The 144,179-nt window shown below is 36.1% G+C and overlaps 6 protein-coding genes and 2 non-coding genes across 9 annotated transcripts; 4 read left to right on the top strand and 4 right to left on the bottom strand.

Annotated features, from left to right (window-relative positions):
- Positions 1–21,099: 21,099 nt before the first annotated feature.
- On the bottom strand, positions 21,100–21,206 carry LOC141716494 (small nucleolar RNA R71). Its single transcript, XR_012573202.1, has one exon. It is a non-coding gene; the product is annotated as a small nucleolar RNA R71 (small nucleolar RNA).
- A 31,686-nt stretch (positions 21,207–52,892) lies between these two features.
- Positions 52,893–53,810, top strand: LOC141714569 (uncharacterized). The gene has a single exon (XM_074518083.1). The coding sequence runs from the start codon at positions 52,893–52,895 to the stop codon at positions 53,808–53,810; it is 918 nt and encodes a 305-aa protein (XP_074374184.1).
- Positions 53,811–54,218: 408 nt separating this feature from the next.
- Positions 54,219–54,710, top strand: LOC141714568 (uncharacterized). The gene has a single exon (XM_074518082.1). It carries the CDS (start codon positions 54,219–54,221, stop codon positions 54,708–54,710), a length of 492 nt encoding a protein of 163 aa, XP_074374183.1.
- Positions 54,711–64,442: 9,732 nt separating this feature from the next.
- LOC141714567 (uncharacterized) lies at positions 64,443–68,193 on the top strand. The gene is made up of 5 exons (XM_074518080.1): positions 64,443–64,749; positions 64,910–65,593; positions 66,103–66,525; positions 66,844–67,040; positions 67,513–68,193. The coding sequence occupies exons 1-5, from the start codon at positions 64,443–64,445 to the stop codon at positions 68,191–68,193; spliced, it is 2,292 nt and encodes a 763-aa protein (XP_074374181.1).
- Positions 68,194–68,935: 742 nt separating this feature from the next.
- LOC141712733 (14-3-3-like protein 16R) lies at positions 68,936–71,261 on the top strand. Its single transcript, XM_074515776.1, has 4 exons — positions 68,936–69,513; positions 70,389–70,511; positions 70,770–70,886; positions 70,974–71,261. Exons 1-4 carry the CDS (start codon positions 69,037–69,039, stop codon positions 71,025–71,027), a joined length of 771 nt encoding a protein of 256 aa, XP_074371877.1. The 5' UTR covers positions 68,936–69,036; the 3' UTR covers positions 71,028–71,261.
- Positions 71,262–73,235: 1,974 nt separating this feature from the next.
- Positions 73,236–77,071, bottom strand: LOC141712731 (uncharacterized). Of its 2 annotated transcripts, XM_074515774.1 has the most exons (3): positions 75,892–77,071; positions 75,517–75,775; positions 73,236–75,378 (listed from the first exon to the last, which is right to left on the bottom strand). In XM_074515774.1, the coding sequence occupies exon 3, from the start codon at positions 75,358–75,360 to the stop codon at positions 73,369–73,371; it is 1,992 nt and encodes a 663-aa protein (XP_074371875.1). In that variant the 5' UTR covers positions 75,361–75,378; positions 75,517–75,775; positions 75,892–77,071; the 3' UTR covers positions 73,236–73,368. The 2 variants fall into 2 exon arrangements, with proteins under 2 accessions (XP_074371875.1, XP_074371873.1); XM_074515772.1 differs by having other exon boundaries at positions 75,517–77,071.
- Positions 77,072–77,192: 121 nt separating this feature from the next.
- Positions 77,193–79,083, bottom strand: LOC141712732 (histone H3.3). The gene is made up of 5 exons (XM_074515775.1): positions 78,999–79,083; positions 78,123–78,194; positions 77,905–77,981; positions 77,723–77,813; positions 77,193–77,625 (listed from the first exon to the last, which is right to left on the bottom strand). Exons 2-5 carry the CDS (start codon positions 78,192–78,194, stop codon positions 77,455–77,457), a joined length of 411 nt encoding a protein of 136 aa, XP_074371876.1. The 5' UTR covers positions 78,999–79,083; the 3' UTR covers positions 77,193–77,454.
- Positions 79,084–86,978: 7,895 nt separating this feature from the next.
- LOC141715609 (small nucleolar RNA R71) lies at positions 86,979–87,085 on the bottom strand. The gene has a single exon (XR_012572365.1). It is a non-coding gene; the product is annotated as a small nucleolar RNA R71 (small nucleolar RNA).
- Positions 87,086–144,179: the final 57,094 nt, after the last annotated feature.

The raw sequence follows: 144,179 nt of genomic DNA, 5'->3' as shown, positions 1-144,179 counted from the left end.
CTACTTTACCATTCCTATTATTTTTCCTTTTAGTCTATGTTTTTACCTCAATTTTCTCAAGTCTGTCACTTAACTGTTTGACAGTCATGTGACCAACATTAGCCTTTTTCCCTTTCTTAGCTTGACTTGACTCTCCTGAAACAAAGTTCTTGGAAACAAACCCATACTTCTCATTTAGCTTAGATAGTTTGGCTTTGCTAATGAGCTTGCTTACAGCCGACGGATGAGGATTTTCATCATTCGACGGATAACACTTTTTGTTATCTAGACCGATAGTCCTCATCATCCGTCGAGTCTACATCTGTTAGCAGACCATCTACCAAATTGGGTTCAAGTTTCTCTTTATTCTTTTTCCAGGCTTCATCACAAAAAGACTCAATTCCTTGAACTTTGGTGATTTGAGCATGGACATCCCTGGATGTTTTCCATGCTTTAATCACCTCTTGTTCATGCTCGAGCTGCTTCTTCAAAATCTCTTCCTTTTTCAAGGACTCGGTTAATTCCTCCTTGGCAATCTTACACTCAATTTTTAATTTCTCAAAATCAATAAACTGAGACTCAAGCACATTATTCCTCTCACTTAAAAACAAGTTGTTTCCTTTGATTTTAGCATTTTCTTTAGTAAGAGACTTAAGTGTAACACGCAAATGATATAATTCTGTAGACATGTCATTTATGGCATCATTACACTCAGCTTTGGATAAATATGCAAGGTTTGTAGTGATTACATGATTGCTTGAGGAACTTGTCTCTGTTTTATCAGACTTGGCCATTAGGGCTAGATTGACATAGCTGACATCTTCATCTTCATCCAAACCATCTGCTGCCCAGTCATTCTCTTGTGTAATAAAAGCCCTTTCCTTTTGTTTGAGTAGATCAAAGTATTTTTGCTTATAATCCACAGACTCAAACCTTTTCTTACTGGAATCTGACTTTCTACACTCATTTGCAAAATGCCCTGCCAAGCCATATTTGAAACATTTGAATTTTGACTTATCCACCATGTTTCTATTTGGCTTGGCTGCTCCAAAGTTCTTTTTGAACTTGAGCTTGGAAAATTTCCTGGAAAGAAATGCTAGATGCTCATCAATGTCCTCCATGTCATCTTGGCTCAATGAATCTTCACTTTCTGCTGCAAGCCCCTTGCCCTTATTCTCACAGACCTTTGAAGTTGATTCTACAACTTCCATCTTCACTTCCTTCTCCTTTTCCAAATCAGCAACTAGTGCAATGGATCCTCCTTTCTTCTTTCCTCTCTCCATCCTTTCATCCTGCTCTATCTCAAGCTCATAGGTCTTCAGGATGCCATACAGTCTCTCCAAAGTAAACTCTTTATAATCTTGTGAGTTTCTCAATGAGACTGTCATTGGTTTCCATTCCTTTGGAAGAGATCTAAGGAATTTCATATTAGAGTCTTTAGTCTGATAGACTCTTCCATGCAACTTAAGAGCATTTAGTAGTTTTTGGAATCTACTAAAAATGTCAGTGAGTGACTCACTTTTCTCATTGTGAAAATGCTCATATTGCTGAATCAAGAGCTGCATTTTATTTTCTCTAACTTGCTCAGTGCCATCACAGATTATATGTATAGTATCCCAGACTTCCTTGGCAGTTTTACAGTTTATAATGTTGTCAAACATGTCTGCATCAACTCCATTGAACAGAATGTTCATGGCCTTTTTATCCTTCCTGACTTGTTCAATGTCAGGATCAGACCATTCATGCCTTGGTTTGGGAATAGATGGCTCGTTTCCTGTTGCAGCTCTCATTGGAACATGAGGACCTCTTTCTATGCAGTCCACATAGGCCTCATCTTGAGAAAGCATATGAAGATGCATCTTTACCTTCCAATGATGGTAATTATCTTTATCAAGAAAAGGAATCTTGACTCCAACGTCTTTCTTGTTCATCTTGCTGAATTGTTTTGATCTTTAAACTCTTTGTAGATTAAGAGCTTGCTCTGATACCAATTGTTAGTCCCTTAACAATATAGCAAGAATTATATAAGGGGGGTTGAATGGAATTCTTGAACCTTTTTCTCGAAATAAAAATGTTCAACTCGAATATAGATATAAGTGTTTTGATTAGCACAATGCGGAATAGAGACTTGGTTGAATCAAAACATAAGTAATTAAAAACAAGAGTCTTTAAAAACTTTCTGGTGGATTTAAACAATTCCACCAGAGATATATATTATATATCGAGAGGACTCTGTGTGCAAGAATGCTCACAGCTGCTTACAAATTGAACTACTGAGAATACAGGGAAATGCTAATAATTCTTCTTACAAAGATTTCTCTGTTTTGTTTATCTCAGCTCACTTTTTCTATTTGCTACATTCTTGGTTTATATATCACCAAGATTACAAAGTCAAAAAGACTGAACAAATATAAAAACTATCAATCTTAAGCTTTGCTGCTTTTCGTCCTCTATTACCCGGTTAATGGGCTTCCACAGTAGATTTGTATACATCTCGACGGCTGTGCTCAGCTTTCACTGTTCAACTACTGTTTGAATTCTTTATTAGTTGAGTACATGATCATGTTGGGTTGTTGATCATCCGTCGGGTTGTTGATCATCCATCGGTTGCTTTGTAGGTTATCCGTCGGGTAGCAATCAAGCATATGACTTCATTTCACTTATACAGAATTACAAGACATCATTTATGTACAATTAATCAACATATTCTGCATATCTAGTTAAAGTCAACATGACTTATATGCTACTACAGATTCTATACAAAGGTGTATACATAACTGTGCTACGGACTTATTATTACATAAGCTACTCACTCGATGGATAATAAGTTAACATTCGTCGGGACTATAATGAGTTATCCGTCGGGACTATAATTCTTATCCATCGAGTGCTACATTATTTCACTAAGTAAAATCCACTTAGATGTTTTGTTTATGAAATCATCATGTACACAACATATGCACAACAAGAAGTATGGTTATATTAATTAAGTTATTTATGCTATGTCATTTAGTAGTACATGTGGTTATCAGCATGATATATTTCGAAGTATGGTGAAACGATGAGTTTGGTTGATAGTGGTGGATTGATAGGGTTGTTGGTTGTTTGGTTGATTGTTGGAGTCGACTTGAGTCTGATTGGTAGTTAATGATACAGAGGAGATGTTGCCCAAATTTTTAGAAATACCCTACTTTTAAAGGCAAAAGTATACTTCCGTGTGTTATTAATATTCCTGTTGATACTCCAAATAATTGCGATCTCGGTTCTTGAAATAAGTGGTTGTAGCCAAACCGACTTTATATAATTGGTCTCTGATTTCCTTTAGCTAGTCATCATTTGGTTCGAGTGATCAATTAAAAGAGTTAATTAATTAATTTTACCAACTTATGGTCAGTTAGATGGAAATAGATTCCAATTAGATTAAGTCAGATTCTGATGTGATTTTCGGATCCGAAGTCAAAGTAATGAGAAATTTGGGGAAGTAAGGACACCAGTAGAATTCAGAAGTTTAGCGGAATTAGTGCAATGTTACTGCAAGTGTGCGAGGCTTTAATTCGATAAATACGCTTTTGTAATAGATAAGAGAATTAAAATGTTATTTGCACATGCGAGTGGGAAGAATGTTTTCAAGAACTCAAGGGTCGAGATAAGAACCAAGAGAAGGAAGGAAGAGAATGAAGAAGAGAGGTTGAATAAAGGAGAAATTGGAAACTACGCCAATATGGATGTTGTTAGACGATTAAAGAAATTTTATCATCTGCAATAAATTTTTATTAAAGGATTTGGAAGTATATCAATATAGAAAGACAATGTAATAAGAATTATTCCAAAATACCAGAGAACTCGTGAATATAAGTATTTGATGTATGATATAAGCTGACCATGTTGGCATGTGAACTAAAGAAGGAGATGTCTTGATTATGCAGGAAAGATGATATATAACGGGCATAGACCTCAATAATTTGAAACATATCTTCAATGCGAAGAAGCCAAAGATGTGACAGAGAATAGTTAGAGTGGATCAAAAATGAAAGTTGTGCGAGTAGTGATTGTGTAAGTAAGGTTAAGGGAGTAGCTGACAATGGGTTTTGATAGTTCGGTCGACAAGAATTCAAATAATTATAGAAAGCTTTTATTCCGGTATCAGCCACAGAATGGCTTATCTAATAATAACCAAATCAGTACAATTAGAAAGAAGGAATCGTTTATGTTAAGAAGAGACAATGTGTCATGAGAATGGGGAACTTGACTAGAAAGGAAAGTGGAATAAAAATGATGATAAAGAAATTTTATAAGATTGTCCAGAATATAAGAAAGTTATGAACGCCAGGATGTCAGAGCTAATGTAAGGCATGGAGTGAGACGTCTATATTTGGAGACAGGAAATTCATTTTTAAGACTGTGATTAAATATGGAAATTTAAACGAAGATATTGATTGACATGGCATAAGAATGGAAATAGACGGACATATAAGTAAATGTCATATTTATTGAAGAATCAAAGCCAACATCAAAGGGTGAACCTATTTCCGTAACCTTTTCAAAAAAGAGTATAGCTCGTAAAGGAGCGGTATAGAGAATCACTTGCAAACCAGAGATGAAGCAAGCGTTATTTAAATTATTAAGGATAGGTTAACTAAACCTAACCATTCTTTTATTAACGAGTACTTTACATGAGGAATAAGTGATATTGCTACAAGAAGATTATGATGCGCTATCATATTCAAGTATGGATTGGAATTGATTGATATTATTACTTAATCTAATATTTTTGGACAGAATTAAATTGAAGAATTTAATGAAACATAATGCATCCTCGAAATACGATTAAGTACCGAGGGCTAACAGAAATATCTAGTGACCAGACATGAAGAGAAAATGGGGGAAAGCGTCAATTGAATCATTATTGATAAGTTATCCCAAACCTAGTCATTCTCTTTTTATTAATGAACAGCTTGTCCAATAAGTGGGTTAGTTGTTATTTGAAGAAAAGGCGGTATGTCATCAGATCCAGAAATTGATTGTAAATTATCAATATTATTTAAATGGAGATTTGACAGAAATATTTTGAATACGGTGAATTATGTTAAACCAGAATAGTACACACCACTCCTAAATGAACGAACATTAAGTAAGGTATAACTAAAAGAGAAGAATTTAGTTAAACATCATTGACTCAGGGGATTCAAATTACTCTAAGAATATAATACAAGACCTAGATGTCAAAGAAGACTTTCTGATAATATAACATAAAGAAAGGAATAGACGTTATATGTGACTAGACGTCAAGGAAAAGCATTGAAGTTAGTTTCGTATAAGAACTCCTTGAAATTAAAATAAATGATAATATGGGTTAGAATATACAGGTGATGCCTCCAGGTTAGTAAATTTTCTTTACTCGATTGTGATTCAAGGAAATTATGGTATGATGATAAGTTTGTGCGTCAATCATACTCGGTCGAGATTTTCTCGTTAATTATTAATTCTGGAGTAATTTCGAGAATGTTAGAAATAAAATATGCCATAGTTTCAATAAATCATTCGCAGATGGATAAGAAGATTAAGAGAACGATTATAGAGCCTCGAATGCGATTGGAAACGATTACAGACTAGTTTAATTGAACAAAGAGACATGTGGGAATGAGGTTCAACAACCAGTAACTATTGGAAACGTTCATGAGTACGAATTACTAGAATTAGAAAGAAAAGAAAATTTATATGCGTTATGTTGGTCCTTTTGAGACAGTAAAATAGGCAGGATAAGTGGAAATAAGTTGGCTTCACCGCCACCCGTATAGCAGGTTCATAGGGTGTTTATATGTGTATACTCAAGAAGAGTAAATTTGGCTCCATTATATATAAAATGGAGGCTTGAGTTGAGTTATGAGAAACTAATAGAATATGATATCAGCAAGAGGCTGTTGAGTAATGATGATGTTGCGAGTAAAAGTTTATGAAAAGTTGTAAGGTTGAAAGATCCACCTGAGAGAATGAAAGTGAGATACTTGAAAAGCATCAGTATTTATTCCTTAGCGTGATTCTGAGGACAGAATCCTTTTAAGGGGGGAGAATGTAATATTCGGTACATAGCGTGTAATTATTGTTATCAATAAATAATTATTATGTGATTATTATTTGATTTTTGGTAAATTATCTGATGACTAGTGTTGATATTTGGATGTTTATATATGGTAAAATGTGAATATGTTAATTTTATTATGTCTAGAATAAAATATAGATGATTCTGATATTTTTTTGGTAATTTTTTGAGTGTTATATGATTTTATATTGATTTATGAATTTATTAATTATTTTCTGAATAATTACAAAAATATTTTATAAAGCCGGGAATTGTCTAACTTCAACTATTTTTTACGTTTTTATAACCCGAAACTCTTCTGAAAACTCCTTCCTAACCTAATCTGATAATTCCGGACATTTTTCGTGTTTTGACTTTTTCGATCCGGATTACGGTTTGACCCGTGCGCGGTCCGGCGCAAAATTTTCAATACGATAATCATTTCGATAAATCAACAAAACCCGTATTCTCAAAAGACGGGATAATATTACATTATTTTCGTATAAAGTGTTTTATAAAAAGCCCGGTTTGGATAATTATCCAATACGGGTATCAAATCGGATCATTTTTATAGTTACTTAGCAGCTAAGTAGTCTATTTTCGGATATGGTATGATTCAACGGGATATTAATATTTGATAAGTATAAATACCATTTAATTATTATTTATTTATTATTTAATTATACAAAAATCAGAAAAATATATCAAAAATCAGGATTTTCTCTCAAAATAATTAGGGTTAGGGTTTATCTGTTCTTGGCAATCAAATGCAGATTTGGAGGTGATATGGGACTCCAAATCACAAGTGTAAATAGCCGTTTTGAATCCCTTGATCCCCTCTATCTATTCCTGTCATCGATTTGTTCAAACGATTTTTAATCTCGATTTTAGGGTTTATGTATGAATTTGGGGGTTTCGGATTGAGTGATTGTTGAATTGTTCTGATGATATATGTTAGATATATTTGATAATGTCATGGCTAATATGTTTTATGTTTAGATTTCAGATCTTATTTGAACAGAACAAATCAGTACTTAACTGATCAGTACTTATACTGGAAGTCAGAACTTAAGGTACTGGAAGTCAGAACTTAAGGGATATCAGTACTTATATTATCAGGAGATAGATATCAGAACTTAAGTGCTGAAGGACGATCAGATAAGGACAGTAGCTGATTAAAGTTAAGAAGATCAAGATAAACATAAGAAGAGATATGCATGAAGAAGGAATTCCGTGAAGAATGGAATACTTGGAATAGAAGATATCTGATTGATATATTTTAGGAAGCAGAATTATATTCCATATCAATTAGCGAATATCTTGTAACTGTGTAGTATATAAACACAGAAATAGAGTTTACACTAGAGGTGTTATCATTATCGAGAATATTATTTATTATAACTCTAGAAGCTCTCGTGATATTTTGTTCATCACTGAGAGATAACAGTTCCAGATTGTAACAGAGTTTATTGTTTAAATAAAGTTTATTTTCTGTTACATAAGTTCTTGAAGTTTGATTTGATTGTAATAAACACTGTATTCACCCCCTCTACAGTGAAAGTGTGACCTAACAAGTGGTATCAGAGCTATCTGTTAACACACATACAGTTAAAGATCCAAACACAATCATGTCTGACACAGAAACTCCAACTAAGCCTACCAAAACTGAGGAATCATCAAAGATATCAACTCAGAGTCGATATGAGACTATCAGAGTTCCCATATTGAGACCATCTGAATATCCCATATGGAAGGTAAGGATGACCATGTTTCTGGAAGCAACAGATCCAGAATACCTTGATAGAATCAGGGAAGGGCCTCACAAACCTACCAAGCTCGCTGTTGTAGTTGCAGGTGAAGCAGCAATGACCGTACCAAAGGAAAAGACTGATTACACTGCTGAAGATATAGCATCTATTGCTAAGGATGCCAAGGTACGTCACTTATTGCATAGTGCCATTGATAATGTAATGTCAAACAGGGTAATCAACTGCAAGACTGCTAAGGAGATATGGGATGCACTGGAGACAAGGTGTCAAGGAACTGAAACAGTTAAGAAGAACAGGAAGACAATACTCACTCAAGAGTATGAACACTTTGACTCTAGGACTAATGAGTCATTGACTGATGTATATGATAGATTTGTCAAACTCTTGAATGACTTGTCATTAGTAAATAAGGAGTATGATCTTGAAGATACAAACCTCAAATTCCTGTTAGCTCTTCCTGAATGTTGGGATTTGAAGGCAACAACAATAAGAGACAACTACAATCTTGATGAAACAACTCTTGATGAAATCTATGGAATGCTCAAGACCCATGAACTTGAGATGGAACAAAGAAGCAAGAGAAAAGGAGGAAAGTCAAGGACAGTTGCTCTCAAGGTTGAAGAGGAATCCCCCAAACCACCCTCCTCAAAGAAAGATAAGGGTAAAGCTCTTATCATAAAATCTGATACTGAGTCATCAAGTTCTGAGAGTGATGATGACTCAGATTCTGAAAGCTTGCCTGAAACTGATGCTGATGAGGAGATGATGAAGCTGTGTGCTCTTATGGTGAAAGGAATCACAAAGATTGCATACAGGAAGTTCAGGAAGGGAAAGATGTTTTCCAGGAAAGGCATAAGTTCTGATAAGAAGAATTTCAGAAGATCTGAAGGAAAAGGAGGAAAGTCTGACAGAGGAGATTACGCTAATGTTAAATGTTATAATTGTGGTGAGAAAGGCCACATATCTCCTGATTGCAAGAAGACCAAGAATGACAAAGGCAAAGCTCTTGTCACAAAGCAGAAAAGCTGGACAGACACCTCAGACTCTGAAAGTGAGGAGAACTATGCATTGATGGCAAATGCTGATAAATCAAGTTCTGAGAGCAGTTCTGAAGCTGCTGAAACAAAGGTACCTCAGACTACTTATGCTTTTCATACTGATGATATTGATGAGTTGAGAAGATATCTTAAAACCATGTTTGTTAGTTATAGAGATCAAACTTTAACATGTGAAAGATTAACTTCTGAAAATCTTGCTTTTAAGAAAAGAAATGATTTCTTAGAAAAAGAGTTAGTCATGTTTCATCAAACTCAGCAGGATAGAGATAATGCTTTTTATATTAGGGATGAAGTGCTAAAAATGAATGAATCTCTAAAAACTGAGTTAGAAAAGGAGAGAGAGATTATCAGAACTTGGACTAACTCTGGCAAAACAACTCAAAATTTGCTAAGCAGTGGAAACTGGAAAGAGGGTTTAGGCTATGGAGTAAATGAAAAAGGAACTGTAGAAATTAAGCCTGTTGATAAGCAAAAGCCGAAGTTAAAACCTGTTAAGTTTGTAACTGAAAAATCCGAAAATGAGAAATCAGAAGTTAAAAAGGAATTAGCTTCTGACAAACTAAAACAGGAAAAGACAGCTGAAGTTAACATAGGCTTAATGACGAAGAAGCAGCTTAAGCATAAGCTGAAAGATGTTAAGGATGCAAACAAGGTAAAATCACCTAGGAAAAACAGGAATGGAAAGGAAGGTGTGAATAAAAGCAATAACTATAAATCTGTTCCTGATGCTCCTAGGAAAGCATGTCATAACTGTGGAAGTTCTAACCATCTGGCTTCTTTTTGCAGGAAGAATAAGAATATTAACTCCTTATCTATAAAGTCAGGAGTTAAGAGTCAGTCTGTTAGATACAAACCACAAAATCCTTGTTTTCATTGTGGTAGTTTATGGCATTCCATTTATACTTGTAAGGAATATCATAGTTTGTACTATGATTATTATCAAATAAAACCTTCTTTAAAGAAAGCTTCTGTTGTTCCTTCTAGTATAAGGTCTGATAAGAAAACTGTTAACATAAAATCTGATGTTAAATCCGCTGCAAATGTTAACAAACCTAAAAAGGCCAAAGGATCCAAGCAATTCTGGGTCCTTAAAACTAATAATTAGTGGTCTTTTTGATTGCAGGGCAACAGGAAAAATATTCTAGTTCTGGACAGTGGATGTTCAGGACATATGACTGGAAATAAGGCCCTGCTATCAGACTTTGTGGAGAAAGCTGGCCCAAGTGTTTCTTATGGAGATGGCAACATTGGAAAAACTTTGGGATATGGCAATATCAATCTTGGAAATGTCATTATTAAAGATGTAGCTCTGGTCTCAGGACTTAAACACAACTTACTGAGTATAAGTCAAATCTGTGACAGAGGTTATCATGTTGATTTCTTTGCAGAACATTGTGAAATAGTTAGTAAATCTAAAGGAAAAATTGTTCTGAAGGGATTCAGGCGTGGTAACATTTATGAAGCTAAGCTTTCAACAAGTTCTGATGGTTCTGCAATCTGTTTAGTGAGTAGAGCCTCAACTGAAGAAAGCTGGAATTGGCACAAGAAACTCTCTCATTTAAACTTCAACAAGATAAATGAACTGATCAAGAAAGATCTTGTGAGAGGACTGCCAAAATCAGTGTTTGTTCCTGATGGTCTTTGTGACTCATGTCAGAAGGCTAAACAAAGAAAATCTTCGTTCAAGAGCAAGACTGAATCATCAATTCTTGAGCCTTACTATCTACTTCATGTTGATCTATTTGGTCCAGTGAATGTCATGTCTATTGCAAAGAAGAAATATGCGTTGGTCATAGTAGATGAGTTCACCAGATACACATGGGTGTATTTCTTGCACACAAAAAGTGAAACTGCATCTATCCTGATTGATCATGTCAAACATCTGGATAAATTGATCAAAGATTCTGTGAAAATTTTGAGGAGTGATAATGGCACTGAATTCAAGAATTTGATAATGGAAGAGTTCTGCAAAAATCATGGAATAAAGCAGGAATTTTCTGCTCCTGGAACTCCACAGCAAAATGGAGTTGTTGAAAGGAAGAATAGAACTCTAATTGAAGCTGCACGAACAATGCTTGAAGAAGCAAAGCTTCCAACCTATTTCTGGGCTGAAGCTGTGCAGACTGCTTGTTTTACTCAAAATGCAACACTCATTAACAAGCATGGAAAAACACCATATGAGATGGTGAAGAACAAGAAGCCAAATCTCAAATACTTTCATGTATTTGGATGTAAGTGTTTTGTTCTCAAGACTCATCCTGAACAGCTATCCAAGTTTGATCTAAAAGCTGATGAGGGAATCTTTGTAGGATATCCACTTTCTACAAAAGCCTTCAGAGTCTATAATTTGAGAACAAAAGTGGTCATGGAATCTATCAATGTCTCTTTTGATGACAAGAAGATCACTGGACTTGAAGATTGCATTGATCATAATAAGCTGAGATTTGAAAATGAAGATTCATATTCTGATACCTCAAGTCCTGACAGTCTAAGTCCTGATACTGTAAATTCTGATGGATTAAACTCTGATGTTATTGAAACTGTGGTGACTACGTCAAAGGAAGATGCACCACTGCAGGGGGAGCATACTCAAGATTTTATCACATCTCAAGAAGCATCAGAACATACATCTGGCTCGTCAAATTCTGATTCGTCAAGTTCTGATAAGCCAAGTACTGACAGTGCTGAAAATCTAAATACTGAAGGATCCAACTCAGAGAGCATAGTTTCAGGGGGAGCATCAGAAAATGAAATCGAAGACAGCATGAATTATGGGGGAGCATCCAGTTCTAGAGAAAATCTTCCATCTGCAAGGAAGTGGACAAAATCACATACACCTGATTTAATAATTGGAAATCCTGAGGCAGGTGTCAGAACTAGAACAGGTACTTCGAATGAATGTCTTTTCAATTCTTTTCTCTCTCAGACTGAGCCAAAGAAAGTGGAAGAAGCTCTTCAAGATGCTGATTGGGTGCAAGCAATGCAGGAAGAGTTGAATGAATTTGAAAGAAACAAAGTCTGGACCTTAGTGCCAAGACCCAAGAATAGATCGGTTGTTGGTACAAAGTGGGTATTCAGAAACAAAACTGACAGTGATGGCATAATTGTAAGGAACAAGGCAAGGCTGGTTGCAAAAGGATATTCTCAACAGGAGGGAATTGACTATGATGAAACATTTGCTCCAGTTGCTAGGTTAGAAGCCATAAGGATATTCATGGCTTATGCTGCTCACAAAAAGTTTACTGTCTTTCAAATGGATGTGAAAAGTGCTTTTCTCAATGGAGAATTGGAAGAGGAAGTATATGCTGAACAACCTCCAGGCTTTGTAGATTCCAAACATCCAGATTATGTCTACAGGCTTGATAAAGCACTTTATGGACTTAAGCAAGCTCCTAGAGCATGGTATGAGACTTTAGCTCAGTTTCTTCTGGAAAGTGGATTCAACAGAGGAACTATTGACAAAACATTGTTCTATCTCAACCATGGCAAGGACTTACTTTTGATCCAGATTTATGTTGATGATATCATTTTTGGGTCTCCAAATGCCAAACTTTGCAAAAAGTTTGCCAATCTAATGCAGTCAAGATATCAGATGAGTATGATGGGAGAACTTAGTTATTTTCTGGGCCTTCAAGTCAAGCAGAGTGAAGAAGGAACTTTTATTTGTCAATCTAAGTACACCAGAAACTTGCTGGAAAAATTTGGAATGCAAGACTGTTCAAGTGCATCCACTCCCATGGCCACTGCAACAAAACTGGATAAGGATACTGGTAATTCAGTAGATATTACTGATTACAGAGGTATGATTGGCTCACTTCTCTATCTAACTGCTAGTAGACCAGATATCATGTTTGCTACCTGTCTTTGTGCAAAATTTCAAGCAGATCCAAGAGAACCTCACTTAACAGCTGTAAAAAGAATCTTTAAGTATCTTAAAGGAACAGCTGATCTAGGATTATGGTATCCTAGAGAATCAGATTTTAAATTAATAGGTTACTCAGATGCAGATTTTGCAGGTTGCAAAATTGACAGGAAAAGCACAAGTGGAAGCTGCCAATTTCTTGGAGGCAGATTGGTTTCTTGGTATAGCAAGAAACAAAAGTCAATTTCCACATCAACTGCAGAAGCAGAGTATATTGCTGCAGGAAGCTGCTGTGCACAGATTCTCTGGATGAAGAATCAGTTACTGGATTATGGGTTAACATATTTCAAAATCCCTATTTACTGTGATAATCAAAGTGCTATTGCTATGACAGGTAATCCAGTTCAACACTCTATGACAAAGCACATCAGCATCAGGTACCATTTCATCAGGGAACATGTGGATGAAGGTACAGTGGAATTGCATTTTGTTCCCACAGATCAACAAGTAGCAGATATCTTCACAAAACCACTGTGTGAAGCTACCTTTTCAAAATTGGTAAATGAACTTGGAATGATTTCAGGTTCTTTCTCTAAATCTGCTTAAACTTGTTCTATGTTATCAGACTTTATGATCAGTATTTACAGAATTAATCTCTTTGTATATTCTGTGCATTAATTGATAAATGTCTTCAAGAACTGACTGTTGTCTGATATATGTGTCTAAACTCTGATAAGTGATATGTCTGTTTCAGTAACTATTCTATCCTATGAGGATAACTGTGCTAGATACTGACCTACTAGTCTTCAATAAACAAATGATCCCATGAAAGAAGTAGTTATTTCTGTGGAAATCTTATGACACAAGCAAATTCTGATAACTGAGCTTAGTTAAGTTTACTTTGTATATCTTATTACTAAGTCACAAATTAGAATAATGCTACTCATCTGTTTAAGTTCTGATTCTAGTAAAACTGCTGAATGTACTAAGTGCTGATAAACCTCACTTATCAAAAGAAGAAGAACAATAATCAAAGAATAATATCAGGTACTCCTTTGAGATCTAGAGTAAAAATGTGAAAGGAACGACCCAAGTGCATTGCTGGTATTAAGTAAATATGCATTAGAAAAGCAAAATATTTTCTTGGTGACTTTTCACACTCTATGATTACTGGAGAAATACTCTGATAATAGCATAAATTCTAATAAACAGTCGTGACTCACTTACACTGAGAAGCCTCTGTAAAATAGAATTTCAAAAGATGCATAAAATTAGCACAAAAACAGTAGAGGTGAACTCATGCATGAACTCATTTATCAGTAGGTTTCAGGATAATGACAGATCTTTAGCAAAATTTTAATTATGACTTATTTCTAAGATGTACTGAAGTAGATCAGACTTTACTCTTTGTCTGTTATTTAGCTTAATGCACACACACATCACTCCATATGAATGATGAAATTTCTGTGGTGGTCTATGTTATTTTAGATAAACAGTCATTGTGTCACTTCTGCACAAATTCTGAGGACAAGTTCTAGTTACACGTTCTGATGATTAATTTCTGACGTTCATAACTAAGAACTTGTATGAGTATTTACTAAGATAGATATTCCTTGTTCGAGTTAAGACATTATGTTCTGATGACTGTTAAGTTCTGGTATAGGTCTAAGTTCTGATTTTTCAGTCTAACCCTTTACTTAACTTATCTGTGAGTAAAATTTGGTAACAGTCTCAGATTAATTTCGAAATGTTGAAGTGGAAGATTAATAGTCTATGGTTAAAACATAATGGCACTCGTCCTTGAACAGTTCACTCTTGTTCCATGTGCACATTCCTTTTCCAATGACTGTTATTCTTTTTCAAAGTCTAGGGAGACGAGGTAGATTTAATTCTACCTGTCTGCATTCAATATCTTCGCGTCTCCTGGCATTCTCTTGCCTATATACACAGCCACTTCACATTAGTCTTTTCATCACACTTGTATCACAAATTCAGTCTTGTTTTTCATTTACTATCACAAATGGCTGAATTTGGCTGGTTCTACAATTACGGTGATGAGACTGTGCATGTCTTTTTGAATGGAATTCCAACTCCCTACCCTATCACCAACATCCCTCACAATCTCTGGATTCAATTTCCAGAGGTTATCAAACGTGATCTGGTGGCCGTTCGAAGAGACCTTCACCTTCGTCGTATCCGTCAGCAAGAGCGAATCATACGACTCGCCATCTTGTTTGTCGAAGATAGGAAGAGGAAGATGACTTAATCTCGTCTTCTTCCTGTTCTTCTTCATCCTCAGCTTTGTCAGGCTTCTTAGCTAGGACTAAAGCTGTTGACGTTAGGATTAGAAGCTTAGGGAAAATCTTGTATTGATGTAATTTCTATTTCATTTATGTATTGACTTGATATATTAATGAAAACTGTTTTTACTTCAAGATTTTGTCTCTGAGTTATTTTATCTTGTGTTGTTAAATCCTGCTTGATATTCTGATGACCATTTAAATTTTGTCTTAAGTTCTTATTTAAGTTCTGATTCTTTGTCAGCACTTATTCATCGAAATTATCTCGGTCATTTTTAACATGATTCATTTTCAGAATATTAATGTTGCAGTGCAAAATAACCAATCAGTGATAACGGGTTAAAATTTGAATTGGGGGTTCTAGGCTTCTCAAGAGGCTTAGACGTATGACTGTTCCTGCAACTCCCAAGGAATCCAAATCAACAAGGAAGTACAAGAAACAGAGGGCACAGAGGCCAGTTTCAGATGATGAGGAGGAAGCGGCTAAGGAAGGGGATCAGGAATCTCTGATCTCACAAGACAAGGAATTTGCTCCAGTCACTTCTTCTCCATCAACTCCATTTAAGGAACCTGTATCTGACAAGGCTAATTTACCTTCTTTATCTCTTGTTGATCCAGGCACAAGTGCTGAAATTGATATTCAGAACTTGATTGTGCCTGAAATACTTTTCTTAGAAGCTCCAACAGCAAATAATCCTTCCACAACACCTGTTACTGATGCTGTTCAAACTCCTGAGTTATCACTAACACCTTCTCTGCATCAAGATGATGATCAGATTTTAGGTGAGCATCAGGATATGGCTGTTGATCAGAACTTAGTATCAGATCAGCAATTAGAGGATGTTGAAGCCTCCATTGCTACTCATACAGTTGTCTTATCAGAAGATACTGATTCTTTAAGTTCTGATGCTGCAAATGTTGGAGATACTGGTGAAGCTGCTACAACTGTAGATGCTGATGCAGCAGGTCCTTCAGGACATACTCCTCCACTGACTCTTCCTAAGTCTGAACTGCTAAAGGAGTTTGTTATCAGGGATGCACCAGTACCTTGGAGTGAAACTCCTACAGGACAGGAGTGGACTAAGGAATGGAACTCAGTTTCATGTGTTCCAAATGCTTTACATCTTGCTGAGCACTTGACTAAAGCTGATGAAATGTTAAATTCTGATGATTTTAAAACCCAGCTTAGAGTCACTGCATTGAGTACTAAACATCTACAAGGTCTTCATTCCAACACTCATGTAGAGCTACACAAGATTCAGGAGAACTTTATTAAACAGGAACAAGTTTGGAAACTTGATAAGAAAAAGTTCTTCCAACCTACCATTGACAGGGTTGCTTATATTGAGAAAACTCAAGAGAAGCAACAAGCTCAGATTGATCAAATTCTGACAAATCAAGCTTCTCAGCAATCGCAACTTACTGAAATCCAGACCTCAGTGGAACTACTTATCTCTCTTTTATTACCTGCTGATGCCAAAAAGGGGGAGAAGGTAATTAAGTCCAAATGCAAAACCAACAAGTCACTGCAAGGACAGGATGATGGAAAAGATGACCAAGGAAACTCTGGAATGGGTAGTGGTCATAGTCAAGGTAGAAGATTTACATCAAGACAAGCTAGTCACAGAACAAGTTCTGATACTGGGAAAAGAATAAGTTCTGCTGCTGGTAAAAGGATAAGTTCTGATGAACTTCTAGATCTTGATGAGGAAATGTCAAGACAGTTATTTCTTCAAGAAAATCCAGGGATGGACTTGGAAAGTTTAAAGGAAGAAGAAGCTAGACTTAAATCAGAGAAAGTCACATCTAAATCAGAAGCTTCTGGTAAAAAGTTACTTCCAAAACCTAAAGGCATTGTGATCAAAGAGAGGATACATACTGAAGAAACTTTGGCTAGATCACAACCACAGATAGATCCAAGATCCAAGGGTAAAGAAAAGGTTGGTGAACCTATCAAGCCTTATGTACCTCCTGAGGAAGAAGAAATTACTGATGGAAAACATAATCTTGCTCTGACTTCAAGAAAAATTCTTAAAACAACCTCTGACATGGCTCAAGTTGTTCAGAGTCAAGAAATTGTAAGTTCTGATATTCAGAAGAAGCAAGTAACCTCTGACAGTGCTCAAGTTAACTTGATATCAGAAGATAAATCTAAAACACTCCTACCAGGATTCACTAAAGCAAAACAGACTCAATCTTTGAAGACTACTTTAAGTGGTTTTGAAGCAAGAGTAGTTACTGGAAAGGAAGCTAGAGATAAAACTGGATTGGGAAGTGCTGATGAAAGAAGAGTACACAACACTACTGATGATCCAACTTCCTTGAGTGAACCAGGTATTGGAGCAACTCCTGAGAGATTGAATGAACTAGAATCTGTACAGATGGTTTACCATACCTACTTGAAAGAATACATCATGTTGTATTTCATGACAGATGGTAGGGTTTATCATATAAGACAAAATGCCATTCCATTGAAGTATTTTGAAGAATTGGAGCATGTATTATTCTTACTTCAAGTGGATGACAGAATAACAGAGACTGCTGCAAACTACTTAAAGGAACAGATTCAGAGACAGAAAAGACTTTATTCTGTTAAGTCTGACAGCAGATATGTTCCAAAGTACAGAAATCACAATGGTGATATTGTTGATATGAAGCCTAATACTGCACAGATCAGAACATATCTTGGTATTAAGGGGCTTGAATTCAATCTAGAGTCTAACAAAGCTTATGTCATAAGACTAGATCGGGAGTTGAGAAAAGCAAAGATTAATGATCTCAGAGCTGCAATATTTCAAACTGGTGAAGATACTGCAGAGCTTAAAGATGTCAAACGGAGAATGATTGATGAACTCAGATATGCTGAGAAATGTTTGTTGAAGAATTATCTCAGAACAACTCCTGACATCAGAGAGATCGGAAAATGATGAAGCCAAGTCGAAGATCTACAACTGCTTAAATTCTGATATTTATACAGGTTGAAGTTGTTATCAGAAGTTGAATTGGTAAAAACTTTAAGGACTGTAAGTTGTAGTTATCTTGTCTATTTCTCATGCATTTGTACTTAATGTTTTTGACATCATCAAATATCTGTTAAACTTGTATATTTTGTTAATTTACAAGTTGGGGGAGATTGTTAGATATATTTGATAATGTCATGGCTAATATGTTTTATGTTTAGATTTCAGATCTTATTTGAACAGAACAAATCAGTACTTAACTGATCAGTACTTATACTGGAAGTCAGAACTTAAGGTACTGGAAGTCAGAACTTAAGGGATATCAGTACTTATGTTATCAGGAGATAGATATCAGAACTTAAGTGCTGAAGGACGATCAGATAAGGACAGTAGTTGATTAAAGTTAAGAAGATCAAGATAAACATAAGAAGAGATATGCATGAAGAAGGAATTCCGTGAAGAATGGAATACTTGGAATAGAAGATATCTGATTGATATATTTTAGGAAGCAGAATTATATTCCATATCAATTAGCGAATATCTTGTAACTGTGTAGTATATAAACACAGAAATAGAGTTTACACTAGAGGTGTTATCATTATCGAGAATATTATTTATTATAACTCTAGAAGCTCTCGTGATATTTTGTTCATCACTGAGAGATAACAGTTCCAGATTGTAACAGAGTTTATTGTTTAAATAAAGTTTGTTTTCTGTTACATAAGTTCTTGAAGTTTGATTTGATTGTAATAAACACTGTATTCACCCCCTCTACAGTGAAAGTGTGACCTAACAATATATATACAGCTTTATTGGGTTATTTGTGATCTTTTTATGTAAAAATTGTAGTTGTTTTAGTTCAGTTTTGTTATAAACAAAGTAGATAGTTGTTCATCATTTTGTTTTTGAATTTGAGGATTAAGGGTTTATTATTTCTTAATTTGGATTACTGGATTAGTTTTGAATGGATACAAGCTTTAATTTAAGGTATAATACGTTGAGTTTGGTAAAGTTTTGATCGAAATCGGAGTTTACCGGTTTTCTTCGCCGGCATGGTCTCGATTTGGACGGAATCGTAGATCTGTTTATTGTTTGTGTTGGTTGATGTTTGTTGAGTGGCATTTGTGACACTTTATTACGCTCCATAAAGCTTTGAATTAGTGTAAATGTGCTCAAGTTATTGGTGTTTTAATGTGTTTTCTAGTGTTTTTGCATTTCAGGCATTATTCTAAGAATCAGGTGAATTAGCATTGTTTTGGTGATAATATGGTGTTAGGATGATGTCCAAAGAATAAAGCTCTGGAAGCCAACTCAATTGCAGCAGGAATTAAAGAAAATCAGAAGTTTTTCCAGAAACACGGCGCGCCCGTGCTGGTTTAGCGTGCGGCCGTGCCGGGTCGAGATCCCAGAATCCTGATTCTAATTGATTTACAATTGGAGGACTTCTATCTTGCATGGGCTGCTATATATACTTAAATAAAGGACGTTTTCTAGAGACGGATATACCAGAGCATAAGGAGAGTCGTAAGAAGACCGTGTTAGCACGATTCAACGAAGACAAAGAAGATCGTGTTTTTACTTGTGAATCTTTGTTCTAAGTTGTAACTTGGATGCTAGTTTTCTTATTCGTGAACCTTACTCTTGTTTCATAATTGGTTTTATTATTTATTCAGTATAAAGACTACGTTTATTATACCATTCTTTCATCGGAACCCACGTTGATGATGAGTCTGATTATGGGCTAATCGTTATCGTGGGGTTCTAGCGGATTTATTTATGGATTTTTTTAGTTAAATTGTTTCGATACCTTAGTGTGTGGTGATTTTATGATAACCTAGTATTGGTTGTGCTTATTCGTCTTATGAGCGTCGCAAACTTATAAGATAGCGTATTAAACTTTAATGAAACGACGGTGAATTAAAGGATTTAGAACTTTCCATGCTAGCATAGGTTCATGTGTTATTGTTATGCATGATTCGTAGGTAATTTTAACCATCTTACTTGCCCTATGTAATCACGATAAATAACTTGCTCTTTGAACCTTTATGTTGTCAAATTCTATAGATATATATGGTCTCAATATAATTGGTGTCTATTCAGCTTCTATCTCTTTTGTGGATGTCTGGTAGTATGGTATTCGTGCAACGAAAGTTGGCGTCTATCAGTTTCGTGTTATCTGATTAGTGTCATCACCATTGCATGCTAAGGTTAAGAACAATAAGGCTATCAAATGAAGTATTTAATGAAGTTAGAATCCCATGTTTGTCACATATAATATACAACTCTCTTTACTCTCTTAGTTATAATTTTTAGTTTAAATCGTAGTTATAATTAGACCCAAATTGTTATCATGTTAGCATTGGATAATAACCATATCATCGGTGCATAAGTGCATAAATTACATAGTTAACCAAAGCCAGTCTCTGTGGGAACGAACTAGAAATAATTCTATATTACTTGTGAACGCGTATACTTGCGTGTATTATTAGCGCATGTTTAGCGACTAACAAGTTTTTGGCGCCGCTGCCGGGGACTGCAGTGTTAATTTTTTGTTTATGTGTTTGTCATCAGTGATCGTTAAAGTTCATTGACTCGGACATTGTTACTTATCTATTTCCTTGTCTTATTTCAGGTACTCTAGCGAACGTGTATGCATACGCGTTCGCGGTCTCGTAAGAGAACTCTGGATGAAGCTGAGGAAGAAGTTGTAGTGTTTCGATAGGAGGTTTTTGAGGACGAAGAGAAGATAGAAGAAGAAGAGAAAGTAGAGGAACCAGTTTTAGTAGTGATGGGAGATCGAGCAGAAATTCCTAAGGCTTTGATGGACAATTCTTAGCCTAAGATCAATGATATTCAGTCAAGCATCATCAGGCCAGCCATCTCGGCTAACTCTTTTGAGTTCAAGTCGAGCACGATCCAGATGATACAGAACTCAGTTCAGTTTGGGGTTTCTACTACTGAAGACCCCAACATGCACATTAGGGATTTCATTGAGATGTTGGTTACATTCTCTACCACCAGGGTCTATCACCACTTGGGAGGATCTTGCTCAAAAGTTTCTCACTAGATTTTTCCCTATGCCGAAGACTGCTATAATCAGGAATGCTCTTACTCAGTTTGCTCAGAAAACTGGTGAATCTTTGTGTGAGGCTTCGGATCGATATAAAGAGATGCTAAGGAAGTGTCCACGCCATGGCATGCCTGATTGGATGATTATAAACTGTTTCTACAATGGATTGGGTGCTACTTCTAGACCCATGCTCGATGCAGCATCAGGAGGAGCCTTGTGGGCTAAGAGCTACAATGAAGCTTATGAATTGATTGAACTGATGGCTGCTAATGAATAACATAATCCTTCCCAGAGACTGACTCAGGGAAAAGTAGTAGGAATTTTGGAGTTGGATGCAGCAACTGCTATAGCTGCCGAACTTAAGGCTTTGACGATGAAGGTGGACACTTTGACTAATTATGGAGTTAATCAAATCTCTAGTGTCTGTGAGCTTTGTGCTGGTGCCCATGAGACTAGTCTGTGCGCAATTTCTAGTGAATCAGCTCATTCGTGAGCAACTTTCAGCGATCGCAGCAACCTGTGTCATCCACTTATCATCCCAACAACCGCAATCATCCTAATTTCAGTTGGAGCAATGCTCAGAATGCGGTTCAGCAGCCTTACCAGCAGTATCCAGCTAAGTAGTACAATTCTCCTGGTTTTCAGCGACCGCAATTTGCACCAAAGCAGCAACTTCAGCTGCAATAAGCTAATGAAAAATCTGAATTAGAGGAGTTGAAGCTTTTGTGCAAGAGTCAAGCTATTTTTATCAAGACCTTGGAAAATCAATTTGGACAAATTGTCAATGCCTTGCTAAATCATCAACCTGGTACAGTACCTAGTGACACTGAAGTGCCAGGAAAGAGGGAAGCTAAGGAGCAGGTATAGGAAATCACTTTGAGGTCTGGAAAGGTTGCAAATTTCAAACAAACTCAAGCTTCGACTGAAGAAGTTGGTGCTAAAGAAGAAGTAGAGCAGCAGGAAGTAGAAGTGGAACCAAGGAAGACTACTTTTGAGCACACTCCTCCTGAGGGTAATACAGGGGAGAAACAGATATATCCTCCTCCGCCTTTTCCTAAGCGGCTGTAGAAGAAAAAGCTGGATAAGCAATTTGAGAAGTTTCTGGAGGTGTTCAAGAAACTTCATATCAACATACCTTTCGCTGAGGCTCTTGAGCAGATGCCTAGTTACGCAAAGTTTATGAAAGGTATACTCTCTCAGAAAGTGAAGCTAGATGATTTAGAGACTGTCGCTCTCACAGAGGAATGGAGTGTTGTGTTGCAACAGAAGTTGACTGCGAAGCTTAAGGATCTAGGAAGCTTCACTATTCCATGCACTATTGGAAAAGTGTCTTTTGACAGATGTTTATGTGACCTGAGAGCAAGCATCAATCTGATGCCTTTGTCAATCTTCAAGAAGTTAAACTTGCCTGATCTAAAACCGACTTATATGACTTTGCAGTTGGTCGACCGTTCTATTACATATTCGCAAGAAATTGTGGAGGATTTTTTGGTCAAGGTTGATAAACTCATTTTCCCTGCTGATTTTGTAATTCTTGATTTCGAGGAGGATAAGAAAATTCCCATAATCTTGGGAAAACCTTTCTTGGCTACTGGCCGAACCTTGATAGTTGTGCAAAAAGGTGAGCTTACCATGCGAGTGATGGATCAGGATGTAACTTTTAATGTGTTCAATACTATGAAATTTCCTACAAAAAATGAGGAGTGTTTTAAGGTGAAATGGTCGATACTGTGGTTAAATCTGAACTCGATCGATTGCTAAGATCTGATGCCTTAGAGAAGGCCTTATTGGGGAATTCAGATAGTGAGGAAGACGAAGGTGAAGAGCAATTGCAATATCTAAATGCTTCTCCCTGGAAGAGGAAGATAGATATGCCTTTTGAATCTCTTGGAATGGAGGAATTGAACAAAGCTCATAAACGCCTCAAGCCATCTATTGAAGAAGCTCCTACTCTTGAGCTTAAACCTTTACCTGAACATTTGAGGTATGCGTTTTTAGGTGATGCATCTACTTTTCCTGTTATTATTGCATCTGACCTTTTAGGTAGCGACGAGGAGAAGCTTTTGAGGATTCTAAGAGAGTTCAAATCGGAAATTGGATGGACCATAGCAGATATTAAGGGAATCAACCCTTCTTATTGCATGCATAAAATTCTGCTAGAGGAAGTTAGCAAGCCTACGGTCGAGCAGCATAGAAGACTTAATCCAATCATGAAGGAGGTTTTGAAGAAGGAAATCCTTAAGTGGCTAGATGCAGGGATCATCTAACCCATTTTTGACAGTTCATGGATGAGCCCAATTCAGTGTGTGCCAAAGAAAGGTGGTATCACTGTGGTAGAAAATGAGAAGAATGAGCTTATTCCTACACGAACAGTCACGGGGTGGAGAGTTTGCATGGATTATAGGAAGCTGAACAAGGCCACTAGGAAGGATCATTTCCATCTGCCTTTCATTGACCAAATGCTTGACAGATTGGCTGGTCATGAATATTACTATCTTCTGGATGGCTATTCGGGTTACAATCAGATTTGTATCACTCCAGAAGATCAGGAGAAGATTACCTTCACTTGTCCATTTGGTACTTTCGCCTTCAGACAAGTTTTCTTTGGTCTGTGTGGTGCACCAGCCATATTTCAGAGATGTATGATGGCCATCTTTTCTGATATGATTGACCAGAATATGGAGGTATTCATGGACGACTTCTCTGTATTTGGTGATTCTTTTGATGAATGCTTGCAAAATCTTGGACATGTTCTCAAGAGGTGTGTTGAGACCAACTTGGTTATCAATTGGGAGAAATGTCACTTTATGGTGTGACAGGGCATTATTCTTGGGCACAAGGTTCTCAGTAAGGGTCTTGGGGTGTACAAAGCCAAGGTGGAGGTCATTGAAAATCTTCCTCCACCAATTTCTATTAAGGGAATTCGCAGTTTTCTTGGTCATGCGGGTTTCTATAGGCGGTTCATCAAGGACTTCTCCAAGATTTCGAAGCCATTGTGCAGTTTACTAGAGAAGGATGTCCCTTTCAAGTTTGATGACGAGTGCCTTGCCGCTTTTGAAACATTAAAGGAGAGTTTAATCATGGCACTTGTCATAACTGCACCTGACTGGAATGACCCTTTTGAGATGATGTGTGATGCAAGTGACTATGCAGTTGGTTCTTGGGCAGAGATAGAACAATATATTTCATGTGGTCTACTATGCTAGTAAGACCTTAAATGGTGCTCAACTGCATTATACTACTACGGAGAAAGAACTCTTGGCTATTGTCTATGGTTTTGAGAAATTTTGATCTTATCCACTTGGGACTAAAGTGATAGTTTTCACTGATCACGCTATAATTTGTTATCTCGTCTCGAAGAAGGACTCGAAACCTAGATTAATTAGATGGGTTATTTTGCTTCAAGAATTTGAATTAGAGATCAAGGACAGAAAGGGGACTGAAAATCAAGTCGCTGATCATCTCTCGCGTTTAGAGAACCCTAATGCTACTTCACTGGACAAGACATTGATAAATGAGTCTTTTTCCAATGAGCGGCTGTTTGGAGTGCAAGAAGAAGAACCGTGACATTGTGAACTACCTTGTGAGTAACATCATGCCTCCCGACTTATCATACGCCCAAAGGAAGAAGTTTCTGCATGAAGTAAAGTGGTATATTTGGGATGAGCCATTTCTTTTTCGTCAAGGAGCTGACCAAATCATCGGGAGATGTATTCCTTACAGCGATAGGGGGGATCTTGAGAGATTGCTACTCAGCGACTTATGGCGGACATTATGGTGGAGAAAAGACAGCAGCTCGTATTCTTCAAGCAGGTTTCTTTTGGCCAACCTTATTTAAATATGCTCATCAGTTTATTTTGAAATGTGATCGATATCAACATGTGGGTAATATGTCTAAGAGGGATGAGATGCCTCCTAATGTGCTTCTCGAGGTTGAAGTCTTTGATATTTGGGGAATTGACTTCATGGGGCCATTTGTCTCATCTTGTAACAATCAGTATATCTTGTTGACAGTTGATTATGTGTTGAAATGGGTTGAAGTTAAGGCGTTGCCAACGAATGATGCGAAGGTGGTACTTAATTTTCTTCACAAGCAGATATTCACAAGATTTGGAACTCCAAGAGTCATAATCAGTGATGGGGGGTTACATGTTTGCAACCGCAAGTTCACTGCTATGATGCAAAGGTATAATGTGAATTATCGCATTACTACAGCTTATCATCCTCAGACGAATGGTCAAGCTGAGGTATCTAACAGAGAGATCAAGCGCATCTTAGAGAAAGTTGTATGTCCATCGAGGAAAGATTGGTCTTTGAAGCTTTATGAAGCAGTTTAGGCTTATAGAACAGCATATAAGACTCCATTGGGAATGTGGCCGTTTCAGTTAGTTTATGGTAAGGGGTGTCATTTGCCTTTGGAGCTCGAGAATAAAGCATATTGGGCTTTGAAGAAATTGAATCTGGATTTGGATGCAGCTAGTAAGAAGAGGATGCTTCAATTAAATGAGCTCGACGAGTTTCGACTTCAAGCTTATCAGAACAATAAAATATATAAGGAGAAGGTCAAGAGGTGGCACGATCGGGGTCTAGTGCTCAAATCATTTGTGCTGGGGCAACAAGTTCTTTTGTTCAACTCTCGTCTCTGTCTTTTCCTAGAAAGTTGAAGTCAAGATGGTCAGGGCCTTTTATTGTCAAAACTGTGTTTCCACATGAAGCGGTGGAGATTTTTGAGAATGATCCGGGCCAAGCATTCAAGGTAAATGGTTAGAGGTTGAAGCATTACTATGGTGACACGGCAAACCTCGAGGTGGTTAGTGTCGTTTTATTGTCCGTTTGATCTCCAGTTTCTATGTCAAGCTAACAACATAAAGCAAGCGCTTCTTGGGAGGCAACCCAAGTCTGTTATACATTAGTAAGTAGAGGAAGCAAGAAGAAAAGAGAAAATCACAAAAAAAATCAGAAAAACAGAAAAATTCAGGACCAACTTCAGAAGCCAGGCACGCCCGCGCTGATCTAGCGCGCGCCCGCGCTGAAATTACAGTGACACGGCGTGCCCGCGCTGATCTAGCACGCGGCCGCGCCGATTTGGCAAAAGTAGCGCGCGCCCGCGCCGAGGTCCCAACTCAGAAAAATAAAAACAGTAGTTTTGAAGAGAAAAAACGGAATTTTTGCTACAAAATCAATTCCTACCTGAATCTTACTATCCTACATCCCAAATTTCTGTCTCCAAATCAAACCCATTATTCCCACAATCAAATCCCACTTTTATTCCATATACAATTCTCCTTTCACCTCCTATAAATACATACACTTATACACAAACTTCTTCACCACTTCACAAATTTCTCAAACACAAACTCTTATTCTCTCTACTCAATTCCAATGGCACCCAAGAGACAAAGAACACAAGTGAGCAGCTGCACCACCGACTCTTCTAGTGTGGGTGGTGTAAGGTCGAGGTTCTCTACTCCCGAGGCTGAAGCGGAGTATACGAGGCTTCTCTCGAAGCCTATCATCAAGGATCGAGGTGTTCTGCCATCGGGGAAGGATGGTAAGCTGTTGGAGATGATTCTGGAGATGGGTTGGGTTCCTTTTTGCGAGGCACCCGCTGTTGTGCCCATGAGTGTTGTTCGCGAGTTCTATTCGAACGTGAATGCTGAGAAGAATGACTTCACGGTGATACGAGTGATGAAGGTGGAGTACAATGTAGGGGCGATAAGGAGGGTGATTAATCAGCCAGCGAGGAAGGCCAGTCAGGATATTTGGAATAATAAGACTCTAGAGGATTTTGACTTAAATTTGATTGTTGCTAATCTATGTGTGCCTAAGACTCATTGGAAATTCAAGAAAGGCACAACTGATAATGCCACATTCCCTGCTTCTTGTATGAACAGATTTGCCTGTGCTTGGAATGCCTTTATTTATGCTAATATTATGCCATCGTCTCATATGCATGAGGTTACTGTGGAACGAGCACGTTTATTGTGGGGAATCCTGAAGGGTGATTATGTGGACCTTGGTAGGATTATTCACCAAGGCATTCTGAGATTTTTGAGAGGGAGCATTACGGATTCTATACCCTATGCATCCATAGTAACGAAGGTATGTGCGGCAATTCGTGTTCGTTGGACCGCACATGAACTTCAGCTCCCTAGTTTTGCTATTGATAGTTCGATTATATTGAATATGGTTGAATGGTATGGTGGTAAGCCCGATCCTAAGGGGTTGGGTTATTCATTTGATATGCTTCCAGGCAAGCGGCCTTATGATCAATATTATGCTGGTGGTTCCAAGTTTACCCGTGAAGTGGGTTGGAGAGCTCAGTTGGGTGAGGAGATAAAGCCATCGCAGTTGTAGGAACCATTACACAAGGGTAGTAGCAGTATAGGCGTCTGGCTAGGAGGATGAATGCGATGCATGACATCCACAGCAGGTTTGCACGTGATCTCACCCAGGCATTGGGAACAGCTTTCAGATCCACTGGTGTTGATATCCAGTGGCCAGTATTTGGTGAGGATTCCGTGTATCCATCTCCGGACACGCCTGACACTCCACCCGTTGGGGATGAGGAGCCTGATTCTGATTAGGTATGTCTGATTCCTTACTATTACCTTCACTGAGGACAGTGAATATTTTAAGTTTGGGGGTAGTAGTTGAAGGAATATGTTTAATGTGAGTCACATATAGTTTGTATATTCATGATAGTTTATTCATATAGTTGCATATTTTGCCATGTAGTTTTTTTTATTTTTGGTAGTTTTTATGTTAGTTTGTTCATATAGTTCATACATTTGCATTATAACATGATCTCGTAGATAATTTTTCCGATTGACTTGTGATATTGATGCTAGTGTAGTGATGTCGTGTTTAGTGATGTTAAATTGTATTAAGTTGATTTGCATGCTAGAGACACTTGTATTTCACTAAGTCTTATAGATTGCTAAAGTACTAGATCATGGTCATGGTTTGTTTGTTTGTCGAGGTTTAATCACTTGTTTATATTTAGAAATTAGGATATTCTCTTAATAATAAATGACATGGATTTTTAAAAATTAGAGAAAAATTGGATTTCATTGCTAGTTGTTGTGGCTAGGTGTCAAATGGCTAGTAGTCGGCTCATATTTATATGAGTAGTCTAGGGTTGAACGAGATGGAGCAAAATGCACTCGTTTAGATATTGAAAAAAAGAAAGAAAAAAAAAAGAAAAAAAAGAAAAAAAAAGAAAGGAAAAAAAAATAAGTGTTATGTATAATTGATCACGAGTGGGCTCTTTAGTACTCGAGTTATTAAGTTCTTTGGGGACTTTGTGCCTAGTGACCTAAGGCTTTTATAGTCTGGGATCCGCTAACCTAACGCTCGCTACATGGGTACTATTGTATAAGTCTTTTGTGGACCTCACTTATTGCACGATCAAATAAGCATAAGTGTGTTGTTTTGTTTGAATAAAAGCATGAATCCATATAAAACTCCGATATAAGAATTGAAGTGTTATAAGATATTTTGAGTTTAGCTTTTATTCAATTTATAACCTTGTGATTGCTTAGATGAATAATGAGTCATGATTGATCTAGTGGCGATAGTATATCTGTAAGCAGTTGCACACACGCACGTCTCTGGTTTGTAGATTGATTTGTATGGTTTGATTGATCTTTATGCGAATAACTGCATTTATTGAGATGTTGCTTATTGGTTGGTTTAGTTATTCTATTGGGGATCGTTGTATTCATTTAGTTGCATTCATGCATTTTTATTTCTTGTTCTTTGAGTCTATCTATGCTTGAGGACAAGCATCGATTCAAGTTTGGGGGTATCTTGAGTGGCATTTATGACACTTTATTACGCTCCGTAAAGCTTTGAATTGGTGTAAATGTGCTCAAGTTGTTGGTTTTTTAATGTGTTTTCTAGTGTTTTTGCATTTCAGACATTATTCTAAAAGGTGAATTAGCATTATTTTGATGCTAATATGGTGTTAGGATGATGTTTAAAGAATAAAGCTCTAGAAGCCAACTCGATTGCAACATGAATTAAAGAAAATCAGAAGTTTTTCCAGAAGCACGGCGCGCCCGCGCTGGTCTAGCGCATCTTGTTTTTACTTGTGAATCTTTGTTCTAAGTTGTAACTTGGATGCGAGTTTTCTTATTCGTGAACCTTACTCTTGTTTCGTACTTGGTTTTATTATTTATTCAGTATAAAGACTACGTTTATTATACCATGCTTTCATCGAAACCCACGTTGATGATGAGTCTGATTATGGGCTAATCATTATCATGGGGTTCTATCGGATTTATTTATGAATTTATTTAGTTAAATTGTTTCGATACCTTAGTGTGTGGTGATTGTATGATAAGCTAGTATTGGTTGTGCTTATTCGTCTTATGAGCGTCGCGAACTTATAAGATAACATGTTAATCTTTAATGAAGCAACGGTGAATTTAAGGATTTAGAACTTGCCATGCTAGGTTCATGTGTTATTGTTATGCATGATTCGTAGGTAATTTTAACCATCTTACTTGCCCTATGTAATCACGATAGATAACTTGCTCTTTAAACCTTTATGTTGTCAAATTCTATAGACATATAGGGTCTCAATATAATTGGTGTCTATTCAGCTTCTATCTCTTTTGTGGATGTCTGGTAGTATGGTATTCGTGCAACGAAAGTTGGCCTTTATCAGTTTCGTATTATCTGATTAGTGTCATCACTATTGCATGTTAAGATTAAGGACAATAAGGCTATTAAATGAAGTAGTTAATGAAGTTAGAATCCCTTGTTTGTCTCATATAATATACAACTCTCTTTACTCTCTTAGTTATAATTGTTAATTTAAATCGTAGTTATAATCAGACCCAAATTGTTATCATCTTAGCATTGGATAATAACCATATCATCGGTGCATAAGTGCATAAAATACATTGTTAACCAAAGCCAGTCTTTGTGGGAATGAACAAGAAATAATTCTATATTACTTGTGAACGCGTATACTTGCGTGTATTATTAGCGCGTATTTAGCGACTAACAATGTTAGTAATAGGTTGAGGCGTTAATGTTGTAAAGATTGGGCTCGAAAAAGGGCTTGAAATGAGCCATTAAAGGCCCCGTCGGAGGTTCGCCGAAATCAGGCGGGTCACCGGATTTTGGGGAGAACTCCAACGAGTTCTTGACGACCCGTTTCCTTGACCTGGTCCAACCCGTTTACTTTTAATTCAACCCTCCTTTGATCCTTATTTCCCCAATTCCAAATCTGAAAGCTGTTTGTGCAATTCTAATTTCAAAAATCATTTAAAAATTCATTTTTGTTTTCCAAAAATTTATTTTAAATACAAAAATAATTTTATTAATTATTTTAAAATAATTAAATGAATTATTTTAAATTCCAAAATTTTTTATTATTATTATTTTCAAAAATCCAAATTAGATTTAATTATTTATAATTTATTTTAATTAATTATTTATGATTAATTAATTGATTAATTCATTTAATCAATTAATTTTATTTATAAATAGTTAAATAAAATATAATTATTTATAATTAATCCAAATAATTCTTAAAAATTATTTTGATGTTTTAAAAATTATACAAAGGTATTTAAAAAATTCAATTAATATTATTATTAATTGAATTATTCTTATTTTATTCATAATAATTAGGTCGTTCGTCCGTTTAATACGAAACGAACGCGTCTAAACTCAGAAAAATATTTTGCTTCCATTAAAAATACTTTCGAAATATAAAATCTTTCATTTCAATAGGTCGCTTAATTTTGTAAATATTTCTTAGCCGCATAATTATTGTAAAATTGTATTTCGACTCGATTTCAGTTTTGAACATACCGAGTCGAATGTTTTGACGAAAGCAGTTATATTTTATATAAAATATGTGATACGTGCCTTATATGTTTATGTGTTATGTGAATTATGATTCCATGTATCTATTAAACTTTATATGATTAAAGATGATCCTTATATGTTATTATCGGGCGGGTAGACAATAAGGATAAACATATAGACTAGATAATTAGATATTATCAGTTAATTGAATGGTATCTTTTATGATAGATACATATAGTGCGAGGCATTCAAATCTAGACAGAGATCATAAAGTAAAGACTGATTACGTGTAGTAATGAAATAAGTGGATTCAGAATAGAGATAAATCTGAATTGGTGAATGATAAGAAAGGTCAAGTGGTCTGTCAATGGAAATGCAGACACATCAGGACTGAGTGATATGGCATATAGTTAAAGATCAGAGGGTTATTAATTGAGGCAAGTATTCCTAAACTTTCTTCTAAAATATTGCAAATATTTCTTCATTCCTATTCTAAGTTCAGAATAGTTAAATGTTTTTATATTTCGCCGCAATGACTCTTATTTATTCAAGTACCTCTTTGATCTTATTCCTTGATTATCGATTGATCTCTTGAGAAACTACCCATTATTTTGGGTTATTTGCGAACCCTGAATCGGGATATTTTGAAATCAAAATGATTTGACATCAAAATACACCACGGACTGGATGGTTACGATGAGGGCCAGAAATGAGTTGGACCCTAAGGGCCAGGGATGGCTGGACCCTTGATTATTAGGCCATAGTGCCTGGGTACCCCATATGTTGGCGGGTCTAGGCAGTTGGGTATAGATCCGTAATATATCCTGACTGATCAGCAGGTTATAGTACATATATTGGTTTCTAGTGTCCAGTCTAATTTATTATTGATCGCCATTAACAGCACTCCTTCTTGAATAGTTTATGATTATAAAATCAAACCAAGATTTGATTCAAAGAGATGAATCAGTGAAATATTCACTGTTCCTTTACAGATAAATACCATACTATCAGACATCCACAAAAGAGATAGAAGCTGAATAAACACCAATTATATTGAGACCCTATATGTCTATAGAATTTGACAATATAACGATTTAAGAACAAGTTATCTATCTTGATTATATAGGGCAAGTAAGATGGTTAAAATTACCTATGAATCATGCATAACAAATACATGAACCTATGCTAGCATGGCAAGTTCTAAATCCTTAAATTCACTTTCACTTCATTAAGAATTAACACATTATCTTATAAGTTCACGACGCTCATAAGACGAATACGCATAACCAATACTAGGTTATCATTCAATCACCACATACTAAGGCATCAAAATAAATTAACTAAAGAAATCCATAAATAAACCCGTTAGAACCCCACGATAACTATTAGCCCATAATCGGACTCATCATCTACGTGGGTTCCGATGAAAGCATGGTATAATAAACGTAGTCTTTATAACGAATAAATAAAACCAAGTATGAAACAAGAGTACGGTTCACAAATAAGAAAACTAGCATCCAAGTTACAACTTAGAACAAAGATTCACAAATAAAAACAAGATCTTCTTCGTCTTTGTTGAATCGTGCTAACACGGTCTTCTTACAGCTCTCCTTGATAAGTCTCTAGCTTGATATTTTATTAAAAATGACCTAGAGTTATTTATATAGCAGCCCTGATCAGCAGAGAAGTCCAGAAATCAGTCTTCTATTTAAAACAGGATTCTTGAAACCCGACCTAGCGTGGCCACACGCTTGATCAGCGCGGGCGCGCTGGCTCTCTGAAGTTTGGGTGCGTGCTTGATCAGCGTGGGCGCGCTGGGCTTCTGCCAAAACTTTGACTTCTTTCTTTTTCTCGCAGATTTGAGGCGGTCTTCGCGAGCTTTATTCCTTAGACACCAACCTAACACCATATTAGCATCAAATCAATGCTAAATCACCTAATTCTCAGATTAATGCCTGAAATGCAAAAACACTAGAAAACACATTAAAACACCAATAACTTGAGTACAAATACACCAATTCAAAGCTTTTCGGAGCGTAATAAAGTGTCATAAATGCCACTCAACATACCCTCAAACTTGAATCGATGTTTATCCTTAAGTATAAATAGACTCGAAGAACAAGAAAATGCATGAATGTAACAATCCCCGTAGAATAACTAAACCAATCAATAAGCAACACCTCAGCAAATGCAGTTATTCACATAAAGATCAATCAAATCTCACAAATTAACCTACAAACCAGAGACGTGCGTGTGTGCAACTGCTTACAGATATATTATCGCAGCTAAATCAACAATCATGACTCACTTCTTATCAAAACAATCGCAAGTTTATAAATAGAATAAAAGCTAGACTCAAAATAATTTATAACACTTCAATTCTTATCTCAGAGTTTAACATGGATACACGCTTTTATTCACAACAAAATAACACAAGTATGCTTATTTGATCGTGCAATGAGTGAGGTCCACAAAAGACTTATACAATAGTACCCATGTAGCGAGCGTTAGGTTAGCGGATCCAAGACCATAAAAGCCTTAGGTCACTAGGCACAAAGTCCCTTAAGAACTTAACAACACGAGTACTAAAGATCCCACTCGTGATCAATTATACATAACACTTATTCTTTTTTCCCTTTTTTTTCTCTTTTTCTCTTTTTTTTCTTTTTCTTTCAAATTTCTGAACGAGTGTGTTTCGCTCCATCTCTCTCAACCCTAGACTACTGATATAAATATGAGACGGCTATTAGCCATTTGACACCTAGCCACACAACTAGGAATGAAATCCAATTTTCTCCAATTTCTAAATATCAATGTCTTTATTATTAAGAGAATATCCAAATTTCTAAATATAAACAAGCGATTAAACCTCGACAAACCAACAAACCATGATCATGATCTAGCACTCTAGCAACCTATAAGACTTAGTGAAATACAATTATCTCTAGCAAGCAAATTAATTCGATAAGACTTAACATCACTAAATACGACATCACTACACTAGCATCAATATCACCAATTAATCAGAAAAAACATCTAAGGGATCATGTTATAATGCAAATGCATGGAACTAAATGAACAAAATATCATAAAAATTACCAAAAATAAAAAAAACTACATGGCAAAATATGCAAACTATATGTACTAAACTATCATTGTTCTAGTACATTATGACATATATCAAGTACCAGATAAACAAATCATGAAACTGAAATTCTTTGGTTCTTAACATTCTATCGTTATACTTTTTTTACAAATTTATCCGTAGTTTGAACCTTTTTTTGACCAATTAGTCCCATCTAAATTTTTACCAAACCCGATTAATCACCGAATTTGCAAAAACTAGACGTTTTTGCCCCGACCATCGATAATCGGCCGCCTTGACCGATTTTTAGAACACTAAGGAAACCATAAGCGAATTAGAATTACAAAAAACAGCCAACATAATTCGTATTTCTTTCAGTATCAAATGAGGACAAAAGTGAATAGCTCTTAATAGACGGCGAAAATGGAGAGATCCCAGCTGAAGGAATTTGGAGGTGTCGGAGTAAATAATACGAGGAAGTTAGGAAAGAGGTAATAAAATTGTATTTAGTTATTGTAATTTTAGAAGGTTAGATTCTTTTTTCATATTATAACCTGTAAACGATCCGGAATAATGAGGGGTTATTTGTATATTTGTTTTAATATACAGGTTTATATTATTTAAATTCATTTAGTGACACCCAATCCTGACCCCGGATTTGTGGGTGTTACAATTTTTAAGCCTGATTTAGTGTGAGTCGAGTTCATCAGCTTTTGACCATTTTTATTTGGATTTTCCGGCTTATTCAATGATGAGTTGTTGTTATTATTATGTGTAGTAGATTGTAGAGAATCCCTGCTAAGTTTTGATATATACAACTCGAATTTTGGTAAAGAATTCATTGATATTCGTTTTGTTGGAATAATCACCGATAGGTGGCCGAATTATGCTCGTTGTGCTCGATTCTAGTGTTAATTGATGTTATTGTTGTTGTGGTTTCTGGATTTCTGGATGGGTGGGGAGTGTTTTGTGGGCGAGATACGGTTTAAACCATATCGTTTGGTGCCATTTTAGGATTGACCGGAGTTGTTTTTCGGCGACCGGAACTGGCGACCGGAATCTTGGTTTTCTAGAAATCGACGACATGTTCTTGGTCTCCGCTGTCCAGCCACCCAACTCCGGCCACCGTTCAATCCCTCAGGCCCGAATTGTTGTTAAAAGTGTTTCTAGATTTATATTTTTTTTATAAATTCAAAATTTTGATTTAATCCTAGAAATATGTTTTAATTCAAAATTCAATGTGGTTAATTATTTTAAATAATTAACTGAATTACCTTAATTCCCAAAAATTATTTTTCGTTATTCTTTTAAAAAATCATAATTTAATTTTATTATTTATAATTTATTTTGATTAATTATTTATGATTTAATTAATTAATTAATTAATTTAATCAATTAATTTTATCTATAAATAGTCAAAATAAAATTTAATTATTTATAATTGAGCCGAATAATGATTTAAAATTATTTTGAGCTTTTAAATATATATATATATATATTAAATATTTAATTAATATTATTTTTAATTAGAATATTCATATTTTATTCATAATAAATAGAACGTTCATCTGTTTAATACGAAATGAACGTGTCTAGACTCAGAAAAAAATTCCAATACTATTAAAAATAGTTTCAAGACATAAAACCTTTTGTATCGAAAGGTTGCTTATTCTATAAACGTTTCTGAGTCGCGAATTCATCGAAAAGCCATATTTTGAGTCGATTTCAGTTTTAAACATACCAAGTTGATTGTTGTGATGATTTGAGTTATGTGATACATGAATTATGTGTTTATGTTCTATGTGAATTACATGCGTACGTGGGTCAAGATTCTTGTTTTTACTGTTGTAATTATGTGAGGGTTATCGTTTGGGTAGACGATAGAGTTTAAACGAGCAGTTCGTCATATAAATATAGTGTTGATGATTAAATTGTATCTTTTAATTATAAATGCAAGTAATTTAAGATGGCCGAGACTAGATTTTGGGATTTAGATTAGCGTTGAATTGTATTGCATGTGGGGTAATAGCAACCGCAGAAGTAGCAGATTAAGGAATTATTGGGATAAAAGATGGTGATGTAATGGGAATTCAGAATGAGAGATTGTGTTAGTGTGAGTGTGATTAACTACTAAAAACCAAGGACAAGTTTTCTCCCCTACTCGAATTCAAGAATAGTTAAATGTTTTATATATCAAAATGCTTGATTCTTATTATGCAAGTACTATTTTGTTATTCTATGTTCAGAATAGTTAAGTGTTTTTACTAATCCAAATACTATATTTATATATGCTTTAGATTTTGACAAAAAGGATTTTTTTTAGAGTTACTCTCGACCATTTGAGAAGGGGGAATAAAATTTATAAGGGTGTCAATTATTATGACCCCTTTCAATGAAATATTTTAAGATTGGATGGTTTCGTTAGAGTCGTGGCAGCGGTCCAGTGTGAGCTATATATTATACTTGATTATAAAACCTTGTTAGGCCAATGTGTGTCTTGAGTGCCCCTTTGTTTAGTTGGCTATGCTTCGGCATACCGGTGTCGCTCCACGGCTGATCACCGGCGGCTACACACTATCGTTCGAGGATTCTAATCTAAATTTCTAAATTATTTTCGATAATCATATAATAATTGATTTAAAAAGTGTTTATGTTCTTGATAAAATGTGAGATGCAATTTTGATTCAATTTATGATTGATGTGGATATTTAATTTGCTGTTAATATCAAAAATTAGTATTGATATATATGATTGATGTTGACTTCAATACTGGTATGTTGTGAGCATCTATGATTAGTATTGATATCTAATTTGACGTTGACATAAAACTGAATATTAATGTCAAGAGTGGGGTTTTGAATAGAGTTTATGATCTAGTCCATAATCATTGTTTCATATTGTTGTTTACGATATTCTCGTAAACAATGTTTATAATTTTTGGTCCTTAATGGGATTCAAATTATTACTGAAGTATTTTCGCTCAAAAATATCAAAAAGGGTTTTGAAGGTGGTTTAGTAAATAATTATTAGATTCCTTAGCAAATTTTCTGGTTCAGCAATTATTACTATAAATGTTCTGCTCCATTGCAGGTGTCGGTTTTATATCAAAAGACATTATATATGTTATACTGAACTTGCTGAGCATTTCTTTCCCTTATACTTGCTTGTTTTAAATATTACCTTCTAGTGAGGAATAACTTGCGATATTTAACTGCGTTGTTTGAAAGAAAGAAAATGAGGCAATTGCAAAGATGATTAATTCAGGGTATACGAGAATTAAGTAAGTATTATTGTATAAAGTTATTTTATATATATTACTTGTGTATCATATAATTGGCCTAGTATACTTCTTTTCGAAGTTATATTAGTGGATTTAGTTTTGAGGTTTTGGATTTGTTGAAAAGAGATTTAAAAGAAAGTATAAAATTTATTTATGGAAATTTGAAATTCTTGTTTCTAGAATTGTAATCTAAAAAGATATTGGTGTACTTTGAGGTCACATATGCTATATTTTAACTCATGGTGATCGATTATTCATTAAACATGCTATTTTGAATTAAGATTTCATAGTGACGACAAAATCCTCTGACCCCGGATTTGGGGGCGTTACAACAGTCATTTTGGATTTGAGATGTTAAATCAAAAAAATTAGTTTTGTAACAAAAAAATTATGTTTTTAATCATGCCAGCTGAATGTGGAAGAAGTAGAATGAAACCGAAAATTTAAAGTTGCAATTATTGTAACGACTGGGAAATTTACGTTTATATTACATCATAATCATAATAAAATATGTGTATTAATGTATCATTTATGTGTGATTATCTATTAAACCCTAACTGTGATGTGTTACGTGTATTTCGTGTCATTTCTGTATTTTAAGGTATTTTCCTGATATTTTATTAGGCATTCATCATTTCCATTTCAAACGTTTTACGACCCAAACAATGACTTTAAAGCCAGTATTTCAAATAAATTAATGGGCCTTATTTTTCATCAAACGGCTTTTACAATCGCATTATTCTGAACATCTAGATATTTTATAAATTTTCTCATTTTACGAAAAATGACTTTTTCGGGCCCCATTGGGTGTCAAAAACCCCACAAAAATCACATTTTTATTTTTATAAAATTATAGGACTTTCATTTATATTATTTCTTTGCATTTTTTGCATTACTCACAATTTTTGGGAAATTTTGGCATATATATTGTATATATAAAATATTTATAAATTAAATTTTAATACTCAAAAATTATAAAATTAGGGGCCTATTAATTTTAAAAAGTGTAGAATTAGGGCCTTAATTTTAATTAGGAGTATTAATTTTACTACTATAAATAGCCTAATTTTTATTTAATTAATCATAATTAACAATTAAAATCTGCAAAATTCTTTGAAATCGGGTCGGGAAGAACAGGTTCGGGTCGAAGAATTAAACCGTGATTTTGATCTGATTACAGCACCAAATCAAGCAGTTCGAGTATCCAAATTAAAGGTTTTGATATGTTCTTTCTGTTTTTAGCATCAATTTCACGTTTTAATCCGTAGTTTTTGATTTTCGATTTCTAGGGTTTATGCTCGAATTAGGACTTTTTGATTCTAGGGTTATTTTGATGTTTTGATGATTGATATAACTTTGTTAGATGATTTACAGTCGATTCATGGTGTTTAATTGAACAAACGATGCTTGGATAGTGATTCACGATTTCTAGGGTTCATATCGAATTTTCAAAACACAACTCGATGATTTCTGTGAATATTTGGTTCTTGTAATGTTAGGGCTTTGATTGTATATGTCCTTAGCTTTAATTTGCACTATAGAACATTAAGTTTGGTTTACAGAATCAAAAGATGATATTTTGGCCGGAGTTTATGTCGATTTTGACCGGAGATTGTGATTCTGAGATGTTTTTGGTATGTTTTGGCCGTGGTTAGATTGCTGTGTTGATTTGCAATGAAAAGCCCTCAAAAACAGCACCAAGCGGTGTTGATTTGAGGCTGATCGGAGTTGGCCAGACTCCGGGAACTCACCGGATTCTGGGAAAAATCCGGTGGTGTTCTTGGCAACCCGGATGGTGACCCGGTTGACCCGTGTGGTTGACCCGATTTTGATCCGTTTCTGTCAGATTCTGGTTCCTGACAAATGTTTTTGTAATTTATTTTACTTTTATTTTTATTTTAATTATAAAATCAGTTTTATTTATTTTGTAAATTAATTAATTAATTAATTTATTTATTTATTTATATTACAAATAATTCTGAATTATTTTCTAAAAATCAGATTGAATTATTTTCTTAATTAATTATCATTTATTTATTATTTATTAATTATTTAGGAATTATTTAAATATGATTAATTATTTTGATAATTAATCAAATAATTTTCAATAAATCATAATAAATTTATTTTAATTCCAAAAATTATGGAAAAATCATTTTTAATTCTGATTTTTCTTAAATAATGATTTAAAAATTATTTTTGAGTTTTAAAAATTAGTAATAATTATTTATAATGAATAATAAATGGAATTATCAGTATTTAATTGATAATAATTAAACCGTTAGTCCGATTCGCATGAAACGAAAGCCTGTTGACTCATAAAAATGAATTCTTTTCATTAAAAATAATATCAAAGCTTAATTTCTTCTAGAAATTTGTTTATTTTGTTATCTATTTGATTATCAGTCGAGATACGTGCCGAGACGAGTCCGAAAAATTCCGTAAAAATGGGAAACGAGTCAGATAATGATCAGTGAGCGATCAGCGAGTCGATTTTGGTTCTAAAAATTATTTTAACCATAAAAATGATTATGTGCTTATGTGCTTATGTGTATTATGTGGTTAATTGAGTCTTAATTGCTAGTAAGTAATGTATGAGTCAGTCATAAGCGCATGGGTAGTTGTTAGGAATGGTGTTAAGTCGATTCCAGATACAAATGAAGTACGACGTGACTTAACCAGTCTGTTTTGCTAACAGAAGCTAAGCCAGCCAGGCAAGTTGAGTCGGTATTAGTCCAAGGTGATAGACGAAAGTGATCTAATTGCAGTGAGTCGCGTAGAAGGCAAGTTTTTCCCCTATTCTACTTTCAGAATAGTGATATTGATTCAATTGCTTATCACATTTGCACTCTTTTGATTAATATTCTTAATCACTAATACACACTTGTTATTTCTTTATTCATATTTTATTTCGATTCTTGATTTCTCCGTTTCTTTGGATACTTGGTTGATATTCCATTGATGATACATTGAGATTGATATATTCTGGTGATTAGAATATGTCAAAGCATACCGATTGTTCTGGTTGCTAAGCGATGGACTGGATAATGATATTTTGGGATTGAGTGTGTCTTAATCCTGAGGACCGGGATGACTGGTGCCTCGACGTGGGTCGTAGTACCTGGGTACCCGACTGGATCTATATAGTGAGATATAGATCTGCATTATATTCTGACTGATCAGCTGAAAATAGATGCGAACTTTTATCCAGTTTAGTTCATTTGTACTTGCCAGTAATGGCCTTCTTTCTATTCTCGTGGGGTTATAACTTTGCAGATTTACCCGGGATGACGGATTCATTTAAAATACTTTAACACTGTTTATATTTTGTGGACTTATTGAGCAATTTTTGGCTCACCCCTTTTGTTGTTATTCACCTTATTATTTTCAGTTAAGAAGGAATATGAAACCCATCAGGACTCGAGTGGTCAAGAAGCGAGTCAAGCCTCGGGATCCTCTCATACCCAAGGTGTTGATCCCAATCCAGGAAGAAAGCTTTGAGTTGCCCGAGCAGGTGGAGTATTGATAGATAGTGTGTGTGTGTGTGTGTTTGAATAAAAGTTGAACTTAGTTTAAAATGAATTAGACAATGGTTTGTGATAAAGAGAGTTTGTGAGATTTTGAATGTTGGTTTGTAATAAAAGTAGTTAGTGGTTCTTATTTTCATACTTCAACCTAAAAAGATCCTGGTTAGTGTTAAAGGGGTTTAATTTCATTTCTTTATTAATTGTTAATCAGATTGTACATGTTTGGTGATTAGCTAGTAACCCTCATACTTATACCCCGGGTCTGGAGGGCGTTACAGGTTTGGCATCAGAGCTGTAGGTTTGGTCCCTGAAAACAAGAACATTAGGATTAAGATAGGATACAGAGATCACATAAGATAGGGATAGTCAAATTAGGAAGAATAGTGTTAGGATTTAGGTCAGATTAGAATAGGGAAGTATAAATCTTAGGATTGTCTAGTGACCTTTTCTTTTATTTGGTACATTATCAGATGGCATCTCCTGGTTATTCTGCGTCTTCCGAGAGGACAGTCACTGGGCCAGCAGCACCAGTTATACCTCCAGTATCTGAGTATATGTTTCCTCCTCTACCACCTCCACCACCATTGCCACAGGAGCCGGTACCACCAGTTCAGGGGATAGTGCATGACCCTATAGAGATGTTTGATCCATTTGAGTTCTTCGAGTCGATGGTTCCTTTACCAGTTGAGCACCAGTTTATACCAGGCATTGAGCAGGAGTTACCACCACCACCATTGTTACCTCCTATACCAGTGCATACCCCAGAGCCGGACATAGTTCAGATGATTCCAGTCGAGGGGATGGGAGAGCATAATGTGGATCTACAGTTAGGTTTACCACAGCAGGGTGCAGGTATACCAAGGGTTCCTTCCCAAGAGTCAGTAGGTCAGGTTGCTTAGCCGTATATCGTACCATACCATGAGTATAGAGTCATGAGGGATGATGTGGAGTATTGGCGGGCACAGTGTTGGGAGATCATGCATCTGTTTGATCAGAGGGACAGAGGACCGTTAGCGGCCTTACAGCCGGATTATTATATGAGACAGCGATTGCAGTCGGTGTTGATGAGCGCTACTTGGGAGCTGGATGATTTGACTCATGACGGACCTCCTTCGTTTGCAGAGTTCTACAGGGTTTTCCGCTTGGCACGGACTTTGGTCCAGGCACTTAGAGAGGAGCTTAGGCGTATTCCGCCTGGGTTTTGAGGCAATGATAGTTTGAGACAGTGACTACAGAGTACATGTGTATATAGAGGCAGCATAATATAACCTAGTGAGTAGTGTGTATGCGTGTATCAGTAGTTTAACTTGTAGTAGTAGTTTAACTTGTAGCGATAGTGTGACTTGTAGCCATAGTGATGACCAGTAGCCCGAGACTTTTTGTATCAAGCATTTACACCTGAAGCTGGTATCACATATATATAAGAGGAACTTTTTCAATTTCTTTTATTTATATTTCAGTCTTTACAGTTTTATAGCATTTACTTTCACTTTACAGTTTTCCATATTATAATTCCTGTTGAAAAAAAAACTAAAAAAAAGAAGAAAAAGAACAACCATTTTATTTAACTGTTTACATTTCTAGTTTTTACATTCAGCGACTGTTTTTTTAAATAAACCATGTTATTAATACAGGATAAATTGTTTTCCTTACATACTGTCAATTATTTAGTAAACTGTTAAATAAATATCACTTGTTTTATTATCAGAAGAAGAAGATGGCACCAAAGAGAAAGACTAGGGCTGAGACCTCTAACAGCAATTCCGAAGACCAGACAAATGAGACCATGAACCAAATGTTCCATCTGATGCAACAACAGATGGTAATGATGCAGCAGCAGATACAGCATCAGCAACAGCAGATACAACAACAAATGTTACAACAGCCACCTCATCCTGAGCCTCAATTACCACAAACATTACCTGTTGTTACTTTTAAGCAGTTTCAGTCAGTTAAACCTCCAGAATTTGAAGGGTCTACTGATCCTATTAAAGCTACCACCTGGTTAAAAGAAATAGAGAAAGCGTTCGCACTAGTGAAGATAGGTGAGGACCAGAAAACTGATTTTGCTAGTTACCTGTTGAAAAGAGAGGCAAATTATTGGTGGGAATCTAAAAAGGCTTTGGAGGATGAAGATGTTATTGCGTGGGATAGGTTTAAAGAGTTGTTTTTAGAAAAGCATTTTCCTCGCTATGTGAAGAATCAAATGCAGATTAAGTTTTTAGAATTGAAGCAGGGAAATATGTCCGTGGCAGAGTATGAAGCCAAATTCACTGAGTTGGCTAGGTTTGTTCCAGAACAGGTTGACACTGAAGAGAAGCTAGTTCAAAGGTTTCAAGAAGGGTTACGACCATGGATTCGTGGCCAAGTTGCAGTTTTCGAATTGACGACGTATACCGCCGTAGTTCAGAAAGCTCTGATTATAGAAGGGGAAAGTGAAAGATCTCAGCAAGATAAAGGACAGGGAAGTTTCCAAGATCGCTCCAGCAGAAAGCTGGGATTCCAAGCCCGGGCAAATTTGAATTTTAAAAGGATAGGACAAGGTCCACAGAAAGCAGGTAATCGTTTCCAAACCTCCAGTCAGCAGGGAATGGTCAGAATTCCGGTGCTGTACTGCAAGATATGTAATCGAAAGCATACGGGTGTATGTATTAAAAGGGATGTAACGTGTTACCGGTGTAAGCAGAAAGGGCATTATTCTAACGAATGTCCAACAGGTAGAATAGCGGAAATGACTTATTTCCAGTGTGGAAAGAAAGGACATATCGCCAGAAATTGCAAAGGACCGGCTATGGCAGCCAGTATTCCAAGAGTGTTGGCATTACCTCCGTCGCCGCCTAATCAACCCAAAGCAAGAACTTTTAACATGACAATGAAAGAAGCAGTGCAGAGCCCAAGTGTGATTGCAGGTACGCTTTTGGTGAATTCCGTAAGTTCAAAAGTATTAATTGATTCTGGAGCTACTCGTTCATTTATTTCTAAAGAATTTCTTGATAAGCTATATTGTGGAATCGAATGGTTGGGCGAGACGTTAATTATAAAATTAGCGAATGACGACCAAGTTCCAGTGGATCGAGTATGTCCTGCGTGTGATATAGAAATAGCCGGACATCATTTTTCGGTAGATTTAATTCCTTTTAAGCTAGGAGAATTTGATGTCATTTTGGGAATGGATTGGTTAGCTTGTCATAATGCTCAGATAGATTGCGCGAATAAGAAAGTTAAATTACGAACTGCGGAAAATGTAACGGTAATATTCAAAGGCGAAAAACAGTGGAAGAAATTTCTTACCATGATACAGACTAAGCGATTGCTTCGACAAGGATGTGAGGCGTACATAGCTTACATGTTAGATACTGAAAAAGGAAGTCCTAGAATAGAAGACATTCCTATTGTATGCGAATTTCCAGACGTCTTTCCAGATGAGTTTCTAGGGTTACCGCCAGATCGAGAAATCGAGTTCATGATTGATCTAGCACCAGGCACAGAACCAGTTTCAAAAGCTCCATATCGGATGGCTCCAGTCGAAATGAAGGAATTGTCAATGCAACTGCAAGATCTTCTAGACCGAGGCATCATACGACCTAGTGTATCCCCATGGGGTGTACCGGTGTTGTTCGTAAAGAAGAAGGATGGCAGCATGCAATTATGCATCGACTATAGGGAATTGAATAAACTCACTATCAAGAACAAGTATCCCTTACCGAGAATCGACGATTTGTTCGATCAGCTAAAAGGAGCAGCATGGTTTTCAAAGATAGATTTGCGATCAGGCTATCATCAATTAAAGATTAAAGCTGAAGATATTCCAAAGACTGCGTTTCGTATGAGATATGGGCATTACGAGTTTTTGGTAATGACATTCGGTCTGACAAATGCACCAGCAGCATTCATGGATTTGATGAACAGAGTATTCAAGAAATATTTGGACAAATTCGTGATTGTATTCATTGATGACATCTTGATTTATTCCAAGACGGAAGAAGAGCATGCGGAACATTTGAGGATAGCTTTGGAAATTCTGAGGAAAGAGCAACTATACGCGAAATTTTCGAAATGTGAATTATGGTTAAGGGAAGTACAATTTCTAGGGCATATCATCAGTAGAGAAGGCATCCAAGTCGATCCAGCAAAGATTGAAGCTGTGTTAAATTGGGAAAGACCAAAGACGCCGACAGAAGTTCGAAGTTTCTTGGGATTGGCAGGATATTATCGAAGGTTTGTGAAATATTTTACGAAGATAGCAACGCCGCTGACCAAGTTAACTCGAAAGAGTGAAAAGTTTGAATGGAATGATAAATGTGAGGAAAGTTTTCAAGAGCTGAAGAATCGGTTAGTAACCGCACCGGTACTTGTATTACCAGACGAATATGGAAATTTCATCATTTACAGTGATGCTTCGTATCGCGGGCTAAGATGTGTATTGATGCAACTCGGTAACGTTATCGCATATGCTTCGAGACAACTTAAATCTCATGAACAGAAATATCCTACTTATGATCTGGAATTGGCAGCGATCGTATTTGCATTGAAGCTTTGGAGACATTATCTCTACGGTGAAAAATGTGAAATCTACACAGATCATAAAAGTCTGAAATATATCTTTACGCAAAAGGAACTGAACATGCGATAACGTCGATGACTGGAATTGATAAAGGTTTATGATGTCACGATCATTTATCATCCAGGGAAAGCAAATGTTGTAGCAGATGCGCTGAGCAGGAAAGAAAGATTGAATCGGTTAACTTCATGTGAAGAATTGGCCAAGGAATTTGACAAATTGGAAATCGAGATTCGTATTCCCAATGAATCTGCAGAAGCTATCTATGCTATGACTTTCCAACCAGAGTTGCTCGAGAAGATTCGCCGCTGTCAGGAAGAAGTAATGAGTCAAGATGACGACCTAACGGGAGAAGAGATCACCACTCAGAAAGATAACGAAAGAATTTTACGCTTTGCGTCGAGAATCTGGATCCCTAATATGGCAGAATTAAAAGAAGAAATAATGCGAGATGCGCACAGTTCAAAGTATTCCATTCATCCAGGAAGCACAAAAATGTATCGCGATCTGAAAGAAAACTTTTGGTGGCCAAATATGAAAAAGGAAATAGCAGAATGGGTGAGTAGATGCTACACATGCCAACGAGTTAAAGCGGAACATCAACATCCGAGCGGATTATTACAACCGTTAGACATTCCAGAATGGAAATGGGAACATCTAGCAATGGATTTTATAGTAGGACTACCGAGGACTAGGGCAAATCATGATGCGATATGGGTAATCATTGACAGACTCACAAAGTCAGCATATTTTCTACCAATTAACGAAAGATTTTCACTCGACAAGCTAGTGCACATATATCTCAAGGAAATTGTGATGCGACATGGAGTTCCAATATCTATCGTGTCTGATCGAGATCCTCGTTTCAACTCAAGATTTTGGAGACAATTTCAAGAATGCCTTGGAACTAAATTGAACATGAGTACCGCTTATCATCCGCAAACCGATGGGCAAAGTGAAAGAACTATCCAAACGATTGAAGACATGTTACGAGTTTGTGCGATCGATTTTGAAGGCAGTTGGGACAAGCATATTCCTCTAGTGGAATTTTCTTATAATAACAGCTATCACGCCAGCATTGGAATGCCACCGTATGAAGCACTATACGGAAGAAAATGCAGATCACCAATACATTGGGATGAAGTTGGAGAACGCAAAATTTTGGGTCCAGAATTAATTCAACAGACGAAAGAAAAGATTGAACTCATTCGAAAACGACTCAATGCAGCACAAGATAGGCAGCGCAAATATGCAGATCAAGCCGGGAAAGATATGGACTATCAGGAAGGAGAAAATGTACTACTCAAAATATCACCATGGAAAGGATTGACCAGATTTGGCAATAAGGGTAAATTGTAACCACGATACGTCGGACCATTTGAAATTTTGAAGAAAGTGGGAAAAGTTGCGTACGAATTAGCTTTACTGCCTTATATGCAACATATTCATAATGTGTTTCACGTGTCAATGCTTAAGCGATATAATCCTGATTCTAGGCATGTAATAGAATATGAGCCGATAGAAATCCAACCTGATTTGTCTTTTGTAGAACAGCCGGTAAGAATTTTAGATCGGCGAGAGAAAGTATTAAGAAATAAGTCGGTATATTTAGTGCGAGTGTTGTGGAGAAATACTATGGTTGAAGAATCAACCTGGGAACTTGAAAGCGAAATGTTAGAGAAATACCCTCATTTGTTTTCATAGAAGATTCTGAGGACAGAATCCTTTTAAGGGGGGAAGGATGTAACGACTGGGAAATTTACGTTTATATTATATCATAATCATAATAAAATATGTGTATTAATGTGTCATTTATGTGTGATTATCTGTTAAACCCTAACTGTGATGTGTTACGTGTATTCCGTGTCATTTCTGTATTTTAAGGTATTTTCCTGATATTTTATTAGGCATTCATCGTTTGCATTTCAAACGTTTTACGACCCAAACAATGACTTTAAAGCCAGTATTTCAAATAAAATAATGGGCCTTATTTTTCATCAAACGGCTTTTACAATCGCATTATTCTGAACATCTAGATATTTTATAAATTTTCTCGTTTTACGAAAAATGACTTTTCCGGGCCCCATTGGGTGTCGAAAACCCCACAAAAATCACATCTTTATTTTTATAAAATTATAGGACTTTCATTTATATTATTTCTTTGCATTTTTACATTATTCACAATTTTTGGGAAATTTTGGCATATATATTGTATATATACAATATTTATAAATTAAATTTTAATACTCAAAAATTATAAAATTAGGGGCCTATTAATTTTAAAAAGTGTAGAATTAGGGCCTTAATTTTAATTAGGAGTATTAATTTTACTACTATAAATAGCCTAATTTTTATTTAATTAATCATAATTAACAATTAAAATCTGCAAAATTCTCTGAAATCGGGTCGGGAAGAACAGGTTCGGGTCGAAGAATTAAACTGTGATTTTGATCTGATTACAGCACCAAATCAAGCAGTTCGAGTATCCAAATTAAAGGTTTTGATCTGTTCTTTCTGTTTTTAGCATCAATTTCATGTTTTAATGCGTAGTTTTTGATTTTCGATTTCTAGGGTTTATGCTCGAATTAGGACTTTTTGATTCTAGGGTTATTTTGATGTTTTGATGATTGATATAGCTTTGTTAGATGATTTACAGTCGATTCATGGTGTTTCATTGAACAAACGATGCCTGGATAGTAATTCACGATTTCTAGGGTTCATATCGAATTTTCAAAACACAACTCGATGATTTATGTGAATATTTGGTTCTTGTAATGTTAGGGCTTTGATTGTATATGTCCTTAGCTTTAATTTGCACTATAGAACGTTAAGTTTGGTTTACAGAATCAAAAGATGATATTTTGGTCGGAGTTTATGTCGATTTTGACCGGAGATTGTGATTCTGAGATGTTTTTGGTATGTTTTGGCCGTGGTTAGATTGCTGTGTTGATTTGCAATGAAAAGCACTCAAAAACAGCACCAAAGGGTCTTGATTTGAGGCTGATCGGAGTTGGCCAGACTCCGGGAACTCACCGGATTTTAGGAAAAATCCGGTGGTGTTCTTGGCAACCCGGATGGTGACCCGGTTGACCCGTGTGGTTGACCCGGTTTTGATCTGTTTCTGTCAGATTCTGGTTCCTGACAAATGTTTCTGTAATTTATTTTACTTTTATTTTTATTTTAATTATAAAATCAGTTTTATTTATTTTGTAAATTAATTAATTAATTGATTTATATTACAAATAATTCTGAATTATTTTCTAAAAATCAGATTGAATTATTTTTTTAATTAATTATCATTTATTTATTATTTATTAATTATTTAGGAATTATTTAAATATGATTAATTATTTTGATAATTAATCAAATAATTTTAAATAAATCATAATAAATTTATTTTAATTCCAAAAATTATGGAAAATCATTTTTAATTCTGATTTTTCTTAAATAATGATTTAAAAATTATTTTTAAGTTTTAAAAATTAGTAATAATTATTTATAATGAATAATAAATGGAATTATCAGTATTTAATTGATAATAATTAAATCGTTAGTCCGATTCGCATGAAACGAAAGCCTGTTGACTCATAAAAATGAATTCTTTTCATTAAAAATAATATCAAAGCTTAATTTCTTCTAGAAATTTATTGATTTTGTTATCTGTTTGATTATCAATCGAGATCCGTGCCGAGACGAGTCGGAAAAATTCCGGAAAAATGGGAAACGAGTCAGATAACGATCAGTGAGCGATCAGCGAGTCGATTTTGGTTCTAAAAATTATTTTAACCATAAAAATGATTATGTGCTTATGTGTATTACGTGGTTAATTGAGTCTTAATTGCTAGTAAGTAATATATGAGTTAGTCATAAGCGCATAGGTAGTTGTTAGGAACGGTGTGAAGTCGATTCAAGATACAAATGAAGTACGATGTGACTTAACCAGTCTGTTTTGCCAACAGAAGCTAAGCCAGCCAGGCAAGTTGAGTCGGTATTAGTCCAAGGTGATAGACGAAAGTGATCTAATTGCAGTGAGTCACGCATAAGGCAAGTTTTTCCCCTATTCTACTTTCAGAATAGTGGTATTGATTCAATTGTCTATCACATTTGCACTCTTTTGATTATTGTTCTTAATCACTGATACACACTTGCTATTCCTTTGTTCATATTTCATTTCGATTCTTGATTTCTCCGTTTCTTTGGATACTTGGTTCATATTCCATTGATGATACATTGAGATTGATATATTCTGGTGATTAGAATATGTCAAAGCATACCGATTATTCCGGTTACTAAGCGATGGACTGGATAATGATATTTTGGGATTGGGTGTGTCTTAATCCTGAGGACCGGGATGACTGGTGCCTCGACGTGGGCCGTAGTGCCTGGGTACCCGACTAGATCTATATTGTGAGATATAGATCTGCATTATATTCTGACTGATCAGCAGAATATAGATGCAAACTTGTGTCCAGTTTAGTTCATTTGTACTTGCGAGTAATGATCTTCTTTCTATTCTCGTGGGGTTATATCTTTGCAGATATACCCGGGATGACGGATTCATTTAAAATACTTTAACACTGTTTATATTTTGTGGACTTGTTGAGCAATTTTTGGCTCACCCCTTTTGTTGTTATTCACCTTATTACATTTATATCTTTTACGGAAAGAAAAATAAATTGTAAAATGCAAAGTTCTAAAGTATGGATGTAGAATACATAATATCCTTTTATATTAAAAAGGAAAACATCTTTGTGGCCGATTCAAGATCCTTCTATTTTTTCAACTTCGTACCAGAATCATTATTGTCGTCAACTTTTGTAAGTGATAAGCACTACAAGATACATGTGACAGTGTATTTATCAAAGTGTTGGATAATGAAATATATTTATGATTTTAACTTGGAATGCATAGAGTTTCGGAATGATATTCATGATATAACATCAAGTATTTTTATAATATTTCATTGTGTTAAATATTAAGTTAGTCACTAGAATGGAGCTCATATATCATTTTGTTTACCGATCTCAGCAAGTTATCATTTTGCGTCATTTATGGTGGTCTAATTATCAATTTTTTCAGCTTTTAATATTAAAAATAGGTGTATATATATTTAAAAATTAAAAAAAATAAGAAAACAATATGGCCATAAATTATATACAAAATTTTATTCTTAGATTTTATCATGAAAAAGGCGAAAAAAATACTTTTATTTTTAAAAAAACTTTAGTAAAGATTTTTTTAGATTATAAAATATATAATACTTAATAATTTATTTGAAGTATAGTGATTAATATATCGTTATTTAAAGTATTGATGTCTTTTATTCAAAAATGATTTCAACCTTTTTCCATATATTCAACAATAATATTTATTTATTTTTCAAAATTATTTTTATAAATTTGAATCAATTGTCATAACTATTTGTTTAAATTTATAAATTATTTTAGAATTTTATAAAGTAAAATCATGACATTTGTCATGATTAATATGGTTATATTTCTATAAATATTATAGAATGGATTCAATCAAATAATATAATTTAGTTATATATATTAATTTATTTAAATTAACTATATGTTATCAGTAATAAATTGGATAAAATATATCTATTAAACTGTTGTATATATCCCATCATAAATGTATAATACTTGATTTTAATTTAATTAACCTTGCGTCATATCGCGTGTATTTAACGAAATATTACGTATATGTTAACTAAAAAAATATTATATAAAAATATGATACAAATTAGTAAATGTAAAAGAAAAATATGATTATAAATTATTAATAAGTCTCAATAATTGAAATACCAAATATTTATCACACAAGCATACCTAATATGTGTATGATTAATGACCACTACAAAAACATGAAATTTTAGTGACAGAATTTAATAACATAATGAATTATGTCGCCAATTGCTAACGAATTACTATCTGGTCCAAGAGTTAGACAACTTGTAATGATCTAGTGACGGTCTCATGGCGGAATATTAGTAACGAAAAATTTCGGTTAGTAAAATTTGGCGCCAAAAAATAACTGACGATTTAGTGACGATAATATGACGAAATATTAACAACGAAATTCTTTTTTTACTAAAATTTGGAGCCAAAAAAACCCGCCAAATTTAGTGACAGATTAGAAACACTTTATTAACAAAGGAAATCTAACTATTCCTTATTAGAATATTAACGAATTAACAACACACTACGGGAAATAGAATCAATTTCGTTACTAAGGCTTGAAATTTTTTTGGCTGATGTGGGATCAACTTCGTGGGTGAAATTTTTATTTTGTTAATACTTTCGCTTTCATCTCATGACATAAATGCACCAACCTCTCACTTAAGAGTTAAGACTGATAACTAATTATAAAAAGAAGCAGGGGAGGAACTAGGGGGAACCGAAGGGAGCCCCGGTCCCCGCCAACTGCGGAATAACCCCAAAATTTTAATATAAAATTTTAAAATTTACTATCAAAAATTTTTTTGGTCCCCCCGGATTTAAGAAAAAATTGAAATTGAGAATTGATTATACAAAATTTTATTGATTTTGTTAATTATTTCATTCAAAATAATATTGATTAGATGGAAATCATGGAATTTGTTCATTAATCTTAATAATTAATAAATAAACATATAAGATAAAGATAGTACAATTTGAAACAAAAAAAAAGATGCTTAAAACTAAAGTCTAAAAACAGAACATACTTGTTCAGTTGTTCTGCTCCGGTCCCAAAACCCCCAATACACACTATACATACAAGTTACAAAATTACAATCCCTAATATCATCTCTCTTTATCTACTCTACCTTTGCATCTAATCCATATATATGAGTAAGAGAAAAGAGATTACATCCTATTTTCAACCCAAGAAGAAGCAAACAACCACTTGTGAAGATGAAGAACCTTCTGCCGCCTCAATTGAAGTCACTGGAGATGGAGTTGAGCCTCTGATTTTTGGTGGGATAAACAGAAACTCCGAGCAAAATCCTCAAAATCCAGAGATTGTTAATGAAGGTATTGATTCTGAGAACACTGATGAAATTATTGATTTCAATTCGTTAATACGTGATCCTGGTTTGCGGAAATAAATTGAGACTTATCATCCAAATAAAAAAGATTTAATTAGGAGAGCATACATTGATCTTGGCCCATATCAACTTGTGCAAGTTTATCCCTTCTCTGGTCCAGAAAATCATCCCCGTCAATTTCAAAAGAGTTGGTTTGATAAATTTCCTTGGTTAGAGTACTCCCCAGAAAAAGATGCAGCATATTGTTTTTATTGTTTCTTTTTTGCTAAAAATCCATTAGGAAGGTGTGGCTCGAATACTTTTACTGTCAAGAGGTTTAACAGTTGGAGGAAAGTAAACAATGGAAAAGATTGTGCTTTTAGATGTCATGTTGGAAAAGGAGATGGTTCTAATTCAGCTCATAATTTTGCGGCTAAATGTTATTATAATCTTAAAAATCAGCCTTGTCACTTGGAGAAGATAGTGGAGAAACAAAGTGCAGAAGAGATCAAATGAAATCGAATGCGTCTTAAAACATCGATAGATGCAATCAAATGGTTGACATTCCAAGCTTGTGCATTCAGAGGACATGATGAAAGCTGCAACTCGAAGAATCAGGGTAATTTTCTTGAGATGTTAAAACTTTTGGCTTCTTACAATCCTCAAGTAGAAGAAATAATTTTAGATAAAGCCCCCAAAAATGTCAAATACACTTCACCAAAAATTCAAAAAGAACTTTTACATGTTTTTGCTAGGAAAGTGCAAGATTTAATTTGTAATGAGATTGATGATGCAAAATATTGTTTGATTGTGGATGAATCTAGAGATATTTCTAAAAGGGAGCAAATGGCTATTGTGGTTAGGTTTGTTGATAAAAGCGGCTTTGTGAGGGAGCGTTTCTTGGATTTAGTCCATGTTAAAGATACAACTTCTTTAACTTTAAAGACTGAAATATGTGCTATTTTGTCTCATCATAATCTTAATGTCCAGAACATAAGAGGTCAAGGATATGATGGTGCCAGTAATATGCGTGGTGAGTGGAATGGGCTGCAAGTCTTGTTTCTTAAAGATTGTCCTTATGCATATTACATTCATTGTCTAGCACATCAATTACAATTAGCACTTGTGGCTGTAAAAAGAGAAGTACCTCAGATTCATACTTTCTTTCAAAATATGGTCTTTATTATCAATGCGGTCACTAGTTCTTCTAAGCGGCATGATGAGTTGCAAGCTAATCAAATTGCTGAAATTGAACATTTAAAGGAAATAGAAGAGATTCAAACAGGTAAAGGTCTCAATAAAATTGGAACATTACAACGTCCCGGAGATACTAGATGGAGTTCACATTTCACTGCTATATATAGTTTGATAAGAATGTATGGTGCTACTCGCTCGGTTTTAATTGACGTTGCTGCTCAAGGGACAACTTTTTCTCAATGAGGTGATGCTTTAAGTGCTATTAAAATGTTAATATCTTATGAATTTGTGTTTATTTTACATGTGGTTAAGGAGATAATGGCTATTACTGATCTACTTTGTCGAGCATTACAACAAAAGTCTCAAGATATTTTAAATGCCATGCATCTGGTTTCTACTACAAAGATGTTGATTCAAAAATTGAGAAGTGATGGTTGGGAGAGTCTCTTAGAAAATGTGAGATCATTTTGTGAACGACATACTATCTTGATTCCAGATATGAATGCTCCCTATTTTGATGTGCTTAAATCTCTTCGTCGACAAGGAAAACAAAAGCAAATGGTGACAATGAAACATCATTACCGAGTAGAAATATTTACAGCTGCCATAGATCAATAATTACAGGAGCTAAATAATAGATTCAGTGAACAAATGACGGAGCTTCTCATTTTAAGTGCATCACTAAATCCTAGGGATGGTTACAGGTCTTTCAACATAGAGAACATTTGCAAGTTAGCTGAAAAGTTTTATCCAGAAGATTTTTTGGGAGATGAAAAAATCCATCTACAGTGTGAACTACAACATTATGGGTTAGATGTTCCGGTTCATCCAGATGTGAAGAATATGTCTACTCTTGGTGATTTATGTCATGGATTGGTAACCACAGGGAAAGCTGACATGTATCCATTAGTTGATAGACTATTAAGGCTTGTCTTGACTCTTCCAGCATCTACTGCAACATCTGAACGAGCTTTTTCTGCTATGAAAATTATGAAAACAAGTCTTCGCAATCGAATGGAAGATGAATTTCTTAGGGATTATTTGATAGTGTATATTGAAAAGGAGATTGCGGAGACCATTTCTGTCGAGGAGATCATTGATTCTTTTTATTTGATCAAAGAAAGGCGTGCACATCTCAAATAAATCAGTATGTTTTCTACTTTTATATATTTTGGTCCCCCCATGTTAGATTCCTGGCTCCGCCCCTGCAAATAGTAGTTGAGGTGCCACAAATTCGTGTAGGAGAGAAGTGTTGGGGGCACAAAGATCACGTGCACACGACTAAGAAGGTGCACACAATCATGCCTACATTAATATATATATTATAATAATGACTTGAGTGTGTTTATAGTTTTATTTAGATTTTTTAATGTAATATAATGTTGATTTATTATAGCATGCATGTATTTGAATTATTGTTAAAATATATTGTGTACAATATTTGCATGATGTATAATAGATTGTTTGTAGTTTTAATGTACTTTTTTTGGCTTACTAATATTTATTCATTTACAAATTATAGTTTACCGAGTCTACAAATTTAATATTTTGTCATATTACAAATTTAAATATTCATGAGAAAGTACGCGTATTTAATGAAATTTGATTAGTATAATCAGTTATTTTCAGTGAAAAATAAAAATTTTGTTATAAATTATAATAGGAATGAAAAAGTATTAATTTTTCGTCATACGAAAATATGATAAGTAATGTTAAAAATAAAAATATGTGTGTTTTCAAAAAAAAAATATGTAGAATATAATAATACGAGAAGTTATTAGTAATATAACTTTTATGTCAGGCAAATAAACCCATGTAGCCTCCTAAATAGCTCACCACATTCACTTTTGTGATCCACCTTGGAGTTTAACTTGTTAAGGTAATACTTAAGTTAAAATTATTTCCTAAATATACTTAAGTTGAATATTCTAAGATAGTTTTGAACATCAACTTCATTATTAACTAACATGATTTTATATTTTAAAATACATATCGGATGTCAAGTGAGAGTGAAAATTATATATATATATATTATTCAATAGTTCAAATTATTTGATTTTTCATCAATATATTAATACAAATTACAAATTAAATTATTACATATTAAAGATCCGTAGATTGGACCATAAACATAATGATATTAAAACACTTTGACATATAGTAGTATAACCCCAGTAGGTAGGATCTTGATTGTAATAATTAAGTTTGACATAAGATACTAATGCTAAGAATTAGACATGGTTAACTCTTCCAATTAAGTTAATTTATGATTAAATTTAATAGAAAATAAAAATAAATTAGAGTTAGTGATGATTTAAGTGTGATATTTTATATACTATATGTGATGTAAATTATGCATTAATATTTTTTTCATATTATTTACTTGTTTTATTTTCATTTGAGAATTATCTAAAATTTAAAATATAAAAGTAGAAATATTTTAGCTTACCTAAGTACTTAAACTAATATACGACAAGAGTGTAAATCTTATTCTTTAGCAAAGTTATTGATGATTTACGCTAATATACGACAAGAGTGTAAATCTTATTCTACTCTAGCTAAATGAAATCTTGTAGAGTTTGTTAAAGTTGTCTTTGTATGAATGTAATTTTAAAACTCACTTAGCCAGGCAAGGTCATGTGCTTAAATTTTGTGTTTCTTTAAAGTTTATTGTCCTCTCTTTGATTAATATTTATTTTTAATTCAATAAAGTTCATGGATATACGAGATATAATAGATTTAGTAATATCATAAATAGTTGTAGCGCCCCCAAATCCGGGGTCAGGAATCTGGGTTGTCACGCCATCCTTCACTCATGTGTAACCTGGTATTGATTCAATAATCCACATACCCCAATCTCATACTCACACACACAAGTTATAGTCTTAGAAACGACGTACAAGATGTAATCTTCTTTTATTACACTCGAATGTACTTTACAGGATCTCAAACAATTATTTATAACCTCTACATGAAGTTACAATAATTACGACTGATATCTTATATCTATCAGGTACTCTAGCACACCTGAGACAAAGCTGTCAGGGATCCTCCCCATGACTGCAAGCGACTAGGTCCCACACTGGCATACTGGTTATCTGTTGTGTTGTGTCATTTAAAAGAAAGCAAGAGTGAGCTATAATGCCCAGCATAATAATGTACAGTATGAAAATGACTGTATGATTAACTCACGTAAAACATCATATTTGATAAATACTTTTTCTTCAAAATACTTTTCCTTGGTGATACACACCTTCTGAAAACAATCCTTTAGTGGATTTTATTAACTTGTGAATACCTTATTAGTAAACCCAGCACCTAGGCTTGGGTTACGGTATTGCATCATAATTCCAATTGGAAGAATAGGACATTCACTGGAGCCACCGCATACGATGATCAGTCGTACTGCGATAAAGTAACCTTTTCTACTAGTAGAAGGACGAACCCGTCATATCTCGGGTATCACCCTTGCCGTATTCGGGCTACGTGTCCCATTTTTGGGTATACACATACTTCACAAGTTCCTGGGTACACTGAGTACCTTTGCCTACGGTACCTTTGGTAGTCCATCTAGCACACATAGTACCAGAGTCTACCCCTCCCTTGTCCTTTAAAAGAATTCTATCAATCTCGAGAACTCGAACCACATCGAAGTTCCCCAAGCGTTTTGCTTGTTGATAGAAATAGCTTATCTCTCTAAGATATAAGTGTATATATATGTATATACGTACTTCCGAGAATTTCGGAGGAAGTACTAAGGATGTGAGTTGACCGTTGTCAACATATAATTAATAAGGGGAAAAAGTTTCTTCTCAAAACTATATTCAACATATTAAATATGTCGGGATAATATTCACCGATGATCTGAAATTATTCGAATGATATTCTGAAATCAGAAAGTATATTTTAAATCAGGATCTATGATTTTTAAGTCAATAGTTTTTATAAGCTTACACCGACCGACTCTCGGTCTAAATATAACATTTCGAACTCGGTATGAACACATACTAGAAATTATCAATAATTGAGTAATGTAATACATCTCAAACTTCGTAAAAAAGTTTAAAGCAATCTCATGCATATATCACAGTTTTGTAAAATATTCACAACACAACAGTTCTTAAAAGGTAGGGTTTGAAAACTTGTTTGGGTATCTCGAGGTGGAGGATGCTCTAGGTTCCGCTCGGAAATCTATGGCGATTCGCACTCATGCGCTATTTATTATTCACCCTCTCAACTTATACTACCCTTATTATTCCTTTAAGTCCTTATTCACATCACGGTCGCTTCATTTTTCTAAGTATCTTAGGTTCATTCTCTTTATCGTCGTCGGCTCCGCTTATGGATTCTTACGGTTTCTACTCGCACGGTCTCGGCTCTGATATTTTATTAAAATTGAGAAATCATTATTTTCACTTGAAATTTTTATATCAGTTAGGAAACTCAATATGTTACTCTCCGTAAAAATTTCATGATTTATGAATATTATTAAGTCAATCCTTTATATTTTCAAAGTTTGTGATTTGTAGCAGTTTTTGTCGCGTAAATCACTTTTACTAAAACGACCATAACTTTTGATCCGTAAATCGAAATCAAGCGATTCAAGCGCTAAACGATCCTTATAAAATTTCCTATCATAATCAAGGGTTATTTTTCAAGAAACTGCAGTTTACAACTCTGGGACTTTCTGCAGAAACATAAAGTTACGATTCGTTGGTTTTAACGGGGTTACGTTTATGATCGGTGTTTCGTTTACGTCCTAACTCTTAACACAACCACCAACAATCATCATTTCATCATCAAAATACAAACTCCTCTAAAGAACATTATGTTCTTGAGGCAACAACAATCAACCTTAAATCTACTCAACTTAAACTTCAAGATCTCAACAATACCACTCCTTAAACTAAGTTTTCTACCACATACTAAATGGATCTTAAAAATGAATCTTAAATAAAGTTGGGCCAAAGATTTTACCTTTCTTGAAAGCTTGAGATGTGTTCTTGAGGATGGTGGAGGCTTGGAAGTGCTTGGTATGATTTTTGGAGCCTAGAAACACCATTGAAATCAAGAAACCAAAGAGAGGTTACTATTCATACTATTCACTAGTGAGTTTCTTGATTTTATTTTATTTACCCATCAAACCTTGATAAAAAGAGATGAAATAATTTTCTTACCTTAGTTTAATTGCTAGGAGGCTTGATAATTAATTGCATGATTTTACAAGAGCTAGAACTTGGAGATTTGAATTTGAATTCTCCTTCTTTTGTATTAGGGCCGAATGGAAGCATCAAGGGGGGTATTTATACTCCTCTTGGTTGCTTAGCTTGGTTGATTTTCTAGGTAGCTTCTAGGAAATAGGGTGGAAGATCTTTCACTTGATTTTTATTCTCCTAGGTTGAATCCTAGGTTTATTCTTGTTGCAAATCTTAGGGACAAATCTTCGGTAGCTTCCTAGAAACTACTTATGTTAGCTTTCTTAGCACATTATTTGGATAGCTTGCTTGATAATCCTATGGTTAGCTTACTATTTGATAAAGTAACCATGGTTACTCTCTTACCATGGTTTAGTTAGTGTGTTACGTTTATTTAATCGTTTACGCATTCGCTCGGTCGCTTAAATGTTTTCGTAATACTTATTCGTAAATGGTTCGCGACGTAATTCCTTTCGTATTTATTCCTTATATTTTTAGTTATTATACTTGAATATAAATCCGTAGGGTTTTAATCTTGTAATTATATTGTGATTCCCGTAATCCTCGATAAGTCATAAATACGGTCATTTTTTAAAGTTCGTTTTCTTCGAAAACTAATAGCGTTTACATGCACTCATTTGGTACGTATAATCGTAATATCAACTCCGAAACTCATTTTCTCGTGCACTACATAGTGTGGGCTCAAAAGTTTTTCCTGTCCGTCAGGGCTACTATTCATTAAACGTTTTACAAGGTCTCAAAAATTCAAGTTATTATATTACCATTCATAAAGGTCTTTTACCGATGTCAAAAAATTTGGGTTCTTACAATAGTGTTTAATTTTTCATTAATTTATTAGAAGTTGTCACATATGTCTGTAAATTAATGTTATGTTAAACCAGGAAGCTATTGAGAAACATCTGAAGCAGCATTCAGAGAATGTTGACGACTCATTGGAATCTCAGCCTATTGACACGCTTGAAGTGTTGTTAGGGCGAAAACACGCGCTAAAATTCACGCAAGTATACGCGTTTGCAAGTAGTATAAGCTATAAATCAGATTCGTTCCCACAAAGACTGGTTTAGGTTAAGTTCAATTTATGCACCTATGCAACAATGTATGGTTATCGCTCAATGCTAAGACAAATAACAAATTGGATTTTTATTAAACTAAGAGATAATACTATATAATATTAACTAAGAGAATTGAGGTTGAATTACTATATATGACAAACATGGGATTCTAACTTCATTACTACTTCATTTAATAGCCTTATTATTCTTAACCTTAGCATGCGATGGTGATGACACTAATCAGATAACACGAAACTGATAAATGCCAACTTTCGTTGCACGAGTACCATTCTACCAGACATCCACAAAAGAGATAGAATCTGAATAGGCACCAATTATATTGAGACCCTATATGTCTATAGAATTTGACAACATAAAGGTTTAATGCACGAGTTATCTATCTTGATTACATAGGGCTAGTAAGATGGTTAAAATTACCTACGAATCATGCATAACAAATACATGAACTTATGCTAGCATGGCACGTTCTAAATCTCTATATTCACTGTCGCTTCAATAGAGATTAACACGCTATCTTATATGTTAGCTACGCACATAAGACGAATAAGCACAACCAATACTAGGATATCATACAATCACCACACACCAAGATATCGAAACAAATTAATTACTGAAATCCATAAGTAAATCCGCCATGGCAACGATTAGTTCATAATCGAACTCATCGCCACCATGGGTTCCAATGAAAGCATGGTATAAAAGAAGGTCTTAATAAACTGAATAATAATTAAAGTACGAATAAACGAGATCTAGGTTCAACAAGAACGAAAACAAGCATCCAAAGTTACAACTAATTCAAAGAATCACAAGTTGAAAACAAGATCTTCTTTTTCGGAGTTGTTTTGTGCTTCTAGGTCTTCTCCTTAGTATCCCAATCTTCCCGGATGATGAAAACCCTTTTTTTAAGTATATATACGCCCCTAGTGGACCTGGACCCTTAAAATCGTCAAATTCCACTCAAAAAAGGTTTTTTCTGCGAAATCAGTGACCAGCCGCACCTCAGGCGGCCGCCTTAGCTCTCCAGGCGGGCGCCTCAGCTCCCAAGCGGCCGCCCCACATCCCAGGCGGACGCCTGGAGCGTGTCTGGAAAAAATTCTGATGAATCTTGTTTTTGACATAACTTGAGTTCTACTCGTCAGAATTAGGCGATCAACTGCCCACGCGAAGCTAACGAGATTCTCTACAACTTGACAATGGCCTTGGCTTCCAAATCTGATCACATTTTATCATATTTCCTTTAAAAGCTCCTTTATTCATTTAACTGATACCTGAAATGCAATAACACAAAAACACATCAAAATAACCAACAACTTGAGTCCAAAACACCAATTTAAGCTTGTAATAAAGCGTTCCAAGTGGATATAAAATCCACTTATCACACCCCCCCAAACTTGAATCGATGCTTGTCCTTAAGCATAAACAGACTCAAAACTACAAAACAAACCTAATGCATGAATACAATTACGTGAATGCAACTAAATGATAATGCAATCGATCCCCTCAGAATAACCATAACCAAATGAATAAGCCAATGCCTCTAAGAATGCATTGACTTTAAAAAGAGCTCGAATAAATCCCACAAACCAACTAATAAACCAGAAACGTGCGTGTGTGGAATGCTTAACAGATATCTCTCGATACTAGATCAATAACCATAACTTATCTATCATCGAAACAATCAAAAGTTTATAAACAGAATAGACAATAAACGCATTATGACTCACAACACCTCCTTTCTACTAGAGTTATACAAGGATTCACACTATTATTGAACACATAACAAAGATGCTTATTTGACCGTGCAATGAATGAGGTCCCAAAAGACTTATGCAATAATACCCATGTAGCGAGCGTTAGATTAGCGGATCCCAGACTATAAATGCCTTAGGTCACTAGGCACAAAGTCCCCTAGAACTTAATAACTCGAGTATTAAAGAGCTCACTCTTGATCAATTATGCATAAACACATACTTTTTTTTCTCTTTTTTCTTTTTTTTTTAATAATTTCTGAATGAGTGTATTTCGCTCCTTCTCATTCAACCCTAGACTACTCATAAAAATATGAGTCGGCTACTAGCCATTTGACGCCTAGCCTTACAACAACTAGCAATGAAATCCAAGTTTTTCTCCAGATAAAAAAATCAGTGTTTTTACATCATTACGAGAATATCACAAATTCTAAATATAACCAAGTGATTAAATCTCAACAATAAACAAGTATGATCATGATCTAGATCAAAATCAACCCTATAAGACTTTGTGAAAATATTTGTTTCTGGCATGCAAATCAATTCATTAGGACTTAAACATCCCTATATTCGTCATTACCACACTCCAATCAACATCAACTTATCAAATATCAAAGTTCATCTTAAGGGATCATACTAAATATGCATACAAATACAACTATATGAATCACATAAAAATAAATAAATATGTCCTAAATGAACAAATCATGCAAAAATATGAATGAACTACAACTAAACATGCAATATGAATCTATATGAATCTATATGGACACACACTACTAATCCTTACATTATCACCCCTAAACTTAAAATTTTCAATGTCATCATTGAAGGCAATAATAAGGAGTTCAGGCATACCTAATTAACGGGAGAGTCACCATCGTCAGGTGGAGGATCAGGTGGTCAATCAACCTCACTACCAGTGTCTCGAACAACAGTATCGAAAGCGTGTGTCAAATCTTCAGCAAAATATCGGTGGATGACATGCATGGCCTCCATACACCTAGTCAATCTTCTATACTGTGCATCACCAACACTGGTCCTATCAACTACCTATTGCACATGAGAAGAACCCTCTGTAGGCACGGGAATATCCGTCCATCCACTCTCTACATCATCAAAAATATATCCCAACCCCTTATCATGGGGTGCACCTAAGAATGAATAACTCAAGTGATCTGGCTTTCGGTTGAGCTCAAGTGTGGGAGCTTCTTGAATAAATGGTTCAAAACGCTCCTGAGAAATTTTCAGCTCTGCTAACCCAAAAGAATCAAATGGCAAATCCAACTTCCTCTTCCACGGAGGTGCATTCAAAACATGCATTTGCTCTACTTTAAAGCACTCCTCTTTAGCTGTGGGCAACTTTATTTCCTTGAACACATTAAAAGTGACCTTTTGATCATAAACCTTCATCAAAAGCTCTCCTTTTTGCACATCGATCATAGTTCGGCCTGTTGCCAAGAATGGTCTTCCCAAGATAATGGGAATCTTCTTATCTTCCTCGAAATCAAGAATTACAAAGTCAGCAGGGAAGATGAGTTTATCCACCTTGACCAAGACACCCTTCACTATACCTCGTGGATAAGCGATGGAACGGTCAGCTAGTTGCAATGACATGTATGTTGGTTTCAGATCAGGCAGACCAAGCTTCTTGAAGATAGATAAGGGCATCATATTGATGCTAGCTCCTAAATCACATAAACACTTGTCGAATGACAAGTTTCCGATGGTGCAAGGAATAGTGAAGCTTCCAGGATCTTTAAACTTTGGAGGTAACTTTTGTTGCAGCACAACACTGCATTCCTCAGTTAGAGCAACGGTCTCTAAGTCATTGAGCTTCACTTTCCGAGAGAGAATACCTTTCATAAACCTCACATAGCTAGGCATCTGTTCACGAGCTTCAGCGAAAGGTATGTTGATATGAAGTTTCTTGAACACCTCCAAAAACTTCTCAAACTGCTTATCCAGCTTTTTCTTCTGCGGCCTCTTAGGAAAAGGAGGTGGAAGATAGATCTGTTTCTCCCCTGTATTACCCTCAGTAGGAGTGTGTTCCACAGTAGTCTTCCTTGGTTCCACCTCTGCTTCCTTCTGCACTTCTTCTTCAGCCACAACTGTATTTTCTGAATCTTGAGATTTTTCAGACTCTTCGTCTTACTGAATTTGGGGGCTTGTGACCTTTCCAGACCTTAAGGTGATGGTGTTCACCTGTTCTTCAACTTCCCTATTGCCTGGAATTGTTTCTGTATCACTAGGAAGCATTCTTGGTGGACGATTCAATAAGGCATTAGCAATTTGCCCTATTTGGTTCTCCAGATTCTGGATAGAAACAGCCTGGTCTGTAAGCAAGTAACAGGAGAGGAGAATTTACATGAAATACCACTTAATGATGCAGATATATGAATACAGGTGTATGATCTCCCCAAGGGTTTCATTTCAGAGTCCATATTTCATAGCATTGGGGACTATATTGGTGAATACATTAAGTCTGATCTTGCAAATTTCAATGGAGTATGAAAACAATTCTATCGTATCAGAGTTATAATGGATGTGCGTAAACCGTTAAAATGGAGAATGAAAATCAAACGCGAAGGAGGGGAATGGAGCTGGATAAACTTCAAATATGAGAGGTTGGGTACGTTCTGCTTTGTATGTGGAAATTTAGGTCATGCATAAAGGGATTATGATATCGTATATCAAAACCCAGGGAAGGAGATTATAAGGGTATATGGTACATGGTTACGAGCACCAGGAAGGAATACCAAGAGTAATACTGGATCAAGATGGCTGAGAAATAGTAATGAGAAGAATAGCTGGGAAACATCAGGGGAACATTCAAACATGGCGGCAGCTGGAAAAGGATTATGGGAGAAGGAAGCGAGATCTCAGGAACCAACTAACGATAGTTTAGGAGAGAATTGTGTGATTACGGTTACAGCAAGAAATCAGGAAGTAGAAGATATGGGCGGAAAAAAGTTAAATGAGACAGCATTAAGAGGGGAAAAGTTTGTTAATGACCCAAAAAGATGTCGTACGGATATGGAAATATTATCAGTAAATAATGGGCCGGTACACATGCAGACAGATGGGCTTGGGCTAGAAGGAAAGGAAACTGAAATATTGGATCCAAAAAACTTGAAGTTGTCGGGTTATGTTTATCAGGCCCGCCTAGAGCCATGAGTCTATTAGGATGTAACTATCGTGGAATGGGTAATCCACGGGCTGTTCGATTTCTTAAGGAAATCATTCAAAGATATAAGCCCAGTTTAGTTTTTTTATCAGAAATTGTAGTAAAAAAAATAAAATAGAGGTTGTGTGTAAAGATATTCATTTTGCTGGTTCGTTTGTTATTGATGCCAGAGGTCATGGGGGAGGTTTAGCCCTAATGTGGAAGAATGAGGGAGTTGTAGATATCAAAGCAAGTTGTGACAATTATATTGATTTTGAGGTGGAGTGTGAGCAGGTTGGTCGGTGGAGGTACACGGGTTTTTACGGATGTCCGGAGAGAACTAGACGGCAAGAATCGTGGAATATTTTACATGCGTTGGCTTTAAAATCGCAGTTACCTTGGTGTGTTCTTGGGGACTTCAACGACATGCAATTTAGTTTTGAGAAGAGGGGAGGTCGACCACAACCAAATAACTTGCTGGTAGGATTTAATGATGCAATTACGGATTGTGGGCTTGAAGATCTTGATTTTACTGGGAGCGAATACACGTGGGAGAAATCACGAGGGACTCCGGGGTGGATTCAAGAACGTTTGGACAGGGAATTGGCGAGTCAGAGTTGGCGTCAATTATTTCCAAATGCAGAGATTCAGGTATTGGAGGTCTCCACCTCTGATCATCTTCCTTTAGTCCTTCATTTGAATTCTCAAATCTATAGTCCTAAAACCAGAAGATTTAAGTTCGAAAACATATGGATTAAAGATACTGAATGTCTGAATATAGTCAAAGAAAGTTGGAATGTGCCCGGTGTTGATAGTATTTTAGGTAAAATTGAATATTATTGTTTGAAGCTAGATTAATGGGGAGGAGAAAAAGTCACAGAGATGAGAAAAAATATTAAAAACTGCAGTAGGGTAATGTGAAAGTTTCGATCAAGAAGGGATGATTATGGTATCAAGAGATATAATGAAGCTAGGGAGGAATTTTTGAAGTTGTTAGAGCGGTAAGAGGTCTACTGGAAACAAAGATCTAAGCAGTTTTGGCTCAAGGAAGGGGATCAGAATACTCGCTTCTTTCACAATTATGCTTCTAGGAGGAAGAAGAAGAATTATATATCCAAGTTGAGAGATAAAAATGGTGAGTGGGTGGAGAATGTTCAGGGAATGCAGAATGTGATTATTGATTACTTCTCTGAATTGTTTGCCTCGACGAAAGCTGCAAATCAGTTATAAGACAGAGAACGGGTGCAATGTGTTACATCTGAGCAAAATATGATGTTGATACAGCCTACATCTAATGAAGAATGCAAAGCAACTGTTTTTCGATGCATGCAGAAAAGGCACCTGGTTATGACGGACCGAACCCAGGCTATTATCAGGCGTACTGGAGTATAGTACAGGCTGATGTGGTAAAGTTTTATAGGAATTTTTTCAATACAGGGGTTATGGAGGAGGACATAAATCGTACAATGGCTTGCTTAATTCCAAAAGTAAAACAGCCTCAGTACATGACGAAGCTGCGACCAATATCCCTTTGTAATGTTCTGATCAGAATTTTATCTAAGGTTCTAGAAAACAGACTGAAGAAATGTCTCCCAACGATAATATCGGCTAATCAAAGTGCATTCATCGAGGGGAGACTTTTAACAGATAACGCTCTTATCGCTTTTGAAGTGAATAAACGTCGTACTCAAGGAAAGAATGGTGTAGCTGGATTAAAAATTGACGTGTCAAAGGCATATGATAGACTTGAATGGGGTTTCATTGAAGAAATGATGAGAAAATTTGGATTTCATGACACATGGATTAATTGAGTTATGGTTTGCATTAAATCTATGACATATAGTTTCACTCAGCAGGGGTAGGTGTTTGGAAATGTGATACCACGGAGGGGGATACGTCAGGGTGATCCTATTTCACCATATATATATATATATATTCTTTGTGTCGAGGCTTTGAGTTCGATTATCATAAGGCATGAAGAAGTAGGGCTAATTCATGGATGTAGCATTGCTAGAGGGGCACCTCATATTTCTCATTTACTTTTCGCTGATGATTGTTATCTTTTTTTCAAAGCAAATGAGGTAGAAGCAAGGACTATGAAGAATATCATCAAGAAGTATGAGGTACTATCTGGTCAGGTAGTGAATTTTAATAAATCTGCCATTACGTTTAGTCCAAATACAGATGCACAGACTCGAACAAGTTTCACTGGTATTTTGGAAGTTGATGAAAGAAGGAATCCAGGAAACTATTTGGGTTTACCAATGAGAGTAAGGAGACGAAAGAATGAGTTGTTCACTTGTCTAACTGATCGAATTTCTGCAAAATTGAAAGGATAGCAGAATAAAGTACTGTCAAAAGCCGGGAAATATATCTTGCTGAAAACAGGGGCGCAATCAATACCCAATTTCTGGATAAATTTGCTGCTCATACCAGCGGAGGTTTATAGTAAAATCCAGCGTCATATGAATGGATTTTGGTGGAAAAGTGGGACTAATACAAAGGGGATAAGATGGATGGCTTGGGATAGGTTATGTACGGCTAAAGAAGGCGGAGGATTGGGCTTTAAAGATCTTCAGAAGTTTAACATTGCAATGCTAGCCAAACAGGGCTGGAGACTATTAAATGAGGAAAATCCGTAGGTTACAAAAATTATGAAAGCTCGTTATTTCCCAAATGATGATTTTTTGAACGCAATGATTGGAGATAATCCAAACTACATGTGGCGAAGTATACTTGCAGGTCAGGGAAGTGCTGAGACAAGGTTGTAGTCGAAGTATTGGTACAGGTGATGACACGTTTGTGTGGAAAGTGTCATGGCTTCCATGTACTGAGAACGGGTATGTAACAACGAGTATGCCTTATGAGCTGGAAAATGTAAAAGTATCAAATTTAATGACATCACCGGAGAGAGGATGGGATGATGAAGTTTTAACCGATATTTTTAATGATAGAGATGTCTGTTTGATTAATCAAATTCCTCTATCAAGTTTAGATAGGCATGGCTCATGGTTTTGGTTGTTTGATGAAAAAGGTGATTTTATTGTAAAAAGCTATTATCGTCGTTTAGTTGGGGAATATGATACATCAGATGCTTTATTTTGGAAAAATGTGTGGGCTTTATTAATACCTGGGAAGATTAAAGTTATGTTATGGCGAGAATGTCGATCATGTCTACCGACTGTTATGGCCTTGCATGGAAAAAGAGTGAATATAGAACGAAAATGTAGCTGGTGTCGTGTGGGAGATGAAGATTCAGTTCATGTCCTATTTGGCTATAGTTTCACTCAGCAGGTATGGGAGTCAATTCAAATGAAGCACTGGATTCAGATTGTACCAGGGGAATCAATTTTTCAGATGTTTAAACGTCTATTTAGTAGTGGTACAAAGGAACAATGGGCAATGATGGCGTTAATGTGTTAGAATATATGGAACCTTCGTAAAAAATGGTTGTGGAGTAAGATTGAAATGTCAGTGTTTGGGGTAAAAATGATGCGTTGAACATGCTAGCAGATTGGAAGGCAGCACAGGAGAATGCTGTTAACCGAGTGGTGGTTAACTCGAGCTGTAGACGATGGCAGATTCCAGAAGCAGGCTGGGTTAAAGTGAATGTGGATGCAGCGGTGTTCGATGGGCTTTCAGCTATTGACCTTGGAGGTGTGATTAAAGATGATACAGGTCGTGTTTTACGAGCTATGTGCAAACAGATGCGAGGATCTTGGTCACCTAGGGAAGCAGAAGCGCTGGGATTAAAAGAAGTGCTATCTTGGGCGAAAAAGCATGGGTTTACAAGATGTATTTTTGAAACGGATTCAAAACTTCTAGCTGATGTGTGTTATAGTTCAACATGGAGGTCATATTTTCATTTCATTGTAAGTGAATGCAGTGAGTTGTTAAAGCATTTCGATAGTATGCTAGTTCAGTGTGTGTTTAGGTCTGCGAATGTAGTTGCTCATGTATTGGCAAGGGCATCTCATTCTGTAACAAGCTTGCAGTAGTGGGAGGTTGTTCTCAGCTTCTTATCGAATGTAGTTACCTTTGATTTAATATAATGCAAGTGCGTTTTTGCTTAAAAAAAGCGTAAGCCTTCCATGATCGACTCGATCCAGATCCAGAAATATATAGGTCCAATCTAGCCCTAGGTGGCCCCCCATAACAGCTGTATCCCAAATTGGAATCCAAAATCCCCAAACCCCCTTTTCAATTCGACTCTCTCTATTACTCTTTCTACAATCATCTCTCTCTCTCTATCTCAAGTCATCATCAATGGCGTCTCGCGAAGACAACGTGTACATGGCGAAACTCGCCGAGCAAGCCGAGCGATACGAAGAGATGGTGGAGTTCATGGAGAAAGTCGTCGCCGCCTCCGATTCCGGCGAAGAACTCACCGTAGAGGAGCGTAACCTCCTCTCCGTCGCCTACAAAAACGTCATCGGAGCTCGCCGTGCCTCCTGGCGAATCATCTCCTCCATCGAGCAGAAAGAGGAGAGTCGCGGTAACGATGCACACGTCGCGACGATCCGTGAGTACAGATCTAAGATTGAGAACGAACTCTCCTCGATCTGCGATGGCATTTTGAAGCTTCTCGACTCTAAACTCATTGGTGCTGCTTCAAACGGTGATTCCAAAGTGTTTTATTTGAAAATGAAAGGTGATTATTATAGGTACCTCGCCGAATTTAAGATCGCTGCTGAGAGGAAAGAAGCTGCTGAGAATACACTTAATGCTTACAAGGCTGCTCAGGTTCCGCAATTTTGCTTTTTGATTACCTATAGAGTCTTAATTATAAATAGTATACTGCTGCATATGTTCAGTCCTTTATTTGGTATCGTAATCTATGATATGATCGTGTTTCATATATAGGTGTGATTCGAAGGTTTAACTTCATAGTGCTTTAACGTCATTATTATATTCTGCTTCTAGCTAATATTGGATCACTTTTTTTAGTTGCAAATTTATGGAAATTATGTTAAACTTTTATGTTTTGCCAGTCTAAATGATTAAGGAGTACTTAGTTATTTGTGTTGCTTAGCTATTTATTCTGTTAGACTTGCAAGCTTTGTTCCTTTTTTTATTGATTTGTTTGTATCATGTATGTATATGTAGAGTAGTGTCTATGTGTGGTGATATAGATTCTTTATAACGTGTCTGTGTGTATAATAAATGTTGTGATAGTGTTTCGTATATAGTTTAAGTCTTGATGTTGGGATTTATTAATACAAGATTCAACTTAATAATGTTATTTACTTGGTATAAATTCTGCTTTCAGTTGGTAATTTTTTCCCTTTTCTATTGATAATTTTAAGGAAATCGTGTTGAACATTTATGTTTGTGGTCTATGGAGTATAAAGTTACGTGTTATTGTAAATGTATCATGTATCTATGTATTTGATTGGCTTGCAAGCTTTATTTATAGATGAACATTTATGTTTTATGGTGTATGGAGTATAAAGTTATTTGTTATGATAAGTGTATCACGTATCTATGTATTTGATTGGCTTGCAAGCTTTGTTTATAGATGAAGTCTGCTTATGGTATTCTAGATTAGCATTAATAAGTATGTTGCACCAGTTGCAAACATATTTACTTTTTCTAATGTGATGATTCTGTGATTTTAGGATATTGCAAACGCGGAGTTAGCTCCTACTCATCCAATCCGTCTAGGGTTGGCACTCAATTTCTCTGTGTTTTACTATGAAATTCTGAGCTCTCCAGACCGTGCTTGTAATCTTGCAAAACAGGTAATAATGGTCTTCATAATATCTACATCTACTTTCTCTGCAAGTCTCTATGTATACAATTGCATTAGTGTTTATTTGTGCTCTATAAGAATCACATGAATGTTGTATGGTTTGAATCTGAAATTGATGTGGAAATTAAATAGTGGTGTTATATTATTTCTACTCAATCCTCCTTATGGTAAAAAAGAAAAAAGCCCTGTTATGGTCCTTGTGAGTAAGGATCCCTGAATATATTATGTTTGTTGCCACTATGGAAAGGCTTTTGATGAAGCGATTGCGGAGCTGGATACTCTAGGAGAGGAGTCTTACAAGGACAGCACGTTGATAATGCAGCTTCTCCGTGATAACCTCACTTTGTGGACTTCAGATATGCAGGTTTTTTTTTGCTTCTTTTCATAGCCATTAGTTTATTTTGTTGTTTTTCCTTATTAATCAACTTTTTGCTACTTGGTTGTTCCTTAGGATGATGGTACAGAGGAGATCAAAGATGCACCCAAGCCTGACAACGAGCAGTGAAGTGTTTTCTTCTTCAGGATCGACCATGCCTATGCTTTGTAATAGTTTCCTTATAAATTGGAAATATTTCTTGTGTATTTCTGTTGAGTATCAACTTTAGTATTAGGGCATCCTCAATTCTGGTCATTTAGCAATGTTATGAAGTTGATTATTGAACTGGTCATTTGAACCCTGGAAATATCAGGTGGATCATATAATTTGAAACCGGCCTTAACCGACTATTTGAACTTACAATAGGTGCTCTGTCATGACTCGTGATTTTCCATTGAACTTGATGGATCATTAAAATGCTGAAATGTAAATCTTTATTTTTTATATAGTGGCAGTTTTATAAGTATAAATTGTTTAATTGAAGACGTGTATTCTAGGTCTTGGGTGAATGATAATACTCTGGAACTAGTAAACAGAGTGTGAGTTAATAATAGACTTGGCAGAGTTTGGGATTTGTGAAGAACCTTTTTTTTTGGAGGAATTATAGAAATAGTGGTTTTAATTGTGATGAAGATCAAGTTAGAGTTTTAATTAGGGTTAGGGTGTAGACCCGGCTGTTTACTAGAATTTTTTATCAAACAATGACATAATGGATGACAGTGTTCGTTTGTGAGTGTATGTGGTTAATAATACTGATTCTAAACTACCGACTTGTTAGATGTGCGTGCGCTTGTGCTTCTCCCTTGGCTTTAATGTTTGTGCTTCTCTGTCCTTTGTTTGCTTACACCTAGCTCTGATAATTCTTCTCCTTGTAGAAACTAGTAGATAGCAGCTATGCTGTGATCACCCTTCCGGAACACATAATTAATTTGACTTGGGTAAAATAGCATTCCTGGACTTTGTATGTAATTGGTGTTACCTCATCCGGCAATGGTGTTGCTATAGTTTTGCATGTAGAAAGTGTTATTTAAAAGTTCAAAGTATATTCATAAACATCTCTAGTAACTAATCAAATATATTTTCTTTTTTTGCAAAGTTAAATGTATAGTTATTTCAGTATGTCCACTTAATTTTTTGCTAAGCAGTATGTCCACTTTTATTGTGCACCAGTAGTCTCCTTATTGCTAGTCACAATCTTCTTCATGGATACTGTTGTCCTTTAATTCACACTACACATCATGACCTTGACCATCAGAAATAATCATACATGATACATGGGAATTTATAAAGTTAACATTAAAGCCACGGCTGTAGCTCCTGAGGCGCTCCCTTTTCTAATAGTACCTTTTTATACTTTATGCGCTGGATGCAGTCATGTAGGACAGGGTTATTTTTTGCCAAGTGTTGTGGCCTGTGGGACTGCTTTGCTTTGGCATGGTGCATATCTGAACAATTTTAATAAATGATTCATTATGAAGATGCTATAATATTTAACTCTGGATAGGGGTGCAAAGGTCGGGATCCTTTCCTTGTTTAACCTCTTTTTTCTTCCCATTTCCCGAAGCACTTAGTTTATTACGGCCATTTTGCCATTTTTTTTATAGTTAATAAATTTTTGCCCGGTTTAAGCAATGAAATGGAAAGAGAGACCAGGACGAGAAATTGCAAGGAACATGAAACAGGAGAATACGAGGGATAAATGACGAGATAATGAATTCTTATTCAAATTTAGGTTTGAATTTGGGAATAAGTATTTTTAATTTCCTTGTTTGAAAACAAGCATTTCATTTCAAATGAAATCTAAATCCAAATTATTTTAGTTATCCAAACATATTATTTGATCAAATCTAAAATTTCAAATGAAATCCGAGTCACCAAACGGGCACTAACAGAATTCCAATTGCATCGAATCCCTGAAAAGACGAATGTCTACTCTCAGGACTCGGCATTTAAATGCAATAAACAATAACAGTATACTGTTATATTCTCATCTTTTTCTTTTGAAAGGGTTTATTATTCTCATCTTGAATAAATTCTGAAATTTTTATGTTAAAGTTTTAGCATACAAATGACTAAAGAAGAGACCGGTATGGCCGCGTGGAGTATCTCTGAGCTAAACATAATCTAATATGAAGATTTTCTTTATCAGTTTCTTTTTCCTACTGAATTTTAGATGTCATTGTATATACCAACTCTGGCGGGGGAAATTTCCTGTGGAAGTTAACTTATGTTGCATGAAATTGCGAAATTTCAGTTAATACTAGTCATAAACCATAGTGATGACGGGTCAGAACCCAGAATGCAATATGCAAAAGTTTCTTCTAAAGTTTAGGAAAATTTGTAGCCACGGAATGCTTTCTTTCGGAAACTGCTTATAATTCATTATATTTGAAAAAACAAAACTACATTGTGATGTACATAGTGTGACGTAACAAGTATCATTCTACGATGCCTAGTTGTAGAAAAGGGACTAGCGATAATCAGAGCTAGTGGAAGAGGTGGGAGTGGTTGGTTCTTTTTTCGAGTGATTTGGATGAAAATGAGAATGAGAATGACTTCTTCTGGTTAGAAGAGAACTAAAGCTCTTGAACAATGCCGGTTTCTTCTTTCTATGGGGATGTGACAATTGTCTATCCACTTCAAAATCCTCGGATTGTTTCCCTTCACTATCATGGTGTGAGTTATTTATATGGTTTGAACCATATAGATTATCCAAATCTTCGGAATTCACATTATCTACGTCCATATATGTGGATCTACTTCGGTGATGATGGCGAAGATGAGGTTTAAAAAATAGTGGTGCTTTTAGTGAATGAGACTCTGGTTTCGGTGTTTCACTGGAGGGGTCAAATATTGAGCCCTTGAGTGCTTCAGCTTTTATAGGGTCCTCGTCTGTCAGCATGTCATCTGCATCTTCAAATTTGCTATGTAACCTTATATCATGAAGATCAAAACTAAAACCTTTCTTGATTTCTGTATCTAAACTAAAACCTTTCTTGATTGCTGTATCTTCTTTGAAAAAATCTTCCTTGTGGTCATCAAACACGGACTCTGGTGACATGAAAGCTGTTCCACTTTCCTCCCTATCCTCTGTCCTAAGTTCTGAATGAGCTTGAGAAAGCAGTCGCTTCAACTCTTTCATTTTTTCATTGGCTGCAGCCTCACTAATCCTTAGTCTTTCATTCTCTCGAGTGAGATCATCAAGGGTCTCATCCTTCTCTGCAAGAGAATCCTTAAGTTGGGAAATCTGTTTTTTGGCAATATTGGAAGCTTCTTTAGCAGCATTACTTTCATTAAGGGCCTGTTTGACTATTTCCCTCAGTTTGTGATTTTCTTCTCTTGCTTTTCTACTCAAAGTCTCAGCTGCCTTGAGGGAGTTTGTTAAGTTAACATTTTGTAGATGTGTACGAGCTTTTTCCTCTTCAACTTCTTTTATGACGCCAACAAATCCCATCTCTTTACCGTTCCATGCAAGATGTGACTCCTCTGCTTCCACTCTTAGTCTATCTGCAGTGTTCTTGTGTAGCTCAGCTTCTTCTTTTGCTTCGTCCAAAAGCTTTTGGTACTTCTCTTTAGTGCTCATCATGATGACTTTCAATTGTTCTGCCTCCTCCATTACGTGCTCTAGTTCGGATTCAGTAGCAATAAGTTTTTCCTTTGTTTGATTACCTTCTGTTGCGACCTCTTTCAATGCTAAAGCTAGATCGTTCATGGCCTTTGTGCTTTGCTCTTCTCCCTCAATGGCAGCCTTTAGCTCCTTCTTAAGTGCATCGACCTCCCTTTGGGAACCAACTGTTTTTGAGTAGGCCGACTTCTCACCCAATTCATTCTTAGTATCAGTATAATCACTTTTCTGAGTTGTATTTTGCTCTCTGCTACTTACTGATGATGAAGTTTGAAACTTTTGCAACTCCTCGCGGAGAGAAGCAATTATTAGCTTAGATTCTTCGAGTTCAGTTTTTGCTGCCTCAAGTTTTTTACTTTGAGAAACTCCTGATTCTAATTCTCTCTTTTCAAATTGTTTTCCTTTCTCTAATTCGCCCTCGAGTTCCTTAATCCTCATCTTACTTTCTAGATATAAATCCATAGCCCGGGCCTCAAAAACCTTGGCATTAAGGAGTTCCTCACTCAACCTACTTAATTTTGAATCTTTGTCGGCTAATCTTTTCTCCAACTGCTTTGCCTGGCCAAGCTCAAGTTTCATCGACTCAATATTCTTCTCCTTTGCAGCCAACTCCTTCTGAGAATTAGACAGAAACTCTTTATCGGTTGTAAGCTCACCAAATAATTTACTAGCCCTCCGAGGAGACGGTGCTTCACTTAATCTCGTATTGACCACCTCTTTAGCCACTATTTTTTCTTGGAGTTGATCAAGGGCTCGATCTCTTTCTTCATCGGCTCCATCCAATTGATTCTTTATCAACTTCAGGTCCTCCTCTAGCCCCTCCATCTGCCTTTGCATGGTTATAACTCTATTGACCTGATTGTATATCCGAAACCAAGGACAATAAAGAAAAACATGATGAAACATTAGTCATTAATGAAAAATAACATTAAAATTTAAAACCAAACTACGTATGATATGCATTTCAAAATGTTATGTTCGACTAATTAATACCTCAGATGAAGAGAGAACCTTGGCCGAGGGCCTTCCTATAATTGACACGATGGCGCCTTCATAAATTGAAGGATCTCCTCAATAGCCTTTGAGGAAGACAATCCCTTAAAAAGAATTGAAGAATGATGTGCGCTCTGCTCTAAATTTTAAAGCCCCTGATCTAAAAACACAGTAAATCACATAATTCTGATTCCAAATCTAAGGAGGAGGAGCATCACAATACGAATCCGACAAAGGTCGTGTTCAGTGCACGAGGCTCCTGCATGAGCATGGTACAATAGCAGTCAAGATATTATATGTAAGAAAAAACATGTTAAAGCTAGAAAGGAGATAGGCAAAGATGAGCAAAAAAAAGAGGAAGAGGAAATTTAGTACCTTGATTTGGAGGCTAACATTGTTGGAATGAGATTGTTAGTCGAGTGTCGTATATCTTTTACTCTATGTTTAGAAAACCAGAAAATGTAGGAATAATATTACAACAGCATACAACAATTAAATATTCAAAATTTGAGAGGGAGGGGTTTGTTTCAAGATTTACTGGTTATGAGAAGTCCCAGGTTGGCTGGTCTTTCTTTCTTTTTCTTGTTACCTTTTTTTCTTCTGTGTATAGGAGTATTATTTCAGAAACTTTTCGTTTACACAAAAATATTTGGGAAATTTGTATAATATGTCCCAAATGTTTTATTTGTACCATAAATTTGTAGTTTTAATTGGAAATACATTATGTTTACTCTCGATTGTTAGTATTTTTGATTCTGAGTTGTACATTATTAATTAAAACGCTTGGTAAAGGTCTATAAATTCAAAATTATTTTAAATTACAGTTAATTTTAGAATAAATCAACCCCGGATATATGTCTTTGAAGCCCCCGGACAATATTATCTTGATCTTGACCTTTAGCAATATCTAGTTTACTTCCAAAGTTATGACTTGTGAGTCATAGAGAGTAAAATATTGAAGCATATCTGGTACAAAATATTTACATACTAATATGGCCTTCAAACATTTCACTAATTATAAATTCTAATCACTATGTTCACCTTGCCTCCTAAAACTGAATCGTGATATGTTGCCTTGTAAAGGAGAATAAAAGCCAATGAATTGCTAGATCATCTCGAATGACAAAGTTTATTTCAAGCTTTTACAATCCAGGTTCAGTATTTACTGTCATAATTTAAAGCTTCAAAAGCAGTCTGGAGCTCTTGCTCTCTAACAAATTGCAATAATCGACCAATGGTAACAAAGTCAAATCGTACCTGCCTACCTGGTAGGTAGGATGGGCATTGCAAAAAAGAAAAACCACTGAAAATAAAGTGAAAGGGACGAAATAATTTAAGTCATGCCCATCGGCAAGAATGAACATAAAAGCCCGTCACTCGGCCAACAAGCACATAACCCCAAGCGTTATCAAGAAGCAAGATTGAAAATAACAAGATCACGTATATTAGTGACTTAACATATATAATCAACAACTGGCCAGTCTCATGTAACCAACACACCCAGGCAACCTTCTTCAATCCTCATAATAGATCGTATGAAAATTTGATGTACCAACAAGCAGCAAGAAGACTCAAACCATACATAAAACAAACTTGTTAATGTTTTGTATACCCTCAGGTTGGCCATTTGACAGAGAACAAATACATGCAACATATTTAAATAAAACATTGAAAAGTAGTAGCTAACAAATCCAAACCAGTTGTTAATATAGAAAGATTGTTATGTTAAACATAGAATGCAGGGTTCCCCTTAACAAGCCACAAATAGGGACCAGAAAAAACAACATATACTAGAAACAGAATTCATCAGCAGAACTACATCTTAACTAGAAAGGTATAACCAAGAAGGTATTACCACCACATTACCCATATCTACCAACTTAAAACAAAATACAAACACCACCATCCTACCACCACCACTTTATCCGTTAGAGAAACTTATGCACGCTCACCACGGATCCTCCTAGCTAGCTGGATGTCCTTAGGCATGATGGTCACCCTTTTAGCATGGATGGCACACAAGTTGGTATCCTCAAAGAGACCAACAAGGTATGCCTCCGCAGCTTCCTGCAAAGCTAGCACGGCATGGCTCTGAAAACGGAGATCAGTCTGCATCAAAAAAATAACACAACCACCATTAGCATTGCCCAAACACCTACATTCAAACATAAAAATATATCACGTCAAATCATCAACAGCAGCTTACCTTAAAGTCCTGAGCAATCTCACGCACAAGCCTCTGGAAAGGCAATTTCCTGATCAAGAGCTCAGTGCTCTTCTGGTACTTGCGGATTTCACTAAATCAAACAAAACATAAGTAAACAAATTTGCAATCCCAGGCATATCAACAACATAACACAATAAAACATGATTAAAACAAATCAATACCGAAGAGCAACAGTTCCAGGACGGTATCTGTGGGGCTTCTTCACTCCTCCAGTGGTTGGTGCAGACTTACGTGCAGCCTGTAAAACAAATACATATCACATGAGCTATAAAATGTACACACAGCAAAATTACAGTACACACGGCTAAATTACAGTATACACACAGCTAAATTACAGCATACACACAGCTAAATTACAGCATACACATCAAACACAAACCTTGGTAGCCAATTGCTTCCTTGGTGCCTTCCCTCCAGTGGACTTACGAGCAGTTTGCTTAGTACGAGCCATCTGCCAAGCAAACAATCAAACCCCTAAATTACTCAACCCAACATCATAATATTCAATCCAACACCCAATTGCAAAACATATATACACTATACATAGCATACTATTCACTCAAATTATCAATTAGATAACCTAAACTTTGTATTATAAGCCCAGAACTCATCATTCATACACAATTTCCCAATTCACCTATGATCAATTCACACAATCAACAGAAAATAATACACACAAAACTTATCATCCACGCAAAACTGTAATAGTCAAATCATCAATTAAATAACATATACTTGCATTACAAACCCTAAATTTCATCATTCATACACAAATTCCCAATTCACCTAACCGTAATTCACAATCAACACAAAATAACACACCCACACACACGCAATTTATCATTCACACAAAAATCACTATCTACGCAATAACAATCAATCAAATAATCAAATAGACAACCTACACTTGTATTATAAACCCTAAATTTCATTACTCATAAAAAGAATTACAAATAACCTAACCCTAACTGGCAATCAACACATAAAATTCAATTCTCGCAATCTAATATACGTAAATACTACCCGGTACATAAAAAACACACACAAATCGCAAACACATATATCAGATGGAATCAGAACAAACAAACGAACCCAAAACCCTAATTTTCTTCGCTCGAATCACAATTAAACAAACATAACAACCTATCAAAACGAAATAGATCATATATACATACGCATATACATACAAATAACAAAATTAAATCAAAATAAAGCATACGGATAAAAGAGAATTAGATCAGAGATGAAAAGTCACCTCTGAGTTGTTTGCTGAAAATACAAAAGGGGGGCGAATGAAAAGTTTGAATGAAGATGGGGTGCTTATTATATTAATAAAATCGACAGCGTCTTAGATTTAAAATTGGACGGCTGAGATTTGCTATCCGTGTGCTTTTACCTTGGTCATCGGACGGTTAGTAGTGGGGTTATCTGTGTTTTCTGTAGTTCAATGTACGGTCAGGATTTGTCTTATTTGTTTGTGGCGGATCGCTGTGGTCTGTTTCTCTCTTCTTATTGGTGGATATAAGTACCTGATTTTTGAATAATGTTTTGGTTTGTTAATTTTATCCTTTACAATATTTAGCAAAACATAAAAATTAAGTCTGTTGTTACCTGCCATCTCCCACGGTCCATGTCACATGCCCCGATTTTGGAATGCAATTTTATTTTATTATTTTTTCACAATTATTTTTATATTCATATTAATTTATGCTTTGTTCGATTTTTTTTAAGCTGTATTGATTGATTTAAATCAAAAAAATATTAAAATAAAATCCTCAATCATAAAATTATCAAAATTGGTTTCCAAGATTTTAAAACCCAAAGCAGTTATTCAAATTATAATACATTTATGTGTTATAAGATGAGTACCGCTTACCATCCCCAGACAGATAGCCAAAGTGAAGGAACAATTCAGATAATAGAAGATATGTTAAGGGTTTGTGCTTTTGATTTAAAAGGAAACTGGAATGATCACTTACTGTTGATTGAGTTTTCCTATAATAACAGTTATCATGCCAGTATAGAAATGTCGCCCTACGAAGTTTTGTATGGACATAAGTGTAGATTCCCCTCTCTATTGGGATGAAGTAGGAGAAAAAAAAGTTATTAGGTCCCGAGTTGGTTCAAAAAAACAAGGACGCAATCATATTGATTCGAAAAAGGTTAGAAGCAGCTCAAGATAGATTGAAAAAAGAATGCAAACTTACATCGAAAGGACATGGATATGGAAATAGGATCGCTAGTATTACTGAAAGTGTCGCCTTGGAAATGATTGGTTAGATTTGGACAAAAAGACAAGCTGAGTCCTAGATATATTGGACCATTTGAAGTATCGAGGAAAGCAGGTAAAGTTGCCTATGAGTTAGCCCTACCGCCGCAGTTGCAACATATCCATAACGTGTTCCACGTATCTATGTTAAAGCGTTATATTCCTGATTCGAATCAAGTCATTGAGTATGAGCCAATCGAGCTACACCCAGATTTGTCCTACGTGGAACGGCTAAGAATTTTTCTTTCCAATTTGCATGGTTCGAGTCTTCTCTGAGCATGACTCTGGTGAGGAAAGTAGTTTTATATCTTTGGAAATCACTAAGTTTTTTACATTTGAGATTATGTAAAAGCTCAGCATTTTTATCTCTCAGGTGAGAAGGGTCACCAATGAAGTGGTGTGTTATGACTAGAATGAGTTGTGCGACTGCTCCTTGGATAGGGTTTCCTTGTTCATCTAAAATGGGTTTTCCGTCTTCATCTTCCCTAATGGAATTTAGAATTTCAAGATGATTTTCAGGGGTAAGGTGACAGTCCCACCAACCCTTTAATTGGCCAGAGAACCCTGCTATGAGTAATTCGGCTATAGCTTTGTCTGGGGTTCCTATTTGGGTTGTATAAGCATTGGCTGCCATGGTCATTTGTTGTAAATGATTTAGAATATTATATTCAGGCATTCCATCTACATTCCATTCATAAACAGATGATGCATTGAATTTAGACTGGGTTAAAATTTCAGGTCTATTTTCAACTCCAATGTCCGGGGCTGTGAATTTTGGAATCATTTGTCGGAGGTCATGAACCTGGGGTATGAAAGCATCTTCATCTGAGTCATGATGTATGACATTTAGTTGTTTAGATGAAACACTATCAGCAGCTATTTGGGTTATGGAAGAGGAAGCCTCAAGTCTGCTAAGATGGTCTTTGATGGCTTTAACGAATTCTGGTCTATTTGTTTGAATTTGTTGTTGACTTTGTCTAGAAACTTGGTATGGCTTAAATATGGGTTCTTGATTATTAATACTTTTGGGTAAATCTATTATTTTTTGAATTCGGTCTTCTATCCGGTTTAGTTGACTTCCTATGCTATTTAGGTGGGTGTTTGTGTAATTAACAGCAAGGATTGTATTCCTAGTATTTTTTAGTATGTCATCATCTGGTCTTTTGATGGGTGTGCCTCGATTTTTTCACTATGAACTGTTAGTGTGACATTTCTAAAAGGTGGGTGGTGTCATTCTATAGTTCCGCTGGTTGTTTCCCATTGTTTTTGTTTTTGGCTCATGCTTCGAGTGATAGGGTTTAGGTAATTTGTGAATGGGAAAAATAAGTTTTGGTCAGAGGAGTAAATTTCCAACCAATCAAAGAATATCATTTGGATTTTGTTTTGGTTAAGAAATTCATAATAAATTTCTTGAATTTGTGTCTTTTGTTCTTTGAAGTTGGTAAAAAACCAATTTCTTTTTTCAGTGTTTTGGGGAGAGTAGAACTCTTAACGGAGAAAAGTTTTATTGATTTGGAATTCTATTTCAATTACATTTAGCTCACTTGGCATTCCCATATTCTCAGTTATAGCAGAGAAGGTTGGGGATGTTGGTGAGGAAGGGGCAACCGTGTTTTGGTTTGGTGGTAATTGACTTTGTTTATACCACCAAACCAAAACACGGTTGCCCCTTCCTCACCAACATCCCCAACCTTCTCTGCTATAACTGAGAATATGGGAATGCCAAGTGAGCTAAATGTAATTGAAATAGAATTCCAAATCAATAAAACTTTTCTCCGTTAAGAGTTCTACTCTCCCCAAAACACTGAAAAAAGAAATTGGTTTTTTACCAACTTCAAAGAACAAAAGACACAAATTCAAGAAATTTATTATGAATTTCTTAACCAAAACAAAATCCAAATGATATTCTTTGATTGGTTGGAAATTTACTCCTCTGACCAAAACTTATTTTTCCCATTCACAAATTACCTAAACCCTATCACTCGAAGCATGAGCCAAAAACAAAAACAATGGGAAACAACCAGCGGAACTATAGAATGACACCACCCACCTTTTAGAAATGTCACACTAACAGTTCATAGTGAAAAAATCGAGGCACACCCATCAAAAGACCAGATGATGACATACTAAAAAATACTAGGAATACAATCCTTGCTGTTAATTACACAAACACCCACCTAAATAGCATAGGAAGTCAACTAAACCGGATAGAAGACCGAATTCAAAAAATAATAGATTTACCCAAAAGTATTAATAATCAAGAACCCATATTTAAGCCATACCAAGTTTCTAGACAAAGTCAACAACAAATTCAAACAAATAGACCAGAATTCGTTAAAGCCATCAAAGACCATCTTAGCAGACTTGAGGCTTCCTCTTCCATAACCCAAATAGCTGCTGATAGTGTTTCATCTAAACAACTAAATGCCATACATCATGACTCAGATGAAGATGCTTTCATACCCCAGGTTCATGACCTCTGACAAATGATTCCAAAATTCACAGCCCCGGACATTGGAGTTGAAAATAGACCTGAAATTTTAACCCAGTCTAAATTCAATGCATCATCTGTTTATGAATGGAATATAGATGGAATGTCTGAATATAATATTCTAAATCATTTACAACAAATGACCATGGCAGCCAATGCTTATACAACCCAAATAGGAACCCCAGACAAAGCTATAGCCGAATTACTCATAGCAGGGTTATCTGGCCAATTAAAGGGTTGGTGGGACTATCACCTTACCCCTGAAAATCATATTGAAATCCTAAATTCCATTAGGGAAGATGAAGACGGAAAACCCATTTTAGATGAACAAGGAAACCCTATCCAAGGAGCAGTCGCACAACTCATTCTAGTCATAACACACCACTTCATTGGTGACCCTTCTCACCTGAGAGATAAAAATGCTGAGCTTTTACATAATCTCAAATGTAAAAAACTTAGTGATTTCCAAAGATATAAAACTACTTTCCTCACCAGAGTCATGCTCAGAGAAGACTCGAACCATGCAAATTGGAAAGAAAAATTCTTAGCCGGACTTCCAACCTTACTCGGTGAAAGAGTTATAACCTCTTTAATAACTGAACACGGAAGCCCGATACCTTACAAAAAACTGACATATGGCCAACTCATAAGCCAAACACAACGAGAAGGCCTAAAGATTTGTCAAGATTTAAAACTCCAAAGACATCTCAAATGGGAAATGAAAAGAACAAAGCAGGAATTAGGGACTTTCTGTCAACAATTTGACTATAATCCCAACAAAAGCTATTCAAAACTAAAATGTGATGGCGAATGCAAGCCATATCAAAGACCTTATCAGAAAAGGTCTTTCACAAAGTCTAAACATTTCTACAAAAAATCAACAGAACCGTTCTATAATAAACCTTCCTCTAATAATAACAATAAACCTTCCTACAACAAAAAACCTTTCAACAAAAATAGATTTACTAAACCAACCAGTAAAGATATAACTTGTTACAAATGTGGAAAAAAAGGGACATATATCTAGATTCTCCAGACTTAATAGGAAAATACAAGAGTTAAACATAGAAGAAAGCTTATCTAACAAAATCTCGGCTTTACTCCTTGAATCTTCCGACTCTGAGACATCTGAAATGTCTGGAAATGATGAACCTCTTCAAATAGATGAGATTGCAACAAGCTCATCTTCCTCTCATAATTCCTCCTCTGAAGACAGACGCATCAACGTCCTAACCAGAAATGAAGAACATTCTCTCGAAATCATAGAGAAGATAACTGATCCCCAAATAAGAAAAGAGCTTTTAGAAAAATTACTCCAACGACCAATTGAACCCAAACCAGAACAAAAACCTTCTATTCTCCCATCAACAAAAACTACATATGACTTGACCACAATATTAAAAAAGCAAAAACCCAACCAAAAATCCGTTCCAACAATACAAGACCTACACAAAGAAATTAAGGAAATCAAAGAAGAATTAAAAATCCTTAAAGAGCAGCAGAAGATAGATTCTGAAGCTTTAAATGTCCTTCTAGTTCATGAAGTAGAAGAAAAAAATACTGAACAAAAACAATTAAGCAGTTTAAACAGTACTCCTGATCAAGATGAAGATTTCTTATATGAATTAAGGCAAGTTACCTACCGAAAATATCTCATAAAAGTCAAAGTTATCTTCTCAGATGACTTTATCTTAGATACCATTGCTTTATTCGATACAGGAGCAGATTTGAATTGCATTAAAGAAGAAATAATACCAAAAAGATTTCATCAACATACCAACGAAAGATTAACCGCCGCTAATAACTCAAACCTCAATGTAGTTAGTAAGGTTGATGCCTCTATTAATAATAAAACCTTCCAAATTAAGACATTTTTTCTCCTAGTTAAAGGAATACATCATCTTGTCATATTAAGTACACCTTTCTTCAATTTAATAACCCCCTATACTGTCACCTACGAAGGTATTACTTTCAAAACTCATAACACCAAACTTACCTTCCCATTTCTTGAAAAACCCAAAACAAGAAATCTTAATACAATAAAGGCATATTCTATATATAATAACGAGATAAATGCCTTAATACAAGGAAAACAGATACAATTATCCCATCTAAAACAAGACCTTTCCTCTCACAAGATTGAGAAGCAATTACAAGACCACTTTATCAAAGAAAAAATCTTAAAATTACTAAAACAAATAGAAGTAGAACTCTGTTATGACTTACCAAATGCATTTTGGCATAGAAAACAACATATGATTGATTTACCTTATGAAAAAGATTTTGATGAAAAGGAAATACCAACAAAAGCGAGACCTATCCAAATGAACTCCGACCTAGAACAACATTGCAGAAAAAAGATCACTGATAAGTGGCATTTTATACCACTTAGAACGTCTTAAAATGGCTTAAGTTGGTGTCTTGAAATCAAGTATTTTGTGTATTTAATGCATTTTTCTAGTGTTTATGCATTTCAGGGTATTAGTTGCATTTCGGGGGAGGAATCATCAAGACTAAGCCTTGGCATGTGTTCACCATTGCGAGAGGAAAGGAATGGGCAGATTACGGCGAAGAAATGGAGCAAGCTTGGAATTTTTCCAGTAGGGTCCTGCGCGGCCGCGCAGCAGCCTGCGCGCCCGCGCAGAAATGCTGAGCGGCCGCGCAGGGTCGGGGAAAAAAAGCTGAATTATTTTAGACTTCTACTTCTGTGTGGCTTCCAACTTCTATGTAATCTGAGTTTTATGGGACTATTATATAGGTAGATTTGAGACGTTTTCATGGAGAATATTAAGGAGATTATGTTTTAGATTGTGTTTTACGCAAGGAGCGAAGGAGATAAGGAAGAAGACCGATTTAGCACACCGCAACGAAGAGGAAGCATATATTCTTGTGATTCTTGTTTCGTTGTAACGTTGGATGCTAGTTTTCTTGCTTTGACTTATTTACTCTTGTGACGTACTCTGTTTTAATATAATTAGTTTAGTTATTATTTTCTTGTGTTTGTTTATCATGATTTCATATGAACCCATGATGGCGATGAGTTCTGTTATGGGCTAATCGTGATCATGGGGTTACAACGGATTTATTATGGAATTCTTTAGTTAATTGTTTAATACTTTAGTGTGTGATGATTGCATGATATCTAGTATTGGTTGTGCGTATTCGTCTTATGTGCGTCGCGAACATATAAGATAGGGTGTTGATCTCTTGTGAAGCGACGGTGGATCTTGAGATTTAGAACTTACCATGCTAGCATAGGTTCATGTACGTTGTGCATGATTAGTGGGTAACTCTAACAGTTTTATTTGCCCTATGTGATCAAAAGGAATAACTTGTGCTTAAATCGTTGTGTTGTCAATTTCTGTAGACATATAGGAACTCAACATAATTGATGACTATTCAACTTCTATCTTAATTGTGGATGCTTGGTAGAATGGTATTAGTACAATGAAAGTTGGCTTTTATCAGTTTCGTGTTATTCGATTAATGTCATCACTGTCACATGCTAAAGGTAATAACAATGGCTATAGAAGGAAGTAATAATGAAGTTGTGATCTCATGAGTGTTTTATTATTGATAATTTGAAGTGTTAGTTAAGTGGTTAGCTAAGTAGTTAATTATAGTTAATATTTGATCAACAATTTTAAGTGTTATTATCTTAACATTGAGAAGTAATCATACATTGGTGAGTGAGTTTAATTAGACAATAATTTAGTCTGAGTCTCTGAGGGAACGAACTAGAAAGTATTCTATATTACTTGCGAACGCGTATACTTGCGTGAATATTAGTGCGTGTTTTTGCCCTAACAAGTTTTTGGCGCCGCTGCCGGGGACTCGGCGTATTTGTTTAGTTTATGTACTTACCATCATTGGTCATTAGGACTCAGTGATTAGGACGTAGTAGTTACTTACTCTTTTCGGTTGTGTTTCAGGTACTTTAGCAAGCGTTTATGCAAACTCGTTCTCGTGCTCGCAAGAGGACTTTAGATACAACTGAGGGGACAGACGAAGTTCTTGATATTCCGGAGAAGTTAGATTTTGAGGATTCAGATTCAGGAACTGAGCAGAAAGAACCAGTAAACATGGGAGATCGTATTGTTCAAGCTGATCCAGCTCTTATGGATTTTTCTCGGCCTAAAATTGATGACATTCAGTCAAGCATCCTTCATCCGGCTATTCAAGCTAACACCTTTGAAATCAAGCCGGGCACTATTCAGATGGTGCAGAATTCTGTTTCTTTTGGAGGAGCGGCAACTGAAGACCCCAACATGCACATAAGAAATTTTGTCGAGATCTGCAGCACTTTTAAATATAATGGCGTGACTGATGAGGCTATCAAGTTGAGGCTTTTCCCATTCTCACTGAGGGATAAGGCTAAAGACTGGTTACATTCTGAACCAGCTGGGTCCATCACTACGTGGCAAGATCTTGCGCAAAAGTTTCTGGTGAAGTTTTATCCAATGGCAAAGACTGCTGCTATGAGGAGTGCTCTTACTCAGTTTGTGCAGCAACCTACAGAATCTATGTGCGAGGCTTGGGAACGCTACAAGGAAATGTTGAGAAAATGTCCACATCATGGAATGCCGGATTGGATGGTAATCACTGGTTTTTATAATGGTTTGGGGGCCCAATCTCGGCCCATGCTCGATGCAGCAGCTGGAGGCGCCTTATGGGCTAAAAGCTATACTGAGGCGTATAATCTTATAGAGACGATGGCTGCAAATGAGCATCAAAACCCAACTCAGAGGATGACGTCAGGCAAGGTAGCAGGTATTCTGGAAGTTGATGCAGCCACCGCTATTGCAGCCCAGCTCCAAGCGCTATCAATGAAGGTTGATTCTCTGGCTATGTATGGAGTTAATCAAATAGCTATGGTTTGTGAGCTTTGTGCAGGTTCTCATGCTACGAATCAGTGTTCTCTTGTCAACGAATCTGTTCAGTATGTGAATAATTATCAGTGACAACAGCAGCCTATCATCCTAATAACAGAAATCATCCAAATTTCAGCTGGGGGAATAATCAGAATGCTATTCAGCCACCATATCAGCAAGGGGTAAGTAAACAGTTTAACCCACCTGGATTCCAGCAACCACAGCAGTATGCTACAAGGCAATCATATCCTCAACAGGGAAGTGCAGCTGCACCTACTAGTGCTGATTTTGAGGAACTTAAGCTGTTGTGCAAGAGTCAGGCGGTTTCTATCAAGACCTTGGAAAATCAAATCGGTCAATTAGCCAATGCAGTGCTCAATCGTCAACCTGGCACTCTTCCCAGTGACACGGAAGTACCAGGCAGGAAGGAAGCTAAAGAGCAAGTCAAGGCTATTACCTTAAGGTCTGGAAAAGTAGCTGATGCTGAAAAGGCAAAAGAAGTCGAAGCTGAAGTTAGAGATGAAGAATCTAAGCAAAAGGAGAAAGCGGCGGAACCAAGGAAGACTACTGTTGAACACACTCTTCCTGAGGCTAATACAGGGGAGAAACAGCTCTATCCTCCACCACCTTTTCCTAAGAGATTGCAGCAACAAAAGCTGGATAGACAGTTCGGGAAGTTTCTGGAGGTGTTCAAGAAACTTCACATCAATATACCTTTCGCTGAGGCTCTGGAACAAATGCCTAGTTATGCGAAGTTTATGAAGACTATTCTTTCAAGGAAGGTGAAACTGGATGACCTTGAAACTGTTGCTCTCACAGAAGAATGCAGCGCTGTTCTGCAACAAAAGTTACCACCAAAACTGAAAGATCCAGGAAGCTTCACCATTCCTTGCACCATTGGCAATCTAACTTTTGACAAGTGCCTTTGTGATTTGGGCGCAAGCATTAATCTGATGCCCTTGTCGATCTTTAAAAAGCTGGATCTGCCTGATCCAAAACCCACATACATGTCGCTACAATTGGCGGACCGTTCCATTACTTACCCAAGAGGCGTAGTTGAGGATGTGCTCGTCAAGGTGGATAAGCTCTTCTTTCCAGCAGATTTTGTTATTCTGGATTTTGAGGAAGATAAGAAGATTCCCATAATCTTGGGGAGGCCTTTCTTGGCTACTGGCCGTACCTTGATAGATGTACAAAAAGGGGAACTTACTATGCGGGTCCAAGATCAGGATGTGACCTTCAACGTATTCAAGGCAATGAAATTCCCTACAGAAGATGAGGAGTGCTTAAAAGTGGATGTGATTGATTCCGCGGTTACTTCGGAACTCGAGCACATGCTAATGTCTGATGCATTGGAAAAGGCCTTAGTGGGGGAATTTGACAGTGATGATGAAGATAGCAACGAGCAATTACAATATCTGAACGCTTCTCCCTGGAAGCGAAAGCTGGACATACCATTTGAATCTCTTGGTACTTCTGACCTTAAGAATGCTGAAGGGAAGCTCAAACCATCAATAGAGGAAACACCTACCTTGGAGCTCAAACCACTACCTGAACACTTGAGGTATGCTTTTTTAGGTGATTCATCTACGTTACTTGTTATTATTTCAGCTGACCTTTCAGGTAGTGAGGAAGACAAGCTCTTAAGGATTTTAAGAGAATTCAAATCGGCTATAGGATGGACCATAGCAGACATCAAGGGGATAAGTCCTTCATATTGTATGCATAAAATTCTGCTAGAGGAAGGTAGTAAGCCAACTGTGGAACAGCAACGAAGACTGAATCCCATCATGAAGGAGGTGGTGAAGAAAGAAATTCTGAAATGGCTAGATGCAGGCATCATTTATCCTATTTCTGACAGCTCATGGGTGAGCCCCGTACAATGTGTACCTAAGAAAGGAGGTATCACTGTGGTCGCAAATGAAAAGAATGAGCTCATCCCTACTCGAACAGTTACAGGATGGAGAGTATGCATGGATTATAGGAAATTGAACAAAGCCACAAGGAAGGATCACTTTCCTCTTCCATTTATTGATCAAATGCTTGACAGATTGGCGGGACATGAGTATTTTTGTCTTCTGGATGGTTATTCCGGGTATAATCAGATTTGTATTGCACCAGAGGATCAGGAAAAGACTACCTTCACTTGTCCATTTGGCACATTTGCTTTTCGTAGAGTTTCGTTTGGGTTATGTGGCGCCCCGGCCACCTTTCAGAGATGTATGATGGCTATATTCTCTGACATGATTGGAAATAACGTCGAAGTGTTCATGGATGACTTCTCCGTCTTTGGACACTCATATGATGAATGTTTGAATAATCTGCGCGCCGTACTCAAAAGATGCGTGGAAACTAATTTGGTGCTTAATTGGGAGAAATGTCATTTTATGGTGCTTGAAGGCATTATCCTTGGGCATAAGGTCTCTAGCAAGGGTCTGGAGGTGGACAAGGCCAAGGTGGGAGTCATTGAAAATCTTCCCCCACCCAATTCTGTGAAAGGAATCCGTAGTTTTCTTGGTCATGCGGGTTTTTATCGGCGATTCATCAAGGACTTTTCAAAGATATCTAAGCCGTTGTGCAATTTGCTTGAGAAAGATGTGCCTTTCAAATTTGATGATGAATGTTTGGCAGCATTCGAGACTCTCAAGAAGAGTTTGATCACTGCACCAGTTATTACAGCACCAGATTGGACAGAACCGTTTGAGATGATGTATGATGCGAGTGATTATGCGGTAGGTGCAGTTCTGGGACAGCGCAAGAAAAATCTCTTCCATGTGGTCTACTATGCGAGTAAGACTTTAAATGGTGCCCAATTGAACTACACCACTACTGAGAAGGAGCTTTTGGCTATAGTCTTTGGCTTTGAGAAATTTCTATCTTATCTGCTTGGTACGAAAGTAACAGTATTCACTGATCATGTAGCTATTCGCTATTTGGTTTCTAAGAAGGATTCGAAGCCGAGACTCATTCGTTGGGTTCTTTTACTTCAAGAATTTGAGTTAGAGATCAAAGATAGAAAAGGTACCGAGAATCAAGTAGCTGACCATCTCTCTAGGTTGGAGAATCCCGATTCTACTTCACAAGATAGGACGTTAATCAATGAATCTTTTCCGGATGAGCAGTTGTTTACAATTCAGGAGGAAGAACCATGGTTTGCAGATATTGTAAACTATCTTGTCAGCAATATAATGCCTCTTAATTTGACATCCGCGCAAAAGAAGAAGTTTCTACATGAGGTGAAGTGGTATATGTGGGATGAACCATATTTGTTTAGACAGGGAGCTGACCAGATCATCAGGAGATGTATCCCGTTCTGTGAGACGGAGGGGATATTACGAGACTGCCATTCCACGGTTTATGGTGGACACTATGGAGGTGAGAAGACGGCAGCTCGTATTCTGCAAGCAGGTTTTTTCTGGCCTACTTTGTTCAAGGATGCTCATCAGTTTGTTTTAAGGTGTGATCGTTGCCAAAGAGTGGGAAATTTGTCAAGGAAGGATGAGATGCCATTAAATGTGATGCTTGAAGTCGAGGTCTTTGATGTGTGGGGAATCGATTTCATGGGGCCTTTTATCTCGTCTTGCAATAATCAGTACATCTTGCTGGCAGTCGATTATGTCTCAAAATGGGTCGAAGTTAAAGCTTTACCGACAAATGATGCAAAGGTAGTACTAAATTTTCTTCATAAGCAAATTTTCGCAAGGTTTGGAACACCTCGGGTAATCATAAGTGATGAAGGATCGCATTTTTACAACCGTAAGTTCACTTCTATGATGCAGCGTTATAATGTGAATCATCGAGTAGCTACTGCCGATCATCCGCAAACAAATGGTCAAGCGGAAGTGTCTAACAGAGAGATAAAGCGCATTCTAGAGAAGGTTGTTTGTCCGTCAAGGAAGGATTGATCTTTAAAGCTCGATGAAGCTGTTTGGGCTTACAGAACAGCATACAAAACTCCACTAGGGATGTCACCGTTTCAGTTGGTGTACGGTAAGGGATGTCATCTACCAGCGGAGCTTGAGCATAAGGCCTACTGGGCATTGAAGAAATTGAACCTGGATTTAGATGCAGCTGGTAAGAAAAGAATGCTTCAGCTTAATGAACTTGATGAATTTCGGCTTCAAGCGTACGAGAATAACAAAATGTATAAGGAAAAGGTGAAGAGGTGGCACGATAGGAAGTTACATCCTAAGTTATTTGTGCCAGGGCAACAAGTTCTTTTGTTCAACTCTCGGCTCCGACTTTTTCCTGGGAAGTTGAAATCAAGGTGGTCTGGACCTTTTATTGTCAAAACTGTGTTTCCACATGGAGCGGTGGAAATTTTTGAGAATGATTCGGACCAAGCATTCAAGGTTAACGGTCAGCGGTTGAAGCACTACTATGGGGACATGGCAAGCCGAGAGGTGGTTAGTGCCATTTTGTTGACTACTTGAGAAAGGTACGGAACGTCAAGCTAATGACGAAAAAGAAGCGCTGCGTGGGAGGCAACCCATGAATTGTTGTTACAGGAACCCTTAGAAGTTAATAATCTATCCAAAAACACAAAAAAATCAGAAAACAGGGGCTGAAAAAAAAAATTCCAGAGACCCTCTGCGCGCCCGCGCAGAAATGCTGAGCGGCCGCGCAGGGGTCGAGTTCCAGAAAATTTTTTGCAGTTCAGAAAAAAAAAATAAAAAAAAAATAAAAACACAAAAACAGTTTTAGCCCATAAACCCACGAATTGTTCCCACTACCCCATGCTTTTATCCCTTAATTCCCAAACCCTAATCTAATCCACACCCTATATATACATACACCTATCCTACATGTCTCCCACAAATCAAAAATCAGTTCTTACACACTGCTATTCACGAATACCCGCCGCCTGATACTCCACCCGCTGAGGGTGATGATGATGACTCCGAGTAGGTATACCCTGTGTTCCTTTCTACTACTTCACTGAGGACAGTGAAGATTTTTAGTTTGGGGGTGGTAGTTAAAGGAATATTGTGTGTGTGTCATTTAGTTGCATATTCATGATAGTTAGTTCATATAGTTGCATAATTTATGCCATATAGTTTTTTTTATGAATGTCATGTAGCTCATGCATTTACTATGATCCCTTTTGCAATGATTTATCGACTGAATTGTGAGATTGATGCGAGTGTAGTGATAGCATTAAAGTGATATTAAGTTGTGTAGGTTGATATGCATGCTAGAAACAAATGTAAATCCACTGAGTCTTAAAGAATGCGTAAGGGCTAGATTGTTGTTATGATTTGGTTGTTTTCAAGGTCAATCTATTTATTATGCTTAGAATTCGATTATAGGTTCTTAGTGATAAAAACATGAAAAAGAAAAATTGTTTTGGAGAAAAAAAAATATGGAAGTTGTTGCTAGTTGTGGCTAGGCGTCAAATGGCTAGTAGCCGGCTCGCTTATGTTGCGAGTAGTCTAGGGTTGAGTAAGATGGAGCGAAACGCACTTGCTCAGAAGTTATGAAAAAAAAAAAAATTTGCATAATTGATCAAGAGTGGGCTCTTTGATATTCGAGTTATTAAGTTTTTAGGGGACTTTGTGCCTAGTGACCTAAGGCTTTTAGAGTCTGGGATCCGCTAACCTAACGCTAGTTACATGGATACCATTGTATAAGTCTTTTGTGGACCTCACTCATTGCACGATCAAATAAGCATTTGAGTTGTAAATAAAAAGCACAATTCCGTAGTAAGCTCCAGAGTTCTTGGAGTGTTGTATATCACTTTGTGCCTAGAATTTTTATTCTTTGTATAATTGTAGGATTGCCTTGAGGATAGTCTAGTCATAGTAATTGGTCTAGTTCCGAAGCATATCTGTTAAGCATTTGCACACACCACGTTTCTGGCTGTTTGTCCGGTTGCATGAGTTTATTGATCTTTACATGTCTAACTGCATTCGTTGAGATGTGACAATTTGGTTGGATAATTGTAGTAAGGGGGATCGTTGCATTTTCATATAGATTGCATTCATGCATATTTTTATTTGTTTTGAGTCTGTGACGCTTGAGGACAAGCATCGATTTAAGTTTGGGGGTGTGATAAGTGGCATTTTATACCACTTAGAACGTCTTAAAATGGCTTAAGTTGGTGTCTTGAAATCAAGTATTTTGTGTATTTAATGCGTTTTTCTAGTGTTTATGCATTTCAGGGTATTAGTTGCATTTCGGGGGAGGAATCATCAAGAATAAGCCTTGGCATGTGTTCACCATTGCGAGAGGAAAGGAATGGGCAGATTACGGCGAAGAAACGGAGCAAGCTTGGAATTTTTCCAGTAGGGTCCTGCGCGCCCGCGCAGCAATGCTGAGCGGCCGCGCAGCAGCCTGCGCGCCCGCGCAGAAATGCTGAGCGGCCGCGCAGGGTCGGGGAAAAAAAGCTGAATTATTTTAGACTTCTACTTCTGTGTGGCTTCCAACTTCTATGTAATCTGAGTTTTATGGGACTATTATATAGGTAGATTTGAGACGTTTTCATGGAGAGTATTAAGGAGATTATGTTTTAGATTGTGTTTTACGCAAGGAGCGAAGGAGATAAGGAAGAAGACCGATTTAGCACACCGCAACGAAGAGGAAGCATATATTCTTGTGATTCTTGTTTCGTTGTAACATTGGATGCTAGTTTTCTTGCTTTGACTTATTTACTCTTGTGACGTACTCTGTTTTAATATAATTAGTTTAGTTATTATTTTCTTGTGTTTGTTTATCATGATTTTATATGAACCCATGATGGCGATGAGTTCTGTTATGGGCTAATCGTGATCATGGGGTTACAACGGATTTATTATGGAATTCTTTAGTTAATTGTTTAATACTTTAGTGTGTGATGATTGCATGATATCTAGTATTGGTTGTGCGTATTCGTCTTATGTGCGTCGCGAACATATAAGATAGGGTGTTGATCTCTTGTGAAGCGATGGTGGATCTTGAGATTTAGAACTTACCATGCTAGCATAGGTTCATGTACGTTGTGCATGATTAGTGGGTAACTCTAACAGTTTTATTTGCCCTATGTGATCAAAAGGAATAACTTGTGCTTAAATCGTTGTGTTGTCAATTTCTGTAGACATATAGGAACTCAACATAATTGATGACTATTCAACTTCTATCTTAATTGTGGATGCTTGGTAGAATGGTATTAGTACAATGAAAGTTGGCTTTTATCAGTTTCGTGTTATTCGATTAATGTCATCACTGTCACATGCTAAAGGTAATAACAATGGCTATAGAAGGAAGTAATAATGAAGTTGTGATCTCATGAGTGTTTTATTATTGATAATTTGAAGTGTTAGTTAAGTGGTTAGCTAAGTAGTTAATTACAGTTAATATTTGATCAACAATTTTAAGTGTTATTATCTTAAAATTGAGAAGTAATCATACATTGGTGAGTGAGTTTAATTAGACAATAATTTAGTCTGAGTCTCTGAGGGAACGAACTAGAAAGTATTCTATATTACTTGCGAACGTGTATACTTGCGTGAATATTAGTGCGTGTTTTCGCCCTAACAATCACCGATCTCGAATCCAAAGGAATCATATCAAAATCTAGATCCCCGTGGTCCTGTGCAGCTTTCTATGTAAACAAAAATGCTGAAATTGAGAGAGGGACACCAAGGCTAGTTATCAATTATAAGCCTCTAAATAAAGCCTTATGATGGGTACGATACCCTATACCTAATAAAAAAGACCTTTTACAAAAATTAAGATCTTCGATAATATTCTCCAAATTTGATTTAAAATCAGGATTTTGGCAGATTCAAATCCACCAAAAAGATAGATATAAAACCGCTTTTACGGTCCCATTCGGACAGTATGAATGGAATGACCTTCCATTTGGAATCAAAACTGCCCCTAGCGAATTCCAAAGAATTATGAATGACATATTCAATGACTATTCTACATTCTGTATAGTATATATTGATGATGTTCTAGTTTTTTCAGAAACTATTGAACAACATTTCAAACACCTTAAAACTTTCTGCCAAGTATCTAGAAAAAATGGTTTAGTCATATCCAAATCCAAAATTTCCCTATTTCAAACTCGTGTAAGATTTCTTGGTCACTACATATCAAAAGGAACAGTTACACCAATTGAAAGAGCCCTAACTTTTGCAACAAAATTTCCCGATAAAATCACAGATAAAACCCAACTCCAAAGATTTTTAGGAAGTCTCAACTATGTCCTAGACTTCTATCCAAACATCAATAGGATAGCCAAGCCCTTACATGACCGCCTTAAAACTAACCCTGTCCCTTGGTCATCTGAACATACCGAAATTGTTCGACAAATCAAAGCTCAGGTTCTAGAAACCCCTTGTCTACACCTTGCTGATCCAAACGCTTCTAAAGTAGTTGAAACAGATGCTTCTGAGTTAGGATACGGCGGTATACTAAAACAAGTAGTCAATGGTAAAGAACAAATAGTCCAGTTTACATCTGCACATTGGAATGATTGTCAAAGAAATTATTCTACTATAAAAAAGGAAATACTTTTAATTGTTTTATGTATTACAAAATTTCAAAGTAATTTATTAAATCAAAAATTTCTCCTTAGAGTTGATTGTAAATCGGCAAAAGAAGTTTTACAAAAAGATGTCCAAAATATTGCATCAAAACAAATTTTCGCCAGATGGCAAACATTATTAAGCATTTTTGATTTTGATATTGAACACATTAAGGGAGATATGAACTGTGTCCCTGATTTCCTGACCCGTGAGTTTCTACAAAACAGATAAGTATCATGCCTCAAAAAAGCAGAGGTGGGGGAAAAACCCCAGCCTTTCCCGGACAAAACACTTCTTCCAGCCAACCTACAAATACTCCTTTTCAAACTACACAAACAGTCAGTTTTTAAAACCCAACCCTCTTAGTTCCTCAGAGATCCATGTCAAAACTAGATATAGTTACCCCAAAAATGCAAAACCAGGAGGTAGTAGTCAACCAGTCAAACTTTTTAAAATCTAATTCTGATACTATACCAAAAGAAACCACCAAAAAATAGTGTCAGTCGAAAGAGGATTTAACAATGCCGATGCCTCCTTAGAAATTTCAAATGTTTTCCCTAAAGGATGGTTGTTCAAACCCTGGGATCTATCAAAAAATAATGACTATTATCAAGCCATTCTCTTGTCTACTGAATCAGTCACGTTCAAACATTTTTACAATGCCCAGGATAGAGAACACTCAACGCCTTCATACACAACATGTCAAATACAAAAGGTCATCCACCCAAGTCAATGGGGCCAAGAACTCCACAGTCCAAAATTTTTTCCTTCGAACTTCAAAAGACAACTAAACCACTGCTCCTCATATTCTTACTGGGATTACCAGTAATCATGGCATAATTCATTCTTTATCCAAAATTAGAAAAATAGTCATTCCTGGTTATTTTATTTCAATACCAAAATTCAAGTCCAGGAACTCCCTATTTGGTTCCTTCAATGGTGGGATTTCTTCGGAGCAATTGAAGACATTCTTACTCCAAATGCATCCGAATGTCTAAAACTGTTCAAAACACACTTCAAACCCACAGAATACGAAAGACGTTTTCCTCCTCTCTTAATGTTATGTTCAAAATTCTTCCTTCCATGAGTCTGTTCTTGGGAGTTTAAAATTCATTTCAACCAAATACAGTCCTGTATTGTTCGGTCCTTTAAAGTCAAATGGTGGAGCAATTTCAAAGAAGACCAAAAGATTTCCAAAGAGATCATTCAAAAATGGTTATCAAGTCAAAATTTTATTACCAACAAAGAAGTTACCACTTTCTTTGCCCAAAAGTCAAATGCCCAGGCATTATTAGCCCAAGCAAAAACCAGAAGCCAATACAAAGAATCCTTACTTCAACTCGCAAATTCAATTTATGATTCCGATGACGACAGCAGTCCGGTTCATTTAGGAAATGATAACGAAGATGACTGTCACGGGATATTTTCCCCTGTAGTTTCCACTGATTAAAAAAAATAAAAAAATATAAATAGAAATAAATAGAAAAGGTCCAAAATACCCCCAAAAAATTTCATCCAAATTTTCATCATTTCATATTGTTTAGTTTTCCTTTATTTCAATATTATAATCAGTTTGTAAAGACACTTCTTTACTCCAAATTATAAGGGGTAAAACGGTAAAAAGTACTTAAAAAAAATTATACATCATTTAAATTTTGTATCTAGTTTTTATTATATCAGCATTTCTCCCGAGACCACAAAAGAAGACACTTCCCACTGAGACTAACTCAGCATTATTCAAAAGAAGACAAAGAAGACACAAAAGAAGATTCCCACTGAGACCAACTCAGCAATATTCTCCAAACAAAGCAACTTTCGGTGGAAGAGGAATCATACTCAAAATCCTGTGAAGAAAGCAGCCTCCCACTCAAGAAAGCAGCCCCTCCACTAAGAAAAAGAGGACCTCCCACTCAAGTCATGCTGTCCACTCAGGAAAGCAGAACTCCACTACAAGATAAAAAATGATGCTGTTTCAAGAAATTAGACTCCTCATCCTTCTATAAATAGGAAGAAGAAGAGAGTAATAAACACACTTGAAATTAGAGAGCAGATAATATACACATCTTGTACCAGTGATAGCAATTCATATTTCCGAAGTTTATTCTCAAGTTTTCTCAAATTGTAACACAAAGACTGGCAGATTGCTTTCAGTTATATAATCAAAAGCATTTCCAAGTAATTTCAAATCCTATTCTTGTTCATATCATGTTTTAATATTTTATGTTAATTCTTATGTTTTACCATGACTTAGTTATATATAGTTATATATAATATGCATACCATGTCTTAGTCTTACTATATTACTTTCCCTACTGTTTCTATTAATATTTGTTGATCCTATTACGTCCTTTTGATCCTATTACATTTATATAGGTTTAGTCCAAGTCGGAATTAAGCCCTTAACCAAAGAAGGATTAGACACCTCAATACTAGCCATTTTAAGAGATGCTAGATTTCTTGAGTTCAATGACTCTCTGTTAAGTTCCATAGAATCAAGTCTATGCAACGGACCCATCTCTTTTAGTTGTTATCCAAATTTATCCATTTCTCTTAAAGACAGGAATGTTATCCATAGCATGACACTCCAAGTTAAAACTCACAACTATAAAATGTTAGAAGGATCAATTCCAGTGGCTTTAATCTTTCGAATTCATTACAAAGCAATAATGTCCATTGGAGATGATGGGCATAAAAATGCTTTCGTCAAAGGAGAAACCATCCTTCTCCAAACTAACCTTTCAAGGTCTAACACAGTTATTCCTCGATCCATAAAATGGCAGGACATTTCCCTTCCCACTGAATGGGTTTTAGAAGGAGTAGCTCGCCCTAGATTACCGGAAAGATTAGAACCAAACACACAAATACACCAAGTTCACCAAGATGATAATGGAAGAGTCACTCTTGCATTTGATCGATCATCCCGAGCCTCTTTTATTAGTTCTCGATATTCCGATGCTTCCTCAAGAACCTTAGAAAAGATTTCTCAAATCCCTTCTATCATTAACACTACCTCAAAACCAAGATACTCTACATCAGATATACCCAATACCTCTATGGGTGGTGTAGATTATTCTTCCAATATACCTCACCCATTCTATAAACAAAGTCAATTACCACCAAACTAAAACACGGTTGCCCCTTCCTCACCAACATCCCCAACCTTCTCTGCTATAACTGAGAATATGGGAATGCCAAGTGAGCTAAATGTAATTGAAATAGAATTCCAAATCAATAAAACTTTTCTCTGTGAAGAGTTCTACTCTCCCCAAAACACTGAAAAAAGAAATTGGTTTTTTACCAACTTCAAAGAACAAAAGACACAAATTCAAGAAATTTATTATGAATTTCTTAACCAAAACAAAATCCAAATGATATTCTTTGATTGGTTGGAAATTTACTCCTCTGACCAAAACTTATTTTTCCCATTCACAAATTACCTAAACCCTATCACTCGAAGCATGAGCCAAAAACAAAAACAATGTCACACCACCCAGCGGAGCAGACCAGACCTCACACAGAGGTGCCCCTGTTCTATTTCCCAGTTATGGAGGGACCTAAGGTAAGTGAGGTAATTTCTACTATCTCCACTCTTCCAACCTCACACATTTCTTTGCCTTTAAATGTAGCCATGACATATGTATCAAAGACCAAACAGATGCCTACCCAAGCTACTAAATCACAAATTTTAAAAACCAAATCTAAGAAAGCCCCCTCTGGTTTCTTTCAAAAGAAACCAGTTGCAAAATCCACTAAACCAAAAAAGAGGAGTGTGAAGGTGGGTGAGAAAGGTGAGGGACTGGGTGAAAATCAAAGAAACCCTAAGGATAAGGCTGGTGAGAAGAGAGTACCCAAATCTATCCACACCACAGTTTCCCAACAAACTGTGGTTGTTAATAAGGAAATAAGCTCATTACTAGTTTCATCCTCCCAAAAGGATATCACTATTGAAATAAGCTCCTAACCAGGAGCACAAGCCAAAAGGGGTAGGGACACTAGCTCACCACAAACTTATGCTAGAAAGAAAAGATCAAAAACACTTGGGGATACACAGGGCACACACACATTGCAAACTGGTGCTAAAGACCCAGTCACTGCACCATCTCAAAGTTAGATTGATGTGGCTCCAATAAATGTGGAGTCACAGCCAAAATCTCTCATAATTGAAGCACCTGATACACCAAATTCTCCCACACACTCACTGGATGTTGACATGATAAATACATCACTTCCAAATTCTCCATATTTAACTCTCTTGGAGAAGCCAAAAATCCAAGCAAGTGAGCATCATCTTTTAGATGATTTGTTGGCTCACTTGCCATTTCTTTCTGAGACTGTTGAAACTTCTATGCCTAAATTATCATCAATCTGCACAGAGTCTACAATAGTCTCCACTCCAAACTCATTTATTTCTTCTATCCCGATGGATATTCATCATCCGTCGAGTAGTGATTGTATCCCGATGTGTGACGCCCTCAATCTCGGGGTTAGGAAATGAGGACTCACACACCTCTTATCTAGTAATTAAATAAGCATAAACCCCGATTAACTACTAACAGGATCAACATGATAAAGTATGAGACAAGATTACCACTACCAATCATAAAATATAACTTACAAACCCAAAATATTATTAAATAAACAATATCGATTCCGGCTGGGAACCGACAGATAACCCATTGTATCTTTAAACATTTCCTTCTAGGCACGAGCTCACTCATAAATACCACTACCTGCTCTGGTAACCGGAAGCCCTCAACACGGTAGGGACCACCAGGTACGCTCTTATGAGCAGTACGCCTAAGCCTGGCCATCTTCTTGCTTAACTGCCACGGTTAGATTAAAACAAAACATATGAGTATAAAACTCAGCAAGTAACTATATAGCAGTTCTACAATATCAATTTACAATATGCTTTACCAAACTCAGGGCATTCTACTTTATTTGATCTAGGTGGTAGATTTCCAGCTTTTGGGTTAAAGAAAGGTTTTTGAAGGATAATGTGGGGCTTTCAAGGAACAAGGCTCAATGCAGGACGAAAGCCGACATTCATCACGAATCATTAAAGGATCAGAATAGATCTTTCAAAAGAGGGAAAATAACATTATTTCAATATATGGAATCAATCATATGATCAACAAATCAAGAATCAGGGTTCTTGAGATTTAAGCTTCACATTGACATAATCAACTTTTTTCAAAACAATATAAACCATTTTCATTTTCAAGAATCAATTTACTGAACAAAAAGTTTCAGTTCCCTTTTAGATAATCATTTAGAACCCTTGATTGTATCACTTTATCTTTCCATTTCATTATATACGGGTGATCAACCCGTACCGACCTCCATTCCGGTCTTTAAGGTACCAATCGGCATAATTTCAGCCTTAAGTTGGACTAGCCCCGCTAGCTCTTACCATGACTGGACTAGTCCCACTAGCCTCTTACCTCCCAATCCAATCCATCAGGAATTCATTTAGAAAACCTTAAGTTGGAAAATAATTAGGTTTTTAAAATCCATTTTATCATTACCAAGAATATGAAATCATTCGGACTCTTTCAAGTCGAAACTCATTCTTAAGTCAGATTTTAAGATAAACAAAGTTCAGGGAGTGATTCAAAGATAAACAAGGAACAATTCATAAGGATTCTGTATCAAGGATAACAAGGCACTTAAGTTAGAAGGATCAACATCTGTTTAGGGATCAATAGGGTGATCAGGAAATAAGGTATCATTAAACATGGTTAATAAGGATAATTACACAGTTCAATACGATTTATGGCTTAATAAATAACTTGAACAGAAAGGACAGATTATCAAAGGGTTGAATCATTAAGCTTATCAATAACAGTTTATCAAGAACAAAGGTAGGGTATCTCAAATCAATATCAGGGTTTCATAACTAAACAGTTCAATACTCTACATGGTATGAACAATATTCTATTTATAACCATTTACACAAGTAATCCAAGTTACTTGCCTGAATTTGCTTTCCTGGAGGTTGAACTACTACCACTTAGTATTTCCTTTCCTTTCCTAGCCTGAATGCCCTCATGCTCCGAATCTACAATAAGAATCAAAACCTCAATCAGATTCTCAACTCTCATTCCCGGAATGATCACTCAATACGATAACTCGATTATATCTTTGACTCGAGTATACGATTATAGCTTATACACATAAGAACATAGCACATAGCATATCCCTTTCTCGTAACTTTTATATCCTTTTATACTTAACAACCAAAGCGTACTTGCTTAACCTTAGCTATTTCTCAAATCACACTAATATAACTCTTTTACGACCATAACTATCACTTGTAGCTCTTAATAACAAACGATTTAATTCCCTCTTTCTTTTATTCCTTAATTCGAACCATACATATAAAACACAACCACATATATTCAATTTCAATCTCATATAATCAAACACAACTAATGCAAATCACAAGAGTCATTTACGCACTTAAACTTCATCCTTTTTAATCAAAAATCCGAATTATAATCACATTAAGGATCAAAATCAACACCTTCTTTTAATCATCAAAATTCGAACATAAACACCATCCCAATCTTTGTCATGCAATCAAGTTCTCACTAGCTATTAAGATAATTAACAAAAACCAACTTAATTCCTCTTTTTACTCCTAAGACCCATTCGGGTTTTTCCATAAATCAAACATGCAAGAATCAATTTTGACATGCAAGGTTATACATCACATTTCCCACTTGTTTTAATCCTTTACTAAGTCATTTCATTCATTTAAACACCAAACCATGCATTACCTAGTGACTTCAACTTTAATCAATCCATTCAATCAACATGCATCCACTTAATCAAGAAGCAAATCCATTTTCCATTCGGCAAAAACATGATTTACAACTTCAAGGATCCAGCAATTACATGCACTACTTGTTTTTCTCTACAACTAACATGCAATCACTTTTATGCTAAATAAGCTTAGTGTTCACTAAGATCAACTCATCAAATCAAATTCCTCTTTTTAATTAGCATAAAGCCGAATTAAAAACTCACATGCAACCTTAATTTTTGATTTTCTAAGCAACAATCACTTACACACATCCATTTACTTCCTAAAACAATCAATGCAACCATTTTATCAATCACATACTTGAGTTTCGAAAAAATACAAAACCCTTTTTTTCAATCTTTCAAGAAACCATAACATGCAAAGCTTAAAAATCAAACTATCATATCATAGAAACTCCACCGGCTCTCCTTGGATCATAACCGGTGGTGGTCGAACTTGAGAGAGCCCATAACGGGTCTCCTCTCGAGTTTATGACCCAAAAATCTCTTGAATTCACTCTTATAGTTATGTATCAAGAAATCATTTTCCTTGAACACCACCATAATGATTAATCATTAAAACTCTTACAAACACTTACATGCAAATGGGAATCGAGGAGTATAGCGAAAATAAAGACTAAAGGAAGCAATATTTTTGAGTTTGAGTGAGGTTTGAGTGTTGCATGCAAGAGAGAGATGAGAGATGGAGAGAGCCGAGAGAGAGAGTGAGAGTGTTCGAGATAGAGGGATGAGAAAGAAAAGAGAAGGGGAGAGTGGGTGCACGGGGAGGAAAAAGAAAAAGGAGGGGAATGGATTTATATATTACCAAAACAAGGGCAAACTTGTACTTTACTAATGCTTTTTATGCTTATAAATCCCTTTTCTTTTTACTCAAATGCAACAAAAATTAGATATAAAATATATCTCTCTCGGAAAGTCAGAAATTATTGCAAGTGACGATTTTAACATGTAGATCTCGAAATTAGCTTTTTAAACATTACTCATAATAGATTTTTGAGCGGACGGTTGATTTTATATGAATTTCGCAAGCTTGCCTTAATAATAACATTTTTCCACATAAAATCAATTTAAAAATGCAAGACCACCAAATAAATCCACTCATCAATTTTAAAAAGTCTCTAGGACTATGAAGAAGATATCAAAACAAATCCCATATTTTTATCTTACTCGGATGATTTTATAAAAATGCGCGAAGGTTAATTAAACATTTATTTAAATCACATAATCCCATTTAAATTCATAAAAATGTCACAGAATACATAGTCATTAAAACAGACAACAATCTCACATTTATAATCACATAACGACTCAGGTCTGATCATAGAATTTATCCCTCTTTAACTTTATCATTTTCTACGCGTACCGGGTCACGTTCAGCCTAACGGCCCGACGCTCAGCGTTTCGATTACGCTTCTCATTATCTTTACCAACCAACACGTCACTTAGGACGAAATACTTTATTTAAACATTCATTTCATTCAATCGCATATAATTCATATTCTATATTCTTTAATTCCTTATTAGGACGGGTTCCGTTCTACCTGATGGCCCGACACCACAACTTAACTTCTAAGTTGTCTCTTTAAATTGGAACGTTTTTATTTACACTCCTATATTCTAATATACAGGAAATACAATTAATCAGCACTTAGTCATATAATTATAATCACATCACATAACACATACTTTATTGACTTAATTACGTCGCAAAATTCTCAGTCGTCACACGATGGATAAGCTTGACAGCAGTCATCCGTCAGATAGCCAAACTACTATCCCGATGGATATTCCTCATCCGTCGGGTATCTCTGCACAACTTAAAATTTCTTCAATTCTCACAAGTGCAGAAGACTTAGTAGTCATACAATCACTCTTAGGACTAAGGGAAGAGAGTGAATTGAGTGAGAGTCTGGGTTGCTCCCAGGAAAAAAGAGAGAAAAAGAGTGAACAAATGCAGTCCATTTCTTCAGGACTGGCAAAAATGAGTGAGAGGAGTCCCACCTTAGATGGTGAAGGTGAGGGTGGGGAGCCAAGGGGAGCCCTTGATGCAAAAAAAGAGAGAAATTGAGAGAAATGCAGGTACATCAGATATAAGGATGAACATCATTGCTAGTGAGTCAATGAATGCCAATGATGCAGACATAGAGAAACTATCTCAACAAAATCAAGCTGTTATAAGTTCCATCTCTATGGATGCTGAAAGGATTTACTCATCCTGTTCCAGCATATCAAATTCGGGCTGGACAGGGCAATGAAAATGCAGAAAGAATACTGAACCTGATGTACACCACCCAATCAATGCAAAGAGCTAAAGATGCCATAACAGCTATGCCACCTAGAGCTGATGATGATGTTAACTATGGGACTGGGGAATCTACTGATTTCTTTGAAGATGATGGTGAAAATGAGGAGCTCATGGACATAGGGGGAGAAGCAGGCACCAGCTCTAGACCTGGCCTTCCTTCATGGGCATTCTCCAAGGACTGTGATCTTCAACATTTTAAGGTCACTCTCATTCATCAAATTCAGGAAATACACAATGCTATTCAATCTACCACAGATGCAGGCACCAAGAAACTCTTACATGCACATCTAAATTCTCTGCAACTGCATCAAATCCAAGGCCTCCAACATAACCAGGATATCACTTCTATCAAGACAAAGATCAATGAAGTAAAGAAGGATATTTCTGAAAGATTAGATGCCAAACTTCTAGAAGCCACAATGATTGATATTAAAAGGCAGCTAAGGAAGAACACTGATCTTGCCACTAAGGTGGACTCCTTGAACAAAAGAATGACTGCTATGGAAGCCTCTTTAACATCTATACATCTATATCAAGCACAACAAACAGACTTGCTTCAAAAGCTAGTGGCAACACATACCTCTTCCTCTGCTGAACTTGCTGATAACAAAAAAAGGGGAGAAAGAAAATGCTATTATCCCAATCAGTCAAGAGGGATCAAGGAGTGAGGGGGAGCAGAAAGTGCTAAACATCCAAGTCAGTAAAGTAATTGTGCTAATAATTGCTTTCACAAAGCCACCAGTCATGGACAATATTGATATCATAAATCTGGCAGCAGCAAAACTGAACACATATGACAAACTGCTAAAGATTGATGTAGCAGCAGCTGAGAAGGAGTTGAAAGAAAAGTGGAGAAAGATAGATGCAGAAATACAACAAAAGTTTGGGTTAATTCAGAAGCCAGACAAAATATTCATTCATCACTCTTAAGTCAAGAACATTTCTGTGAATGAAATGAGTATGAATTATCTAGAAAAGGCCAAACATCTTGCATCAAATCTTCAAAAACAGATTTCATCATGAAGCCTAAAAGAAACTTTTCAAAGTTTTCAGACAAGAATCCTATGGATACTGTGTATGAGACACCTAGGCCTGATGAGAAGAAGCTGCCGGCTAGGTCAATTGCCTTCTACAAAGATCCAGCTGATTCAACACTCAAAAGAAGATTAGCCAAGATTTACAGGAATGGTAAGGAAATTGTGTGGTGGCTGGACACCCCATGTTTGTGGAAGCTAAAAAGTAAGAAAAAGAAAAAATCGGGCAAGAAAAGAAGCAAGCTGCTCTGGATGCTAAAAAGCTTAAACAAAAGAAGAAGCAAGCTACCATCTTGGCCAAGCTTCAAGCTGTAAAAACCACAACAGAAATTTCTACACAACCAACTGTAATTGCTGAACCTAAGGATCAGGAAGTGCAAGAAGAACCATAATAGAAAAGAAGATTCATATACAAGATCCACTCTAAAAGAAAATTGGACTTTAATGATGAGGAAAAAGAAGACCAAATTCCTAAAAAGCCTACAACTACAACTCATACATCAAAACCCTCAGTGGTATTTGAAGAATTCAAGGTGGTTGATTCAATAAGGAATATTCATGGTGAGCCAATTGTTCCTAAGGATGAGCCAGTAGACTGGGATAGTTTGCCAATTCCCGAGCTAAACTTTCCCATCTTCAAGACAAAGAAGACAAATACAAGAGATAGCAAGAAAATGAAACCAGTGATTCTCAAATCCAAGACCCTACTCAAATATAAATCCACAGTCAATAAAGGAGATATGCTGTACATCTGTGACATCAAAGAGTTTTCTAACATTAACCTCTAATTAGATGAATTGGAAGAAGTTAGAGGAATTGATGCTCACAGACATCTCCCTGAAAGACCGGTATTCAAATACAAGGGAGGAAAAGAGATGATATGGCCACTTCACATGATTCTTCTAGAAAGCTAATCTGTGCTAATAAAGATCTACTCATCTTTAAAAAAGAACTTTAGATACCATGTTACTGCTAGAAGATTAGTTCTAAAGAAGATTGAGGAGCTGAGGAGTAATAGAGCCAATGATGCACTTCCAAAAACTCTATCTATTTCCTTCACATGAAAGAGAGTGCATTTGAGGCCTTATTGGTTGATGGAATTCAGGGATGAAAAGGGGGTTAGAAGATTTTTCAGATTGGAGGACCAATTGAGTATCTCTAGCAATGAGACTCTGTTGGAAATGCAAGGAATGCTAGATCTCTCAAAAACTGATGAACTTGAATTCCATAGACAACTCCAAAACCAGATAGAAGAGAACAATATGAGGCTTGGGAAGAAACCTAGACAATCAAGGAAATAGACTTATCTGCTCAGACTAGAGGAACACCTTGATAATGATTGTGAGCTATTCTTTGTATACTTTGTATTGTTCAATTTTCAGTAAATTTTGCAGCACTTATCAGTTTTATCTACTATTTTTAATCTGTATTTTTAGAAGTGTTTTGTTATCATCAAGTTTCTCTTAATTTATGGCTACAATTCCAGTAGACATAAATTGGGGGAGATTGTTAGGAATATGTTGTGAACTTGATGATAAATCACACAAAACACCTTAGTAAATTTAACTTAGTGAATTCTGTAGCACTCGACGGATGATCAAATATAGTCCCTGTTAGGTCACACACACTGTAGAAGGGGGTTGAATACAGTGTTTATCATAATCAAATCGAATTAAAGAACTCAAATAACAGAAAACAGACTTTATTCAATATAATAAACTTTGTTACAATATGGAACTGTCCTCTCTCAGTGATGAACAAATATCACGAGAGCTGCTAGGGTTACAATGAATATTATTCTCGATAATGATAACACTTATGTGCTATCATCTCGACAATATCACCCTTGTGATCTCTGTACTTGGGACAATATGTGCTGTTAGACTTTACAGAATAAAGCTTCTTCTGTCTCTGAATTTGAGTCTTCAAATAATTTGCAGCACTTTCTGTTAATCTGTTCTTCACTTGAAGTAGAAATAAAACATGTTCTAGTTCCTCAAAATACTTCAGTGGTATAGCATTTTCCCTTATGTGGTAAACCCTTCCATCTGTCATGAAATATAACAAGATGTGTTCTTTCAAGAAGGTATGGTAAACCATCTGTACAGATTCAAGCTGATTCAATCTTTCAGGAGTTGCTCCAACACCTGGTTCACTGAAGGAAATTGGATCATTGGTTGTGTTCTGCACTCTTCTTTCATCAGCACTACCCAATCCAGATTTATCTCTTGCTTCTTTTCCTGTAACCACTCTTGCTTCAAAACCACTTGCTGCAGTCTTCAAAGGTTGAGTCTGTTTAGCTTTGGTGAATCCTGGTAGGAGTAACCTTGAGGATTTAACATGAGCAATGTCAGAGGTTTCCTTTAACTTATCTTCTGATATCAAGCCAACTTGAGCTATGTCAGAGGTTGCTTGCTTCAGTGTCATATCAGAACTTACTATATCTTGATTCCGAACAACTTAAGCCATGTCAGAGGTTGTTTGAGAAATCTTCTTTGAAACCAGAGTAAGATTATCATCTTCAACAGATATTTCTTCATCCATAGGAGGCACATAAACCTTTACAGGTTCACCAACTTTTTCTTTGCCCTTGGACCTTGGATCTATCTGTATTTGGGATTTGGCCTTGGTTGCCTTAGGATTTACCCTATATTTTATCACAATGCCTTTAGCCTTAGGAATTTTCTTTTCACCAACAGAAGCTTCAGATTTGGAGTTGACTTTTTCTAACTTAAGTCTAGCTTCTTCTTCCTTTAGATTCTCAAAGTCCATTCCTGGATTTTCTTTCAGAAATAACTGTCTTTAAATCTCCTCATCAAGTTCCAGATGATCATCAAAACTTATCCTTTTACCAGTATCAGAAGTTATTCTTCTCCCAGTATCAGAACTTGTTCTTTGACTTGTAGTTCCAGCTTTACTTGATGAAAGACCTTTACCTTGACCATGACCTCCACCTATTCCAGAGTTTCCCGGATCATCTTTTCCATCATCCTTTCCCTTCAGTGTCTTAATATGTTTGCATTTGGACTTAATTACTTTCTCCCCCTTTTTGGCATCAGCAGGTAATAAAAGAGAGACAAGCAATTCCACTGAGGATTGGATCTCATTGAGTTGATTTTGATGAGAAGCTTGATTCTTCAAAATTTCATCAATCTGAGACTGTTGCTTCTCTTGAGTTTTCTCAATGTAGGCAATTCTGTCAAAGGTAGGTTTGTAAAACATTTTCTTGTCCAGCTTGACAACTGTATCTTGCTGATTTAAGGATTCTTGAATCTTGTCCACCTTGGCCTGAGTTACAGATTGTTGACCTTGAAGGTGCCTTGTACTAAGTGCAGTAACTCTTAGTTGTGTCTTGAAATTATCATTGACTAGCATCTCATCATCTTTTGCCAAGTGCTCAGCATGAATCTTTTTAGAAGGAACAAAGCTAACTGAGTTCCATTCTTTAATCCACTTCTGTCCTCGATGAGTTTCACTCCAAGGTACTGGTGCATCTCCTCTAACAAACTTTTTAACTAGTTCAGCTTTTGAAGGAGCTTATAGAGGTGCATGTCCAGAAGGACCAGCTGCATCGGCATCTACATTTGTTGTAGCATTACCAGTATCATCAACATTTGCAGCATCAGAACGTATAGAGTCAACATCATCAGCATCCTCTGATAAAAGAACATTATGAGAGGCTATTGAGGCTTCAGCATCATCCTCTAAGTGCTGATCTCCAACTAAGTTCTGATCAACAACCATATTCTGATGCTCACCTGAAATCTGATCTTCAGGATCTAGATGCAGAGAAGGTGTAGTAGGCAATTCTGGATTAAAATCAGCATCAAGAAATGATGTTGGTGGTGGAGTGATTGGAGCTGGTGGAGCGTCTAAGTACAAAACCTCAAGCACAATCAGGTTGTGAATATTAATCTCAGCACTTGTGCCTGGGTCTTATGTAGGTACTGGATCATTTACAGGAGACACGGGAGGAGTAGGCAGCCTGTCTTGAGTAGATTCTGGGTGTGCTGAAGGAGGAAAATCAACAACAATTGGTTCTGTTGGGATCAGAGATTCCTGACCCCCTTCCTTAGCTCCTTCTTCTAGAGTTTCTCTAGAATATGATGACACACTGACAGGCCTCGTGGCTCTTTGCTTTTTATGTCTCTTTGAAGGTGGAGAGACTTTGGGAGTTTCATCAGAATACATCCTTCTAAGCCTTTTGAGAAGCTTAGAACCCCCAATTCCAGTATCCTTCTGAGAAGAGACCTTCTCAGCTTCTTTTATAACAGGTTCTGACACTGGAACCTGTTCCTCACTGTCTGACTCATCTCTCAGAACAATCCTCCTTCTCTTCTGTTATGTCTGAGGTACAGTCTTTGTCCTCTTAGATTTGGAAGATGAAAGCCTCACATGATGTGCTGATGGTGAAGGTTGATATGTCTGTGAAGGTTTGAAATATGTTCTGATTGAGGGTTGAGTAGGTTGAGGTTGAGAAGTTTGAGGTGTATGTGTGGTATGTTCTGATGGTTGTTGTGGTGGCTGGGATGTGCTGGTGGGTTGAATATCAGGGAAAATAGATGTGTAGGTTTGAGAATCAACATTTACCAGGATCTGTTTTACAGACTGAGGTATCTGTAAGGGTCTAACCACTTTCTTCTTAAGGTCAGCATTTAACAAGTCATTAAAAGCCCTTTTTGCAACTTAAAGGGTGGAATTAAATCAGTGGTAGGTTAGGGTTCATCAGCACAACAGAAATTATATATAAGCTGACAGAATCTAGCAAAGTATACTACATTCCTATCCTCTGTCATCCTATCCCCTATGAAACCTAACACATCACTTGCAAAATCAAAGTGAGTTTGATGAATAAGAGCATACCCTATTTGCTGACTCATAATTGGAATGGCATCAAAGTTTGAGCACTTATTGGTGAATGCCTTAGTGATACAATCGAAGAAAAAGCTCAATTCCTTCCTGATATTTGCCCTTTTCAACTGTCCAAGCTTGCCCAAACTTTTCTCATAACCCAAATTGGCCATGAGCTGCTGTAGAACAGGGTCCTCTATTGTTGAAATAGTACAGCCTTCTGGTAATTGGAGAGCTTTACAAACTACTCCAGGAGTAACCACGTGCTCAACATCATTCACTTCAAAAACGATGCTTGGAGTACTAGTAGCACCACCATCATCAAAATGCCCAGTCCGCCAGAACGTCTGAACTTGTTGGCTTGAAATGGCTTGAGGTTGGGTCAAAGCATACCCAATCTCACTATGTGCTAGCAAATCTTGCACAAAGTGCAAATCAGATGGAGCTTCATCCTTGTTCAAGATTGCAGCATAGTTGTTAGGTACAATCAAATCCTTAGGTGCCATGAGAAATAATTGAGAAATTAAGTTGCCTATAAGGTGTTTGATAAAATGTCTGTATGGTAAATCGTCAGTAGATATGAAAGAGAATAAAAGTAAAAAGAGAGAGATAAAGTATGAAAGTGAATAAAAGATTCTACAATCTTTTCTCTCTTTTACTTATACACGGTAAAAAAATAGCCGTTGAGACACCTGTCAGACATGCAGCAGTAAAAGATAATTAATGGGAACGAGTATTCAGTAATCATTACCTATCACATGCAGTTTTTCAAGGAGAAAAACCGTTCCACTTACCAAGTAATCCCATTAATCAAGGACGTTCAGTTTTATTTTAAATTTTAAAACTGTTCCCACTAAATAAATTATTATTAATGCTTTACCAATATTCTGTAAAAATATGACCTATGAGAGAATGAACATAAATAAACCAAGTAAATAAATACTGCCACGTCAGAATCAGAACTTGATTTGTATCAGAGCTAAAAAGGTCATCAAAATATGGTTAATATCAGGATTTAAAATGTCATCAGAATATGAAACGACTCAGAGACAAAATCTTGTAAAAAGATAAAATTTCATTAATATATTAAACAAATACATTTCATGAAACTTAAATTACATGCATAAAATTACAAGATTGTCCTAGTCTAAAATGCCTAACATCAACAACTTTAGCCCTAAGCTAAGAAGCCTAATGACTAACTCCTTCTGCTGCTGACGAAGAGCACTGCAAAACGGATAATCTGTTCTTGCTGACGGAGATAACGGAGATGTAGATCTCTTTGGACAGTCAACAAGTCATTTTTAATGATCTTTGGAAATTGAATCCAGAGATTATGAGGAATGTTGTTGATAGGATATGCAGTCGGAATCCCATTTTGAAAAATATACACAGTTTCGGTGCCATAGTTGTAAAACCAACCAAACTCAGCCATTTTTGTTGATATTAATGAAAAGAGAGTGAGGCTGTGAGAAAGTGAAGAATGTTTTGGCTAGAGTGAATTGTTGGTTTAAATAGCCAATGGAATACCAAGGGACGCAAGAACTGGGCAACAATTATAAGTAAAAATAATGACCCCTCGATTCCCTAGACTGATAAGTAATAATAATAGCCATTGGAAGCTTAAAACAGGAGTTAATGAGTGCACAAAACAAGTAGGAATTACTGTGCATGTACGAGTACCACTAACCCAAATTATGTTGACTGTTTGTAATTCACCCAAACATATTCTGAATGTTAAATATGACTATTTCAGATTTTAACCACAAATAAGTCAAGTAAAGAATCAGGATTTAATATCAGAACTTGGACTTATATCAGTGAACTTAACAGTCATCAGAACATGATTCCTTAACTTGAAAGGTAAATGCCTATTTCTGGAATTCTTCACACAAATCTAATTTCGTTTCTTCAGAACTTAATCATCAGAACTTTCATCAGAACTTGTCCTCAGAATTTATGCAACTGACACTTAACCTATTCATCTAAAACAACATTTATCACCACAGTAATTTTCATCATTCATATGGAGTGTATGTGTGCTGTATGCTAAATATCAGATAAAGATTAAAGTCTAATTCACTTTAGTACATCTTAAAAATAAGGCATAACTAAGAACTTTGCTCAAAATCTGTTAGTATTCTGAAGTCTACTTTAGAATGAGTTCATGCATGAGTCCACCTCAACTGTTTTATGCGTATTTTATGCATCTTTTGAAATTCCATTTTACAGTGGCTTCTCAGTGTAAGTGAGTCACGACTGCTTATCAGAATTTATGCTATTATCAGAGTATTTCTCCAGTAATCAAAGAGTGTGAAAAGTCACCAAGAAAATATTTATTTTTGCTTTTCTGATGCATATAACTTAATACCAGCAATGCTTCCCTTCCACATTTTTACTCTAGATCTCAAAGGAGTACCTGATTTTTATTCCCTTTTCTTTTCCTTTTTCTTTTGATAAGTGAGGTTTATCAACACTTAGTACATCCATCAGATTTACTAACATCATAACTCAACTAGGTAAGAAGCACTATTCCAGTTTGTGACTTAGTAATAAGATACACAAAGTAAAATTCACTAAGCTCAATATCAGAATTTTCTTGTGTTAAAAGATTTCCACATAAACAATTACTTCAAACATGGGACTTTAGTATATTGAAGACTACTAGGTCAACATCTAGCACAATTATCCTCATTGGATTGAATAGTCACAGAAACATTCATATCACTATCAGAGTTTAGAATTTCACATCAGACAACAATCAACACTTAAGCAATTTTCAATTTAAGCACAAAATACACAAAGATAGTAATATCTGTAAATACTGATCATAAAATCTGATGTATCAGAACATAAACTAAGCAGATTTAGAGAAAGAACCTGAAACCATTCTAAGTCCATTTACCAATCTTGTAAAAGTAGCTTCACACAGTGGTTTTGTGAAGATATCTGCTAGTTGTTGAACTGTTAGAACAAAGTGCAATTCCACTATACCTTCATCAAGATGTTCCCTTATGAAGTGGTACCTAATGCTGATGTGCTTTGGCATTGAGTGTTGAACTGGATTACCTGTCATAGAAATAGCACTTTGATTATCACTGTAAATAAGGATTTTAAAGTATGTTAACCCATAATCCAGTACCTGATTCTTCATCCAAAAATCTGTGCACAACAGCTTCCTACAATAATGTACCCTGCTTCTGCAGTTGATATGGAAATTGACTTTTCTTTCGTGCTAAACCAAGAAACTAATCTGCCTCCAAGAAATTGGCAGCTTCCACTTGTGCTTTTCCTGTCAATTTTGCATCCTGCAAAATCTGCATCTGAGTAACCTATTAGCTTAAAGTCTGATTCTCTAGGATACCATAATCCCAGATCAACTATACCCTTAAGGTACTTGAAATTTTTTCACAGCTGTTAAGTGAGGTTCTCTTGGATCTGCTTGAAATCTTGCATAAAGACAGGTAGCATACATGATATCAGGTCTACTTGCAGTTAGATAGAGTAGTGAGCCAATCATACCTCTGTAATCAGTAATATCTACTGATTTACCAGTTTCCTTATCCAATTTTGTTGCAGTGGCCATGAGAGTGGATGCACTTGAACAATCTTACATTCCAAATTTCTTCAGCAAATTTCTAGTGTACTTAGATTGACAGATAAAAGTGCCTTCTTCATTCTGGTTGACTTGAAGGCCCAAAAAATAGCTAAGTTTCCCCATCATACTCATTTGATATCTTGACTGTATCAGTTTGGCAAACTTCTTGCAAAGTCTGTCATTTATAGAACCAAAAATGATATCATCAACATATATTAGCACCAAAAGTAAGTCATTCCCATGGTTGAGGCAGAACAATGTTTTGTCAATAGTTCCTCTGTTAAATCCACTTTCCAGAAGAAACTGAGCTAAAATCTCATACCATGCTCTTGGAGATTGCTTAAGGCCATAAAGTGCTTTATCAAGCCTGTAGACATGATTTGGAAGTTTGGAATCTACAAAGCCTGAAGGTTGTTCAACACATACTTCCTCTTCCAATTTTCCATTGAGAAAAAAACTTTTCACATCCATTTGAAAGACAGTAAACTTTTTGTGAGCAGCATAAGCCAAAAATATCCTTATGGCTTCCAATCTAGCAACTGGTGCAAATTTTTCATCATAATCAATTCCCTCCTGTTGAGAATATCCTTTTGCAACTAGCCTTGCTTTATTCCTTATAATTATGCCATCACTATTAGCTTTGTTTCTGAACACCAACTTTGTACCAACAACAGATCTGTTCCTTGGTCTTGGCACTAGGGTCCAGACTTTGTTTCTTTCAAATTCATTTAACTCTTCCTGCATTGCTTGCACCCAATCAGCATCTTGAAGAGCTTCTTCCACTTTCTTTGGTTCAGTCTGAGAAAGAAAAGAATTATATAGACATTCATTTGATGTAGCTGTTCTAGTTCTGACACCTGCATCAGGATTTCCAATAATTAAGTCAGGTGTATGTGATTTATTCCACTTCCTTGCAGATGGAAGGTTTTCTCTAGAACTGGATGCTCCCCCATGATCCATGCTGTCTTCATCAATATTTTCTGATGCTCCCCCTGAAATTATGCTCTCTGAGTTGGATCCTTCAGAAATTGAGTTTCCAGAATTATCAGAACTTGGCTCATCAGAACTTGATGAATCAGAACTTGAAGAGCCAGTTGTAGAGTCTGATGCTTCTTGAGATATGGTTGTATCTTTAGTATGCTCCCTCTGCACAAGTGCATCTTCCTTTGGCGTAGTCACCACAGTTTCAATAACATCAGAGTTTAATCCATCAGAGTTTGCAGTATCAGGATTTGGACTGTCAGGATTTAGACTGTCACGATTTCGACTGTCAGGATTTACAATATCAGAATTTAAATCTTAATTTTCAAATCTCAGCTGATCATGATCATTGAAATCTTCAAGTCCAGTAATCTTCTTTTCATCAAAGGAGACATTGATATATTCCATGACAACCCTTGTTCTTAAATTGTAGACTCTGAAGGCTTTTATGGAAAGTTGATATCCAACAAAAATTCCTTCATCAGCTTTTAAATCAAATTTGGATAGCTGTTCAGAATGAGTCTTAAGAACAAAACACTTGCATCCAAATACATGAAAATACTTCAGATTTGGCTTCTTTTTCTTCACCATCTCATATGGTGTCTTTCCATACTTGTTAATGAGTATTGCATTCTGAGTAAAACAAGCAGTCTACATAGCTTCAGCCCAAAAATAGGTTGGTAGCTTTGCTTCATCAAGCATAGTTCGTGCAGCTTCAATAAGAGTTCTATTCTTTCTTTCAACAACTCCATTTTGCTGTAGAGTTCCAGGAGCAGAAAATTCCTGTTTTATTCCATGGTCTTTGCAGAACTCTTCCATGATCAAATTCTTGAACTCAGTGCCATTATCACTTCTTATGATCTTCACAGAATCTTTGACCAATTTATCCAGTTGCTTGACATGATCAATCAAAATGGATGCAGTTTCACTTTTTGTGTGCAAGAAATACACCCATGTGTATCTGGTGAACTCATTCACTATGACCATAACATATTTCTTCTTTGCAATAGACATAATATTCACTGGACCAAATAGATCAACATATAGTAGGTGATAAGGCTCAAGAATTGATGATTCAGTCTTGCTCTTGAATGAGGATTTTCTTTGTTTAGCCTTCTGACATGAATCACAAAGGCCATTAGGAGCAAATACTGATTTTGGCAGTCCTCTCACAAGATCTTTCTTGACTAGTTTATTTATATTATTGAAATTTAAATGAGAGAGTTTCTTGTGCCAATTCCAGCTTTCTTCAATTGATGCTCTACTTATCAGACATATTACAGAACCATCAGTACTTTTTGAAAGCTTGGCTTCATAAATGTTACCATGCCTGTATCCTTTCAGAACAACTTTGCCTGTAGATTTGCTTACAACTTCACAGTGTTCTTCAAAGAAATCCACATGATAACCTCTGTCACAGATTTGACTAACACTCAGCAGATTATTTTTAAGTCCTGAGACCAGAGCTACTTTTTCAATGATGACATTCCCCAGATTGATATTGCCATATCCCAAGGTTTTTCCAATGTTGCCATCTCCATAAGAAACACTTGGGCCAGTTTTCTCCACAAAGTCTAATAGTAGGGCTTTATTTCCAGTCATATGTCCTGAACATCCACTGTCCAGAACTAGGATGTTTTTCCTGTTGCCCTGCAATCACAAAGACCATTAATGATTAGTTTTAAGGACCCATACTTGCTTGGATCCTTTGACCTTATTAAGTTTGTTAACATTTGCAGCGGATTTAGCATAAGAGTTTATGTTAACATTTTTCTTATCAGCATTTACACTATTAGACTTTGTATCAGAACTTACACTAGAAGGAACAATGCTAACTTTCTTTAAAGAAGGTTTTATTTGATAATAATCATAGTACAAACTATGATATTCCTTACAAGTATAAATGGAATGCCATGAACTACCACAATGAAAACAAGGATTTTGTGGCCTATATCTAACAGACTGACTCTTAACTCCTGACTTTGAAGGTAAGGAGTTTATGTTCTTATTCTTCCTGCAAAAAGAAGCCAGATGGTTAGAACTTCCACAATTATGACATGTTTTTCTAGAAGCATTAGGAACAGGCTTAAAATCATTGCTTTTATTCACACCTTCCTTTCCATTCCTATTTTTCCTAGGTGACTTTACCTTGTTTACATTCTTAACATCTTTCAGCTTATGCTGTCATTAAGCCTACGTTAACTTCAATTGGCTTTTCCTGTTTTAGTTTGTCAGAAGTTAATTCCTCTTTAACTTCTAATTTATCAGTATCAGACTTTACAGGTACAAACTTAACAGGTTTCAACTTTGGCTTTTGTTTAACAACTATAGGCTCAATTTCTACAGTTCCTTTATCATTCTTATCATCTCCATAACCTAAGCCCTCTTTCTAGTTTCCACTACTTAACAAATTCTGAGTTATTCTGCCAGAATTAGTCCAAGTTCTGATAATCTCTCTTTCCTTTTCTAACTTAGTTTTTAGAGATTCATTCATTTTAAGTACTTCATCCCTAACATAAAAATCATCATCTCTATCTTTCTGAGTTTGATGGAACATGACTAACTCTTTTTCTAAATAATCATTCCTCTTTTTACAAGCAAGATTTTCAGAATTTAATATTTCACATGTTAAAGTTTGATCTCTATAACTAATGAACATGGTTTTAAGATATCTTCTCAACTCATTAATATCATCAGTATGAAAGGCATAAGTAGTTTGAGGTACCTTTAACTCAGCAGCATCAGAACTGCTATCAACATTTGCCATCAAGGCATAGTTCTCCTCACTTTCAGAATCTGAAGTGTCTGTCCAGCTTTTCTACTTTGTGACAAGAGCCTTGCCTTTATCACTCTTCACTTTCTTGCAATCAGGAGATATGTGGCCTTTCTCACCACAGTTGTAGCATTTGACATTTGTGTAATCTCCTCTATCAGACTTCCCTCCTTTGCCTTCAGATTTTCTGAAACTCTTCTTATCAGAACTTGCACCTTTCCTGGAAAATTTCTTTCCCTTCCTGAATTTTCTGTATGCAATTCTTGTGATTCCTTTCACCATAAGAGCACACAGCTTCATCATCTCTTCATCAACATCCATCTCAGACAAGCTTTCAGTTTCTGAGTCATCATCACTATCGAAAATTGATGACTCAGTATCAGACTTTGTGATGAGAGCTTTTCCCTTGCCTTTCCTTGAGGTAGCTGCTTTGGGAGATTCCTCCTCAGCCTTAAGAGCAACTGTCCTTGACTTTCCTCCTTTCCTCTTGCTTCTTTGTTCCATCTCAAGTTCATGAGTCTTGAGCATCCCATATATTTCATCAAGAGTTGTTTCTTCAAGATTATAGTTGTCTCTTATAGTGGTGGCCTTCAAATCCCATCTTTCAGGAAGTGCTAACAGGAATTTAAGATTTGAATCCTCGAGTTCATATTCCTTGTCAACTAGTGACAAATCGTTCAAGAGTTTGACAAATCTGTCATATAAACCAGTTAATGACTCATCAGGCTTTGAGTCAAAATGTTCATACTCTTGAGTAAGTATAGTCTTCCTGTTCTTCTTAATTGATTCGGTTCCCTGGGATCTTGTTTCCAAAGCATCCCATATCTCCTTTACAGTCTTGCAGTTGATTACCATGTTTGACATTACATTATCAATAGCATTATGCAGCAAGTGTCGTACCTTAGCATCCTTAGCAATTAAAGAGATATCTTCAGCAGTGTAATCACTCTTCTCCTTTGGTACAGACTTTGCTGGTTGACCTGCAACTACAACAGCGAGTTTGGTTGGCTTGTGTGGTCCTTTATTGATTCTGTCAAGGTATTCTGGATCAGTAGCTTCCAAAAACATAGACATCCTCACCTTCTATATGGAATATTCAGATGGTTTCAGAATGGGAACTCTAATAGTCTCATATCGACTATGGATTTGAGTCTTTGGAGGTTCTTCAGTTTTGGTGGGCTTGGTTGGAGTTTCTTCTTCAGACATGATTGTTTTCGGATCTTAAACTGTTTGTGTGTTAACAGATCTGCTCTGATACCACTTGTTAGGTCACACACACTGTAGAAGGGGGTTGAATACAATGTTTATCACAATCAAATCGAATTAAAGAACTCAAATAACAGAAAATAAACTTTATTCAATATAATAAACTCTGTTACAATATGGAACTGTCCTCTCTCAGTGATGAACAAATATCACGAGAGCTGCTAGGGTTATAATGAATATTATTCTCGATAATGATAACACTTATAGTGTAAACCCTATGTCTGTGTTTATATACTACACAGTTACAAGATAATTGCTAATTGATATGGAATATAATTCTGCTTCCTAAAATATATCAATCATATATCTTTTCTTCCAAACATTCTATTCTTCATAGAATTCCTTCTTCATGCATATCTCTTCTTGCGTTTGTCTTGATCTTCTTTCCTTTCAATCAGCCGCCTTCCTTATCTGAAAGTCTCCTTAAGTCCTGATATTATCTCCTGATAAATATCTCCTGATAACTTAAGTTCTGACTTCAGTATAAGTGCTGATTTCCAGTTAAGTACTGAATTGTCCTGTTCAAGTAAGATCTGAAAACTAAACATAAATCATATTAGACATGACATTATCAAATATATCTAACAGTCCCGACGGATGATTCAATATAGTCCCGACGGATGATGATTTGATATCCATCGAGTGAGTAGCTTATGTAATAATAAGTATTGTAGCACATTTATGCAAACAACTTTGTGTAGATTCTGTAGTAGCATATGAGTCATGTTGACTACTAGTAGATATGGAGAATAGGTTGATTAATTATAAATATGAGATATCTTGTAATTCTGCATAAATGAAATGGACTCAAGTGTCAAATAGCTACCCGACGGATGATCAACAAAGCTACCCGACGGATGATCAACAAAGCTACCCGACGGATAACAAGCATGTACCCGACGGATGATCAATTCAAATATCTGTTGAAAGTGACAACACAGTCACATGCGTTGGCTGTTTGTAAAAGGAATGTGGCAGCCTGTTTATCAGGAAATTGAGAACAAAGAAGCATTATCATTTCCATGCTATTTTGAAGATATTCAAAGATGCTGGAATAGAGTTATGAAGTAGCATAGAGTTAGACTTGATAGGTTTTGTTTTATTATCCTATCTTATTATCATGTAAACTTGGTGATATATAAACCAAGTATAGCTAGTAGAAAAAACTTAACTAAGCAAACACATTTTAGAAGAGAAATAAAAAAAGCTGTAACTGTTAAGAATTTCTCTGTAGTTTGTTTGTTCACTTGTAAAGCAGTTGTGAGCCAATTTGAGCTTCACAGAGTTCTCAAATCGATATATATATATATATATATATATATATATATCTGGTGGATACATTCAAATCCACCAAAAAGTTTTAAAGACTTGTATTTTTATTACTTTGTGTTTGATTTAATTAATTCCTTATTCCGCACTTTGCAAATCAAAACACTTATATATATATATATAGAGTTAGAAATTTTTTATAAATCTCGAAAAGAAGCCAGAATTACATTCAACCCCGTTCTGTAATTCTTGTTGTATTGTTAGGGAATAACATCTTTACAAATCAAACTAAACGTATTCGTTTATACTCCGGGGTTTCCAACCTTCCACCACCAATTTTCACAACAAATACACACATGCAAGCACATATCATCATTCCAAATCATTTAAAAATCAAAACCCTTTTTGTTTTCATAAGAACCGAATCAAAACCACCAAATCCAACTTTGGATTTTTCAAAAACCTTGGAGATAGCAACATGCATCTATATATCTAGATAGATGAAGCAAAAGCTCACATAATCATGGTCTCACAATCGAAAAATGATGAAGAACAAGGGAAGGATTGAAGATAGAGTGAGAGTACCGAGAGTGAGAGAGAAGACCCGAGAGAGAGAGAGAGAAAAAAAAATGAGAGAATGAGAGAAAAGATGGAGTTCGGGTGAGGAAAAGAAAGAAAGGGGGTGGGATGGGGTTTATATACTACCAAGGAAGGTTAGTTTAGTAATTAGGCAATTACATTACTAAATCATTCTTTATTTTTTTCCAAAAACGAATTTAATTAATAAATATCTCTCTCAAAAAAGATGGAATTGATACGAATAATAATTTTAGAACGTAAATCTTGAAATTAGCTTTTCAATCATATTTTTAAAATAATTTTTGAGCGAACGGTTGATTTAATACGGATTTTACAAGATTATGCTGAAAATAGCTTTTTAACTCCACAAAATCATTTTAAAATGCACCGATCACGAAATAAATCCGTCTATCATTTTTAGAAAGTCTCTAGGACTATTTTGAAGATAACAAAACAACTTTCACACTTTGACCTTATTCGGATAATTTTATAAAAATGTATAAAGGTTCAATAAACCTCATTTTAAATCAGATAAATCCCTTAAATCATTTTAAAAAATCAACAGATCATGTAATCATGCATACAGACTAGAAACCACATATATTCACACATCACAACTCATATCTGATCACAAAATTTCCCTTTTTATTATTATTCCCCTTTTCGCGTAACGAGTTGCGTTCTGCTTGACGGCCCGACGCTAAGCGTCTCAATTACGCTTCACAATCAATTATCTTTACCAACCGACACGTCACTAGAATATAATACTTACTTAAACATTCCATTTCACATAACAACACATAGTTCACATTTAAACACTTTAATCCCTTTTTTAAGACGGGTTTCATTTTACCTGACGACCCGACATCACGGCTTATCCCCTAAGCTAACTCATCAAACTGGAACGCACCATATTACATTCCCAGTTACTAATATACAATAAGGACAATTAACCAACAAAATCATTTATCCCTTTATTAAATCACATAAATTATAATTACACCACAGAGTCATACTTTATTCTCTTAATTACGTCACGAAATTCCCAGTCGTTACAATCTACCCCCTTAAAAGGATTCTGTCCCCAGAATCTAGTCTAAGCAAATAGATGGGGATACTTTTCTTGCATTTCACTTTCTAATTCCCAAGTTGACTCTTCCACTAATGGATTTCTCCACAACACTCTAACTAGAGGTACAACTTTATTTCTAAGTGTCCTCTCTTTTCGATCTAAGATTTGAACTGGTTGTTCCACATAAGAAAAATCTGGTTGAATTTCCACTGGTTCCAATTCGATCACATGGCTTGCATCAGCATTATATTTCTTTGTAAGAGACACGTGGAACACATTATGAAGATGTTGCATCTACGGAGGTAGTGCTAATTCATAAGCCACCTTTCCAACTTGTCGTAGTACTTCGAATGGTCCAAAATACATAGGGCTCAACTTCCCTTTCTTTCCGAATCTGGATAAACCTTTCCAGGGAGATATTTTTAACAATACTTTATCTCCAAGCTCGAATTGCATATCTTTTCGTTCTCGATTCGCGTACTTCATTTGTCGATCTTGAGCAACAATTAATCTTTTTCGAATCATTTCCACCTTCTCTTTCATTTGTTGAACTAGCTCTGGGCCAATTAATTTGCGCTCACCAACTTCATCATGCCAATACTCGCGTAATTTCCACCTTCTATAATGAACTTATCCAAATATTGCTTGAACACTCTGTTCATAAGATCCATAAATGCAGTTGGCGCGTTCGTCAAATCAAACGCCATTACCAAAAACTCGTACTGTCCATATCTCGTTTGAAACGCCGTCTTGGATATATCTTCCACTTTAATCCTTAGCTGATGATACCCAGATCTTAAATCAATCTTGGAAAAACACGTAGCTCTTTTTCACTGATCAAACAAGTCATCAATTCGTGGTAGAGGGTACTTATTCTTAATCGTCAACTTATTCAATTCGCGATAATCAATGCACAACCTCATACTTCCATCTTTCTTCTTTAAAAATAACACCGGTGCACCCCACGAGGATACACTCGGGCGTATCACTCTTTTATCTAACAATTCTTGCAACTGCGCTGCTAATTCCTTCATCTCGACTGGCACCATACGATAGGGAGCTTTCGATACTGGTTCCGTTCCAGGAGCCAAATCAATTGTAAACTCAATCTCTCTATCTGGAGGTAGTCCAGGTAATTCATCTGGAAACACATCGGGAAAATCTCTTACTACCAGAATATCTTCAATCCTTACGGATTCTCTCTCTACATCCTTGACATGAGCCAAATAAGCTTCGCATCCTTGACGTAACAATCTCATCGTCTAAATAGCAGTTAGAAATTTCTTCTCTTGTCTTTTTCCCTTGAATATCACTTCAATACCATCCTTGGTCTTTAACTTCACCTTCTTGCTTTTACACTCTATTTGCGCCTCATGGTTTGACAACCAATATATTCCTAATATAACATCGAATTCTCCTAACTTAAAAGGGATTAAGTCAGCAGAAAAGTGCCGACCTTCTATAACCACATCACAATCGGGACAAACCTTATTAATAGTGATTTTCTCTTGATTTGCTACCTCTATAATCAAGTTGGGTTCAAGAGGGTACGCAACACAATTTAGTCTATCAAGAATACTTTCAGAAATAAAAGATCTAGTTGCTCCAGAATCCATTAATACTTTTACTTCTATTGAGTTAATAACACACATACCTGCCATCACATCCACATCTTGCACAACATCTTTCATTGTCATATTGAAGGTTCTAGCTCTGGGTTGAGCTGTTGGTGCTGGGAGAGGCGGCGGTCCAGCAATCCTAAGAACATTGGCCTTTTGAACAGGCTCCTTGCAGTTTCTGGCCATATGGCCCACTTTTCCACATTTGAAACAGGTAAGTCAGGCTTCTTTGCTCCATTTGGGCACTCTGATGAGTAATGCCCTTTCTGGTTACACTTGAAATAGATTACATGCAACTTATTACACCTTCCCGGGTGTCTCTTCCCACAAACTTTGCACTCTTGAATCTGGGGTCTACTGTCCTTTCCCGGTTATCCTGCCTTCTGAAAACGGTTCTTCTGAGCTCCGTTACCAGGTTTAAACTTCTGAAACTTTTGGTTTTGACCTCCACCATTCTTTCCAAACTTTCCTCTGAACTTTGAACTTCCTTGCTCTTGCTCCGAGCTTTCAAACTTCCTTTTCCTACCTTTATTTTATCTTTTTGCAGCTTCACGCTCTCCTTCGACTATCATTGCCTTTTGCACTAGGGCGGCATAGTTCTTGATCTCCAATAATGCCACTTGACTTTGAATACATGGCCTAAGTCCATGTTTGAACCTTTTGGCCTTCTTCACCTCCGTATTCACATACTCAGGTACAAATCTAGACAACTCTGAAAATTTCACTTCATATTCTGCTATCGACATATCTTCTTGTCTGAGGTCCAAAAATTTCATCTCCAACTGATCTTGCATGTAACTTGGCAGATACTTCTCCAGAAACATTTCAGTAAATTTCTCCCATGATAAATCATTTCCTTCAAGCAAAGCCTTCGAAGATTCCCACCAGAAACTCGCCTCGTCTTTAAGGTAATAACTCACATACTGAACTTTCTTTTCATCCTTAACTTCTGCTAACTAAAACACTTTCTCCATTTCTCTTAACCATGATTGAGCTTTTATTGGGTCGGGCAAACCTAAGAACTCCGGGGGATGAATAGATTGAAAGTGTTTGAATTTTCCAACTTTAGGGGCTACGGGTTGTTGCAAAAGCTGAGCAAGTCGGCTCATCATAGTGGTTTCTTGATTCATTTCTGGGTCTTGGGTTTGGATTTCTTCTTCTTGGTGATCTGGTGAGTTAGCCATTTCTTACAAACCTGATTGAGCAATTATTTAACAATACGATAGCATGGCATTGATATATGTATAACAACATTTTATTACGAAATCACTTTTGCGGGTTTTACTCTTTACCCAATTTTGCACATGCAATCCTATTACTATATACTTTCTCATCTCAGTGGTGTTTTCTCATGGCACAGGGTACGATTTATACGAAATTTTAAACACGGTTGTACAGAAATATGGTATGCAAGACAGTTTATAAAGATTTCCAAGGTGCACAATAGGAAACAAGATATATGATTGATTCAACAACCAAAGGTACATAGATAGAAGTCTGATTATGATAAGTTCTGGAATAAGGTATAATAATATAACAGGGTTAAACAGAGGAAAAACTGGAAAACATCCCCTATATACCCCTAACTTCTAACAACTACTACTACAAAGTTCTGAGATACAATACAACATAACAAATGAAAAAGGGATCCCGGCATCTGACCAAGTATCCCAAAGCCTACCGGCACTGAAAAACAATAACAACGGGCCCCACCAAAAGTCCCGCCTGACCAACACTATCATCTAATCATCCAGAATCTCTCTCAACACAACCAACATCCAGCGAATGATCTTGTGCAGCCTCTAGGCCTTAGCATCAGCATCACTAGTGGATGGTCCCTCACCCAATCTCCTCCGGCAACCTGCTCCACCATCTTAATCCGGACTCTCCACTCATCATCCATAACTGAAGAGCTCTTCCTAGACTCTCGAGCTATCCTATCCACCAAAGCTCCCAACTCAGGAATACGGGAGTAAACAAAGTCGCGATCCTGGGCTAACTTGCCACCAACACTGACAGGCACACTCTTAGGCATCTCAGACTCTGGCTCAGGGGCTGGGGTCTCTGAATCTGGCCTTAAGGGTGATATCTACATAGGAATCTCACTACTCTCAGATGGATCCTCCTCGGGATCTGAACTAACATACATAGGCTCCTCTGAAGAGGGTGGAATGGGGTCCATAGGGGTACCGGTCAAACTAATATCTGAATCGGAATCACTACCACTACTGGGACCCTGAGAGAAAAACACAAAATAGCAACCAAGAAACATTATTAGAGTTAAATAAAACTTCCAACTAACTCACACCCTAACTCTAGTTGCCACTTTAACTTATATACACTTTCCTTAGACTATACCTAATAGTCTAACTCAACTCTATATGAGTCGAACACTCTCGCGATATATGTATACATATCCAAAATACCCCTTTTATCCTAACTTGTCTCAGGGACTAGATCCTGTAGCTCTGATACCAACTTGTGACGTCCTCAATCTCGGGGTTAGGAAATGAGGACCCACACACCTTTAAACTATATATAAATAAGCATAAACCCCGATTAACTACTAACATGATCAAACAGGATAAAGTTTGAGACAAGATTACAACTACCAACCATGATATATAAATTACAACCTAAAATAAAACCAAATTTACATAATCGATCCCGATTTGGAACCGACAGATAACCCACTGTATCTTTATAACTTTCTGAATAAGCGCTTGCTCACACATAACCTGTACTACCTACTCTGGCATCTGAAAGCCCTCAACACGGTAGGGACCACCAGGTACGCTCTTACGAGCAGTGCACCTAAGCCTGGCCATCCTCTTGCTTAAGTGCCATGGTTAGATCAAATCAAAAATACATTAGTATAAAACTCAGCAAGTAACTATATAATAGTTCTACGATATACAATCCGCAATATAGCCTTACTGTTCCCAGGGCATTCTAATTTAACAACTCTAGGTGGCAGATTTCTATCTTTGGGCTATGAAAGGGGTTATGAAGAAAAGCTTTGGGCTTTCAGGAAACAAAGCTCAATATAGGGTGAAAGCCGACATTCATCATAAATCATTAACAGGATCTCAAATGATCTTTCAAATAGAAAGCGAGAATCTATTCATTATTGATAATCAATTATATGATTGATAATATTATCAGAATCAAAATCAGGGTTCATAAGCTGTATGCTAATCAATATCATAAACAACTATTTTCAAAATATTATAAGCCATTTCATTTTCAAAGAATCAATTACTGAATAAGGAATTCAATTCCCCTTTAAATAATTATGAAATCCTTGACTGGAGTACTTTAACTTTCAATTCATAATAATACGGGTGATCAGCCCGTACCGACCTCCATCTGGTCTTTAAGGTACCTATGGCATAATTTCAGCCTTAAATCGGACTAGCCCCGCTAGCCTCTTATATGACTGGACTTAGGGCTGAGTATTCGGTTATTCGGTAACCGAACCGAAATATAATTCGGTTACCGAATACCGAATAAGGGTAAAAATCAGAACCGAATAGTGAACCGAAATAATTTCGATTATTTACCGAACCGAAATAATTTCGGTTATTTACCGAACCGAAATAATTTCGGTTATTTACCGAACCGAAATATTTATTTCGGTTAAAACCGAAAACCGAATTAAAAAACCGAATTAGGAAATTTTTTTAAAATTTTAATAATAAAATATTTAATAAATTATAATAAAGATTAATGATTGTACAACAGTTAACCTTATACTCTTAGCTCCACTTTCATGCACCCGAATATTATGGCGTGGTGTCCTGATTACAATAAAAGTAACTCTAACTAGTTAGTTTAGTTTTTTATTTTAGCAACTAAATTGAAGATCATCAAAACTAAATACATTAAAATCTAAATTAGGCAAATAGTAATTAAATACAACAAATAAAAAGAGAGGAAAAGTGAAGTTGAGAACGGGGAATTTATAATTCAAGTGAAAAAAGCAACTAGGTAAAAATAAGTAATATATAAATAAATATATTTATATATATTAATATATATTTTTTATTATATTTCGGTAATTTCGGTAATTCGGGTATTTCGGTAAAAAAACCGAAATAACCGAAATACCGAATAACATAAAAAATTAGAACCGAATTAAAAACCGAATTATTTCGGTTCGGTAACCGAACCGAATTATTTCGATTATTTCGGTTCGGTATTCGGTTAACCGAACCGAATGCTCACCCTTAACTGGACTAGTCCCACTAGTCTCTTACGTCTCAAATCCAATCCATCATGAATTCGTTTGGAAAACCTTGTGTTGGAAAAGAAAGGTTTTACTAAATTCATTTTCATCATTACCGAGAATATGAAATCATTCAGACTCTTTCAAGTCAAAACTCATTCTTAAGTTAAATTTCAAGAATTCAAAGAAAGTGGATAAATCAAAAATAAACAAAGTTCAATGCTAGGGATTCTGATCAAATGATTACAAGGTATACAGTTTAGGGAATCAAAACGGTTTCAAGGATCATTATAGATAAGATCACAAAGGGATGAAGGATTATTACGCAAGGGGGTCCATAAAAGTTCTTATAGGGTTTACAAAAGTTCAAGGTATTAACAAGTAATCGGGATAAGAAAATGTTACTAAAAAGGTTTGAAAGACAATCTTATCAATAGCAGGTTCACAAGGACAATTACAGGGTATCTCAAGAATCAATAATAGGTAAACACTATAGAAGTTCAATACTCTATCATGGCATGAACAATATCCTCTCTATAATAATTTACACAAGTAAGTAGAGTTACTTGCCTGAATTCGCTTTCCTGTTTCACAAAGGTTGAACTACTGCCACCTAGTACACTTTTCCCTTTCCTAGCCTGAATGCCCTTACGCTCCGAATCTACAATCCAAAAAAAAAATCAAAACCTTAATTAGATTCCTACTCGACGTTCCCAGAAAGCTCAAAAATTCCCTTTATTGTAATACCCTAAGAGTATATATATATACACTCAATCATATACACAGGGCACGCATACACCATATACCCTTATACTCTAATCAAATACTCGTTGAATCACACAATGCACATAGCATATAATCCTTAAATTTAAACTCTATACTCGAGTTATCATATCAATTATATAACCCCATATCAAGACGAATCAATCCTTCCTTTTTCACCATTTAATTTGAACCAATGCAAACAAACAAATCACATAACACTTAGAAATTACACATGCATTCACTTAGTAAGATATTGGAATCAAATCAATTACTTTTATGTCTATAATCCATTCAGCCCTTACAACCAAACACAACCAAGTGTACTCAATTTTAATCACACATAATCAAGCACGAATAAACCTCTTTTGGGATCATACAAATACAAGAGTCACTTACACAATCAAGCCTCATTCATTTTCATTTATCCAAAAACCGAATCATAATCACAATAAAATCGAAAATCAAAATCCTCTCTTAATTATCAAAATTTTGAACACAAACACCATGCAACCAAGTTCTCATCTCGATTATCACTAGCAACTAATGCAATTAGCATATAAACCCTAAAATCGACTTAATCCTCCTTTTTAACCATAAGACCCATTCAGGGTTTTCAAGAAAACACACATGCATAGATCGATTTTGACATGCAAAGCTTTGAATCACAATTTCAACTTGTTTTAAACCTTAACTTAACCATTCGACTCATTGTCTTTACAAATCAAACTAAACATATTCGATTATACTCGAACCTTACATGCAATTATTAATTCATTTCTTTAAACCAATAACCATTCTAATTTCTCACCGTTATCCTAAAATATTAATCCACAATCATTTTAATCAACAAAAATCAACTCAATAACTTTCGAGATCAAAAACCCATTCGGTTTTTAGGTAAAACACCACATGCAAACACAGAAAGTTAATTTAAAGATACTAGAGCTCAATTTTTAACATCATCACTCACCACCGGTTCACGGGAGTTCATCACCGGTGGCGGTGGCTTCACGGTGGTGCCCCCACTCGGGGGTTTCCAACCTTCCACCACCAATTTTCATAACAAATACACACATGCAAGCACATATCATCATTCCAAATCATTTAAAAAATGAAAACCCTTTTTGTTTTCATAAGAACCGAATCAAAACCACCAAATCCAACATTGGATTTTTCAAAACCCTTGGAGATAGCAACATGCATCTATATATCTAGATAGATGAAGCAAAATCTCACATAATCATGATCTCACAATCGAAAAATGATGAAGAACAAGGGAATGATTGAAGAGAGAGAGTACTGAGAGTGAGAGAAAAGACCCGAGAGAGAGAGAGAAATAATTGTGTTAGGTCACACAACACTGTAGAAGGGGGTTGAATACAGTGTAGAATACAATCAAATTGATTTAGAACACAAGTAACAGAAAATAGATGTATTCGATATAATAAACTCTGTTATAATGGAACTGTTCTCTCTCAGTGATGAACAAATATCATGAGAGCTGCTACGTTACAATGTATGATCTTCTCGATGATCGTAACACATATAGTGTAAACCTATGTCTGTGTTTATATAGACACACAGTTACAAGATAACTTCTAATTGATATGGAATATAATTCTGTCTCCTAAAATATATCAATCAGATATCTTATATAATTCTTCTAGTCCTCTAACTCTTTCCATGCATATCTTCTTCTGTATTAGTCTCGATCTTCTTTCCTGTAAATCAGCTTCCTTCCTTAACTGTTAGTCCTCTAGTACTTCAGTTCTGATATCCATCTTCTGATATTATCTTCTGATAATCTAAGTCCTGATATATTTAAGTCCTGACTTCCAATAAGTCCTGATTCCAGTAAGAATTGATATTTCCTGTTTGTTAAGATCTGAAAACTAAACATGAAACATATTAGACATGACATCTTAAATATATCCAACAGTCTCCCCCAACTTGTAAATTATGCAAGAATGTACAAGTTAATAGATTTGATGATATCAAAAACATTTAAGTTCAAATGCAATAAGAGTTTAATAAGATTATTAACTACAACTTACAAAACATCCAGCTTTACCAACATCACTGAATCAATCTGAATCCATAATGATTCTTAACAAAATCATTTATCAGATTATCTTCAGCTTTCCTCAGAACTTCAGCTAACCGTGCTTTGACCTGCATCAGTTCTTCTTCTTTACTATCACCAATTTGATAAATGGTTGTTCTGAGAGCTTGAATGGATGTTCTTTCAAGTCCATCACCAAGTCTGATAACCTTAGGATGTGAAGAGTTTTCATAATAACATAAGCATCTTCCTTTCAGAATAACTTCCACCTTAGCAGAATTCTTCAGCATAGGAATTTCTCTTCCATCACCTTCAGTAATCATTGGACCAGAGATTCTGAATAGATCTCTTATAGCCTTCAAAATGTATTCTGACCATCTTCTTATAACATCAGATTTTACTTCAAGAAGATAGTGAATATGTTGAAGCTCTCTGACAGACTTCTTTAGTACATCAGTATCAGCTAGTCTATAAGTCCTTCCATCATTGAGAAATAAGATCAATTTCTCTTTTAGATTCTCTTTGTCATGAGCATCCATCATAATTTGAGCAGACAACACCTTGTCAAGGTGCCTTTGTTTGATTTGTTCATATGATTTGTCTGTCAACATGAAAGGATCTCTTAGAGTAACCTCTACTCCTGTTCGAATCTTCTCTTCATCAGAACCTAATCTAGCTCTATCTCTAGGTTGCTTGGCTCTCAACCCAAATGTAGTGAGTTGATTAATCATGAAATTGGATTTTGGTTCAACTAGAGTAGCTTTCTTCCATAACAGCTTCTTCTTATCAGCCTTTTTCCTTAAGCCTTGGAGGTTTCTTTGCATCAGAAGCTTTAGACTTAAGATTTGTCTTCTCAGCAGCAAATCTAGCTTCTTCCTCCTTGAGAATTTCTAAATCCATTCCTGGATTGTGTTTAAGAAATAATCTTCTTGCTATATCCTCATCAAGTAACTGGATTTTAGGATCTTTGTAATAAACAGTAGTCTTCTTCCCCTTTAACTTCAGAGTTTGCAAAAACTTTTGAGAGTCTTCAGATCCTGACTGAATCAGAATATCAGAACTTGACATCAGACTTTGTTTATCAGAACTTGACTTTAGTCTTTGAGCATTCACAGTATCAGAACTTGACTTGTTCTGAATATAAGATTTTCCTTAAACTTTTCTTTGACCTCTGCTCTTTTCAGAGTTCCCTGGTCATTACCTTTATCATCCTTTTTCTTCAGTTCATAATAGGTGAGCATTTGGACTTAACTACCTTCACCCCCTTTTTGGCGTCATCAGGAAGTAAGAGAGAAAGAAGAAGTTCAACTGAAGATTGGATTTCATCCAATTGAGCTTTCTGAGAAGCTTGATTAGCCAGGACCTCAACAATTTGGGCCTGTTGCTTCTCTTGAGTTTTCTCAATGGCTTCAACTTTTTCAGAATTAGGTCTGATATACCTCTTCTTGTCAAGCTTGAGCTGTAGATCGAGCTTATCAGCTTGTTCTCTGAGTGTATCAACCTTTTCATGAGTAAAAGTATGTAGACCTTGAAGATGTTTTATAGACAGAGCTGTGATCTTGATTTGTATCTTAAAATCAGCATTTGTGAGCAACTCATCAGCTTTTGCAATATGCTATGTCAGAACTTTAGAACATGGAATAAAATCTGGTTCATTCCACTTCTTGGTCCACTCAACACCTCTGTGAGTATCCTCCCAAGGAATAGGTGCTTCCTTTTCAACAAATTTCTTTACCAATTCTTCCTTGCCCAGAATAGGAACTGGATGCTCAGCAGAAACACTGTCATCAGAACTTGAGGAAGACTCATGCTGTTCTTATAGCTCAACAGTGTGTGAAGCAACTGGAGATTCAGGAATATCATCATCTAAATTCTGAGGATCAGAATTTATCTCCAGAGCTGGTGTCTTTGATGTAGATGGAGCTTCCAGATAAAGAACTTCAGGTATATTCAAATTATGAATATCTATTTCAGAATTTTTAGTTTGTTCTTTAGCATCATCTGTAGCTTTAATAGGAGAGACATGAGGGGTAACAACTGTATCATTAGCAGTGTCTTTGGCTTGAGCTGGAAGGGCTTCAATGATAATTGGTTCTTGTGAGATCAGAGATTCATGATCCCCTTCCTCAGCTTCTTCAGTATCTTCTGATGGAGCCTTAGCCAAATACCTCCTAGCCTTCATTTTCTTCAATCTCCTTGCCAATGAAGGAGTTGCTTCAGCAGAAACAGAACTTACAGATTTCTTTCTTTTCAAAGTATCAGAACTTTGAGCTGCTATCTTTCTGAGAAGTAACATTCTCAGCTTTATTTATCACAGATTCAGATGCATGAACCCGTGCTTCAATTGTTTCCTCTTCATTCTCAGACTCATCTCTGAGAATCATCTTCCTTCTCTTTTGTGGAGGTTGAGGAACAGACTTTGTCCTCTTAGAAGGTTTGGAAGATGAAGGTCTGGTTGTTTATGCTGATGGTTGAGAAGTTTGAGGTGTTTGTGTAGAGGTGGTAGGTGCTGACGGTTGAGGTTCTGATGGTTGGACATCAGGATATAGTGCATTGTATTTAACTGGATCATAGGTTATTAAGGCCTGTTTGACAGATAAAGGAACTCTGAGGGGTCTTAACACAACCTTCTTATTATCAGTAGATAATAAGTCATTAAAAGCTCTTTTAGCTAGTCTGAATGATGGAATTAATTCACTAGCTGATTGGGGCTTGTTATCACAACAAAAACTATAAATAAGCTGACAAAATCTAGCAAAATAGACAGTATTCCTATCTTCTGTCATCCTATCCCCAATGAAACCTAAAACAACACCTGCATAATCAAAATCAGTTTGATTAATGAGAGCATACCCGATTTGTTGACTGAATATGGGGATTGCATCAAAGTTAGAACATTAGTTGGCAAAAGCCTTGGTGATGCAGTCAAAGAAGAAACTCCATTCCCTCCTTATGGAAGGTCTCTTCAATTGACCCAGCTTTGCCAATGTCTTTTCATACCCCAGACTGGCCATCATATTTTGAAGAATGGGCTCCTCAACAGTTGTATAGGCTCTGTTTTTAGGCAACTGCAGTGCTTGGTGTACTGTAGCCAAGGTTACGACATGCTCATCCTCCCATGTTGTAAAGATTATACTTGGAGACCCTTGAGCAACACCATCATCATATACTCCACTTATCCAGAACTCCAGCACTTGAGTTCCAGAGACTGCATCAGGTTGGGTCAGAGCGTACCCAATATCAGAATTAGCGAGAAAATCCTGAATGAAGTGAAGTTCCGATGGAGCTTCAGCCTTGCTAAGAATGGTGGAATAGTTGTTAGGAACAAACTTAGCTCCATTGAAAATTACGTCTTTTGGTGCCATCTCTGTAAGAAATTAAGTGAGAAAGAGAGTGTTTGCAAAGTGTTTGTTAAAAATCCTGAAAAAAATGCTTCAGAGAATATTAGAAAGAGAGAGAATAAAAGAGATTAAGAATAGGAAAGTAAGTAAAAGATTAGAAAATATTTTAACTCCTATATATATACTCTCTCCACTTAACATGTTTTCTTCAAAAAGCCGAGGCAAAAAGATGGGGGAAGAAGAAAATGTGTTTGTTTTGGTTGCTTTTGATTTTTGTGATTAATTGAATTGTTACCATGGTAAATTTTGTGTTGCTTATAATCAACCAACAATTCCTTCCCATTGTGTCATGCTTATGTCATCCTCTTATGTCATCTTCCCACACTTGTCTTCCTCTTGTTGGTGTGATGACATCATCATCACTAACCTCTTTGATTAACTCCTAATTACTTGGCTAATGATCGCTGAGCTGTTATATGGTTCGCTTAGCTTTCGTTCTCATTTATCGTTTGAGGGATCATACCCGGGATCTTATTACTTGGGTTCCCTTAACCTCTCTCAATACATTATATTCCTTTTATGATCCTCTCTTATAATCCTTGAATTTAAATCCTTTTTATCCTGTTATCTTATACTCAATTCTTTTAGTATCTGGTGGATTTTCGGGAAAAATCAAAGTGTTCGAATTTGGATTCTGACGATCTTTACATACACTTATATACCATATAGAGTACTAATAAGATCTCAGAATAACAATAAAAGAACCTCTACAAAGTGTGGCATGAAAAGTTTTCTTATTCAGCATAATCAGCAAAATCACTATTCATAAGGGTTACAAAATGTCCAAAATTTTTGGGGTTATTACAGATTGGTTGTCTCTATATAAGGCGGATATTGACTGTAAGAAAAAGAGAGTTGTTATGTTCACCCCAGATAATAAAAGAATCAGCTATCAAGGACAGAGACAAGATAAAAAGTTCCTTTCAGTGATGCAAGCAAATAGATTGTTGCGGCAAGGATATGAGGCGTATTTGGCTCATGTGGTGGATACGAAGAAAGAGACCCCTATTTTGGATGAGATTCCCATAGTGAGAGAATTCCCTGATGTTTTTCCAGAAGACTTACCAGGATTGCCACCTAATCGAGAGATAGAGTTCTCCATTGAATTGATACCTAGAGCTGAACCAGTTTTCAAAGCTCCATACAGGATGGCCCCAATGGAAATGAAAGAATTGGCTAAGCAACTTTAGGAACTATTGGATAAGGGAGTCATTCGACCCAGTGTTTCTCCGTGGGGTGCTCCAGTGCTGTTCATAAAGAAGAAAGATGGGAGTATAAGATTATGCATTGACTACAGAGAATTGAATAAGTTGACAATAAAGTACAAGTATCCCTTGCCACGCATTGACGATTTGTTTGATCAGCTTAAGGGGGCGTGTTACTTCTCAAAATTTGACTTAAGATCTGGCTACCGCCAATTGAAGATAAAGCCCGAAGATATCCCCAAGACTGCATTCAGAACAAGGTATGGCCATTATGAGTTTTTAGTGATGTCATTTGGATTGATAAATGCGTCAGCGGCTTTTATGGATCTAATGAATAGGGTGTATAAGGAGTATCTGGATAAGTTTGTTATTGTATTTATTGATGACGTCCTCATATATTCAAAGAATCCAGAAGATCATGTAACGCATCTACGGATTGCTCTTCAGAAGTTAAGAGAAAAGCAATTGCATGCAAAGTTATCCAAGTGTGAGTTTTGGTTGACAGAAGTGCAATTTCTTGGACATGTGGTGAGTAAGGAAGATATTAAAGTAGACCCAGTAAAGATTGAAGCCGTATCAAAGTGACAGCAACCGAAGACACCGACGGAAATAAGAAGTTTTCTTGGATTAGCAGGATATTATCGAAGGTTTGTGAAATATTTCTCGAAGATTGCATCCCCATTAACCAAGTTGACAAAGAAGAATGAGAAGTTCATTTGGACGGAAAAGTGTGAAGAAAGTTTCCAGGAATTGAAATGGAGATTAGTGACGGCTCCAGTATTAGCATTGCCAAATGAGACGGGAAACTTTGTGATCTATAGTGACGCTTCTTTGAAAGGATTAGGTTGTGTACTGATGCAGCATGACAAAGTTATTGCTTATGCCTCCAGGCAACTAAAGCCTCACGAGTAAAAATATCCAGTTCATTACCTTGAGTTGGCAGCTATAGTGTTTGCTATGAAGTTATGGCGTCACTACTTGTATGGAGAGAAATGCGATATTTATACAGATCATAAGAGCCTGAAGTACATATTCACGCAGAAGGATTTGAACATGAGACAGAGAAGGTGGTTGGAACTGATCAAGGACTACGATTGTTCGATTAATTATCACCAGTTAAAGCCAATATGGTGGCTGATGACTTGAGTAGAAAAGAAAGGTTGAATATGATTAAGATTGTGGAAGAACTAGCCCAAGACTTGGAAAGAATGGAGATTGAGATTCGAGTACCTAGTCAAAGTCAAGAGCAACTATATGAAGTAACCTTCCAGCCGGCATTGATGGAAAATATCAAAAGTTGTCAAGAAGGAGTTATGGAACAAGAGTCGGATACTTTGACGGGAGAAGAGTTGTGTACTCAAAAAGATAATCAAGGTTTGTATAGATTTTCATCCAGAGTTTGGATTCCTAATGTAACGGAATTGAAGAATGAAGTATTACGCGAATCGCATAACTCTAGGTTTTCTATCCACCCTGGTAGTACAATATTTTTGAAGCATGGGATACACTTTACACCTGGCAACGTGTGAACAGTCAATAAACGGTTAGAGCAGGAGTTAATGGGCACGTAAAATAGGCAATAATTACCGTGCACATGCAGTTTTTCAAGACATACATGTTTACCACTAACCCAAAATGATTATGACTGTTTTTATCTTACCCAAATATATTCTGATTTAAATATGACTGTTTCAGATTTTACCACAAATAAGTCAAGTAAAGAATAATACCACGTAAGCATCAAGGATTCCATCAGGATTTAATATCAGAACTTGACTTATATCAGATGTTAACAGTCATTTGAACATGGCTTCTGTACTCAAAAAGTAAATATCTTTTTCTGTAATTCTTCATACAAATACTGACTTGTTTTCTTCAGAGTTTAATCATCAGAACCTCCGTCAGAACTTGTCCTCAGAATTTATGCAAATGACACTTAACTATTTGTCAACAACAACTTAATCACCACAGTAATTTTCATCATTCATATGGAGTGAAAGTGTGTGTGCATTCAGAAAAATATCAAATAAAGATTAAAGTCTGATAAACTTCGGTACATCTTAGAAATAAGGCATAACTGAGAAAAATGCTTAAAATATGTCATCACCCATGATGTCTACTATAGAAAAAATTTATGCAAGAGTCCACCTCAACTGTTTGTGCTCATTTTATGCGTATTTTGAAATTCCTTTTTACAGTGGCTTCTCAGTGTAAGTGAGTCACGACTGCTTATCAGAATTTATGCTGTTATCAGAGTATTTCTCCAGTAATCATAGAATGTGAAAAGTCACCAAGAATTTTTTTTGCTTTTCTAATGCATATTACTTAATACCAGCAATGCACTTGGGTCTTCCCTTCCACATATTTACTCTAGATCTCAAAGGAGTACCTGACTTTTATTCTTTTCTTTTCTTTTCTCTTGATAAGTGAGGCTTATCAGCACTTAGTTCATTCTTAAGATTTACTGACATCAGAATTTGACAGATAAGAAACAAGAATCTAGTTTGTGACTTAGTAATAAGATACACAAAGTAAACTTGACTAAGCTCAATATCAGAATCTGCTTGTGTTAATGAGTTTCCACATAAACAACTAATTCAAACATGGGATTTCTAGTTTGTTAAAGACTACTAGGTCAACATCTAGCACAGTTATCCTCATTGGATTGAATAGTCACAGATCATTCAAAACACTTATCAGAGTATCTAGATCCACATCAGATAACAATCAGCATTTAATGAATTTTCAAATTAAGCATATATTACGTATAGACAATACAATCTGTAAACACTGATCATAAAGTCTGATGCTTAAGAAAAAAAAACTAAGCAGATTTAGAGAAAGAACCTGAAACCATTCCAAGTTCATTTACCAATCTTATAAAAGTAGCTTCACATAGGGGTTTTGTGAAGATATCTGCTAGCTGTTGATCTGTTGGAACAAAATGCAATTCCACTGTACCTTCATCCACATGTTCCCTTATGAAATGGTACCTAATGCTGATGTGCTTTGTCATTGAGTGTTGAACTGGATTACCTGTCATAGCAATTGCACTTTGATTATCACAGTAAATAGGGATTTTAGAAAATTCTAACCCATAATCCAGTAATTAATTCATTCAAAGAATCTGTGCACAACAGCTTCCTGCAGCAATATATTCTGCTTCTGCAGTTGATGTGGAAATTGACTTCTGTTTCTTGCTAAACCAAGAAACCAATCTGCCTCCAAGAAATTGGCAGCTTCCACTAGTGCTTTTCCTGTCTATTTTGCATCCTGCAAAATCCGTATCTGAGTAACCAATTAGCTTAAAATCTGATTCCCTAGGATACCACAATCCTTGATCAGCTGTACCCTTAAGGTACTTGAAAATTCTTTTCACAGCTATTAAGTGAGTTTCTCTTGGATCAGCCTGAAATCTTGCACAAAGACAGGTAGCATACATGATATCTGGTCTACTTGCAGCTAGATAGAGTAAGGAGCCAATCATACCTCTGTAGTTAGTAATGTCTACTGATTTACCAGTATCCTTATCTAACTTGGTTGCAGTGGCCATGGGAGTGGATGCAGTTGAACAATCTTACATTCCAAATTTCTTCAGTAAATTTCTGGTGTACTTGGATTGACAGATAAAAGTGCCTTCTTCATTTTTCTTGACTTGAAGGCCCAGAAAATAGCTGAGGTCTTCCATCATACTCATTTGATATCTTGACTGCATTAGCTTTGCAAACTTCTCACAAAGTTTGGAATTTATAGAACCAAATATGATATCATCAACATATATCGGTACCAAAAGTAAGTCCTTTCCATGGTTGAGGTAGAATAAAGCTTGTCAATTGTGCCTCTGTGAAATCCACTTTCCAGAAGGAATTGAGCTAAAGTTTCATACCATGCTCTTGGAGCTTGCTTAAGGCCATAAAGTGCTTTGTCAAGCCTGTAGACATGATTGGAAAATATAGGATCTACAAAGCCTGGAGGTTGTTCAACATATACCTCTTCTTCCAATTCTCCATTGAGAAAATCACTTTTCACATCCATTTGAAAGACTTTAAACTTCTTGTGAGCAACATAAGCCAAAAAGATCCTTATGGCTTCTAATCTAGCAACTGGTGCAAATGTTTCATCATAATTAACACCCTCCTGTTGAGAGTAGCCTTTAGCAACCAGCCTTGCTTTATTCCTTGTAATTATGCCATCACTGTCAGTTTTGTTTTTTAATACCCATTTTGTGCCTACAACAGATCTGTTCTTTGGTCTTGGCACTAGGGTCCAGACTTTATTTCTTTCAAATTCATTTAACTCTTCTTGCATTGCTTGCACCCAATCAGCATCTTGAAGAGCTTCTTCCACTTTCTTTGGTTCAGTATGAGATAGAAAAGAATGATAGAGACATTCATTTGAAGTTGCAGTTCTAGTTCTGACACGTGCTTCAGGATCTCCAATGATTAAACCAGGTGTGTGTGCTTTAGTCCATTTCCTTGCAGATGGAAGTTGATCTCTAGAACTGGATCCTCCCCCATGATCCACGCTGTCTCCATCAGCATTTTCTGATGCCCCCTGTAGTTTTGCTCTCTGAGACTTCAGAATTTGAGTTTGATTTTTCGGGAGTTGAAGAATCAGAGCTTCCAGAATTATCAGTACTTGGCTCATCAGAACTAGATGAATCAGAAATAGAAGAGTCAGTGACAGGTTCTGATGCTTCTCGAGAGTCTTGAGATGTGGTAGGATCTTCAGCTTGCTCCCCCTGGACAGGTGCATTTTCCTTTGGAGTTGTTACCACAGTTTCAATGACATCAGAACTTAATCCAGCAGAACTTACAGGATCATGATTTAAGTCATTAGAATTTCCAGAATCAAAGTTTAAATCTTCATTCTCAAATCTCAGCTGATCACGATCATCGAAATCTTCAAGTCCAGTAATCTTCTTATCATCAAAAGAGACATTGATAGATTCCATGACAACCCTTGTTCTTAAATTGTAGACTCTGAAGGCTTTTGTGCAAAGTGGATATCCAACAAAGATTCCTTCATCAGCTTTTAGATCAAATTTTGACAGCTGTTCAGGATGAGTCTTTTAGAACAAAACACTTACAACCAAATACATGAAAGTATTTCAGATTTGGCTTCTTTTTCTTCACCATCTCATATGGTGTTTTTCCATGCTTATTTATGAGTGTAGCATTTTGTGTAAAACAAGCAGTCTGCACAGCTTCAGCCCAAAAATAGGTTGGCAGCTTTGCTTCATCAAGCATAGTTCGTGCAGCTTCAATCAGAGTCCTGTTCTTTCTTTCTACAACTCTATTTTGCTGTGGAGTTCCAGGTGCAGAAAGTTCCTGCTTGATTCCATGCTATTTGCAGAACTCTTCCATAATCGAATTCTTGAACTCAGTGCCATTATCACTCCTTATTATTTTAACAGAATCTTTGACCAACTTATCCAGCTGTCTGACATGATCAGTTAGAGTAAATGTAGTTTCATTCTTCTTGTACAAGAAGTACACCCAAGTGTACCTTGTGAACTCATCCACTATAACCATAACATATTTCTTCTTTGCAATAGACATGACATTGACTGGACCAAATTGATCAACATGCAGTAGGTGATAAGGCTCAAGAATTGATGACTCGGTTTTGCTCTTGAAAGAAGATTTTCTTTGTTTTGCCTTCTGACATGAATCACAAAGGCCATCAGGAGCAAATACTATTTTTGGCAGTCCTCTCACAAGATCTATCTTTACAAGCTCATTTATATTGTTGAAATTTAAATGCGAGTTTCTTATGCCAATTCCAGCTTTCTTCAATTGATGCTCTACTCAACAGACAGATAGCAGAACCATCATTACCTGTTGAAAGTCTGGCTTCATAAATGTTACCATGCCTGTAACCTTTCAGAACCACTTTACCTGTAGAATTACTTATAACTTCACAGTGTTCTTCAAAGAAATCCACATGATAATGTCTGTCACAGATTTGACTTATACTCAACAGATTGTGTTTAAGTCCTGAGACTAGAGCTACTGATTCAATGATGACATTCCCAAGATTGATCTTGCCATATCCCAGAGTTTTTCCAATGTTGCCATCTCTATAAGAAACTCCTGGGCCAGCTTTCTCCACAAAGTCTGATATCAGGGCTTTATTTCCAGTTATATGTCCTGAACATCCACTATCCATAACTAGGATGTTCTTCCTATTGCCCTGCAATCACAAAGACCACTAATGGTTAGTTTTAAGGACCCAGACTTGCTTGGATCCTTTGGCCTTATTAAGTTTGTTAACATTTACATCGGATTTAACATCAGAGTTTATGCTAACATTTTTCTTATCAGATTTAACAGTATCAGACTTTGCATCATACTTTACACTAGAAGGAATTAAAATAACTTTCTTCAAAGAAGGTTTTATCTGATAATAATCATAGTACAAACTATGATATTCCTTACAAGTATAAATGGAATGCCATATACTACCAAAATGAAAACAAGGATTTTGTGGCTTAAATCTAGCAGACTGACTCTTAACTCCTGACTTAGGAGGTAAAGAGTTTATATTCTTATTCTTCCCGCAAAAAGAAGCAAGATGGTTAGAGTTTCCATAGTTATAACATTTCTTTCTAGGAGCATTAGGAACAGGCATATAATTGTTGCTTTTATTCACACCTTCCTTTCCATTCCTATTTTTCCTAGCTTCCTTTACCTTGTTCACACTGGTAACTTCTTTCAGCTTATGTTTAAGCTGCTTCTTTGTCATTAAGCCTATGTTAACTTTAATTGGTTTATCCTGTTCTAATTTGTCAGAAGTTGAATCTGCTATCACTTCTGTCTCAATATCTTTCATCTTTTCAGAATCAGATTTTACAGTTTTAGCTACAAATTTAACAGGATTTACCTTTGGCTTAGTAGTTTGTTTAACAATAATTAGCTTAACTTGTGTAGTTCCCTTTTCACTTTTCTCATCTCCATAACCTAAGCCCTCTTTCCAGTTTCCACTACTTAGTATATCCTGAGTTGCTCTACCAGAGTTAGTCAAGTCCTGATAATCTCTCTCTCCTTTTCTAACTCAGTTTTTAGAGATTTTTTCATTTTCAGCAATTCATCTCTAACATAAAAGGCATCATCTCTTTCTTTCTGAGTTTGATGGAACATGACTAACTCTTTTTCTAAATCATCATCATCTCTTCATCAACATCTACTTCAGGTAGACTTTCAAATTCTGAATCATCATCATCAGAACTTAATGATTTTGAATCAGATTTTATGATGAGAGTCTTTCCTTTGCCTTTCTTTGAGACAGCCACTTTGGGGGATTCCTCCTCAGCCTTAAGAGCAACTGTCCTTGACTTTCTCCCATGTCTCTTACTTCTTTGATCCATCTCAAGTTCATAAGTCTTGAGCATACCATAAATTTCATCAAGAGTAGTTTCATCAAGAGTATAGTTGTCTCTTATAATAGTAGCTTTCAAATCCCAACTTTCAGGAAGAGCTAAAAGGAATTTTAGATTTGAATCTTCAATATCATATTCCTTGTCCACCAGTGACAGACCATTCAAGAGTTTGACAAACCTGTCATATAAGTTAGTTAATGACTCATCACTTTTTGAGTCAAAGTGCTCATACTCTTGAGTGAGTATAGTCCTCCTGTTTTTCTTGATTACATTAGTTCCCTGACACCTTATTTCCAAAGCATCCCATATCTCCTTTGCAGTCTTGCATTGAATTACCCTGTTTGACATGACATTATCAATGGCACTATGTAGAAAATGCCTTACCTTTGCATCCTTGGCAATAGATGAGATATCTTCAGTTGTGTATTCACTTTTCTCCTTTGGTATGGTCTTTGCTGGCTGATCTGCAACTACAACAGAGAGCTTGGTTGGCTTATGCGGTCCTTCATAAATTCTGTCAAGGTATTCTGGATCTGTAGCTTCCAGAAACATAACCATCTTCACTTTCCATATGGGATACTCAGAAGGTCTCAACATGGGAACCCTGATTGTCTCATATCGACTGTGGGTTTGAGTCTTTGGAGTTTCTTCATTTTTGGCGGGCTTGGTTGGATTTTCTGCTTCTTCAGACATGATTGTTTTGGATCTTTACTGTATGTGTGTTAACATATAGGCTCTGATACCACTTATTAGGTCACACAACACTATAGAAGGGGGTTGAATACAGTGTAGAATACAATCAAATCGATTTAGAATAGAAGTAACAGAAAACAAATGTATTCGATACAATAAACTCTATTACAATAGAACTGTTCTCTCTCAGTGATGAACAAATATCACGAGAGCTGCTAGGTTATAATGTATGATCTTCTCGATGATCGTAACACATATAGTGTAAACCTATGTCTGTGTTTATATAGACACACAATTACAAGATAACTTCTAATTGATATGGAATATAATTCTGTCTCCTAAAATATATTAATCAGATATCTTATATAATTCTTCTAGTTCTCTA

The sequence above is a fragment of the Apium graveolens genome, chromosome 3, assembly GCF_009905375.1.
Source record: "Apium graveolens cultivar Ventura chromosome 3, ASM990537v1, whole genome shotgun sequence".
Lineage (NCBI taxonomy): Eukaryota > Viridiplantae > Streptophyta > Magnoliopsida > Apiales > Apiaceae > Apium > Apium graveolens.
Note: the sequence above shows the minus strand (reverse complement) of the source record. Positions and strands in the feature narration are given on the sequence as shown.

Excerpts from the sequence above, each read along its gene's own strand:
- LOC141714569 (XM_074518083.1), top strand. The coding sequence starts at position 52,893 with ATGCGTCTTAAAACATCGATAGATGCAATCAAATGGTTGACATTCCAA.
- LOC141714568 (XM_074518082.1), top strand. The coding sequence starts at position 54,219 with ATGACGGAGCTTCTCATTTTAAGTGCATCACTAAATCCTAGGGATGGT.
- LOC141714567 (XM_074518080.1), top strand. The coding sequence starts at position 64,443 with ATGGCGGCAGCTGGAAAAGGATTATGGGAGAAGGAAGCGAGATCTCAG. Across the intron at positions 66,526-66,843 it reads ATATGATAGACTTGAATGGG|CAAATGAGGTAGAAGCAAGG; the intron begins GTTTCATTGAAG and ends TTTTTTTCAAAG. Across the intron at positions 67,041-67,512 it reads ATTTGGGTTTACCAATGAGA|GTCAGGGAAGTGCTGAGACA; the intron begins GTAAGGAGACGA and ends GTATACTTGCAG.
- LOC141712733 (XM_074515776.1), top strand. The coding sequence starts at position 69,037 with ATGGCGTCTCGCGAAGACAACGTGTACATGGCGAAACTCGCCGAGCAA. Across the intron at positions 69,514-70,388 it reads ATGCTTACAAGGCTGCTCAG|GATATTGCAAACGCGGAGTT; the intron begins GTTCCGCAATTT and ends CTGTGATTTTAG. Across the intron at positions 70,512-70,769 it reads CTTGTAATCTTGCAAAACAG|GCTTTTGATGAAGCGATTGC; the intron begins GTAATAATGGTC and ends CACTATGGAAAG.
- LOC141712731 (XM_074515772.1), bottom strand. The coding sequence starts at position 75,360 with ATGCAAAGGCAGATGGAGGGGCTAGAGGAGGACCTGAAGTTGATAAAG.
- LOC141712732 (XM_074515775.1), bottom strand. The coding sequence starts at position 78,194 with ATGGCTCGTACTAAGCAAACTGCTCGTAAGTCCACTGGAGGGAAGGCA. Across the intron at positions 77,982-78,122 it reads GGAAGCAATTGGCTACCAAG|GCTGCACGTAAGTCTGCACC; the intron begins GTTTGTGTTTGA and ends TTTGTTTTACAG. Across the intron at positions 77,814-77,904 it reads CCTGGAACTGTTGCTCTTCG|TGAAATCCGCAAGTACCAGA; the intron begins GTATTGATTTGT and ends TGTTTGATTTAG.